At 41.2% G+C, this 144,179-nt stretch overlaps 4 protein-coding genes and 1 long non-coding RNA gene across 5 annotated transcripts; 1 reads left to right on the forward strand and 4 right to left on the reverse strand.

Moving 5' to 3' along the window:
- The first annotated feature begins 19,066 nt into the window (after positions 1-19,066).
- Positions 19,067-20,304, forward strand: LOC307117689. Its single transcript, XR_013815461.1, has 4 exons — positions 19,067-19,163; positions 19,751-19,824; positions 20,085-20,132; positions 20,216-20,304. It is a non-coding gene; the product is annotated as an uncharacterized lncRNA (long non-coding RNA).
- An 8,283-nt stretch (positions 20,305-28,587) lies between these two features.
- LOC307118008 (E3 ubiquitin-protein ligase TRIM39-like) lies at positions 28,588-29,352 on the reverse strand (the record flags this gene model as incomplete). Its single annotated transcript, XM_079803301.1, is given in 4 exon segments — positions 28,588-28,743; positions 28,747-29,006; positions 29,009-29,174; positions 29,338-29,352. Coding segments are annotated over 4 exon segments (597 nt in total).
- LOC307117669 (E3 ubiquitin-protein ligase TRIM39-like) lies at positions 29,204-87,105 on the reverse strand. The gene is made up of 6 exons (XM_079802659.1): positions 87,025-87,105; positions 59,381-59,919; positions 58,992-59,099; positions 38,024-38,402; positions 33,727-33,753; positions 29,204-30,298 (listed from the first exon to the last, which is right to left on the reverse strand). The coding sequence occupies exons 2-6, from the start codon at positions 59,915-59,917 to the stop codon at positions 29,733-29,735; spliced, it is 1,617 nt and encodes a 538-aa protein (XP_079658785.1). The 5' UTR covers positions 59,918-59,919; positions 87,025-87,105; the 3' UTR covers positions 29,204-29,732.
- Positions 87,106-101,358: 14,253 nt separating this feature from the next.
- LOC307117985 (E3 ubiquitin-protein ligase TRIM39-like) lies at positions 101,359-103,778 on the reverse strand (the record flags this gene model as incomplete). The annotated part of the gene is made up of 2 exons (XM_079803278.1): positions 101,359-101,900; positions 103,664-103,778. The coding sequence occupies 2 exons, from the start codon at positions 103,776-103,778 to the stop codon at positions 101,359-101,361; spliced, it is 657 nt and encodes a 218-aa protein (XP_079659404.1).
- A 2,257-nt stretch (positions 103,779-106,035) lies between these two features.
- LOC307117986 (uncharacterized protein) lies at positions 106,036-110,291 on the reverse strand (the record flags this gene model as incomplete). Its single annotated transcript, XM_079803279.1, has 4 exons — positions 106,036-106,073; positions 108,518-108,656; positions 108,733-109,236; positions 110,205-110,291. The coding sequence occupies 4 exons, from the start codon at positions 110,289-110,291 to the stop codon at positions 106,036-106,038; spliced, it is 768 nt and encodes a 255-aa protein (XP_079659405.1).
- Between the last annotated feature and the right edge of the window lie 33,888 nt (positions 110,292-144,179).

Below are 144,179 nucleotides of genomic sequence, written 5' to 3' on the forward strand. Positions count from 1 at the left end.
ATATTTCAAAATAAAGCTGAAGCTCGAAGCTGGTTTGTAGCAGAGCAAGAATACAGACGACTGCTGTTATTACTGTAACTGTTTAGAGTTGTATTAGGCTTGTTGTAGTTGGGTGGCTTAGGTTTTACTGTGAATTTGTAAATATGTCAATTATAATTTGTAAATAAGTAAATTGTGTTTTGTATTTATTTATATTCATACATTAAAGTATACATTGAACTTTTAATAAATGGTTCAATTTAAATAATAAATAAATAAATAAATAAAAAGCCATTTAATGTCATCCACCTCGTTTGGTGGCCTTTAAAAAAAAAAAAAGTATCGGTTCAGGCACCGTTTAGGCACCGGAACCGTTTTAAAAGTATCGGTTTGGCACCGGAATCGAAAAAAAAACAAACTATACCCAACCCTAATCGTCCAGCCCTAAAACTTGTATAGTTTTTGTTTAAAGTTTTTTGTTTAAAAAACAGATTATCCAGAATATACGATGGTAAATATTTCATTGAGTAATCAATACAATATTTAACAATACAGTATATAGGGTATGATTTTATCCTAACTCAACATATTGACAAAATGATAACTGCAAATCCAATGCTGACGCTCAGTCTTTTTGGCACTCAGTGGGCACTGACTGACAGATGCGATGCGTTTGCACAAAGCCGATATAAACATATACACAGAATTACAGTATTTCAAAATATCTCTCTTGGCAAGTATTCATGCATTGCAAACATTATCTGTTATAATATATGTTTAATTTATATAGCGCCTTCCCAAGCTCAAGGACGCTTTACAAGCAGTAACAGAATAGACAATCGATTCACATAATAATAAACAGCCATTCCATATAGTTAATTAATCATTTAAATGGACGGTAGACATTTGCCCAGTCCAGAAATAGATATGAGATGCAGTTGCAAATCATAGTACATTTACGAACTTAAAACAGGGGTACAGCACATAATTATTAAGTAAACAAAATCAAAATGAAGTAGAACACAGAAAATAAATATTGAGAGAAAAACAAAAACAGCTGGTACATTATGACTGATAGTATTGGGTGAACAAGTAGGTTTTGAGTTGTGATTTAAATACAGAGAGTGAGGTTACAGTCCTTAGTGCCAGTGGTAAAGAGTTCCATAGTTTAGATGCAATGACGGAAAAAGACCTTCCGCCCATTGATGACAAACAAAATCTGGGTACAGTAAGAAGTTCACAACCAGAAGATCGAAGAGATCGAGATAGAACATAAGGAGACAGTAGATAAGAGAGGTAAGGAGGAGTGATACCATTGACTGATTAAAAGGCAAACAGAAGAATTTTGTAAGTAGTCCAATGGAGGTTAAATAAAATCGGGGTAATATGAGCAGATCGTTTGTGTGTTAATATTCGGCAGCAGAATTTTGAATGTTTTGCAGGAAATAGAGTGCAATCATAAGGGCAAGCGTAAGAACAAAGTTTGGTTATACTGCGAAGCATTTTTGGAGCATGCTCATCTAAAACATCAGAAATAACAGAGCAATATAGGTCAGATATCACAGATGGACAGGTAAAATTGAAAACATCAGGAAGAGTAGAGGAAGCAGCAAAAGCAGTTACATTGATAGCATTAATTTTGCGATAAGAAATGGTGGTATTAGTAGTACAATTAGTAGAATGCAATTGTAACGGAGGCCAGCTAGTAGTTGCTGTGCGATAGGGCTGGACGATTCATCGAAAAGTAATCGAAACCAAAATTTAGAACCTCTAACCAACGTAATTTTCCCATGTCGGTTATTTCGGTTTTAGTCACGTGACTCTACCCCGTCCGTCACATCAAGTGCAGTTTGTAGGCACACAGAAAGATGCAGCCATGCAGGAGCAGTTATCTTTGTTTATAGATGCTCAGAATTTCTATGGTAATTGCATGTTTTACACAGTTTATACATGTAAGTTAATAGCCGTTCTAATATGCACTGATACACACACACAGAGACGGCGCACGCAACCCCCGGAGCCAGATCACTTTCACTTGCGTCCTCATGAAGTTTGTCAATTAAATGCGTTTAAAGGCTTGCCAGTTTGAACATTAAAGTGATTGTGCACTATTCAAGAACAACAATACGGAAAACTTCTCCGTTCAGTGCTCATGAGCTTTTTTCTGTGACACAGAGCCGAGCCGTGTCGCGTCTCTGACAAGGCAGACCTCTTTCACTTGCGTCCTCACAAAGCTTTGTCATTTTGTATGTTTTAAGGCCTGCCAGTTTGAACATTGAAGCGAGTTTTAGACCATAAGATGTGTATTTGTTCGTGTCACAATATATCAGGCATTAGTTCAACATAAATTATGTAGCAGACAGAAGCTCGCACATCACGTGAAGATCACGCGCAGAGAGGAGCGAAGAAACTCATTGTCAACGCTGCCCTGTGATGTATCACTAAAGTAGCTTAGAAACTCAACCGTTATTTTAATACTTTTGAAGTAAAGTACAAACCACAGCTTCGTAATTAATAGAGACGGTATGACTAATTCACACACAATCACTCTCTCATTAATGCATTCAGATAAATGTAATGTAGTCCTGTGCGCTAATTTATCTGTATCTGATGTACAACAAACAAAAATCTGCCCCATAGACAATAACTGCTGAAAGTGAACCGATTCCTTCAAGTATTTTAAAATCACAAAGAAATTCACTTTTTCATTAGAAAAAAATATCCCACCTTTAAAAAAATAATAAAGAAGAAGAAGAACTTCAAAATAATCGTTCATTTATCGTAATCGAGGTAAAATGTTCAATTAATCAAGATTTTTATTTTTGGTCAAATCGTTACAGCCCTTTTGTGCGAGTAAACCTCACTCCTCTGATCTCAAGAGATGCTCTAGCGACTGACTAGAGGTTGCAGCCTTTAGCCTCATTATTAGAGCGTTTGACTCTCATGCTGGTGGACCCGGGTTCGAGTCCCGCTTGGAGTGGGGCGGTTCGAACAGGCGGGGGTTACACAATAACGTAAAGTCAAAAGTAATAAGCTTATGATCAGAGATAGGGATAGCTTGACTGCTGATGGAGATGTTATTCATACCAGACGTACAAACTAAGTCAAGTCTATGACCATGAGTGTGAGTTGAGAAATTAACATTCTGGATAAGATTGAAGCAGTCCAATACAGCCATTAATTTAGTGCTGTTAGAGCAGACAGTATCAACATGAATGTTAAAGTCACCAAGTAAGATAACCGGGGATGATGCAGCACAAACTAAAGTTAATAGTTCACAAAGTTCAGAGAAAAAATCAGTTTGTTGCTTGGGTGGCCTATAAATTAGAATAATTATAAGAGGACAGCTTGAGCCAACTTTCAGAACCATGTACTCAAAGGATTTAGGATTGTGAAAATCCAGCTGAGTGATAGAAAAACAGTTACTGTAGATGACCGCAAGACCGCCCCTTTTCGGTGTCAGCAGGTTAAGATGTACGAAGTCATTCTGTGTTTGCCATGTTTCAGTAAGAAATAACATATCCAGGTTGTTGTCTGTAGTTAGTTCATTTACATTTGGACCCTTATCCGAGATTAAGTGACAGTTGAGGAGAGCAAAGTGATTTTGCAATGCACAATTTTTCAATTGTGTTGTTATTGAAGTTTGTCCTATTTATGTAAACAAGCGACCATGGTGGACAATAGTAGTTTATTGATGTAGACGTAGACGTTTATTCGTAGGTCTGTTATTTGACCAAATACAAGGAATACCAGTAGGTGATGGCTGGTAAGCAGTGAAAAACCTGTGGGTCGAACGATGCATGTAGTGCGGGCATTGAATAATGCTAAGTGAACAACAGTGCTCGTACGTCGCTACATCAAGGCGTCAATGCCCGTTAAGCAGTGGTGGAGGAAGTAGTGAATGTCAGTACTTAAGTAAAAGTACAAATACCCAGAGATATATTTACTTTAGTCAAAGTAGAAGTACCACAATGACAACCCTACTTAAGTAAAAAGTACCTGATTTTAAATGTACTTTAAGTATTGTTGTGAACTTCTGTTGTTTCTTGAAGTAGAGAACAGGAGAACTTGGATAGGTTTTTCAGCAGGATCCTTTATTGAGAAAAACGTGCTGTCTTTCCGCTGAGGTTCCAAATAGGAAGTTAATAAGGAGTTATACATTGTATTTTATCTACATTTTAGGGGGAGGGATTATACAGCAGGGGAGGAGACACTCTGAACAATACAATGCAAATGTTGTATAGGTAAAAGGACACACCCTACATAACTGTGTCACCTGTCCAGATTCAATCAGCATAACAGTGTCATTCAAATTCATAGATGCTAATCCAATCACTCAAGGGCTCCAAGAGCCATTAAAGACAAATGGTGCTCATTTTACTTACAATGAAGAGAACAGGAACTGGCCGGGAAAATACAGGTTTTGGGTAATTTTGCTGAAAGATCAAGAATGTCTTGTTGGATTTTGTTCAAGAGTACTTGACCATCATGTCTGTGCATAAGGGAGTCCTTGAATGCAGCCATCTTCTTTGTTGGTGGTAGGAGCTGAAATATGTAGCAACCAGGGTGCACCTCCCATTGAATTGGCTGAGCAGGATGTTATATACAGACGTTCCTCCCATCATGTGCCACCCATGGGATTCCTGCTCCTACTGAAGGCAGGTGTGGCATGCAAACGTTCTTTCCAGCAAACAAGGTGTTTCTTGACATATTCATCAGCTCTAAGAATATGTTGTTTCTGGAGTCTACAGTTTGTGCGATGTCCATGATGAGTAGTAGCAAAGCAATCTTGATCATGTTGATGAATGACTGAAGTTCCCGAAGGTGATTCTCTGTGTTGTGTATTTATTTATTTTTTTCTTCTTCTTGACAGTTGACTCAGTACTGGGTCTAGTTGTCCTTCAGAGGTTGTAGCTTCATACGCAGGTGAGGAAGTCTGTGCATATGGGTCTGGGGACAGCCATCAAGTGGTATCTGCAAAGATTAAGAACGAAAAACAAACGACAACAGAGCAGTATTTGTTCTAAAAGACAGCAAACATTAGGGTTGGATCCTCTGTTCAATCTGATTCTGCTTTTGTTGTTCCTTCTTTCCCTATTTCTTAATTCATGCGACACCTTAAAAAAACAGTGAGGAAAGGATGGACTAGTGGATGGGGAAAGGCCTATAAGGAAGTCTTCACCGCAGGGTTGGCCCCCGAAGCTTATTGCATTCGGTTCTTTCCTGGGCTCCTCACTGTTCCGTGTCCTATCCTATCCCTGTTGGTGGGGGAACAACTTTACAGTGTGACACATGACTCCAGGTTTTCCTTCCCTGACGCAACACTGCAGCTGCTGTAATGTTACCTTCAATCACTTGAGCTGAACCATCATCAAACAACTCCAATTCTGCCTTTTCAATGGGAGTTTCTGCTGTTTCATTCATTGCTGCGTATGTAAGCATAACACAATCATGAGTCATTTCATCCTCTAACAAAACTTCAGTCATTGCAGACATCATACATGAGAATGGGTTTGTGACTGGTGCACGCTGTAAAACAATGCGAGGGGATGTGAGGGTCGTAAACCAATTTCCCCAACGAGAGGAGGTGACACAATGACTTTTGCTTGATTCATTAGTGCGGACACTTCGTGAGGGCATCTTACATTTATTGTCTGTCCTTACACCATTCCTGATGAAGCCTGAAGGGCTAGATGAACTGCCTGCACTGCTCTAAGACAAGGGCCCATCCCTTGAGTGACTATGTCAAGTTTACCAGAATAGTAATGAGTTGGGCGTAAACTGCCCCCACGATCTTGCATTAGACATGCAGTCATGAAGCCTAAGTGTTCATGTACATAAAGCACAAAAGGCCTATCAGATTGGGCAATTCCTAATGCTGGTGCTTGACATAGTGCTCTCTTCAAATCATTGAAAGCTTTGAGCTGAAATTCTTCCATACAAACAGTATCAGAATTAGGGATGAGCGAGTACAGCATTATCTGTATCTGTATCTGTTAACCATATGAATTATCTGTATCTGTATCTGTACTCGGACTGGGCGGGGCCTAACCTGGAAGTGGTTTGTCTTGAAATGGGCGGGGCTTTAACCAGTATGTTATTTTTAATCATGCAATTGCTATGGGTTGATCAGAAATTGTTATATTTATTGCTGATTAGAAAACTATTTACATGACAGCATCAGCATTGAGCTTCAGATCAATGGTTTTGATCACAATAACAAACAAACTATATACAGAACAAGTTTTGCAACAATTAATACAACACATGCGGTTGCAATTATTAAGAAAAATGTTATGAACAAGAGTTTTCATCTAAACATAACTTTCTTTTTTTAAGTTTTAATTTTTTTATGATCAGTGATTTTTTTTTGGTTCTTTTTTATTTCCACACCAGGTGTGTGTGTGTGTGTGTGAGTGAGTAAGAGAGAGACAGAGAGAGAGAGAGAGAGAGAGAGAGAGAGAGAGAGTGTGTAGCTAATTAATTTGTAATATGATAGTTTTATACCACTAATTCCTTTATTTTTTTATGAAATACAGCAAGAAAGTGTCAGACACTCAGTGCGTGAAGTAAAAAAACTGGTTAGAGCCAGCAGACGGTTAAAAAAACTCTGTTGACCGGCAGAGAGAGAGAGTGTGTGTAGCTAATTAATTTGTAATAGCCTATAGTTTTTATACCACTAACTTACTTACTTTATTTTTTTGCGTTAAGTCAAAAAACTGGTTTGTCAGCAGACGTTAAAAAAAGAAAAAAAAATCTCCGACAGGCAGAGACGCAACGCTAGTCGCATTCAGCACCACGTCTGAACAAACCCCACGTTTACCAGAACTCTACTGGTTAATAAGTAAGTACTTCAAAAAAAACGAAATAAAAACAAACCTGAAGCTGAAGAAACCCTAAACGTTAACGGGAAAGACCCGCGAACCTGAGTGACTGAGGGAGAGACAGAGAGAGAAAGAGAGCTGTTCTCTTCTCAGTGTTCTGTGTGTGTGAGTGAGAAGAGCGGGACACAGTAAATCTGTATGTGTAAGGGAGGGGCGCTGTGACTAGCCTATCACAGAACGCAGACACAGTCAGCTACCCAATGAGGATTTTTATTCCATCCTAATAAAATTAAAATTTGACATAGCTCATCTCGTTTCAGCCGAGTATCCGGCTCAACTCTAATCAGAATCTTTAACTTGGCCTTTCAACAAGTCATAGAGAGGCTGTGCAATTGAGGCATAGTCTTCAATCCAAGGTCTACAGTAACCTGCTGTTCCTAAAAATGATCTGAGAGTTTTAATTGTATTAGGCAGAGGTATAGCTCTGACAAAAGCTGCTCGATCCTGTGTAATAGATCCATTTCCTGAATCTTCACCTATTACACCAGTTAAACAAAGTTCAGTTTTCTTGTACGGAATGTTTAAATCTTTAGCCAATTTTGTAGGAATTACGGTAATTTCTGCACCTGTATCAAGCAAAAATTAAATCTCGTTCTCTTGTATGCTACCTTTCACAAAAATTCTTTGGTCATTTTGATGGATTACTGGGGAAAGGTAGCTACTCACAGCCCCCACAATCAGTTTTTTGCCTGTTCTTTTTGTGCTCTTAGAAGAGCCTGAGTAAGCTGTCCTAAAATTCCACTGTATCCTGGCTGAACTATTCAGGGTTGTAGGCGGGCTGAGAAGGAACAGAACTATTAAATATTTATTTTACTATCTCGCAACTTCTTCCTACACTCTTTCTCCCAATGTCCTAATTTTCCACAGTAGTGGCATTTGCCTTTTTTCTTAGGCAATCTATTGTCTGAATTCCTTGTGATAAACGTAGCTGCTGCTACTCTCACTTTTGCCTTAACATCAGCATCCCTTTCCCATATAGCTAACCTTTCTAGGTTACTTCTGAGGGTTTTGTTAGACCAAGTTAGATCAAGGAATGGCAATGCTTTTCTGTACTCGGCTAAAAGACCATCTGACCAGACGCGAACAAAAACTCCCTGGTCATCTAGCACACATTCAGAATCATCAACTATCCCACTATAAGTTACAGCTGACTGACAAAATCTTTCAGTGAATTCACTCACAGTTTTTTCTTTCCTTTGCACACAGTTAGTGATTCTGGACCAGTCTATTTTGGGCTCCATGATATTCTTTAGAATTTTCAAAACACCTTCTCTCAAATCGCCTTCACTGGCATGTTGTAGTTCAGAAGTAACAGCAGACTCAAAACTTTTGAATTCAGATTCAGTTAGAATCTGTGACATTAGCTGTGTGACTTCTGTTAACGACATGTCGTAGAGACGCATTTTGCATAACAACGTCCTTCTAAATTCAGAAAAATGTGGACGTGCTGAGGGCAAGCTCTGGGATAATCTTTCGATGTCTCTAGGTCCTAGCAATTTGGCAGTTTGAACTTGGACAACAGAATTAGCAGGAATACTTTCAATTCCCTCAATTCCCTGTGACCTTCTCCTAGCGCCACATACTTTCACTGAATCAACAGGCACATCAGATACTGATTGAATGGCTACATCTGTTTCAAAGAAAGCTTGCAAGTCAGGATAAACTTTATCAGGCTGACTAACTTCATTCACGTGAAGTTTTAGTAACTAATTTCGGGAGGAGCACGTCCAGATAATTAAACCTATCTAAACAATGGAGCACGCCAGATAATGTAACCTAATCAAACCCAAGAGGAGCACCCTCAGATAATTAAACCTAATTAAACACATGTGGAGCATATCAAGCCAATCGATTTAATCAACGATAAGAGGTGTGTGTATATATACAGCATATTTACCTTCTTTCGTTGACCGTTTTTATTTTTAGCATCCCTCCACCACCCCATCTCCTCACTTTGATTTAATAAACTCATTAGACGTCAACACAATCCATAATAAAATACAGTCTAGTTCTAGACTATCTTCATCACGGGGGTATACTCTAGGTTCGGGCCAAATTCCGAGCCCGGAGCCCTCCCCCGGACAGCACGCCAAATACGCATAATCTTTACTCCATTTAATTGGATGTACGTGTGAACTCGTGAAATCAGTTTTCTCTGCAGCTTTATTGTGGTTCAATTTCTTAGTCAAAGATGCTACTCTAGCACAGAGTTCTTTGTTCTGTTTCTCTAGCTCTGAGATGTTCTGAGACTGTTGTCTAGCTAGCGCTAACACTGCATGAAAAGTGGGATTTTCGACCCCATAAACGCCTGTATACTCCTGGAAATCTCCCTAATTTTCGGCAGTTTTCGACAATTTAGAAGCAGCGAACGTCGCGTTCGTCTGTGCCACAAATTGTCGTAAACGAACCATGACGTAGGTGGAGAGCCCCCCGCTGAGAGACCGCGCGGAGGTGCGACGCCTCTAATTTGCATATGAATAGCAGCGAAACCAGAGAGTCAACGGCCAGACTTGAATTTACTCACTCACTATTGGCTGAAGCCACTACATTTAAAAAAGAAAAATCCCTCGTGATTGGTTGGCAGATCACTGCAAACCAATCATTATTGGTCCCCCTGGCTCATTATAAATGTAAACCCCAATAATAATAATAAATATATAATTTATGTTGTAATAATTTGTTTCATATTAATGTTATTGTGCTATGAAGTATTCATACCATCAAGGAATATATGGGCAAATTATACGGACCGTGCCGTTTATTCAAACAAGGGGCTTCATTGATAAGCATACAGCTGTTCATTCAAAGAAAGGGCTTAATTTATAAAACACAGCGGTTTACTCAAAGAAAGAGCTTTATTGTTAAACACACAACTATGTACAGTGCAGCAGTAATGTCTCGTAATGTAATGTAAAGTTCGTCGAGCTCCAGGCTGCGAGAGCGCGGTGGCCGCACAATCCATCCAGACACCCCGTCAACAAAGCCGTCTTCCTCGTCAAACATGAGTTCAATGGTCGCGGACTTCCAAACGTCCACCTCATCCAGCACACTCTCGCTTCCAGCAACTGTAATACAATCCATAAAGACAATAAGCAACCTGAAAAATACTCACATTGACAAAAAACGGATCTAATATAATAAATCTTACCCTTTTTCTTCTTGATCGACTCCGAGCTAAACTTCGCAGTTTCAGGTTGTTTGTATCTGAAGCTCCAGCGTGTCGATTCATAATACGTCTTACAGGCAGCTGGAAAACAATTACATGAGACTGGTATTAATAAAAACAGTCACGGTAAAATTAAACAAGGAATGAGAAACACATTAGAAGTTACTTACACACAATGTCGTCTTGATCAGCGGTTAAATCTGGACTCGCGGAAATCGCTCCAAGCAGATAAGAGCTCACGGCTTCGTTATGAGGCGAGGATAGTCTGTGTAAACAAAATGTGCAGTTTTAAGCTCGGATCTATTAACGCATCCATTTCCTTATACAGCTGAATAAAAGCATATTCTTTATATCGTAACGTTACATTACCCATGTTGTGGTTCATAGCGACTGCAGTTTGCCTCAGAGTTATGAAGACGAAGACAGCCTCCTGAAAATGAGTCCAAAAAGTTCGTCGCGTCCATGCAGAGATTGAGTTGAAGACGGTGTCCTGTCATTGTTGATCACGAAAAAGGAAAGCAGCAAAAAACATAAAAAAATAGTTTAAAGCTCGTCTTCTACGCGTCATGGCCATGACCTCGACCTCGCACCCCATTGGACTAGGGCTCTGATATGGAACGCGCCCGGGGCCAAATCTCTTTATACGAAACGCGTGACTTATGATCGTTTCAACCTTCAACACGCCCTGTTTTCCGCTTCACGCACAGTTTTAACATGTTAAGAAGACACATTTGAAAGTGTTTCTTAACGCGCACATTCTGTACATGTCGAAGTGTAATATTTTTTTTTAAAGCAGACTTACCTTTAGATGTAGCCTAGGCTACATACATATTAATATAAGATATTAATTAATTGCTTAACTGACTACTGTGCTAGAGTAAAGTAGCCTAATGTTACAATGTATATTAAGTAAATGCTTAATATTATACAATTATTATAATTTATCTATATGGGTTATTGTTTGTTTTTTAAAGTTAGTGTTCTGCCCCCGCTTCTGTGTGTGTGTGGCACAGTCTAGCCTTTTACATCAGCTCGGCAGATAGTTAACAGTTTCCCCAAGACAAAGAATGAAGCTTGTTTATCCTTTCCAAACTTTACTCAGGAAGCACTGTAAAACTGCAAAGAACAATACATTTCAGTATTCCATTCAAATACAGAAGTTGTTTATGAATAATATTGCAATTTAATCTGATAAACATAAAAATAAATGCGCTAGCTTAATGCTAACTTCTATGGGAATTTACATTACGAAGCTAGGGTTTAGCATATGCGATCAAAATGCACATTCAGAACTAACAAAGGATATCATACTATTATTCTTAGTGCTAGATGATGAGATAACTATATGACTTCGTACTTACAGACAAACGTGTTTTCTGACCAAATTAAATCAAGAGAGAAAAATGAGGCCGCTTAATTCACCGAGAGACACTGAACTGACGCGAGACTGCTAGTAAAATGTAAACAACATGCTAGGTTAGGAATCGCCACAAGAGGTCTCTCTTTGCCCAGATAAACAACAGAACATAACACTCCCCGCTTGTTATAATGTATTATAACACTATTCCCTTTTTACAAGTAGAATAACTTCTGAGACTGGTCTAGAATACACCCGCTGAGTGTCTCGTCTGCCCACCCTCACATCCACTTTGCGAACTTTAGAATCTTTGCTGGGAATGGCGTTCACCACCACTCCGACGGGCCATTCATTCCGCTTGACCTGAGCATCCTTGAGCAGCACAACATCTCCTTCGCTCAGGTTTGGCTTGTCCACGTGCCACTTTCTCCTCGGTTGGAGTAACACCAGGTATTCTTGACGCCAGCGTTTCCAGAATGAGTCGGCTAACGCCTGCACTTGCTTCCACTGCTTGCTGTAAAGGTCTTTAAGGTCATACTCTCCCGCTGGTGGCAGCACTGGGTCGACTTTCTGTGTTAGCAGCATGGCAGGTGTGAGCACTGTGGGCATGTCTGGGTCGGATGACACAGGAACAAGGGGTCTAGCGTTCATAATGGCCATAACTTCAGCCATGAGTGTGACCAAAACTTCATGAGACAGGTGGGCAGTGTTTGTCTGCAACAACAGTGCATCCAGTATCCTACGGGCAATACCTATCATACGCTCCCACACTCCACCCATATGGGAAGAGTGGGGGGGATTAAAGGTCCAGGTGCAGCTTTGATTGTGAAGGTAAGCATTTAGTTCCTGATCATCAGATTTGATCTGAAGTTCCTTGCATGCCCCAATGAAGTTCGTTCCCTGGTCAGAACGAAACAGGCGGACAGGACCACGGACCGCTGTGAATCTCCTTAATGAATTAACAAAGCTTGAGGAGGACAGAGACTCGAGAACTTCGATATGCACAGCTCTTGTTACCATGCAAGTAAAGATGACTGCCCAGCGTTTGTTCTCTGCAATGCCGCCGCGAGTTCGTCTTGAGCTTATGGTCCATGGGCCGAACACATCGACACCTACATTTGTGAACGGAGGACCTGGGTCGAGTCGTTCAGCAGGTAGGCTTGACATTTTTTGTTCTTCCATTCTTCCTCTCAGCTTATTACAGGTCACACATTTATGTATGATGCTTGACACCAGTCTCTTGCCTCCAATCAGCCACAATCCAGCAGAGCGAACAGCACCCTCTGTCAGATGTCTTCCCTGATGAGCGACCTTTGCATGGTAATGTCTCACCAATAAGGTTGCTACGTGGTGCTTTCCGGAGACAATGATTGGGTGTTTCTCTTCCCAGGGTATGTCAGCCAAAGGAATGCGTCCTCCAACTCTCAGAAGGCCGTCCTTATCCACAATTGGATTCAGTTTCCTCAGAGGGCTCGACTTTGGAACGACTTCACCTCTGGAAAGGCATTTCATCTCCTCAGCAAATGTATCGTGTTGAGCGTTTCTGATGACTATTAGTCTTGCTTGTGTCGGCTCATCCGTATTGGCGATTGAGCCCTTTGTATAAGACCTGGCCTTGTGTATGAGCTTGGAAAAGGCTCGAATAAGTGACTTCCAGTTGGAGAAGCGTTCAAATCGGTTTGATCCCAGCTCTCCTTCAAAGGTCTTGGTTATGAAAGCTTGGATCTGTGGGCGTACGTCTGCGTCTGCTTCAGGGTCAATGAGCTCAAACTCCTCTGGCGGTGTGGTGTCTTTGGCTAAGAAGGCTGGACCTTTGAACCAGTTGGTGTCTTTCAACATGGCAGCTGGCACTGAGCGAGTCCCATGGTCTGCAGGGTTGTGTTCTGTGCTGACAAAGTGCCATTGTTCCGGGCTTGAAGACTTTCTGATGCGTGTGACTCTGTTGGAGACATATACATAGAATCTTCTACTTGTGTTGTTGATGTAGCCCAATACAATCCGACTGTCTGTGTAGAATGTGACCTTGTGGATGTCTACGTCAAGCTCTTCTTTAATTAAGTCTGCCAATTCAACAGCCAAGACAGCAGCACAAAGCTCGAGCCGTGGAACAGTGTGTGGGGGATGAGGAGCCAGCTTTGCCTTGCCCATGAGGAATCCAATGTGAGTGTGTCCATTTTTATCTGTTGCTTTGAGATAAGCCACTGCTGATATGGCCATAGTGGAGGCGTCGGAGAAGATGCAGAGTTCTCTGTGTTTTGTGGAGCACAAGGAAACTGCCGCATAGGGTCTGTCAATTTGAAGCTGCTCAAGCTCACAGAGTGAGTCCGTCCACATTTTCCACTGTTCCTCTTTCAGCGCTGGCAGAGGAGCATCCCATTCAGCTTGCTCGGCAGACAGCTCTCTGACTAAGACCTTTCCTTTGATTGTGACAGGTGCTACAAACCCCAGGGGGTCGTAAAGTCCATTGACTGTAGAAAGGATTCCCCTTCTAGTAAAAGGCTTCTTTTCTCTAGATACACGGAATGTGAACGTGTCTGACTGTAAGTTCCAGGTGAGTCCCAAACTCCGCTGCAGTGGCAAGGGGTCAACAGTTAGCTCTAGATCCACCAAGTCTTTGGCCCTCTCCTCAGGGGGAAAGGCATCCATCACAGTACGACTGTTAGAGGCTATTTTGTGTAACTTGATGCTTGACTCTGCTAATATCTCTTTTGTGTTTTTCAGTACAGCGATGGCCTTTTCGTCGGTGGGGAATGAGGAGAGCCCATCATCAACATAGAAATTTCTCATGACAAACTGTGTAGCTTCACTGTCCCGTTCCTTTACTCCATGCAAGGCTGCTCTTCTCAGGCCGTAGATGGCTACTGCAGGGGAAGGAGAATTGCCAAAAACGTGCACTTTCATGCGATACTCAGTGATGTGTTTGTTTGGGTTGTTGTCTTTGAACCACAAAAATCTTAGAAAATCACGATGATCTTCATGGACAATGAAGCAGTAGAACATCTGCTGGACATCTGCAGTTACCGCTACAGGCTCTCTACGGAAACGCATGAGGACCCCCAATAGGGTGTTGTTCATGTCGGGCCCACTGAGAAGAACGTCGTTAAGGGAGGTGCCTTCGTGTTTCGCACTGGAATCAAACACTACACGTATTTGGTCTTTTTTCTGTGGGTGATAAACGCCGAATATTGGTAGGTACCAGCATTCTTGTTGTGGCCTCAGTGCTGGGGCAAGCTCCGCTTGATCAGCATCAAACATTGCTTGCATGAAGTTGAAGAAGTGTTCTTTCATGCCATGTTTCTTCTCCAGCATGCGACAGAGGGAGGCGAGGCGATTGAGAGCATGTTGTCTGTTGTTGGGCAGACGCAGCCTGTTTGGCTTAAATGGCAGCGGTGCTACCCAGCAGTTTGCTTCGTCTATGTAGACTTCCTTATCCATGAGGTTAAGGAACAACTCATCTTCGATGGACAGGCCAAGCTGATCGTCGCGCCGTGTTCTTTGAAACACGTCTCTGCTCAGGCTATCTGCTTCATTGGCTGCATGAGACACACATGGAAAGGTGTGGGGTGGTACAGCACTGTCAATCTTCTCTCTGACCATTAAGTTGCTGATGCATGGGTTTAGGATGGAGTGGCGTCCGCTTGTCAGCACACTGGTTCTGAAGACGCTGGCAGTAGTGGTTTTATGTGCTCTTCCCAGACACACATCTCCGATTATCACCCATCCAAGGTCGAGTCGCTGTGCAAACGGTGCATTGTGTGGCCCATTACATTGTTCACGCACTTTGTGCAGCCGTATTATGTCTCGCCCAAGTAGGAGGAGGATGGACGCATTGGGATCCAGGGCTGGGATTTTGTCTGCCAAGTGTTTGAGGTGCGGATGATGTCTGGCTACCTCTGGTGATGGTATTTCGGACCTGTCGTCTGGCAGCATGTCACACTCAATCAGAGTAGGCAAGGAAATGTGGATGTTACCGTCTACTGATTCCACTATGAAGTTGCTGGCGCGTCTCCCTGCTGTATCCACCACTCCTGAGCATGTCTTCAGAGTGTACCTCGACCCTGCACCTTGAATTCCAAAATGTTCAAAGAATTCTGTTCTTCCAAGGGACTTATTGCTCTGCTCGTCAAGAACTATGTAGGTCTTCATGGCTTTGTCTCTTTGTCCAGCAGGATACACTAAGGCGAGACAGATTTTGGAACAGGATTTTGACGTGTTCACACTCCCACAGATTTCTGTGCATTTGGACGTCACAGACGGAATGGCCTCCTGCGGCTGCCGCTCCCCGCTGTGATCCACGGTACTCACATGTACATCAGTTTTCCATGGGGCGGGCCCTGGATGTAGCGCTGACAGGTGTTTGTCACTGTTGCACTCCTGGCACAGCAGAGGCCTGTTACAGTCCTTAGCAACATGAGTGGATGAAGCACAGCACTTGAAACAGATGCGTTTTTCTTTCAGATACGTTTTCCTTTCCTCCAAAGTTTTGTTTCTGAAGCCACGACATTTTCTCAATGGATGAGGCTTGTTATGTAGTGGGCACTGTTTGTCGGGATCCTCTTGTTTCCTGACTATTGTTGTATTATCTCTGTTGCTGTCACTTGTTGAGATTTCAGTCCTCCTTACAGCAACTGATGTTCTCACGTGATGACTGGCTGGCTGATAAGCACTCTTTTCTGTCTTTGTTGCACACCATGCTCCTGTAATGCTGGCAAAACTAGGATCGTTGCGTATTTTTGCCTGTTCACAAACAAAGTTGACGAAGACTCCAAAGGGAGGATATGGCACCCTGTGTTGTTCTTTGTAACGTGATCCTACAGTAATCCACCTCTCTTGTAGGTTGGGAGGGAGTTTCTGGACTATTGGGCTTACTCCACGGGAGGTGTTGAGATATGAGAGACCAGGTAAGTATCCATCTGCTCGGGCTGCTTCAAGTTCCATGAGAATGTCTCCCAGTTCTCTTAACTTGTGGTTTTCTTTGGCTGAGATCTTAGGAAATTCCTCAGCTTTTCTCAGAAGAGCATTTTCAATCTCCTCAGGTGAGCCATAAACATCCTCCAGTCTTTGCCATAACATCCTGAGGCCAGTGGGTGCATTGTGAATGTGTACCGCTCTGATTCTTTTAGCTTGCTCAGATGACGAAGGCCCAAGCCATTTGCACAGCAAATCAAGTTCCTCTCTAGCGGAGAGTTTCAGGTCATCAGTTGAACTGATAAAGGACGCCTTCCAGGCCCAGTAGTTCTCCGGCTTGTCGTCGAACTTCAGTAGACCCGAGCTCACCAGCTCTCGTCGCATCAGGTACTTCCCTAGATCTGTTGCAGTCATTGCACTGGGTGGGCTTGTGTTGTACATAGGGAGTTGGGAGGGCTGTGTGTAGTAAAACTGGGGAGGCTTGAAATCGTCACTGGTTTGTTTCACATTGTGGGAGAGCTCACTGTATGATTTTCTCTGTGCAGTGCTGGTTATCTGATTTGGGGTCCAGATTGGTTCTCCTTTGTACGAGTGATTTTGAGTTTGTTCAAGAAACTTGTGTTCACTGATTTTACTTGGTGACGCGTTGACCTGATTGTCATATCTGTTCGCTTCACTGCTGTCCATGAAAAGCTGGCGCACTGGTGAAGTCGTCTGTGGTCTTGTATCTGATTGTGAAACTGCAACTAAATTTACTGTATTGGCTGCTTTTGCACTCTGATAAAGCTGGTGACCTGGATGTATGACAGGAATCTGCATTGCAGCATTTCCACAATGAATTTCGACTGGAGTTAGAGGCATTGGGTTTTTTTCTATTTGTTGAAGTGGATTTAACAGTTCATATTCCTCCTCAGCAGCTGCTTCAAGACTTTCAGCTTCGGCGTTAGCAGCAGCCGCCGCCTTTGCTAATTTCAGTTCATGCAAACTAGCGTTTAGAATGGCTTGTTGTTTTATTAGTTCTGCCTCTTTTCTAGCAAATGCAAGCTCAGCACGTGCGGCTTCTGCTTTAGCCCGTGCTTTCAATGCCATAGAATTAGCCACAGATTGTCTGCTGGTTCTTGAGCAGTTAGATATTTGTGATCTGGTTTCTAATCCATCCAAATCTTCTTCTTGTATTCTGTGTGTCATGATGGTTGCTTTAAGTGATTTTCTACTTACAGATCGACAAACGCTGGCCGTTAGAAGAGTTATGTCTTTTTACTGTTCTGCCCCCGCTTCTGTGTGTGTGTGGCACAGTCTAGCCTTTTACATCAGCTCGGCAGATAGTTAACAGTTTCCCCAAGACAAAGAATGAAGCTTGTTTATCCTTTCCAAACTTTACTCAGGAAGCACTGTAAAACTGCAAAGAACAATACATTTCAGTATTCCATTCAAATACAGAAGTTGTTTATGAATAATATTGCAATTTAATCTGATAAACATAAAAATAAATGCGCTAGCTTAATGCTAACTTCTATGGGAATTTACATTACGAAGCTAGGGTTTAGCATATGCGATCAAAATGCACATTCAGAACTAACAAAGGATATCCCAGATAGCAAAAAATATCGGCACGGCTTCTTTTTGCCGCCGGCCCTAAGCTGTCGGCTATAGGTGCGTCCCGCTGGCGGTGATGAAACGTTTGCCGCCGAATACGTCACTCCCATTTCTTGCGAGATGCCGCGGCCGACTAGCCGGCGGGCCGCCGGCTTCATTTTCTCTGGCGGTTGCCTCCGCCTAATGGACCGCGGCCGGCTGGCGGCAAGCCGCTTTGAAATACAAGGATTTCTACTCTCAAATTCGACCAGCCACGTTGGCTATGTTTGGCTTGTTGGGAAATAGAGTGGAACTGACAGCATTTTAACTAGTTCTCACATTTGAAGCGATTATAAAATCATAATAGCCTATATGTGAATTATATCAAATATTAGTTTTTTTTGCTCCAAAGCCATTAGGGTTTATAACAGATTCTTGACTCTTGATTCCATGATAAGGTTAGGTTTAGGAAATTACATTTAAATTTTCACTTGATTATTTGCATGTCGAGTGTGTTTAAACAGTGTTGGTCAATTTGACCCATAATGGATGTAATACTTTTTTTTTTTTTTAGCATAATAGGAGGGTTAAGAAAGTTTGAAAGTTCATTTTAGGATAACACTTATTTTTGTATTGCCCTTTTTTCTATTTCTTTTTGGACTGACTTTAAAATAGACATGACAAAAAATTAGAACTAACTTCATGACATTTTACTTTGTTTTCAAAACCCATATTTTTCTGAAAAACAAAAATATATTATTAATTATTTAGGAAAAATTCTACATTCATAAGACAAGAATAACTCAAAAGAAGCCCTCTAATATTACCTCTTATAAAGCTGATTTTTACAATATTTGAAACCCTCTCAAACATGAGGTCGCAAAACAAAAAGCTTACAAAAACAGAAACCTGAAAGCTTTTCAATTTCATGTGACTGCCTTAATATTATAAAGTATTTTCTATCTCAGAATTCTTATTTTTATTATTTATTTTATATACAGTGTTACATTTGTTGTTATTCTTTGTTCTACATATTCGGAACTGTACCACAATGCTTTATTATTTTTATTTTTCTCTCATTGTACTTTTTGTATTGTACTTGTCTATACATGTACTAATTTAAATTAAAAAAAAACAGAGAAGTACCTCCACCGGCCGAGAGGGGCAGTATACCTAAAAAAGGCGGAAGACAAACCGGTAAAACATACAGATTTACCAACAGCGGCCGCTCATCACATGGTTTTAGTATTTGAAGAGAGGAGATCAGAAAATATCCTCGACTACGAGCGTTTAAGTAAGTACATGTTTCCTTTTTGTGTCACACAATATTATGTTCATTTTTGATGTATATACCGGTAGGTTGTTTTAATTTGTTTGTTCCGACACGCACGCTGATATAGTGCACAATGCACAGTGTTAGCTAACACGTGCTGTTTCGCCTTTTTCACACACTGAGTTCAAGCATGTTCTACATGTTAAAATGTATCTAGCTACTGTAGGTAAGTTAGCCAAAGCTTTACATCTAGAAAGACTTAAGTTTAACTTTTGGTGTTTTCTAACAAAACAGAATGATGTATATAGGTTATTTAAATTATTTTGTTAGTCCGAACAAGCATGCTGCTAGGTCAGTTTTAGCAAGTGTTAGCTAACATGTGCTGTGTTGCTACTGTTCTTCTAGCATTTAAGGTCATTTATGAGTTATTTCTCTGAACTGCTGTACTTATTATGTTTGAGGACAATGCAGTTTACTTGAATCACTACACTGAATGAATACATTTTACTGTTCCACATTTGGCTGACCAGTTTTTCCCCCCACAGCATAGCTACTGTATATTCTGTATTTAACGTTAACAATGCGGTTTTGTTCACATTTTCTTGCAGATACCTTGACCAGAGCACAATCGGTTATCTTCATCCAAGAGACCTACTATTGGACAATCGTTTCGGCTTTCAAGGTAAATAAATTGTTAGTCACAATGTCTAGTTACTGGGCTATAAGGAGAAGAATATTGAAAGGAGTTGAGATGGACAAACAGGAAATTGCAGATGTTGGAAACTTTAACAGTATGGAAAATTGTGGCTGTAGTTGTTGTTTTATTTATATATATATATATATATATATATATATATATATATATATATATATATATATATATATATATATATATATATATATATATATATATATAATTAAAATAAAATATTTTTTATGTAGATTTCCAGAATGAGAACCAAGCCCTGAGGGAAAGCAATGCACGAGCAGGTGAGAACATGCACTCTTTCTTAAATTTTACTTTTTTGACTGTGATGTAGGTCCAAAATTACCAAATGCCTTTCATTTTGTAGCTTCGGATGACAGCGGCTCACTTCATGAGCAGGTGAAGCAAGTTGGGACAATGTTGACGACGTTTGCTCGTACTGGGCAATCAGGTACAACTTGCAAACAACACCTGTGGTTGTTGGTTTAATTCCCACTGGGGCCACCTGTACATGTAGTAGACCTAGTTGTAAATGTCATAGTTTAGTAGTTGAGGGACCAGGACTGACTGCTTTATTCTTTTATTCTGTGAACCCCTGTAGGTGCAGATCAGACACTAATGCTGCGACGTCTTGGAGAGTTTGGCGATGTTGTGCGTAGCATGGACAACAAAATGGACACTATGCTGCAACATTTCAGTGCCAGTGTGTCTTTTGGAGAGTTATCCCTGCCAGGGGGTCTGTTACTCCCCCTAGACAACCCATTTGGCGTTGCTTGACAACAGTTTGAGGCAGGATAAAGAGCTCCAGGAACGATTTGTAAGTGTGCTGATTTTGTTTATAATGCTGTAGGGTAATCTAAAAAGTAAAATTTAAGATTGTACACTGCATATTCTACAGTCTGAATCACAGCCTGTCACATTTTTATATTTATGTATGAGAAACTTCAGAGATATGTAATTTGTAACACTTTTTTGTATTTTCAGCTTCGGTTTTTGGCAATCAAATGTGGGAGGGACCTAAAGACAACCGTGTGGCGAATGCTTTAGAGTATCTTCTCTAATCACCTTTCCATTAATACAACCTGGACGGGTGTAGGGGATAAAGCATGTTTTAGAGACATGTTCCTGAAGACCATTGTTCAAAGTAATATATATAAATATATACATTTGTTATATATTTAAGTAGATGTGTGTGGCCTTATGACATTCACATGGAATGACAGATCTGTATTTTCTACAGGAGCCATCCGGAAGAACCCGGCAACCCAGGATGCCACTGATGAGGCGGTCCAGGTTAGCGCTATGCGTTACCTGAAAGGAGCATCTGATCGTGAAGGTGGAAAAAGACGCCGCACAGCTGAGAGGGACCCACAGCCGACCTCTTACACCTAGGCTGACTACTGACACCTGGAACCCTTTCTTTATCCTGCAGTCAGTAACATCAAGACCCCTAAAGAAGCCAGAAGTTTCAGGCTACACTCACCCAATCCACACTGTTCACTGTGGAAATTACTTTTTTTTTATTCCCTGTGACCCTGCCTTGAAGGCAGCTCCTTGGATAGATATGGAATGGCGAGGTTGTTTGTCCTTTATATAGGCGCACAAGAAATCACTGAAGATAAGCCAATTTGCGCTGCCTCATTCTGGAGGTCGGGGAAAACCGGAGAACCCATAGTCAGGCTTGTTATAATGTTCTGTTCTACTACTGTTCTATTCTTCTCCAGAGCTTTACTCTAAATTATTACCATTTATGCTATTGTTAGAAATGGCTTGTTAAATGTGATGTTATACCTCGATTTATTTGGTATCCTGCACATTCTTTGGTACCAAATATCCTCATTATTTGATATAATATTTAATGGTAATTCTTTTCATCCCAGAGCTGACCTCTTTGTTATTAACAAATATTGTGTTATAATTTGCTTGTAAGGCTGTTTTTTTTTTTTTTTAAACCAAAATTTAATTGGAAACATGCAGGTTCTTTAGTAAAAATGTTTTTTGTTATTTATAGGCCTATTTAAGCTTATTTATTGTCTGTTATATTTCATTTATATTATCTTGTATCATTGACAGTTAATGTACTTTGAAATGTGGAATAAAAATGCCAAATGGGAATTTATCTGGTTTGTTCAATTATTATCCATCATAAACTGCATGTTACAAATATATGAATAATAAATAAATATATATATTATTTATTACACAATAAGCGGAGGCAGATCGTTCGAAAAAAGCGTTTGCCTCCGCCGGGCCGCCTTCTGGTATAAAGGCGGCGGAACGGCGGTTTGCCTGCGGGCCGGCGGCGGTACGAAGGCGGTAGGAAGCCGGCTGCCGCTTTTAAAAAGCGGCTGCCGCCGGCGGTGCGCCGTCAAACGTGTTTGCGATTACGCAATTCTGACGCTTCTACAGCCGCCGGATCACCGCCGGTGGTCCGCCGACTCATTGCTATCTGGGATCATACTATTATTCTTAGTGCTAGATGATGAGATAACTATATGACTTCGTACTTACAGACAAACGTGTTTTCTGACCAAATTAAATCAAGAGAGAAAAATGAGGCCGCTTAATTCACCGAGAGACACTGAACTGACGCGAGACTGCTAGTAAAATGTAAACAACATGCTAGGTTAGGAATCGCCACAAGAGGTCTCTCTTTGCCCAGATAAACAACAGAACATAACAGTTAGGCTATATATAATTTCTAAAAGTATAGGCTAATTTACACAGCACATATTTATAACTGAAAACACACACCACTTTATTCACTTTCACATAATAATGTTTTTGTAATTTGGTGTTTAGTTTGTTGTATAGTTTGTTTATACTGTTCTGTCTCTGTTTTGTTTCCTGGAACATCTGATGAGTGCTATAATAAAATGACTTCATTATATTTAAAATATGTTTTGATATTCATTTTATTTATATTATTAATATTTTATTTACCCATAAACGTGTCTTTAGGAAGCCATAAGTTATAGAGACAAGAATAACTTTTGCCATTTAAATGCCACATTAATTTACTGAGGACCCATACAGCCAATGATCATGTGTGAAAACACTTATACATAAATTGATCACTTAGAAATCAAAACTAAGGTTTGAGAAAGAAAGAATATGCATTCAACAAAATATATTGTTTCATAGCAGCTTCAGTAACAAGTTCAAAACAAATTCTGCTGTAAACCGGCTCTAACAAGCCAATATAGTGTCAATATTCAGCTCAAGTGACTTCAGTGTTGATTCAGTTCAGTTGATTTCAGTTCAACTGTAAATTCCTCAGTTGTGCATTGTGTAGTTAGATATATGCAAAAACAACATTTTTGGAAATAGTTAAAATAGTTTTGCACAAAGTGTTGCTTTTGCAAGAGATGTCTGATGTTTTGTGTGTAGAGTTACAAGAAATGGAGCCATATTTTCAGAAATTGTGTGTAAGCAATTAGATAAAACTGTAAATGAATCCAGTTTATTTTAGTTCAGGACTCATAGTCCAGGTGTTAGTAATCTGTGCTTAATCTTTGTTCCAGGCAACAATTTTTTAACTCACGATTAAATAGATTAAGGCCTACTCTTGGCATAATTTAAACCCTGTCCAGGAAACCACCTCTTGAAAATCTGCATTGATAATTCATAAAATGTGGTGTGAGCTCAATTTAAAGGACAATTACAGAAAAACACAATCTGACTTAACTATAAACACACAAACTTGTACTTTTCACATTTATGATTAATAGCCATTTAAAAAATCATTCACAGTGCAGGGTGGAAAAATTAATGTTGGTATGTAAACTATGCTTTACTTGATTTATTTGTGTGCTTTGGTTCATTGTCTTGTTGCATCACATAACCTCTCTAAAGGTTGAAGACATGAACTGCTGTCCTGTATTTTTTTATTTTTTTTACATAACATTGGTTATTGCTAATAACATACAGAGTAATTAATCTACACTGTGAGCCCGGACAAGTTGAATCTACTTAAAAAATTGGAGCAAACTGGTTGCCCTAAAAATTTAGTAATGTGTACTAAAACGAGTACATTTAACTTAAATTTAAGTTAACATTTTAACTTAAACTTTAAACTTGTTTTAGTCAAAAAAATTCAGAACCTAGATAAAACTCCCCCTGCTGCTACTCTGATTTGCATTTGTGTAGCTCACAGCATGTTCATTTACATGATAAAGCCTCCCCTAGAATTAAGGGGAGGGGGGGTCATGGGGGGACAACTGCCAAGCAAGGCCCACGTCAATTTCCCACAATTTACGGCAGTTTTCGGTGTTGCCTGCAAATTGCCGTGCACAGTCGTAAACCTGAAGTTTCACGGCAATCTACAGTGTCACATACTGACGAAAATCCCACTTTTCATGCAGTGTAAACCAAATTCTCTGTGACAACAAATAATGCCTTTCACATTGTTCTTGCGAATACATGCTCCTAAAACTTTTTTACATTCATCAATCGACCAAGTCTTGTCTGGATGGATCTCATATTTCTGCATTAGTTCTTGCCTAACTTTCTCTGTGACAATTAAGTCCATCTGCACTCCTAACTGTGATTTGAAATCACTGTCTGTCCACAAAGGAGCTGCGAGACCACCTTTTTCAGTTGTGGGGGTCAGTCTAGCATTCTTTCTAAACATTTTTGAATTTCTTTGTTACCACACACTCACAAACACGTACTTCTCTGATCAACAAACTTGTTAACACAGCTCAACTATTGTTAACTTTCTTTGGCAAAAACAGAGGACAACACAAAAATTAGCCTGTATGTTAATCTTCCCTGCTTGAAAACAGAGGATAACTCATCTCTAAAACAAACTTTTTTAGAGGGTATTTTAGTTAACCAAACCCTACAGCTGTCTGATAACTCTTCTCTGGCAGCGCAGAGGAAAACAAATTTGTACTGGTCTTTAAGGTTCTTTTGGATAGAGCAGCACTCACCACAACCCTTGGTTGAGAGAAAGATTCAGTCTGGAAATCTTTGTTCAGCTGGAAGTTTCGCTCTGGATTCCAGTCTGCAACGTAGGCAGATCTTTATCTTTGAGCTTGAAGTTTCAATCTGGATTTCAGGTGAGGAAGCTGGAAACTCTATCCGGGTCACAGAGCACCAAAACTGTTGTGAAATTCTGTTGTTTCTTGAAGTAGAGACCAGGAGAACTTGGATAGGTTTTTCAGCAGGATCCTTTATTGAGAAAAACGTGCTGTCTTTCCGCTGAGGTTCCAAGTCTAACTCAAGGAGTTATACATTGTATTTTATCTACATTTTAGGGGGAGGGATTATACAGGAGGGGAGGAGACACTCTGAACAATACAATGCAAATGTTGTATAGGTAAAAGGACACACCCTACATAACTGTGTCACCTGTCCAGATTCAATCAGCATAAAAGTGTCATTCAAATTCATAGATGCTAATCCAATCAATCAAGGGCTCCAAGAGCCATTAAAGACAAATGGTGCTCATTTTACTTACAATGAAGAGAACAGGAACTGGCCGGGAAAATACAGGTTTTGGGAAACCTGCCCAGACAGAGTATCACCAATTTCTGAGCTCTTTATGCTAAATGGTCAGGAAGCGCATGAAGACAAAAGACTTAATGTCTCCAACCCATGGGCTGATTAACTTGATCATTTTAGAATGTAGTCAATCTTTACCTTAAACTGTTCCACAATATATTTCAAACATTAATACATTTGTAATCTTACAGTATTAAAAGTAAAAGTACTTGCATAACAATTTATTCTCTTAATGTCTATATTGTAATAAATAAATAAAAAAACAGTATGGGATGTGGCATTTTAATTAAGTTAGTTTTGGGTAATTGTGCTTACCATCTATGGCCCAGTTTACATTCTGACTTACAATTCTGGTTATCTATAAGGGTGATCTGCAGAATTAAATATCATTATTCTGAAGCAATATTCTCACCAGTGTTCAATCAGCTTTGACGTATTTAAATCTGCATATTTATTACATTTTTCCCTAATCTTATTATGTATAGGCTATGCTTCAGCTTTCCTTTTATTTTCTTAAATTTGATTACAAACTGCATTAAATAATGTTATGAGATTGTTTTACATATTTTTGAATACAAATAAGAAATGTTGGAAAGAATGTTTAAACATGAAAGTAAACTACCAGTAGGTGGCAGCAGGTGACCGTCTGAATGAGTCAGTCATTGAGTCAATTCGTCCAAATGGCTGATTCATTCAAGAATGGGGCAGTCGTTTATGAACAGGTCATTGAATCTTTGATTCAACCGATTCATTCAAACTGCTGAATCATTTCAGTAACACATGTTGCTGTGAGATGCGTACGGTTCTGCTGTGATCTTGGAAATATTTTCGCTGCTGAAATGGAACAAAAGCAGTCAATATTGCATCTAAAATGTAAGTGACTTGTTAATTAATTGTGTATGGAACTGTCATATGAAATCAGTGTCACATTTTAGTCATGATGATATTCAGGAAAACAGCACTCTTGCTAGTTTTATGTTGTTTAACTGAGCCAGTTTTCTGCAAAACTACGTTAGCCAAAACCACAACCATCACAGCACCTAGGGCTTACGGAAAAGTAAGCTACCCAACCAGACAGTAAGCACATATGATGACTGATAAGAGGAGTGCTAACTCACCTCACAGTCAATCCAACAGGTGGAGGATAGAGGGGTTAGAAGGCTCGTAGCAGACCGACAACCAAGCGTTTCCGCTGATAGAAGGCGGACAGCAGAAGTCAGTCCAGTTGCAGAGGATCTATTGACCAACAAAGCCAGAATAATCCTTTGTAGTAAACAGCGAAAGTGACAAACACAAATAAAAAAACAACAACAACAACCCAGCGTGGAGCGGCAGCCAGAGGCGTGCTGTTGGGAAACCCCTAACCCCTGATGGGGTTTTGGTTTCCTTGCCACTGTCGCCTCTGGCTTGGCGTGCTCAGTTGGGGACACAACATTTTAACTAAATATCGAAATAAATCTAATTATTAAACTAAATTAACCATATAAACTAAATTAATGATCTAATTACTGATCTAAATCCCACTCTGTCACTGTATGATAATTGAAATGAACTGATGACATCACCGTTTTCTCCAGAATGGCTATACGGCTGAATAAAATTATGCTGCATTATTTTCCTGTTTAACACTGTAAAGCTGCTTTGAAACAATCTGCATTGTTAAAAGCGCTATATAAATAAAGTTGACTTGACTTGACTGTTATTACCAGGGATTTTAAGGTATGGTTACCTGGTGATTTTTGTTTTGTAACCTTCAGAAAACTTTAACTTGATCATTTCGAAAGTTTTTTAATAGTGAATGTGAACAATAACAAATTTTTTTTGCGAGTCATTTTCCCAGCATGGGTCACATACATTGGACTAGACTCTGAATTATCCACTTTGAATTACCCATCACTCAAAAAATTATTTTATGATGCTGTTCACTTTATTTAAGCACAATTATATCAAGTTTCTGGTTCAAATGTAATTGATTCATGTTAAACTGACTTAAAACCGTTACTCTTTGACATGACAGATGAGAAAATGGAGAGACTTTTTAATGCTTAATGTTTTATGTTGGTATTTAAAAGTTTTTGTTATGTTTAGAGATGTTCCGATACCCTTTTTCCCTTCCCGATACCGATTCCGATACCTGGGCTCAGGGTATCGGCTGATACCGAGTACTGATCCGATACCTGGGTGTGTATCTGTATATAAAGCTGTATACACTCCTAGCCCTGTATGAATTGCTAGAATTATTTTATGGTGTGCTTCAGACCTATCCCTTAATAAAACATGAACAAATACATACAGTGAACTACTGTATTCATTACAGTATTTTTATTATCTGACATGCATTTGATAGTTATATTATTTATTTTTCTTAAGCGAAAAAGTACTTCAAATGCAGCCACAAATCTAACACTGCAAACTGATTGGTTGTAGGTATATCCAATTGATTGCAGTTGCATTTTCTTTGCTGTCTCGGTTAAAACATGCCCCATAATCACAGCCCAATGGAGCAGTATCAGACTCATATTCTGACTAGAATTGAGTATGACTACGTCAAGCTAGTTAATGCCCATGTATTTCTGTTAATTCCGATGGAAAGTTTCCAGTCTTGAAAATTCCCGTAACTTTGCAACCCTAATTGAAATAGACACTGTATGATATTCCTTATGTTAGTGTTTTTGGAGGTTACCATTGTGGTGAAGTGTAGAGCATGTGCTTGGGGTGAGGACCTGATAATAACAATTCAAGTTGTTTTAATAATAAAAAACAACTAATTTGGGCATGCCATGGATGTAACAAAACCATCTTCTGGCTAGCCAATAAGACCTTGTAAAAGGTTTTGTAAATGTTGTCAAAATAGTATTTCACTAAATAAAAATAATCAATTATACTGGATTATTTTTTTTGGTTTGTTTTTTATATTCATTTTAGAATAATTAAATTGAATAATTTTGGACAAAATTAAGAATGTTAACTTGATTTAACTAAAGGGCATTGAATTAACCTTACGTAAAAAACTTAAGTTTACTCAAATAAACAATTTTAATTATATTCAACATAACCCAATTACGTGGAACCTGTTGACATAAAAAAAATTAAGTAAAACCCACGTATAATTTTTTTGATTGATGTACTTAGTGTGCAGTTTTGCATATTCTAATCCTTTAATCATTTGGCATATATATCTTTCCAGATTTCACGTTTCATATTTTGGAGGGATGTATTTGTTCATTTTAATTAGGTAAGTGAGATGATCAGTGGACTGGAGTTTTTACCTTTATCATTAAGGCCTGGGTCAAACGCTGGATAGAGTTTGTCAGTGAAAGTCTGACCAGTGAAAGAGTAGAGATTGGATCTGGACTCCACGTCATAAAAAGAGACCAGACCCTCCTTTTAATCCACAAACACACCCACCTTCTCAGGTTTCACTCTCAGAGATAAAGAGACATATTGATTATCACAAGCTAAATATTGATTCTCATTCACCAGCATCAGAATCCAGACTCCATTATTAGGACTCGCTGTGATCTCCTCCTTCCTGTTAATGGATTCTCTGGCCACTCCTAGACACCAATGAGTCTTTCCCTTCACCTGCACCTCATAGTAAAATCTCCCTGAACTGAATCCCTGCTTTGCCAGAACAGATCTGTCAACTAATCTCTTTCTGGGATTTCTGGGACGTCCTGCTCAATGTCTCCATAACGGACTTGTTTTCCATCCTCAGACAGGATGAGATATGGATCCGCTGTATCAGGATCCAGAGTCACATCCACTGAGAGAGAACTGAAGCTTCTAATGCTCTCGCTTCTCTTGAAGAATATGCACTAGATTGAAGAGTCATCTACACTGAATGATAATATCAGGATTTTCATTCACAATCTTTATTATTGAATTACATAATAATTAGCTGTTTAGATTATAATCAATATCAGTTATAGAATTGAACACTTGTCTTTATTCAGATGCTGCAGTTATTACAATATAAACCAAGAACCTCAACATTTCACAAGACATTCAATATTAACAGCTGGAGAGAAAAAAGAGAAAATGACTTCAGAAATTTCCATATGAAATAAAAATAGAAACACTCTGGAAAGTTTGGAAATGTAGCATATTATGTAGAATTTCATAGTAGATTTGAAAAGATAAAGCAAAGTATAAATGAAAGAGAAAAACAAACAAATATTTGAGCTGAATAGAAAATATATAGAATCATAACAAATTGACCGTTCAAATGTAGTGATGATAATATATTTTTCCAAACAACACATAACTCACAAATAATTCATTATATTTGATGTTTTGATTTGATTTTTTTAAAGGCCTGAATATACAGTTCATTTTTGCACTTGTACACATTTTGTCCATCACATATTCATTTCTTAATAATTCCAGGTAAAATCTTCTTGATTCAGTAAAGGTGAGATGATCAGTGGGTTTGAGTTTTTACCTTTATCATTAGGCCATGGGCTAAAAAATGGATAGAGTTTGTCAGTGAAAGTCTGACCAGTGAAAGAGTAGAGATGAGATCTGGACTCCACATCATAAAAAGAGACCAGACCCTCCTCATAATCCACAAACACACCCACCTTTTCAGGTTTCACACTCAGAGATAAAGAGACAGATGGACCTGCACAAGCTTCATATTCATTCTCATTCCTCAGAATCATAGTCCAGACTCCATCCTCAGGACTCAGTGTGATCTTCCCCTTCCTGTTAATGGATTCTCTGACCACTCCTAAACCCCACCCAGTCTTTCCCTTCACCTGCACCTCATAGTAAAATCTCCCTGAACTGAATCCCTGCTTTGCCAGAACACAAACGGCGTGATCAAATCTCTTTGGGTTTTCTGGGACGTTCTGCTTAATGTCTCCACGACTGACTTGTTCTCCATCATCAGACAGGATGAGATATGGATTCGCTGTATCATGATCCAGAGTCACATTCACTGAGAGAGATCAGACATTATCAATCAACTTCAGATCAATCATGTTCAGATGTACAGTATATATTCAGGGGTGCACATAACTCGTTTGGTCTGGTTCTCAAGGGGAGAAGCTGATTGGTGCTCACACTTATCCTACACGCTGACATCATCACTTTCCTCCTGACTGCTCTCCTCACCGTTTTCTTTTCTCTTCAACATGGCAGATGATATTCCGGTTTATTTTTTAATTCCGTTTTTTTTTTTTTTTTTTTTTCATTTTAAGTTTTTGGGCTCTATCTTAATTGTTAAATAATATTTTAGTAATCAAAAAGCATGTCTAATTAATTGAAATCTTGAAATGTATACAATTTAAAGGTCCCATGGCATGGATTTTTTTAATTATGTTTCCTGAGGTGTATTTATATTGTTAGCATGGTTTTTACATAAGTCATAATTTAGAAATAAAAAGCATTTTTTTCTATACTGATATTAGCCTCTGGCTCGAATGCTCTGTTTCAAGGGGCGTGCATCAAGACGGCCAGCGGCGGGACTTACAGTATTAGAAAGGTAGAAAGAGTTAGAAAGAAAGTCTGTGTGAACTTGAATGATTAGCTACTAGGGGTGTAACGATTCGTTTTAACAACGATTCGATTCGTATCACGATTTGAGGTTGTCGATACGATTCAAGGACGATTTTGGTTCATTTAGAACGATACGATCCGAAACGATTCAGTGACCTGAAATCGATTCAGTAACTTTTTAGCCAAAAATTGTGTGACTGAAATAAATATCTGGATACTGGTCAGTGCAGGTGAAGTTTCCTAGATTCCTGTTGTTTCTTGTAAGGGAATCAGGTATCAATTAATTATGGATATAAACAAACAAGTAAACAACAATTAATGGCAAATGCATTCAAATTTTATTTGAATAAAGTGCAACCAACAGTTTAGGTTGAATTAACAGGAAGTTAACCTTTTCTGCTCTCATTTTCAATATTCAATACATTTTCAATAAAAGCACAGTAAGTGCAACCAACATTTCAACAGTAGGTTAACCTGCTACTTCTGCTTTTGTTATCCAACATAATAATATTACAATATTAATATCAAAAATAAAGTGCAACTAACTTCTCTTCAGGTTTAATTAATAGTAGGTGTACCTGTTACTTTTGCTGTTCTTTTTCAACATTAAAATAATACAAATACAATATTAATATCAAAAATAAAGTGCAACCAACATTTCTTCAGTTTGAATAAACTGGCTGAACCTGCTACTACTCTCAGTTTAATAAACAAACAATATTTAACAAAAGATAAAATGTAACCAACTACTCTTCAATGACTCTACATATTTCTTTTTCAAAAATATCAACATGATCTGACCGCAGAACACTTCTCTGTGCGTTCACTATGTTGCCAGCAGTACTAAAAACTCGCTCTGCTGGCACACTGGTCCCAGGAATGCACAGGTAACATTTAGCAAGGGTTGAAAGTACAGGTAACACGTTACTAACTTAGCTCTTTCTCCTTGTGGCTTGATAATTTCTCGCTGGTTGGCTTCTCCTCTGCCATACGCCATGCTGTTTTGTTTTCTTAGCGCTGCTTCTGGTGCGTGCGTTGCGATGATGTCACAGATAGGCAGACTGAATCGAGTAACGTTTAACGCCTTTATCATTAAAAGTGCTAAGAAAAAACATCCATTTAAAGTCTGACGTGCTTAAATCCAATGCGTTATTTCCTATGATCGATACAATCGATTGATTACCTTTTAAAACGATGTTAGATCGATATATGTCGTCCAGAAGGCCAACTTGCCGAGCACAGATCGATGTAGTTAGATCGTAGGAAAATAAATCGATACATCGATGTAGTAGATGAATCGTTACACCCCTATTAGCTACACATCAGAAATCACTGATCACAGATCAGGCATTAATGAACACTGTAGCTCACTGTTTGTGGCGGTGCTGTCAAATCCATATCTTAAAAGTCTGTTTGTAAAGCCTGTGCTGATATTGCAAAACGGAATCCATTTTCTCCAAATTATCTGGGCGGGCAAAGCAGAGGAAGGGGACCGTTCCCTGTATGTCGAAGATAGGGAAGATTCCAGATCGGCTCGTCTGAGCTCTAATTTTTTCAAAGGCAGAGACCCAGAACTCGGTTTACACCTATCAATTCTAGCCACTTGGGGACCATATACAGGCTAGGGGAACTCATATTAATGTTAAAAAACCTTATGAAATGATAATTATACCATGGGACCTTTAAAAATTTATAAAAAAAAATGTAGGGCCCTATGAAATATGTTGTTTTTTCAGCTTTATTTTTTTTACCAAATTCTGTTTTCCTTTTTTAAGATTTCTGGATGGTTTAATTAAATTGTAATAATCAAAAAGCATGTCTAATTAGTTAAATTCATAAAGACAACAATTTCAATGAAATGTTTTATTTTTATCCTCAAATTCTGTGTTGTGTATTTTCTTGTAATAAAATGAAGATTTGTCTTTTAATTGATCTTTTAATCATATGAAATTAAACAAACTGTTCAGCACAATGAGCTTTACTTTTCAAATTAAAACATGGATGAAAAATTTTGATTATTCCTTTAAAAAACAATTATTGATCATTTATTATTATTAGTGTTAGTTACATTAAGACGTATCTAAATTCAACCAAACTTATTTTGACGCATTGCCGTGAATAGGTTTCTGTTTCTGTGTGTTTATGTGACGGTAGTTTTTCTCAAATGAAACTGTAAAATGCTCATGAAGTGACTCTCAGAGCAGCTCTGGAGATGAAGTTCATGCGTTCACGTCCTCATATAGTGAGGCTGAAAACACCACGAGTGTGTGTGTGTGTGTGTGTGTGTGTGTGTGTGTGTGTGTGTGGTAAATGAAACTGCATGTCTGTGCCATTCGTCTGTGCCATTCATTCACACATAGATACGCACACAGAACATGCAGGATTTGTATTTAAATAGTCTTTTGGTGGTTTAATAGTCACAGACACTCTATCATTATTTGATTTAAGTGTACTTACCGGTTTTTTATTTATTCATCAAAAAATTTGACAAATTCTGAGAAATTCCGCATTATACAGTAAATTCCGTTTTTATGACTGGATTCCTCGATTTCATCTGTGTTTTCAGCATCGCGGAAATCATAGGTCCCTAGAAAAAGCCAACTATAAAGACATTTAACAATTAATAATTAGTAAGATAGCAATCATGATAATATGCATGTTCATTAGAGATGGAGACAAATCCTTCTCCAGTAACTAAACATGTTCCTGTCCTCAAAAAAGTTGGTACGTAAAAGCGCTTCCCTCCACGTTTTCTGCTGCGCATTGTGTATTTTTACCACGTATGCGCACCAGTTATGTGCAACCCTGTATATAATACAGATTATAAACAGAAATATTGTGAGTGTATTGGTGTCAGTCACACTGTACCTGCAAACGTTTGAGCCCACTTCAACCCTGTGAACACAGATGACAATATAATGATGAATTATTTATAGGAATAATTTCAGGTTGACAGTGAGTTTCTCTCTATTGGCAGCATCAGTGGTGTGTAAATGTTGTTTGTCCATCTGTTTGTAACACAGAATGCAGAATGTGTTAAACATAAATGCACTTACAAAGGAGGTCTATGAGACCATCAGACCAGAGGGGTTGAAAGCAGAAATGCCTAATGTTGGTCAACCAGTCAGAAACAGGGAATTACAAACAGTCCAGCACCCCAAATCACAGCCTTTCCTTAGGATCAGTTAGTACCATAAGCTTGGCTCAGTCTTTGTTCGGTTGAAGGATAAATTAAGAAAACAGTACTTAAAGTTCGGGATGGTTCCCCAGCCAAATTCGACTGGAAGAGAGGGCCTCAATGTCTGAAATATAGCTTTGGGTTAACGCCAGGTAACAGTCAAACAGTAGATGGAAATCAATCCTCTTAGTTCCATCTTCTCAGTTTTATAATCCACCAAGTGCTCCTATGCCAAGAACACAAACCCTCTGTAAAAACATTCAAACAAACAAACCATAAACATATACTTCAAATGATGATTGTTAAAGAAAGAAGAAGAAAACACTGAAGAGCACGGCCTCAAATAGAGCACGGTGAAGAATATCACCTATTACAAGTCACCATCCCCCCGATCTGCTGAGAATCAACAACTGGCCGATGAGCTTAATGCTTTTTACTGCAGATTTGAAAAGCCCAGTCTCACACCACACACCCGCTCTGATCTGCAATTCACACGTCCCCCATCACCTCCTGCACCCCCTCTCCTCCCCCCTCCTGCCATCCAACCTGAACTTAAGGTCTGTGTGGAGGATGTGAGCCGAGTCTTCAAAAAACAGAAGACTAGGAAAGCTTCGGGCCCAGACGGCATCTCATCTGCCTGTTTGAAAGCCTGCGCTGACCAACTGGCCCCAGTCTTCACGCAGATCTTCAACAGATCATTGGAGCAGTGTGAAGTTCCCTGCTGCTTCAAACGGTCCACTATCATTTCTGTCCCCAAAAAAACCCCAAATCACTGGACTTAATGTCTACAGAACTGTCGCTCTCACTTCTGTGGTCATGAAGTCGTTTAAAAGACTGGTTCTGGCCCACCTGAAGGACATCACTGGACCCTTGCTCGATCCTCTTCAATTTGCCTACAGAGCAAACAGGCCTGTGGATGATGCAGTCAACATGGGACTGCATTTTATCCTGCAACATCTCGACAGACTTGGGATCTTATTTGTGGACTTCAGTTCGGCCTGATCTTCTCTCAGCTAAACTGACCCAGCTCTCCATGCCATCCTCAATATATCAGTGGATCTCCAGCTTCCTGACAGACCGACAACAGCTCGTGAGACTGGGGAAACTAACATCCAGGACTCTCACTACCAGCACTGCCGCCCCCGAGGGGTGTGTTCTCTCCCCACTGCTCTTCTCCCTGTACACCAATGACTGCACTTCTAAAGACCCCTCTGTGAAGCTCCTGAAATTTGCAGACGACACCACTGTCATCGGCCTCATCCAAAACGGTGACGAGTCTGGTGCGGTTATAACAACCTTGAGCTCAACACCCTCAAAACGGTGGAGATGATAGTGGACTTCAGGAGGAACAGCCCAGCTCTCCCCCGACTCACCATCATGAACAGCACTGTGGAAGCAGTGGAGTCATTCAGGTTCCTGGGCACTACCATCTCTCAGGACCTGAAGTGGGACAATCACATTGACTCCATTGTGAAAAAGGCCCAGCAGAGACTGTACTTCCTTCGTCAGCTGAGGAAGTTCAACCTCCCACAAAAGCTGCTGATTCAGTTCTACTCGGCTGTCATTGAGTCTGTTATGCACTTCCATCACTGTCTGGTTTGGTTCAGCTACCAAATCTGACATCAAGAGACTACAACGCACAATCCGGAATGCGGAGAGGATTATTGGTGGTCCCCTGCCAACCCTCCAGGACCTGTACTCTTCCAGAGTGGGGAAGAAGCTAGGGGAAGATTATTTATATTTATATATTCATGCTACTCAAATACTGTAAATATGTTCATAATCTGTAAATGTTTAATCTGACTAAACGTAACTGTGACCTTATATTTTTTATACTATTTTTCATATTTTTATTCTTAGAATTTGTGTTACTATGTTCTTGTTGTGTTTGTATTGTATATGTGCACTGGAAGCTTCAGCACCAAGAAAAATTCCTTGTGTGTGCAAGCAGACTTGGCAATAAAGTTATTTCTGATTCTGATTCTGAGGTAAGTGTCTCCATGAAGGTTGAGAATCAATTTCCTATTGTTTATTCTTCTCTGTTCCTTTAAGTAGGTAAGCTCTAGCAGTTTTTAACCAGAGTGCCCTCTAATGCTCAGGTGAATAATAGCACTGCTGCACTGAGAAGCTATCAATACCAGGAAAACTTTTACACCGTAATGAATTAGCTGCAAGGAACATGAAATGTAATGCTACACTATATTGCCAAAAGTATTGGCACACTCCTCCAAATCACTGAATTCAGGTGTTCAGTCACTTCATGGCCACAGGTGTATAAATCAAGCACTAGGCATGCAGACGCTTCTACAAACATTTGTGAAAGAATGGGTTGCTCTCAGGAGCTCAGTGAACTTAAGCGTTGTACCGTGATAGGTTGCCACCTGAGGTTGCCACTACTCAGCGCATGCTGAGGGTCACAGTGCCCAGAAGTCGCCAACTTTCTGCAAAGTCAATAGCTACTGACCTCCAAACTTTGTGTAGAGAGCTTCATGGAATGGGTTTCCATGGCCGAGCAGCTCATCTAAGCCTTACATCACTAAGTGCAATGCAAAGCGTGGGATGAGGTGGGGTAAAGCACGCCGCCACTGGACTCTAGAGCAGTGGAGATGTGTTCTCTGAGTGACCAATCACGCTTCTCTTTCTGCCAATTCCATGGACGAGTCTGGGTTTGGCGGTTGCCAAAAATTCCCATAAACACACTCCTAAACCTTGAGGAAAGCCTTCCCAGAAGAGTTGAAGCTGTTAGAGCAGCAAAGGGTGGGCCAACTCCATATTAAACCATACGATTAAGAATGGGATGTCATTAAAGTTCATATGCATGTAAAGGCAGGCGTCCCAAAACTTGTCTGCTTGTTATTTTCATCTGATGTGGATTACACTTGCTGGAAATGTTATTTAACCCTGTATCCCATGAATTTCACACCACTATGGATATTACTCTATTACTCAGGCTTCCTTTACATGTCATTACCCTGTCAAACGTGCGTTCGGTAAGCAACAAACTAGATTAACTTATGCTAGGGGGCTGAACTTGATTGTGAATTCAGACAGAGCAACCTCATTTGCCCAACAGAAACTTGGCTCAAAGATCATCATGACACCTCGTGCCAAACAGGGTATGCAAAAATACGAGTGGACAGAGACGAGCATAGCTCACTTAAATCCATTGGAGGGCTTTGTGTGTTCATTGTAATGAAGGCTGTAATGAAGAGAATGAATCCTGTCACCAAGCAAATACTGGTGTGTTCTGACAGGTGTAAAGATGGACTGCATCGAGGAGACTAGCTGGGACATTTTCTTTCAATCCTGCCAGGAATGCTGATAAATTTACGGACAGCATTACGCTGTATATCAAATTTTGTGAGATATTGTGTCTGAAACTAAAACTGTGAAAGTTTTCTCTATCTTCTCAAAAAACTCAGTGGCCTCAGTATTAGTCAGCATCTCAGAACTTGTGTGTAAATCTATTGTTAAGAGTGTTCCAACATTTCAGCTCTCTCCCTGGTATGGTCACATAAATTGTAGATTTAAGAATAAACTTTCTAGAATTGTGTCAATGGCAAGTAAAATAAACCCCAGAAGTCCTAAACACAACTTTTAACAGAAAGGGCAAGGAAGAAGGCAAGGAGATATCTCCCATCCTCTCTTCAGCCAGTTTGAGCCGCTGAAATCTGGGAGGGGCTATAGAGCCCCTTCTCCTGTTAGTTTCTCTGTATTCACAGAGTTTGTACAGGGATAGTTTTTTAAAGAAGTATCATGTGAACTCTAGTGACATGTAAAGCACATGACGTGCTTTACATGTCACTAAAATTCACATATTTCTTTAACTGGTAATGACATGAGTTGAAGATATAACTTTAAGTGATTTTATAAAGTGGCAATCACCAGCACATCACAGATGCTTAAAACTTTACACTTTTCTTAAAAAAAAAAAATTAAAAAAAATCTTAGTGACTGACAAAAACCCTGAATTGGATATTCACATACCAGTTTGAATGTTTCTCCTCTTCAGCTCAGCGATTTCCTGCTCCAGCTCAGTGTTTCTCCTCTGCAGCTCAGTGTTTCTCATCTGCAGCTCAGTGTTGTCCTGCTCCAGCTCAGTGTTTCTCCTCTGCAGCTCATTGCTTCTTCTCTTCAGCTCAGTGTTGTCCTTCTCCAGCTCAGTGTTTCTCCTCTGGAGCTCAGTGGTTCTCCTCTCCAGCTCAGTGTTTCTCCTCTTCAGCTCAGTGTTTTCCTGCTGCAGCTCAGTGTTTCTCCTCTTCAGCTCAGTGTTTTCCTGCTGCAGCTCTTTAATGAGATCTTCAGCCTGTTTCTCTGCTGCTTTCTGCTGTTCCTCCATCATCTTCAGCTGCTCAGACTGACATCTCTAAATGGATTGGATTAGATTAGAGAAGAGCTCAACACTGAATGATTTCTCTTTATCTGTGTTCCCCACCCCCCAATTGGGAAAAATTACATTATTAAGCTCATCAATGTCAAAATGACTGAGATGGACAATCAAATCAGTCAAATCAAATTATAAAAAAGAAGGCAGTGCTCACAGAATTTGAGCAAGGAGCTTCAGTTTTTAATGGTGAAAGAGTGAGGAGTAAGATGTAAGTACCTAAACATTTAATGCTAGTATTTGACAAATGTTTGTCAGGGTTGGGGTAAGGGATGAGGCGAGAACTGGGGAAATGATGTTCCCTTTCAGTCCGTCACATATGTCGCCATACCGGACTGATCTACTAATAGGAATCTATTTTGAAGGTTAAAACCTGCTAGCAACTCGAGGCAATTGCGACACTGCAACTGTTGCATACATCAACCAACAAGTTGGTCTACGCTCCGGTCACATGTCACAACTCACCCGCCATCTCCTCCTCTGGAGTCAGAAGCAGCTGAGGTCGATTTGGGCAATTCATGTTCCCAGTGTGCTCAATCGTGTGGCCGACGAGTTCTCACGAGGGCCCCAGGGCCTGCGCAAATATGCGTTCCCAGTGAGCCTACTCGCACAGACCCTGGGAGACCGAGGAGCAGGTCTTGCTAGTTGCATCCTATTGGCCCAACTGGACCGGGTTCCCAGAACTGATGCTTCTCGCTACAGTCTCTCCCTGGCAGATTCCTCTTAGAAAGGATCTACTTTCTCAGAGATGGGGCACCCTGTGGCACCCGCGTCCAGACCTCTGGAAACTACATGTCTGGTCCCTGGATGGAGGTTCTAGGTGACTTACCCCAAGAGTTAGTTAACACCATCACTTCGGCTTGGGCACCATCTACGAGACACACTTACACATTTAAGTGGAACCTGTTCGTCGAGTGATGTTCTTCTCCAAGAAGACCCCCAAAGATGTTCGATCAGTGCTGTGCTTGTAGTGTAGATGTAGTGAAGTCTGTCTCCCTCTACCCTCAAAGTGTATGCTGCCGCAATATCTGCATATCACGACCCCATAGGAGGTAAGTTGGTCGGGAAGCATGACCTGGTCGTCAGTTCCTTATGGAGGTGAGACGATTAAATCCTCCTTGTCCTCCCTACATACCCTCCTGGGACCTTACTCTGGGTCTTACACTTCAGAATGCCACATTTGAGCATTTAGACAAAATTCTGTCTATGAAGACTTAGCTTCTGATTGCACTGGCCTCTATCAAGAGGGTAGGGATACCAGCAGGCATTTTTCAGGCCGGGTGACACCCACGTGGTATTGAGACCCCGGCCTGGCTATGTGCCCAAGGTTCCAACCACTCTTTTCAAGAACCAGGTGGTGAACCTGCAAGCGCAGACTCAGCCCTGGCTTTGCTCTGTCCTGTCCACAGCCTGCGACTGTTCTTGGACAGAACACAAAGCTTTAGGACCTCAGAGCAGCTCTTTTTCTGTCTCCAAGCAGAGGATGGCCCACTGGATAGTGGATGCCATCACTTTGGCTCATCAAAGCCAAGGCGTGCCCTGCCCGCTCAGGTTGAGAACTCACTGTACAAGTGTTGCATCCCCCAGGGCACTGGCACGTGATGCCTTGCTGACAGATATATGTAGAGCTGCGGGCTGGGAGACATCCAACATGTTTGCTAGATAGCCATTGTGTAGAAGGATATATAATCTCCTGTGTTCTCAACTCAAACGGGTAGAAGACACAGAGAGGCCCCGACTTAGTGTAGACTTGCTGCGCCAAGACATGCACTCATATTGCTCCAGAGAGTTCCCTGTTGGGCAAAGCCTGTTGAGCTCCTTCATCACCCTCGGCAGTCGGACGTGACTGAGCTTCTGGCACCAGGCCTTCAGCTGTTGTATTCATGAGCACCGGTGCTAGGCTGGGTGCCCATATGTAGTGACCCAGAGGGGGTCCCATATGTGTATTCTTCCAGGGCTTGGCTCCTAAATGGAAGCGTCTGTCTTTTCCATCTGTGGGGGAAAACGGGACTGGTCAGAGACTTGGTAGCAGGACATGACATGGCATCAGGGATTAGGACACAAGGAATGTTAGACAACGAACTGGCACAATACTGAAATCACAAGGAACAGCTAATGAGAACATTCATTGCTTTCTTGATGTGTCGCACATGCTCGTTTTATTTGGCCTTATTTTTTTTCGTGTTATGCCTTGTGTGAACACGCAGCTGATGTAAACACGAACCAGGTGCTACACAGAACACAACACATGCGAACAGAAGAGCATATGCCCAGAGCGAACTCAAAACTGCAGAGCTCACACAACAAGACAGAGCGCACAGAGAATCAGCAAATGCTCGTCCCGTGCGCTCACAACAGAAGACAAACACATGGATCATGATTGTCCAAACCCAGACACAGAACGGAAACCAAACTAGACTGAAGTGTCTTAATTCGAACACATCGCTCCGCACACAAAACAACTCACATGGATGGAAGAGCATACCGCACACTCACAATTACAAGACGAGAGAATAGCAGTGCCAGATCTGTTTATTCTTAATCCAAGAATCCAAGTAATATCATGTGATGCACATTCAACTTTATTTTTAATATTTAATATATATATATTTTAAATTTGGTTGTTTTGAAATTAAATTTTAATTTACTTGATTTATGTAATTCATTGACTGACGAGACTAGAAGCATTTTTCCATTCCAACAGAGTTTAAAAGAAAATTAATTCTAAATGTATTCATGGTGTTTAATTACATGAAATTAGAGGTTAAAATAAATCAAATGGTGTTTTAGTGCCCCCTAGTGGTTATCGCATAGCAGACATTCAGTATTTTGTCCTTGTGTGCCTACCGTAGTTCAGCAGAAAATGGCTGACACAGCGGTGGGTAACTTAAACGTGTTTCTTCTCTCTTCTGTGTATTGGGTATACAAATGTGATTAGTGTTTCATACGATTTTGATTCAAATGTAAACGTTTGTAGTGATTATATCAACAAATGTAGTCGGATGGGTTTATATGTCCGATGTAAACTTTGATTAATTAACGTTGTGCCTCGTATCTCATACTGAACACCGTTTCTCTTAAAGAGAGAGTTTGTTCATTTTGTTTTTCTGATTTCAGTGGTTTATGTCTGCAGTGTTTGCAACCAATTTAATAAATTTTAATGTATTCCTCAGGTATGTGATTTTTCATGTTTGTTTATTTTGTTAACATGGAATTGTTATAAGTTGTATGGAGTTCAGCAAAAATGGCTGACACTCCTGTGGTGGTTTATGTTTGCAGTGTTTGCCACCAATTTAATACATTTTAATGTATTCCTCAGAACATTGCTATGGAGAATAAAAGAACAGACAACCAGAGTTTTGTTGGCGTCGTTTGTGACGGTTGTGTGGATGAGTAAAGGCCACATTGGAAACTACAATCGTTACACTGGTGCTGTGACTCTTTGGATCGTTGGAGTGTTGTTTCAGTGTCAAATATTTCCACTGTTTGAATTATATTTTATATATTCATTTTCTTATTGCTTGTAAGGAACAGTGACTGAATAATGCCTGAAACTAATGATTGTGACGCTGATATGGATAGGACATTCATGGAAGCCACTGGTTTTCCCAGAGGGAGGGGTGGTTGGCTTGTGGGTGCTTCTGGCAATGGTTAGGTTTTCAGTGAAAGTGGCAGAAGAGGGGTGGGACAGTCAAGGTCTCAAACTGACCACAGTGGGGGTTGTGGTTTAAATTTAACTACAAATAATTCCCCTGTTGGGCGTTGTAGCGTCTGGAGTGTCTCCCAGCTAGGATCAAAGTGATCAGAGATGCTTTCCTCCAAACAGCTCTGCATATAAATTAAATATCTGCCCCACTGGCTCCAACCTGACTGGGACAAATGGCGCCTCCGACTGTTTAATGACCAGCTAGAGCCTGACCAGAATTGTTAGTGATGGCCCTTTCTGAACTTCAATCAGATGTTAATCAGCCAGAACAGTTCCCTCACCCTTCAGTCTGGAGGGGCCATGGGTCGTGTGACTCTAATACACACACACACACACACACACACACACACACACACACACACACACACACACACACACACACACACACACACACACACACACACACACACAAGCATTCCCCTCTATTTAGCCTTTAATTAAACTATCCCAGAAATTACATATATGATGATTTCTTAAGTGTATGCATGCTCCCTATATTTCTTATGCTTGTGTGATGTAAGAGCGATCTTAAACGCTCCAAATCGCTCTGTATAGAAGATGCACTGCCTTCATGTCTGTAAACCCAGGCATGTCTGATGTCTAAATGCTCCTCTTTCTCTGTCTCAGTCAATGGTACAAAGTATATGATTATGAGACGTACCACTAGTATGGTTAGGTCTTTGGAGTGAAACTTTACTAATTCTGGCTCCCAGCGAGAACATTCCATTGAGTAATAAAGTCCGAACAAAGAAACTCTCTCCCGCCTGAAATTCACACCAACGATTGGTTGCCGCCGGGAAAGTGGGCGTAGTTAATGGACGTTAAAGGACAGAAACACCTACACATTGTTGCTCAGTCACCTTGCAAGGACCCCGGACGAGACAAATTCCCTTTTCCTCCCATCTCATCAGCGCGGCTCGCGGGTTTTCGACCTGCGAGCCGGCGCGGTCCAGCCAAGCTGATGTTTCCTTTGAAGATCGACGCGCTCCGCGACGCAGTCAGCGGACGCACTTAGCTGGACGAGATGAACTTTCCCTCCAAGACGACACCTTTAAAAGTCCCGCGGACCAACGAAGCTCTGGAAGAACCAAACGGAGAGAACGCTTCAGCGCGCAAACTCTCTGAGAAACGCCAACGCACGCATCTTGCTTTACACAACACCAAGAAACCATGCAAGTATCAATTCTACCGAAATTTAGAAGCGTTTTAAAGATTGTACCCCTGTTTAAGGTGATATTTCTTGCTGGCTCCAATGGTTTTGTCTGGGAAGGTGTCGGATCGGACACGATCTTACCCTCCTTCCTTTCCTTTCCCTTCCCCTCATCCTCCTCTTTACTTTCCACTATTCTGTAAATACATGTATTCTTTATGTAGTCATATGTAATCGTAGTATTAATCTTTATTAAAACCATGATATTCACGTTTTGATTGTCATTGTTTGCTCACGGAACACGAGTCCCTTTAATGTCAGATCTAAGCTACGAGCTCTTATAAGCATCGTTGAATGCTTTAATTAATACCATAACTCGGAAAGTTTGTCCTTTGTGGCCAGAGGGATAAACTTCCCGAAAATTGGGTAGGAAGAATAGACCTGGTGAGTGGATAAGGAATCTCCGCTCGTTCTTTAAACGGAACGGAGAGGAATTTTGAAACAACTCCCTTGGGGTTATTCTGTGATTATTTAATATAGATATATCTGTAGTTAATTACAATAAATTGTTGTTAACCATATATATATATATATATTATATTGCATAAATACAGAGGTGAGGTATTCCCATTTTGGGTGATTTTGGAGATTGGTGATTAGATTATAACCCGTTATGATTAATCATAAATCCCTAAATATTAATACCCACAATTCCCTATTGAGCTAATTTTTAATTTAAATATATATGTAACCCTAATACGCTACATATTTTGGTGGAGAATGCGGGCACATTCTAAACTCTGTTTTGTGAGCAACTTTGTCAATTTTATGCGTATATCATTTGTGTTAATTATTGTCTTATATGCGCGCTTCAGTGAGACAAGTCGCAATCGCGAACTCGCGTATCTGTAACTGAAAAGCCCAAAGCTCATTTCAGTTAGTCCTATGTTAACAGCGTCTATTTTGGTCAAACATTTTGGTCACTGTTAATTGTTAAAAAGAAACTGCAGTTCATAATATTAAAACTGTCTCTGTAAAGGGAAAAAAACTTCTTTTGCAGAACATTTTAATATTATCAATCCCACCTGTTAGAGCGAAGAAATCTTCTTTCAGCGTGATGCCACCTGTGCGTGATGCCACCTGTGCGTGATGCCACCTGTTAGAACGAAGAAATCTTCTTTCAGCGTGATGCCACCTGTGCGTGATGCCACCTGTGCGTGATGCCACCTGTGAGAACGAAGAAATCTTCTCTCAGCGTGATGACGATTTGAGCGTATTCCTCTTATTCGTTTTGTAAAAGGCCTTATCAATCGCTAGCGATCTCACCCCCTTAGGTGGAGTTTTGGCATAGCTAACCAGAACGCACACCTTGCACAAATCAACCAGAAAAAAACAGCTGGCCAGTATCTGCTTGATGTGTGAATGGGAGTATTTTATTTTAACCTTGATCACGTTAAAATTTGTTGCAGAGAAAATGCTCTGTTCTACATTTGTGTGTATATGCGGTAAATAAATCCGTCCACACACTCTGTGCTTCAAAATTGGCAAAAAGGAAATTTGAAAACAAATTCTCTTCACACTTGTGATTGCAGTTAAATTGCTGCGTTAGGAAGCTGGACCCTCCCCATTGTCGGACGCTCAAGCTTCATAATCACCTAATTTTGGGTAGTGTAATACCTCCGAGTAACACAAGGGGGCAGCCCGCTAGGTGTGCTGCACCTCTCAAATTACCCACGCCTGACTCCACTACGCCATCTTGTGGACGTCTGCAGATGTTTGCCTTATTAAACTCTCTCAAGCGAACTCTCGTTATTTTATTTGTTTACTATTATAATTATTTTCATTTATTTCCTGTTATTGCTATTGTTTGGTATCATTCAATCTTTCGGGTTCAATGACTTCTCACACTTATTTAAATTTGGTTTAAACAAAGTTTGAATTTGAATTTAAATTAAGTTCTCCTTTCAGCCAGTGATGCTACCTAAGGGGAATAGGCCCCTTTTGTGACATCTCCTGCTAAGTCAGTTTCCCTTTCTTTCTCATTGTTTCAATTTGAGTTATTTTTGCTTGTCTGTTCTTTTCTTTCCTTTTTATTGTTATTTGTTTATCAATTGGTTTCTTCCATTTCATACCAGTCTGATACCCTGCACTTATTTAAATTTTGGTTTAAGCAAGTTTGAACCTGAATTTAAATTAAGCCTTCTCTTTTCAGCCTGCGACAGCCACTTATCAGTAGCACGCCCCCTGTTGGGCACTCTCATAAGTTGGCTCTCCTCTCTCTCTTCTCCTTTGGCTCCATTTCTGAATAGATTAATTTAATTAATTCTATTTCTCCCTTTTTCAAGGTTGTTCTGATAATTACCAACATTATCATCATTTTATGTTTTAGTACTATTTATTGAATAGTCTTTTACCTCACTCACTTTACAGAATTATTTGAATTTGGTTCAAACAAGTTTAAGCTAAGCTGATGTCACGTTTTCCTTGTTAGCCATTTATATATTTACAGGTAGTACCTCCCCTAGTGCTTGTGGTGAATTTCCGGTTGTCTTCTGGCTGGGTTCCGGTGAGTGGAGTCACCTGGCCTGCGTAACTGACACCGGTCGTGTGTGAATCGCAGACACCTGTCTCCGTACCATTGGCGGCGGCACGCAGCAGACTAAGCATTTCGGGCACTCCAGGGAGAAGTCAACGAGTCCAACTGAACCGCTCAAGGGCATCTTGGTTAATTACTCTGATCCTCCGTTTGGACTCCAAAGGGATTTCAGAGGAAACCCAATTTCAACCCTTCAGTCTGGCCGTTGACCAAACTTACCTGAGTGCTGCCCAGTCATGCTAAAAGTCACACGCTGTTTGAGTGGGCGCACCGTGGTACCAAGGGACGAGGATCTGGGAACACCGCGGTCGAGTGTCCAGGGACGGCCGGCGAGATTGACCTCACCATCGGTTCTCACCTGAAGCGACCCCGATTCACCCCAGGCATAGTAAGTTAAATAAGCCCATTCACTTATTGCAAGCCCTAGAATATACATATTCCCGGTCACTTAAGTGTTTGGCCACACCTTTCTTTTTTTTGTAAGCCATACCTTTCCCCTAGGCTTTATAGCTCAACAGCGCCCCCTCACTCGTTGGCCCTGTCATAAACCCTAGCATTGGTATTAAGCTTAGAGCCTTCCCATATCTATCTCTTCTCATGTTCTCATTCTGTTTTATTTCGTGCCTTCTTAGTATTCTTGGATATTTCGCCCTTTTCTTTTCTACTCTACTATTCTGTTGTTTAGTTTCTTCCAGTTCACCTAAAGACAGAACCTATGAGAGCCATCAAGGAAAGCTGAATAATAGATTGACGATCAGCAGCCAGTGTCAGTAAATGACCCACTAGGCTACCGCACTGTCAAAATTGTTATTTAAATCCGGCACTCACCCACACAAATCGGCCCCACCTGGCCGCTCACGGCCAAGACAACAGGTGCACGGCCTAGATTCCACTAACTGTCTGCACCAGTTAGTCCAAAATTGCACACACAATTAAATAGTCACATATGGCTATAAGCACTACACCCTATACGGACTTGCATTGGCCTCTTTTGTGTTGTCTCTCTCTTGCCCACAGTAAGCGGTGTGTCCCGTTCATCCAGCCCCACCGCCACTGGGATCACGTCGAGACCTGATCGAGCACCAGGACGACTGCGTTCCTGCCTAAAGCCACGGTGACCTGCAGCCCCTGAGCCAAGAACGGCAGCGTTGAAGCTCCATGCCGAGGAGGCCCGTAGGAACCAGGACCACGCGCAGAGTCGATTAGATCAGCTACTCCTCGAGACCCAGGACCGACGCGGACGGAAGGACGGAACGGACCTACAACTTCGGGAGGAAGTTGAGAGACTCCAAAATGCCCCGGCAGAACTTCGTGTGGAGACAAGCACAGAGAGCAGTTGGAGAAAGAATCCGAAGAGGAACCAAAAGAAAAACTCCAACGAGGTGAAGCTCTCCTAACAAGAGCAAAGATTGAACTGAAAGAAAGAAACAGCAAGGCCAAAGCTTGTGAAACCCACTTGCAAACGCCCATGCCAAGGTCCAAGATTTGGTTAAAAAAAAAACAAAAAAAAAAGACTATTCAAGACAAAGAACTTGAAACTGTTCACAGAGAACTGAAGTTCACATGTACATCGCATAGTGAACAGCAAGGGGAAACACGCACCACACAGTTTCCCCTGACAAGTGGGACAAGAAACCCCCAGCCAAGAGTTCCAAGCTCAAAAGGGGGGTGAAAGCCCACTGCCCAAGTTGTCACCAGCCAGCATGCTGAGAAAGTATGTGTCTGCCAACCAGAAAGACTGGGATGTGAAACGTCCATTGGTGCTCATGACCATCAGAGCCACCCCGCATGAATCAACTCATGTGTCTACTTTTGAACTTGTGACTGGGTGTCAGACGACCCTGCTGCATCAAACAAGAGACTCTAGTTTTGTCAGAACTTACACTGCTCACCAGCACATTGACAAACTACACCTGAAGTGGCTCAGACAGCTGTTGAACCATGAGAGCAGCTGGACAGATCAAACACATGCAGAACTGTCACTATGGCAAACGCCAAGTACCAGACAAGCCACTGGGCGGAGCCACGGAAGACAGCGCGTCCACCCTGCGCACACCACAGGATGTCCCACAGCCGTCGACAACAACGCCCTCTGCCAAACCCTTCACGCAGGTGTCAAGCGGAGGCTGCACAGGGACAGCTGGACACTACTATCTCAGGGTCACAGGAGCTGCTGACACCAGCAAAATAGCCCCTGAACAGGACTCACCAGATGAGGACTGCAAAGGACAAGCTTCCAACTCCTTGCCACACACAGCTCAGGCAAGCTCACAACAGCACTGCCACAAGAAGCAGAGCAGAACTCCGATCCTTCTGACTTCTCGTGACTGAGAGGCTAACAACTACCTGCTTCCCTCCTGTCACCAGCACTAGGTCAGTCTGAAACCCTCTTCAGGCCACACAGACCCCTTACCACTTCCTGAGACCACAAGCAGAAACCTGCGCCACACAGACGGACTTCAGGATGACAGGTGACGCACCGTCATGGCACCTGCTGCCTCGACACCTGTTGCACAAGGTCAGAGACCTGAACTTGGCTACTGCCTGCCTTATCTGCCGTGGAGTGACCATCACTCCAGGGGACACAAACGACCAGAGTGTGTGGATTCACGTACCAAAGGGTGCCATCCTCCACCTTGATGATCTGGCATCGTAATACCTCCCAAGTGAAGAGCACTGGTCAGAGCTGGAAACCCCATCCTTCTTCAAGAATCACAACTTCACTCTAGATCCAGAACTGGAACTAAAGATTGAGAAAGGGGGTCCTAGCCAATTGACACAGCTCTTTACCTTGCTACAGCATTATGCTACACGCTAACACTGGGCCTGGCTTTCATCCTATTCAAGAGGGTCCACGACATGCGAGAGCCCATGACCAAGAACACGGCCTCTCTCCTCCTGGGATTCAAACGAAACCCACGGAAGGGAGGTACCAAGACAGAGACAATGCCAAATCTCATCGTGATGGACTCTCAGCCTGAGGAACCAAAGGCTGAGAACAAGTAGAGACCACTTGCCACTCGACCACCATGATCCACCTGCCATCCGACCATCATGATCCACCTGCCACTCGACCACCATGATCCACCTGCCATCCAACCGAAATGACAACTGTCATCCGACGAGGTCACTCGGACCTCGTCACATGACAAAATGGGAATGTAGCGTCTGGAGTGTCTCCCAGCTAGGATCAAAGTGATCAGAGATGCTTTCCTCCAAACAGCTCTGCATATAAATTAAATTTCTGCCCCACTGGCTCCAACCTGACTGGGACAAATGGCGCCTCCGACTGTTTAATGACCAGCTAGAGCCTGACCAGAATAGTTAGTGATGGCCCTTTCTGAACTTCAATCAGATGTTAATCAGCCAGAACAGTTCCCTCACCCTTCAGTCTGGAGGGGCCATGGGTCGTGTGACTCTAATACACACACACACACACACACACACACACACACACACACACACACACACACACACACACCCACACACAAGCATTCCCCTCTATTTAGCCTTTAATTAAACTATCCCAGAAATTACATATATGATGATTTCTTAAGTGTATGCATGCTCCCTATATTTCTTATGCTTGTGTGATGTAAGAGCGATCTTAAACGCTCCAAATCGCTCTGTATAGAAGATGCACTGCCTTCATGTCTGTAAACCCAGGCATGTCTGATGTCTAAATGCTCCTCTTTCTCTGTCTCAGTCAATGGTACAAAGTATATGATTATGAGACGTACCACTAGTATGGTTAGGTCTTTGGAGTGAAACTTTACTAATTCTGGCTCCCAGCGAGAACATTCCATTGAGTAATAAAGTCCGAACAAAGAAACTCTCTCCCGCCTGAAATGCACACCAACGATTGGTTGCCGCCGGGAAAGTGGGCGTAGTTAATGGACGTTAAAGGACAGAAACACCTACACATTGTTGCTCAGTCACCTTGCAAGGACCCCGGACGAGACAAATTCCCTTTTCCTCCCATCTCATCAGCGCGGCTCGCGGGTTTTCGACCTGCGAGCCGGCGCGGTCCAGCCAAGCTGATGTTTCCTTTGAAGATCGACACGTTCCGCGACGCAGTCAGCGGACGCACTTAGCTGGACGAGATGAACTTTCCCTCCAAGACGACACCTTTAAAAGTCCCGCGGACCAACGAAGCTCTGGAAGAACCAAACGGAGAGAACGCTTCAGCGCGCAAACTCTCTGAGAAACGCCAACGCACGCATCTTGCTTTACACAACACCAAGAAACCATGCAAGTATCAATTCTACCGAAATTTAGATGCGTTTTAAAGATTGTACACCTGTTTAAGGTGATATTTCTTGCTGGCTCCAATGGTTTTGTCTGGGAAGGTGTCGGATCGGACACGATCTTACCCTCCTTCCTTTCCTTTCCCTTCCCCTCATCCTCCTCTTTACTTTCCACTATTCTGTAAATACATGTATTCTTTATGTAGTCATATGTAATCGTAGTATTAATCTTTATTAAAACCATGATATTCACGTTTTGATTGTCATTGTTTGCTCACGGAACACGAGTCCCTTTAATGTCAGATCTAAGCTACGAGCTCTTATAAGCATCGTTGAATGCTTTAATTAATACCATAACTCGGAAAGTTTGTCCTTTGTGGCCAGAGGGATAAACTTCCCGAAAATTGGGTAGGAAGAATAGACCTGGTGAGTGGATAAGGAATCTCCGCTCGTTCTTTAAACGGAACGGAGAGGAATTTTGAAACAACTCCCTTGGGGTTATTCTGTGATTATTTAATATAGATATATCTGTAGTTAATTACAATAAATTGTTGTTAACCATATATATATATATATATATATATTATATTGCATAAATACCGAGGTGAGGTATTCCCATTTTGGGTGATTTTGGAGATTGGTGATTAGATTATAACCCGTTATGATTAATCATAAATCCCTAAATAGTAATACCCACAATTCCCTATTGAGCTAATATTTAATTTAAATATATATGTAACCCTAATACGCTACAGCGTGCCGCAGCTGATTTCCCTTGTACTTCAACACCTAACGTTGAGAGGGATGCTCTTAGCCACCTCACAGATAGGGTGGGCCAGTTAGGTTCACAGATTGGAGAATCAATCGTCTCAATATTACTTTCAGCAGGCTTAGAAAATGCAAGCAACAACTGCCAGAGCGATTCGTTTGACCACACTCGATCTCAGATGATACCAGAACAATCTATGCCAATGATAGTACCACAAGTGTCAGTACTCGTGGGATCAGAACATGACATGTTCCGTGGTGACCGATCTGACAAGTATTGTATAAAAGAGTGGGTTAATAGAACCAAAGCTTGTATAAGAAAGCAGAAATGTCCCATCTCAGAACAAGCAGAGGAAATTATGAGCAGGCTTGCTGGAAAAGCAAAAGATGTCGTTAAGATCAGTCTGCGTAGTGATTGCACGCTTGATGTACAGCAGTACCCTGATCTGATTTACAATATTTTGCTACAGTATTTCAGTGATACTTCTTCATGCCTACCTCTTGCAGATTTCTATTCTACTCTTCCCAGAGCCAGAGAGAATCCAGTAGATTATTGTATCCGGATCAACAAGGCTGCTGATCTGGCGAATGATGGCCTTCATAGACAAGGAAAGCAGCTAGCTGATATGAGTGAAGAGGTGACACGAATTTTCATCAAGCACTGTCCCGACCCTGGTTTGGCTAGTGTGTTCAGATGTAAACCTATTCATGAGTGGAGAGCTAAAGACATACAGAGCAGGATTGACGACTATCAAAGAGAATACATGGGTCGTGCTGGCAGAGTCCTGCACGGGTCCGATTTTGTAAATCCGCACCCGCCTGTACCCGCAGTGCTTAAAACCACATTCTACCTGTTTTCCGACAACAGCACTAAATCAAATCCGCACCCGACCCAATCCGCTTAAAACAGAACCGACACCCGACCCGTACCCGCAATAAAATCAGTTTAGCATATCACATTATAGACACACTTACAAAACAGTTTATTGCCAGCATAAAGAAGTTATTACACGACCATTAACACAAGGACAACTTCAGCCGGGACATTCTAAAACGCTTAACGTGAAAAACGCTTAACAAGGCTTAATGTACTAAGACACTGTTATTAAGAGAACAAACTCAGGAAACATAACAAAAATACAGTTCGATAGAACCGCTTGTGCTTGGTTTGTTACCACAGTTATCTGCGTGCTTCCTCAGCGATGAAGTTCCACATTTGTGGCTATCTTTTCTTCAACTCCTCAGGATCCATCTCGGCGACTGCAGTGCAGGCAGAGCACGCGCGCGTGCGCGCGCGGTTGTGATACTTTTGGGAGGCGCACGGCCACAAATAAACTGATATGGATTTGAAATTATTTTATCAACTTGAAATACAGGCAAGGCATATTTTTGTATATGCATATTTTTAGGAACACATCTACAATATACATGCATATATTTTTATATATAGGCCTATATTCGTTTGCACGTGACTTTTTAAAACCCGTGTTTAGACCCGTGTTTCTCCCTTGTCCGACCCGACCCGCACCCGTATCCGACATAGTAGGATGTTTTTCACCCGTTTCAGCAATATTCGCGGGTCACCCGTACCCGTGCAGGACTCTGCGTGCTGGTGTGTATGTGACGAGCCACACTTCAGTAGTGCTTAACAAGGAATGTACTGTGCATGATGATCATGTGAGTTTTCCACAGTCTGCTGCTCAGGACATATCGAGTTCATCATTGGTGATAATTACATGTAAGCAGCCGGAACTCTTGGTGGAGCCCAGTACTATTCAACGTCGGCCATGTCCTGCTCCAAATCTGCCTGCAGTCCAAACTGTGATACAGAATACACAGCAGCCTGAAGGTCAAGTGCTCTCACGAATGATGGAGATGTTAGAGCAGCTGATGGATAGAGTTTAGACACGTGAAGTTCCCGCTCACAGAGGCAGTTCGAGGTTCCAACAGCACTTTAGCAGAAATAACTTCCGGGAATGCGGTGACAGCAAGCACAGCACAGTGACGCACTGCATGTCTGGTAAGTTGTGTTTTGTTTGCTTCTCACCTAGACATGCAAAACTTGAATGTCCAAAACGTTCTTCTGTCCGGGACGATATGGAGGGAAACTAGTGGACCCATATTTGGAGGGAGGCAGTAAGGGTCATTCTTGGAATTCACTCCCAAGTTGTTACTGAGTGTGAAGATGTATGCCAATTGATTGAAAACAGTGTTGATTAACAAAATATTGTGCATCAGAACATGCAAGTTGTTGGGGGACACGATAGCCTCTTTTATAGACCTGTGAAAATCGGAGAAAGTGACATTGGGAGCCATGATGGATAGTGGACCAATGGCATGCACCTTAAATGACGCAGCTGTGATGAAGCTGAGAAAAGCGGGAGTAGTTGATGGAAGCAGTGAGCTGAGCACTGATGTAGTCCTTGTGGGCTGTGGTGGATTGCTTTTCAAGCCTAAATCCGTATTCAATCTGACCATGGAAGTTTATGGCTTGAAGATGACTGTACCTACTTTAGTGGTTCCCGGCCAGCATGACAAACTCATAATTGGAACTAATGTCATCAAACATATTCTGCGACATTTCAAGAAGTGTGAGGGTTTCTGGAGAGCTGTGTCTGGCCCTACATCAATGGATCCTGAATCTGAGAGCTTTCTGTCTATGCTCGCTGGACTAAATCACTGGAGAGGTAAAGATATGCCTGAGAAACTTGGCACAGTAAGATGCAATTCAGCTGTTTGTCTTGAGCCTGGTTTTGAATATTTGGTGTGGGGGAGATTGAAATCAGCTGTTTCCTCACCAGGCAGTGCTGTCATGACAGAGCCCACCACTTCTCTTTCGATACCCAGAGGTATCATGGTGGCCAGACTTGTCACATCGTTGTGGCGTGACAGATGGGTCCCTTTGAAGGTGATCAACACATCAGGGAGACTTGTGCTGCTGAGACGGAATTCAAAACTGGCTGACCTATACCCTTGCATTGCACTTGAGGATGTTGATAGTGCGGAAAGACTCATACCTCCCCTTGTCAGTTGCTCCATGGGTTTGTCTGCCAGCAGGGCCCAGTCGACATCTGCAAGTGAAAGGTTAAAATCCATTGGACTGTCTGACCTTGATGTAGAGTCATGTGACGTTTCTGACCAGTGCAAGAAGCGATTAGTCAGTTTGATCTTAACTTATGAGGACATCTTTTCAAGAAATCACCTTGACTGTGGAGAGGCTACGGGCTTCATACATAGAATCCACCTCTCGGTCCCCAGGCCGTTCCGACTTCCATTTAGGTGAGTAGTCCCTAGCCAATAACAGAAGCTGCACCAGGTCCTGACGGAGATGGAGGAAAAAGAACAAAGTGAGTATGCATCTCCACTTGTTTTAGTGTGGAAGAAGAATGGGGATCTTCGGGTTTGTACTGACTTCTGTTGGTTAAACAGAAGAACATTTAAGGATGCCCACCCTCTTTCACATCAAGCAGATTGCCTGGCGGCGCTTGGTGGTAATGCTCTGTTCAGTACGATGGACCTCACGTCAGGTTTTTACAACATGTCGCTTCATGAGGATGATCATAAATTCACTTCCTTTACCACGCCTATGGGCCTGTTTAAGTACAACAGGCTACCTCAAGGTCTTTGCAATAGCCCTGGCTGCTTTATGCGGATGATGAACAGTATTTTTGGCGATCAAAACTTTCTCAGCATTCTGTGTTATATAGACAATCTGATCGTCTTTGGCCCGAATTAGCAAGTAGCACTTGATCGTTTGGAGATGGTGTTCGGAAGGTTAAGAGCCCATGGCCTGAAACTTGCTCCAAAAAAATGTCACCTCCTGAGATTGTCAGTGAAGTTTCTGGGACATGTTATAAACAAGGACGGAGTGTCTACGGATCCTAATAAGGTAGAGTGCATTTCCAAGTTGAACAGTTCTGACCTGATTGAAGCGGACGGGAAGACACCATCTCAGCAGAGAATTAGATCATTTTTGGGAATGGTGAACTATTATCAACATTTCATTCCAAATTATTCTGTCAAAGCAAAACCACTCTTCGCTCTTCTTCAAGGCCAGAAGGTCAGGGAAAAACAGGAAGTTGAGGCCTGAGGATTGGACTGAAGCACAGCATGATGCGGTTGAGCAGCTGAAATTGTCTCTGGTTGGGAGTGTTGTTCTAGCTCACCTGGATTTCTCGCGTCACTTCATATTGGCGACGGATGCTTCCTTGGATGGTATCGGAGCTGTCTTGTCACAAGTCCAGGAGGGAGAGACTAGAGCGAGACCAGTTGCTTTCGCCAGCAAGTCCCTATCACTTTCACAGCGGAACTATCCGGCACACCGGTTGGAATTTCTGGCCCTGAAATGGTCCGTTTGTGAAAGTTTAGCCATTGGCTCAAGGGGCACAATTTCACCATTCTGACAGACAACAATCCGCTTGCCCATATACTCACAAAGCCTAAGCTCGACTGCTGCGAACAGCGCTGGGTGGCAAAACTGGCAAAACTCAGAATGTCATTGCTGATTCCCTCAGCAGAGTCCCTTTTGTCAAGAGTGGGGTGACGCAAAGACTGCTTCGAGTGCCCTAAGATACCAGTCTGGCAGATATGAGAGGGATGTCATCTAACTCTGTGTAGGATGCTTTCAGATGTTCGTGTGATAAAAATCAGGAAGAGAGTGTTATACAACAAGGACAGTCATGCACAGTCAATGATCATTTTAGTATGGACCATACTGTTGTTGCAAGCTCTGATGTCTCTGCTGTCTTGACTTCACATGTGGATTGGGAACTTGGTGCTGATACACGGGCTATGGCAGTTGTGGATCACTAACCTCAGATAGTTCCTACGGACCAGGACACATTGCCAGCGTTTTCTGTGGAGGACCTGTGTGACAAACCGATAAATGACAGAGTGTTGTCAAGAGTCATATCTTACATTGAGAGTCGCCAGAGACCTACAAGACGAGAGAGCAGGAGAGTCACCAGCGGTGCTTCGTTACCTCAAACACTGGGAGAAGTTGATTGTGAGGAATGGTGTTCTCTACAGGGTGTCTCGTGACCAGTTGTCAAGGATGAAACGCTTCCAGTATGTTGTCCCAGACTCGTTGGTGGATATAGTTCTGAGAAGTGTTCATGATGACAGTGGACATCAAGGTCAATTCAGGAGTGCTAGCTTGGCGAAGCAGCGTTTTTTTTCTGGTTAAACATGGAGCATAGAGTATGTGACTGTGCATCACTGTCAACGCTGCATCATAAGTAAAAGTCCTGACCCTTCTGGCAGAGCTTCTTTGGAGACTATAACATCTACGAAACAGCTAGAGCTGGTCTGTATTGATTTTTGGTCTGCAGAAGATGCTAAGAATAAATCTGTCGACGTCTTAGTTGTGACTGACCATTTCACAAGGCTAGCACAGGCATTTGTGTGTCGAGACCAATCTGCCAAGCAAGTTGCCAGAGTTCTGTGGGACAGATATTTTTGTATATATGGCCTACCGGAACGTATCCACAGTGACCAAGGTGCAAGTTTCGAGAGTCGGCTGATAAGAGACTTCCTCAGGGTATCAGGGGTGAAGAAATCACACACCACCCCCTACCACCCTATGGGCAACGGTAGTGTGGAACGTTTTAACAGGACGCTGGGCAACATGATCCGTGCTCTATCTCCGGACGTCAAGAGGGATTGGCCGAGACGTTTGCAGATGTTGACGTTCCTGTATAATTGCACGACACATGAGTCGACAGGCTATGCACCCTGTTATTTGATGTTCGGAAGGGTGCCACGTCTTCCGGTCGATATTCTCTTCTGTTCCGTCTTGAACGACCAGAATGTGATCAGCTACGACAAGTTTGTGAACACACTTGTTAAAGACCTCAAAGAGGCCATGGTGATTGCACAAGAGCATTTCACAAAGGAACAGAAAAGACATGCAGCTCTATATAACCGTCGAGTGAAGGGGCTCATCATCAATGTGGGTGACCAAGTGCTGTTGGCGAATAAGGCTGAGAGGGGAAAAAGAAAAGTTGCAGATCGATGGGAGTCCACGGTTTACACTGTGGTGGACTGCAAGCCTCAAACTCACACTTACAGGATTTGGAACCCTGCCACTGGTCAAGAGAAAGTGGTCCATCGCAATCTCTTGTTGCTGGTTGATTTTCTACCTGTGCCTGAAGAGATCTCTGTGGCTTGTCCGGGTCCAGCTGTGAGTGGCCCCTGTAGCAACATGCCTTCAAGTTCATCGTCAAGCCTGAAAGACGGCTCAGTGATGTTAAGTGAAGCCGTGCCAACACACATGGATGATGACATTTCCTGCGAGAACGTTCCTCTGACCAGTCGTGTGAATGACGATACTGATAGAACATTGAGTTGGGTTTCTCACTTACCTGTTGTGAGTCAAGCACTTACTTCAACTGTGATCTCAGCTGAAGTTATAGTTAACCCGACTCCCCAAATTGCTCCATCAATGTCTATTGAAAGTGTATCTGAGGAGTCAGATGAAGAAACGGCTGATGTGACTGTCACTGAAGATGAATGCCGTTCAGATTCAGGAAGCATAGAATCTGCAAGTGCTGTTATGCCTGCTCGAGCACACTCACAGTCCTCCGGTATGACTCTGAACACACATGCGGCAGATGACGCTAGTTCCACCAGACAGATCAGATCACCCTTTGGCCGTGTCATCAAACCAGTTGACTGATTAATTCAAACAATGTCAGGCCAGGCTGTGATTCAGGATGCAAAGCGTAATGTTGAGGCTGTTTACAAGTCTATGTTTCGTGCTTTTGCTAATTAGGAAAGTAAATCTACTTTTATGGAACATTTGAGAAAGCTTTTTCTTCTCCCTTTCCTAGTTTATCTGGACTGGTTTAAGGTCCTTGGTTCATGTTCAAGTAATATACCTGAGGATGAGGAGTACCATTGACCGTTTGGGGGGGCCTCTCTAATTACCCAATTATTAAGCATTTTGTTGGGTTATTTCCTTTGTTGATTATTCTGTGAATGAGATTGTGGAATGTATGTGGACATTCTATTGTCGATTGTTGATATGGGAGCTTAGCGCTGCTCTCTTATCGATTCATCCTTATGGGATAATTGTCATATTGTCTTTTTATGGAAGGTTCTTCTTTGATGTGAAATGCATATTACATGTGAATGCTTTATTGTACCTTGGGTGATGCCTAAGTTTCAAGTAATTATGTGGGGGTGAATGTAACAGAGTTAAAAAGAAAATTAATTCTAAATGTATTCATGGTGTTTAATTACATGAAATTAGAGGTTAAAATAAATCAAATGGGGTTTTAGTGGCCCCTAGTGGTTATCGCATTGCAGACATTCAGTATTTTGTCCTTGCGTGCATACTGTAGTTCAGCAGAAAATGTCTGACACTGACGATTTTGATTCAGATGTAAACGTTTGTAGTTATTATATAAACAAATGTACAATGAGTCGGATGGGTTTATATGTCCGATGTAAACTTTGAGTAATTAACGTTGTGCCTCGTATCTCATACTGAACACACAGTTACTCTTAGAGAGAGAGTTTGTTCATTTTATGTTTTTTCTGATTTCAGTGGTTTATGTCTGCAGTGTTTGCAACCAATTGAATACATTTTAATGTATTCCTCAGGTATGTGATTTTTCATGTTTGTTTATTTTGTTAACATGGAATTGTTATAAGTTGTATGGAGTTCAGCAGAAAATGTCTGACACTGCTGTGGTGGTTTATGTTTGCAGTGTTTGCCACCAATTTAATACATTTTAATGTATTCCTTAGAACATTGGTGTGGAGAATAAAAGAACAGACAACCAGAGTTTTGTTTACGTCGTCCATTAAGTTTGTGACGGTTGTGTGGATGTGTAAAGGCCACATCGGAAACTACAATCATTACAGGTGCATGTTTAAAAAAAAAAAATTATATTATTTATAAACGGTTACAAAAAAATCGTATTCTTTTACTGTTCTTTTTTATTTTAGTTTTTCCCCAAATCCATTAAAATCCTTTATTTACTTATTTTCACCTCCACCCAAACTGCTGAGATCATCGTATTGTTCAAGAAGCATCTGAAGACACACCAACCCCCCCCCCCCCACACCCTTAAACCAATGCACTTACACACACACTTACTGTATACAGCAATACTGCTACCAACAGGATACCCAGACCAATAATCATCACGTTTGAAATGTGGACGGTTCGAGATGAAGTAAGGATACAGTCATTGGAGGCGAGAGTCTGCAAAAAGAGAGAGAGTCAGTTAAAGGAACACTTGTTGAAGAACAATAGCAAAGTTTGTACCAAGTTGTGGCCCAAAGTACAAGACTTCTGCTGCTCGTCTGTGTGTGTCTGAACCAGCTTATTCTACATACAGAGAAAAACACCAACACATTTATCACTGAATATGGCTTTCCATATTCTGATCAAAAAATCTGTGAACTTTGAAGGTAACATTGAATTCTCAAAAATTGACAAAATTAATGTTGGATGTATAAAGTGCTTTGTTTGTAACTCTTTACCTTCTCTCGACTCTCCTCCTCTATAGGAACAGTGTTGTGAGTCCTGTGTTCTCCTTCAGTGCAGGACAGACACACACGCGTCTGATCATCTCTGCAGAACAGCTCCAGAGGTCTCTCGTGTTTCTGGCATATATAATCCTCCAGATTTTCCACAGCATTGATGAGTTTGTGTTTCTTTAGACGTGGGACTCTGAGATGAGGCTCCAGATGAGAGTCACAGTAAGAGCTTTGACACGTCAGGCAGGTCTTCACAGCTTTCTGCTTTCTTTCACCACAGACGTCACAGAACACCTCAGGTTCTTGATTTAGTTTAAAGTGTTGCACAAGCTTTCCGAGTGTTGTATTAATCTTGAGATCAGGTCTTTTGCTGAATCTTTCTTTACAGAGTGGACAGAAGCAGGTCTGTGTGTCCGTCCAGCACTTGCTCAGGCAGGTTCTGCAGAAGTTGTGTCCACATGGAGTTGTGACTGGATCAGTGACCAGACAGATGGAGCACCTGAGCTCCTCATTTAGTGCTGGACCACTGGAGGATACCATGACTGAAAAGATAAGTGATGACAATATATCATCTTCAGTACATAATTGAACAATGTGTGTGGATAATACTTATAAGTTGCACTAAAATATTGCTGGCTGATATGAGTTTGGCTGACTACAGTTCTTCAACAACTACCACCACAGGTGTGGAGAGTAAATTGCTTGTAGGGTACAACAGGGTTAAAGGCGCATTTGACTTTATTCTCTTTTAAACTACTAGATGGCATAAAACGTGGTTGATCTTTTACGTGATCGCCGACAGCAACACAAAGCTGATTCTGCATTAACATCATCTAATATTTTATGTATTTTAAAATGTTGAAAATGTATGTAGAATCGATAAAATGAATGTCTATATTTTAAGAAAAATGTTTTTTGTTCAAGTTAATTAAAGCAACAGTTTTAACAGAAGATTGTGTAAAAGTATGGCATTTGTTATTACTGTTAAGCTTTATATAATTATTATGGGATTTATGGGGTCTCGTTATTTATTTAATCTATTTAATGCAATCTTTACTTTTTTTAATAATTTTGTTTCTGTATTTTTAAAATGAATATTGTAATGACAGTATATTTATTGAACAAATATATATTTTATTTATCAAACTAAACCAAATATAGTGCAAACTTTGCTAAAGTGATTGTTTTGAGCGTGTATTAACTTGGACATTATTAAAACACAGCTAAAGTACTTGTGTAAATACTTTGTGTCTTTTGCCCTGTGCTGGTTTCCGTGTGTCTGTGGGGTAAAAGGTCCCTCTCTCCACCTCATACATTTATAAGACTTAATACAAAATAAACCACTTTTATGATATATTTTCACACAAAATCTGTTGCTCCTTCAATGTTCAGTACAAACACATATTTGTTCTGCAGTCATGCACTATAGGAGTTGTGAAAGCACATTTTTCTTAACCCTTATGTGCTGTTGGGGATGTTTTCATCCACTATGGGGGGTTTTTGAGTCTTAATTTGGCCATAACTTTCTCTGTTTCAGCAAATGGAATGATCTTTGGTGACAAATCTTATTTTAACATATATTTTGGAAAAATGCTTTAAAATTTATCAAAAACTCAACAGTACACTCTGGGCAAATTCACTACCCTTTTGTTATGTTCGTGGATGAAAACAGCCACTAAATTAAACTGCTGTAAAAATGTATCAGATAAATATTTTTTTAAAATATTTTTGCATAAATCTATTAATCAACCTCAGTCCTGCTCAAAACTACTAAATGTTTAAAAAAAAAATCAGGATTTTAACTCTTTAATTGCTAAATTCATAAATTATGTCACTGATTTGGGGAAAAAAACACAAAATTACTATTTTCAATATAAAATGAGATTGTGGACTGGATTTCTTTTTACCTTTTATCACATGTCAAAGAAACAACATTGGCTTTGATGCATTGTTAGTTTTTGTGTAGCATCAGATTTTATTTTTTTCTCCCTCATTTACTGTTCGTGGCTGTTTTTGCCCCATTGACTTCCATTATAACCACATTTTTTGATTGCAATACCATGACACCATATACTCATGCATTTTTGATTGTTGATGGTTTTCCCTGTTGGGAAGAGGTAAAATGTGTAAATTTTCCAGTTGATAACCAGGTGGCACCATTGACCCTTTAGATAGGACTTTGCAAAAAAAGCTCCGCTTAGTTTCTGGCTTTTCAATGGAGTTTTCTATGGACTTTTATAAGGAGTATAAAAGCATATTATTGTGTGTGTATCTGTGCGTGCGTGCGTGAGAGCGGGAGAGAGAGAGAGGGCGCGAGAGAGAGAGAGAGAGACCTTACATCAACTTACCTTGATGTATCTGAGAAAATCAAAATATGCACCTCAGCTCTCAGAACTACATGGAGTAAACAAAAACAAAGTACATTTATTTATGCACCTGCTGCCTTTTAATGGTGAGAATTGCAGACTAAACAAAAACAAGGTAAGTGGATTTACACACTTGCATGCCATCCTGCTGGTCACTTGCTGGAGAGAAGAGAAGCAAGCAACATGAGAAGGGGCTTGAATTGTACCGAAGGTTTAGAAATGATTATGCAGCCTGACCCCTCCAGTGAGCTGCAGGATGTATCATCTTCTCCCTCTGACACCACAGACTCAGGAGAGTCAGATCCTGATTTTGTTGTGGCACCCTCATCATCCTCTCCAGCTTCCACTGAAGGCGAGGAGGATTCAGAGTATCCTGGATCTGGGTGGATTGGGAGAAACGGCAAAGTGCGGTTTTCCACCAATGTGGAGACAACTCCCTTTCCTCAGCCTGCCAGAGGCGTGACTCCAGGGCCAATGTGCTATGCTGAGAGCTGAAGTGCATATTTTGATTTTCTCAGATACATCAAGGTAAGTTGACGTAAGGTCTCTCTCTCTCTCTCTCTCTCTCTCTCTCTCTCTCTCTCTCTCTCTCTCTCTCTCTCTCTCTCTGCACGCACGCACACACAGACACAATAATATGCTGTTATACTCCATATAAAAGTCCATAGAAAACTCCATTGAAAAGCCAGAAACTAAGCTTTTTTTTTTGCACAGGCCTATCTAAAGGGTTAATGGTTCCACCTGGTTATCAACTGTAAAATGTACAATTTTTACCTCTTCCCAGGGGCGTAGTCAGAATGTTTTTTCAGGGGTGGCCAGGCAAGACCCAGTGATTTTATTGGGGTGGCCACATTTTTTTACTACTGACTAAGACATGCTGTACCAAAGCAAATTCTACTGAAATAATAAATCACAAACAAACTAAAAAAATTTAAATTGTCAATTTCTTTACAATGTCATACAAAATAAGGAAAATATGTATGCTGATAATTTTAGGGGAAAAAAGACAAAGCTTACTTACGTTTTTTTTTTTATTCACTTAGGGAAAAATTATGAGACTTTAATGTTAAGAGCCTGAAAATAACCTAAATATAAAACTGAATATCTGAACATGTTTTGATTCAAATTTGAGGATGCTCTCAGTAATGTAGCTTCTATAAGCTTTTATGTCAACAAAAGTCTAGGCGTCCTTTCAAAAAGGTAATTTATTTCAGAGCATTTGTAATTGTTAAAGAGTAGTTTTTCATTCAAATAAATCTGCAATAAACTGCTAATTATAATGGAAATACAGTTACTAAAAAACTAAAGTAACTATTTACAGAATTTGCAAAAACTAATTCAGTTGATAAGAAGTGTCAGTCATAGAGTCTGCGCTCCATTGCGTGTGTGCGCAAAACTGGCAGGCACGCACCGCTGCCATAGAGAGGAGTGAGCACGAGCAATAGTGATTCTATGCTTACAAACAATGCGCAAGATGACGACGATGCACTCATGCACCGATCAGCCGGTGGTGAGGGTGTGCAGGTGTTTTGTGTTGGTTGCCAGGGCGACGCTGATTCCTCCGAGGACGCTCGTCACATTCCCCCCCCCCTAAGCGTCGTTCTGGTCCTGTGAACAAATGGAGACAGCAGGGGTGATGTAAGGGGAGGGTGGGGAATGACCCCTGACAGACCTGCATAAGCTGTCCAGATCCGTGAGAGGCCATCGGCGTTCGCGTTGGCGGCCCCGGCCCGATGTCGTACCTCAAAGTGGAAGTCCTGGAGCGCTAGGAACCAGCGAGTCACCCTGGCGTTGGTGTCCTTGGCGCGGGCCATCCATTGTAGGGGCGCGTGGTCTGTGACCAGGGTGAACTTGCGGCCTAGGAGGTAGTACCGGAGCTCCAGGACTGCCCACTTGATGGCTAGGGCTTCCTTCTCCACGGTGGCGTACTTCCTCTCGGCCGGGGACAGCTTCCTGCTGATGTAAATGATCGGATGCTCCTCACCTTCCTGGATTTGGGACAGGACGGCTCCCAGTCCTGTGTCGGAGGCATCCGTCTGCAGCAGGAAGGGGCAGCTAAAGTCCGGAGCGCGGAGTACGGGTGAGGACGTCAGCGCTGCTTTGACCTGGGCGAAGGCCTCCTCGACCGATGGGGTCCAGCATACTTTCTCCGGCTGCCCCTTCCTGGTCAGGTCTGTCAGGGGGGTGGCTAAAGAGGAGAAGTTGGGGATAAAACATCGGTAATAACCCGCCAACCCCAAGAAGGCTCGTACCTGGGTCTTTGTCCGGGGTCTCGGGGCAGAGTGGATGGCCTCCACTTTCTTCTCCTGCGGCCGTATGAGGCCTCGGCCGACTTGGAAGCCCAGGTACTTGGCCTCGGAGAGGGCTAGGTGGCATTTGCGGGGGTTGGCGGTTAGTCCAGCCCGCCGGAGCTCCGAGAGCACCCTCCGCAGACGATCCAGATGTTCCTCCCATGCTTCGGAGTGGATCACCACGTCATCTATGTAGGCGGCTGTGTACGCCTGGTGGGGCCGCAGGATGACGTCCATCATCCTCTGGAACGTTGCGGGGGCCCCGTGCAGGCCAAAGGGATAGGGGGTGGGAGAGTGGAGAGTGGCAGAGAGTGGCAGAGAGTGGTACCTGCCAATAGCCCTTGGTGAGGTCTAGGGTGCTGATGTACCGGGCCCTTCCGAGGCGGTCCAGCAGCTCGTCGACCCGAGGCATGGGGTACCCGTCGAATTCGGAGACTTCGTTCAGGCGGCGGAAGTCGTTACAAAAGCGGAGGGTGCCATCCGGCTTTGGGACCATCACAATGGGACTGGACCACGGACTCCGGGATGGTTCAATTACCCCCAACTTCAGCATTTGTTGGATCTCATCCTCAATAGCCTGCCGACGAGCTTCCGGGACGCGGTAGGGCCGTTGCCTGACGATGACTCCTGGGGGTGTTTTGATGTCATGCTGGATCACGTTGGTCTGCCCGGGTTGGGAAGAGAACACATCCTGGAACTGACTGACCAGGTGCTGCAGCTCCGCCTTCTGGGCAGCCGAGAGATGAGGGTTGACGTCAACAACCACGGGATCGGTGAGACTCAAAGCAGCCAGCTGGTCCCGGGTCCCCACCCACTTCTTCAGGAGGTTGATATGATAGAGTTGCTCTGTCTGCCGTCGTCCAGGTTGCCTCAGCCGGTACGTGACTGGTCCAATTCTTTCCAGTACCGTATATGGTCCCTTCCAGGAGGCCAGGAACTTGCAGGTAGAGCTGGGGACCAGTACCATGACGCGGTCTCCGGGCTGGAATTCCCGTGGTTGGGCTGCCCGGTCGTAGTGGCGTTGCTGCGCTTGTTGGGCCTTGCTGAGGTGTTCCCGGACCAATGGCATCACTCGATCGATCCGTTCTCTCATCTGTCGAACGTGTTCGATGATGGTGCGATGAGGTGCAGGCTGCTGCTCCCAAGCTTCCCTGGCGACGTCAAGGAGCCCACGTGGTTGACGGCCGAACAGGAGCTCAAAGGGGGTGAAGCCAGTTGAGGCTTGGGGAACTTCGCGGATCCCAAAGAGCACGTAGGGAATCATGAGGTCCCAATCCCGCTTATCCTCCGCCGCCATGCGTCTGGTTGAATCTCTCTACAAGTCCGTCCGTCTGAGGGTGGTAGACCGTGGTCCTCAACTGCTTCACCCGCAGCAGCCTACAGAGATCTGCCATTAGCCGGGACATGAACGGGGTCCCCTGGTCAGTCAGGATCTCCGAGGGGAGGCCGACTCGGCTGGCCAGCAGAAACAGCTCCTGAGCGATGGACTTCGCGGTGGCCTTACGAAGGGGGACTGCTTCTGGGTTTCCCGGGTGGCGTAGTCGACGATTACCAGGATGTGTTCGTGTCCGCGGGCAGACTTTGGCAACGGCCCCACTATGTCCATTCCTATCCGCTCGAAGGGCACCTCGATGATAGGCAGCGGGATGAGCGGGCTGGGGGGAGGGGTCCTGGGCGACGTGACCTGGCAGGTCGGGCAGGCTTGGCAGAACCGTTTCACTTCAGCCTCCAGGCCCGGCCAAAGGAAGCGGCCGCGGATGCGCTGAGTGGTGTTGCCCGCCCCGAGATGACCTGCCATGGGATGGGAATGCGCCAGCTCCAGGATGGTTTCGGTCTTAGCTCGGGGTACCACCAGCAATTTCTTCTCCTCCCCCCTCCGCTGAGCGACACAGTACAGCAGGCCATTCTCAACGACAAAATGCGGGAGAGGATGGGGCCGTGGGAGGACGTCTCTTCCCTCAACGACTCGCACCTGAGCCCAACAGTGCTTGAGCCGATCGTCCTCCCGCTGTTCCTTGGCGAATGAGCCCCCTCCAGCAGCCTGTTGGTAAATATCATAGAACAGATTAGTAGTCTGGGAGGGGAACTCACCATCTCTCCCGCTGTCGGAGGCGAGCAGGGCCGGTCGGCGGCGGGGTCCACGAGGCCGTCTCCGTCTCTTCGACGGTTCCCCTCCGGGCTGGCAGGCTGGGTAGCAGTGTTGAGCAGTCTGTCGAAGCCGGGCCAATCCCTCCCAAGCAGTACGGCCACCGGCAGGTCCTTCACCAGGCCCGCCTCTACCGGCCAGGTGCCTTGGGGTGACGAGATGGTGACTCTACGGGCCGGTACTTGGCGAGTGTCTCCATGCACACAGGTAATTGGTAAGAAGGTTTTCTGGCCGCTTCGAGGGGCGCACAACCGCGACTGGATTAGGGTGACCGCACTGCCTGAGTCCAGCAGGGCCCGGAAACGTTTCCCATCCACCATCACTTCTGCTTCGGGGGCTCCCGATGGCACATGCTGGTGGACGATGCAACCTGCCAGCCATGGTCGCGGGGGTGATGGTGGTCCAGCGCTGGGCATGGGCTCATCTCGCGGTGGGGGAACCGTCGGCCTGCTGACTGGTCGCGGGGTCCCTTCGAGCGGGCATCGCTCCTGGATGACTCTCCGGGGGAACGGCGGCGGCCGGTCCCAGGCCTCGCGATGATGGACGGCATCCGCCAGCTCGATCGCCTCCACGAGTTCCAGGGTGTTGGTTGGGTTCCTCATCCCAACTGCTTGCCGATGAGCGCGGGGTAGAGCGCGGAGGAGTCGATCGACCACTACCTGTTCCGCTACCTGTACTGCGGTGGGGTTCCCCTCCAATAGCCAGTGATGCGCGATGCGGCTGAGCTCGGCTGCCTGGGCACGGGCTGGCACCCGGGGCTTGAATTCCCATTCGTGGAACTGCGGGGCGGCGCAGACCGGTGAGAGGCCGAGCCTTGCTAATATTTCCCTCTTGACTTCGATATAGTTTTCAGCGATCTCAAGGGGAAGCGAGAAATAAGCCCGTTGGGTTTCTCCGGTGAGGAGAGGTGCCAGCGCACGCGCCCAATCATCCTCAGGCAATGCCTCACGTTGGGCGGTGTTTTCAAAGACCTGTAGGAAGGCTTCCACATCGTCATCAGCAGTCATCTTTGGCAGTAGGCGGGTTGCTTGGGCGCGAGAATCAGGTAGCGGAACGCGTTGGGCGGCACGGATGGCGAAGAGCTCGTCCTCTGTCCTGCCCTGGTGAGTGGCGAGGTGTTCCACTATCTGTTGCTGGCGGATGCTCACTTCCGCGAGGCGCTGTAATACTTCCTCCATCACGGGGACGAGCGCGCCGTGTTCCCCAACACTGTGGTGTACAAACAGGAAGAGAAAGAAAAAAAAGGATTAGGGAGTGGGGCGGTGAACTTGTCGGTGATTCCTCTCAAAAATGCCCGCATTCTCCACCACTGTCACGGGGTGAAGAACCACTCGACAAGGCAGGCTTCGTGAAAAGGCCCCTGGAGGGTAGATTTATTTACAGTCAAATTAAAACTGGTGAAAGAAGGTGAGCCGGTGCGTGATGGCTGGTGCTTTAAGTGCTCTTCAGTGCTCAATCCAAACGAAAGTGGGTGTCCAAAACGTGCTCCAAGTGGTGGGCTGTCGGTCACTCGCTGCTTTCTGGGGAGAACAGAGAAACAAGGTTAGTCCAGCGTTTCAGTCGGCTCAAGACCTGAGTCTGCCTGTTTGCTCAGCATGTGCTGCATCCATGCCAATTTCAGCAGAGAGGGAGTACCTCCTTGCCTATTGTCATATTTTCCATTCTGAATAATGCTTGCCCTGCTGGGTCAAGTATTTCAGCACCAGGAGAACTACTCCACATAAATGTATGTGAAGCTCTTACAGCGCCGTCAACCACTCTCCTTTTACAGAGTTTCTCGACCGTGTTGTGACGTTTGTCATCACTAATGAACATGCCTTAACCCTGCCCTGGGGAATTCCTTCTGTTAACAGATCTAGGACTCCCAGGGACCATGGTCTGAACGCCCAACAGCGCTATTGAACCATACTTAAATGTCACATGGCATATAGCAAGTTACCGAACACCCAGCGCCGGAACTGCATACACAAAGAGGAGAATCCAGCCGTACTACTGCTATCGAGGCCATGAGCCCCAGCAGTCTCAATACTGCAAAAGTCCTCTGCCCTCTGTTCGGTTCTGAATCTATCCCCAGACCGAGATATAACAGACCGAGATATAACAGCACCTTTTGAGATTATCTGAAAATCCCAGAGCTCGTAAATGGAAAACAAGCGCATGTGTTTTATAACACTGCTTGTTCCCTGCTGTCTGCAGCCAGGAGCACTTCATCCCAAAATGAGAACAATATTGTGCTCTGATGGCACAGCAGCAGAACCAACACCGCTTCAACCTATTTCTCCATTTTCCCTTGTGGCAAAACTCGAATTGCCATTTTGCTGAGGAAAGCACGGATTTCCCCTCTCGAGCAACGAAGTTGCAATTACTCCGCCGAACCAGAGGGGCGTGAGAGAAACCGCAACCGACAGCCCTTGTGTCGGCCTTTCGTTGTAGGCCGTGGATTCCGGGAATAGTGATTTAAGTATTTGCCGTCTTCATTTCAAAATTAAATTTATTTTATTAAACATAAGTTCCAATTTAAAAACGTTTCTAAATTAAGGTCATAATTCCAACAAACGAAAAATCTAGCAAAGAAAATGAAAAGTGGTCAAAAAACTGTGAAAAACCACCATCCCAAATCCAAACATTAGTTCTATGTCACTTCCCATCCTGCCCATATGCGGTGATGTATAGCTTGTGCACCTGCCAGGTGTCCGATAGTGAAATTCCTAATACAAATAAATATGCACATAGCAAATAATAATAATAATAATATTAATAATAATAATAAACAAATAATTTATAAAACATAAACTTAGACAAACGGCTACAACATTCCAGCCCCTAATTCTTGTTTACAAGTACTGTAATTAGTATACCAAACATGAAACATTTCATTATACATTTCTCATTTCAAGTCCATATGGTCGATAGATTTGAATTCAAATGCAAAAAAGGTACTTAAACCTTTAATGTCCAAAATTGTCCATAGTCTTTCAACAACAAAAATCTTCTTTCAAAAAAAAGAGATGTTATGTAAGTGTTTGGTGTGTGTGTGTGTGTGTGTGTGTGTGTGTGTGTGTGTGTGTGTGTGTGTGTGTGTGTGTGTGTGTGTAGGTTTGTCAGCATATGTGAGTCAGTGTAAATGGTAAATGGACTGCATTTATATAGCGCTTTTAACAGACCTACAGCCATCCAAAGCGCTTTACATTTGCCTCATATTCATCCATTCATACACTCATTCACACACCGACGGCGGTGTCAGCCATGCAAGGCGCCATCCAGCTCGCCGGGAGCAGCTGGGGTTAGGTGTCTTGCTCATGGACACCTCGACACTTGGTCAGGTGGAACCCAGGGATTGAACCACCAACCTTCCGATTTGTAGACAACCTACATGAACCACTGAGCCACTGCCGCTGATCCACTGTAAATGTAGAGTCAAAAGCTTAAAAAATATTTGACTCTAAAGTTCAGCAGGCTGCTTCCATAAGCAGGCATAGCTTATTGATGGGTCTTTCTAGTTCACTTGTTTGCATCTTCAGGCGCACCCGACGAACAAATCCTTTAGAATCAGCCATCGTTTCTGTAATGCATCCTAAAGGCCAAGAGCTTCTAGGTGCCGTTTCATCGACCACAAGAACCACATCTCCGATGCTGAAGTTTCGGCGAAGTTTATTTCATTTCTGTCTGCTAAATATTGAACTTGTCTCCAGCGTCTTCGGACATACAAGTCCTCTTTCTTAAACAGACCACATGGTAAAACCGGCTTTGCTTTGAGCTGAATGATATGATTGGGTGTCAACGCTTCAAGGTCTTCAGGATCGTCAGAAGATGGAGTGATCGGACGGTCATTCGGTATGGCTTCTATTTCACATAAAACAGTATGCAAAGCTTCATCGTCTAGCATTTGCTGTTTCACTACTGAATAAAGCACTTTCTTGACTTGTTGGATTAAGCGCTCCCAAACACCGCCGTGATGGGCACCATGAGGCGGGTTGAAGGTCCAGTGAATTTGAAACTGGAATCGTGCGAAGAAGTGTTGTTAGTGTTCGAGGCAGACAGCGAGGATTCCCAGGCATCACCTGTGGAATCCTGCGTCCTTCTGCAAACATTGCTGTAAATTGCATAATACTGTATTATCCTCCTCTGACGGCACACGGCCAGACTGTGAGGTTAGAGGTTCCAGTGCCTTCTGATTGTTTTAACAAATCAACTCATGAGGTCTTGTATGCTCAACACACATTTTATTGACAACATACTTAAACTGAACCCGCTATTTTGCAGGGTTACGGCCCAATCTGGATAGATCGGCAGGCGAGTTTGCATCGCTGATTTTACAGGAATCAAACAGAACCCGCAAGCTTCTCTGTATCACGGCAGGACTATTGACAAACTTTGTTGCCGCTCTCCAATACAGATCAATGCAAGGGCCATCACTTCACTTCCACCCACCTCGGGGAGCCGCGATCTGCCCGGCTTGAAAATATATATCATCAGAGCATTCCTCGCCTGCTCTCTAGTGAGACCAAATCACCCCGTGAACGCTATACCGACACTCCTCGGTCTATACCCGATCGTCCCAACTCTCTGTGTCCTCCAAAACCGGCGATTACCTCATCTGGATCGGCACCTGAAGACAGGAGCGGGCCGTGTTCAGCAGGGGTGGTAAAAGTACTCAAAAGTTATACTCAAGTAAAAGTATATATACCTAAATAAAAAATGACTCCAGTAAAAGTAGAAAGTCCTCCATTCAAAAATCACTTGAGTAAAAGTACAAAAGTATCCGATTTAAAATGTACTCAAGTACCGAAAGTAAAAAGTAAATATTCAAATTGACTGTAAATATCAATAATCAAAGAGAACAGTTGTTTTGGGAGTGATATGCAATGCTTTAATTGAACAAATGATAATGAAGCACCTTAACGCAGTATAGGGGTTGAACAAGCAATAGACATGTTCCATAACATTAGCTGCATCAAACAAGATAAGCAAAGGTACAAGGTAAGACGATTTCAGAATATCAGTGAGGAAGAACCACCTCTTTAAGTTGAAATATCTTCAAAACACACCATTAAGCTACACAAAATGCTATTCAAAGTCGTAAAAGCTTCTGTTCAGCTTTAGCAGAAGCTGATTTTCAAAATTGCTAGAGTCCATCCTGGCTCTCCTGGGGCTAAATAAAAGTCCTGCCGTACTAAACAGCCTCTCACATGCCGCTGAGGCAGGAAGGGGTGTGTTTAACCTGATGTACAACTTGCAGATGGAGGGAAAGGTCTTCAGCAGGCCGGTGTGGTCAGCAGAGCATGCCAAATATCCCTCAAGTTCTTTGGAGCTTTCTTGTGCGTTTGACTTGATGGATGAAAAAAAGTCGTCATCATCAGAAGAGGTGGCATGCAAGTTACTGGGGGGATGCAAGGGCTCCATCTCCAGATTGATGTAGTCCAGTCCTGAAAAACAGAAATTGAAGAGAATGGCATTCGGAACATTAGTTAATGATGGCCAAAGGACATATTTTTCATAGTTCTATTCTTAACTGTAATTGTAATTGGGCAAATAGTCATGATATCATTCTACACCGTTAACAGACAATAACCTTCCACCTCAGGGATGCATTATACAACCCAAGCTGTATTGTCATAGAATGCATGCAACCTATCATGGAATATAATTCCTTTCCTACTTACGTTATTGTGTGTGTTAATCTATTGCATATGTTATATTTATTTTCTTTTTTATCGTTCTCTTATCCTCCCTAACCTTTAATAAGAAGAATGGAGTGGGGCTACGAGCCCGGCCAATGAGCCCTGGCCGTTACATGGACATTGATATTGCACTGGTCAAACAATGAACTGATCATATGGTAAGATAACGATTACAAATAAATAATTATACCCATGACCCCCGCGCCCCTTTAATGTGGGGTTTAATGCATGAACTGCCATCAATGCACAGTAGACATATTTATATAGTATAGTATATAGTATATATATATACAAATACATATACATAAAGTATTCAGGTTTTTGAAAATAAATACAAAATATCTGTTCAAAAGAAAGACGCTTTGCCTTACCCTTTTTGAGGATGGTTTCATCTTTGGTCCACAATGTCTTGAATTTTGGCAGCAAGATGGCGGCTGCAATCAGTTCTGGGTCTTCCAAGATTTCACTGAAGCGGTTCTTCAAACCCAGTTGAATGGCATCAACAAGTGGCTTGGAAACCTTTAATGATGGCTTGATCCGGTCCAGTTTTGTCTTTAGTTGAGTTAGAGTGGGAAGAAGCCATCCCATCTGTATGTTGGTTTCAGCCTGCAAAATATCGATGGCCTTGGCCATTGGACTCATGATTGCTGAGTATTCTGTTAAAAAGGCCAATTCTGTTGGATTGAGCCTGAAACACAAAACAATTCATTTAAATCTGGGGTAGTCATAGTGATAGTTTAATCAAATGTTAAGTAGTAGCTTTAGAATGGAATAGAATGTTCAATTAGGGATTTAGGATGTTAAGAGTGGGGCAACTGTAGGGTTGATTAGTGTGGTGTAGATTCAGTGAATAACAGTACTGGGGTAGTTAATAAGTTTAAGAGTTGTAAAAAAGTGGGAAGGTTGTAATGGGGCAATTTAGTGAGTATGTAGTAGTTACAAATATGTAGAGAGGCTATCAATAAAGTTGGTGTGGTATGTCTAACTTATAGTGTAGAAGTAGTGGCATCGGAAAACAATCCCAATAAACAAAAATACAGTACTCACATTGGAATTTTGAATGATGTGCAGACATCTCGGATGGCTCCCTCTCCTTGTTCTTTGATGATCCTCACTATTCTCTCCACTGCAAGGAACATTGAGTTCCATCTGGTTGCATTGGGCCTTATTAGCTGAAGTTTGCATGCATCTTGGATGGTTTCTGCAGCTAAAGAGGATCGTGCACTTTTGTTCCATAGTGCCTGGCACTTTGAAAATGCGGCTCTGGACACTTTTTTGAAGGCCTCATTCGAGTTAGCCTTTAAAGCATCTACCGTTGACACCAAATTGAGAAGGTGGCATGCGCAACGCTGATGCTTGGGTAAATGATACTCAAAGCCATCGCCTACATCAAGCACACTTGCCACTTCTTGGAAATTAACAACTTCTTCCTCTTCTTGAATCTCCTCCTCATCTCCCTCGCCCGAGTTGCTTAATTCTTCAGTGTAAGTCACATTGTTGTTTTCATCCTGCTCTCCATAAATGCGGAATGCTTTAAGAAAATTCGACCCATTGTCAGTCGTTGTTCTAATGATTTTATCACGAATCTGGTACTCTGCATGGATGTCGTTTAATGCAGCCGCTAAAACGTCAAAAGTGTGGGAGCCTTTTAACTGCCTACATGCTAGGGCTACTGAGCGCCTGTTCAAACTGTCAGGATCAAGCCAGTGAGCTGTTATGCCAATAAAGCTGCGCCTTCTGGTGGTCCAGCAGTCTGTGGTGGTTGCGATGTATTCCACCTCACTCATTGCCGCAATCAATTTCTTCTTCATAGATTTTGTAGCTTCAGCTATACTTGATCGTAGAGTGGGGCGTGACATGATGGTGGCATTGGGTTGGAGGTCCTGGATCAGGTCTTTGAATGCTTGTAGGTCCACCACACTGAATGGTTGAAGGCCTTCAACAACAAACTTAATCACTGCTTTGTTTATGTTCACTTGTGACACTCGCTTGCTAGACATATCCAACTTGAGCTGCTTGCTAGTACCGACAGAAGAATTTTCTTCGTGACATTTTCTCTTCTGTGAGCTGTTGTGACTCTGCGTCAATTTGGAGTAACTTTCTAACTGATGGGGATGCTTTCTCTGCAAGAAAGATACAATGAATTAATAAATGTGCATTCCCCCAAGTATAAAACTGTTAATAACAACCATATAGCCTACATGTGGCTTGCCAGCTTTATTGAAACATGGCCCAAGTTATCAATGCAGTGATAGCTAAGTTAGCTAACACTGTGTTTCCCAAAGGGTGTGCTGCCTTACTGCCCAGATGTGGCACAGGAAAAATCCATATTCACGTTTTTTTAAATAATTTGATTGGCTGAAACTGTAGGCTTACCATTTCTTTAAATCACGTTTTCATGTCACTATTTCTGATAAAAAATGCATAGGCCACATAACAACAGGCAACATAGCTGCATTCAAAAGTAGCAAATATAGAGTATGGTTATCTGCTGTTATTTTGTGACCTGTTTAATGTCATGGTGGTGTGCAGTGAGATGTTTTGGTAAAACTTTACAATATGGGTGCACTAATATGCATTAATTCATGCTTAACTAATGCACAGATAATCATTTGTTAATGTATGACTAAATCATTTATTAATGATCACTGCATCAGCAACTAAGGAACATTCTATATGATTAATAGATTAAATAATCATTACATTGTTAATAGTTAAATGTGTCATATTGTATTAATTCTCTAATAACATTCTATTAACTAATAGTGTAAATTCATGTTAATTACCACAATATTAATTTACACTATTAGTTAATATAACATGTTATTAGAGAATTAATACATGACACATTTAATTAATATCAATTCATATATCACTTAATCTATTAATCATATAGAATGTTCATTAGTTGCTGATGCAGTGATCATTAATAAATGATTTAGTCATACATTAACTCATGATCTGAGCATTAGTTAAGCATGAATTAATGCGTATTAGTGTGTTACAGACACCGTTAGCTATCAATATGCGTTAGCTAACTTGACTAACGTTAACTAGCTGTTTACAAGCCACGTTTGACATTTCAATATGAAATCACTTTAACAATAGTAACAACATTAACCTCAGCTCACCTCAATATGTTTCTTCAGATTTGAGGGTGAATTCTTGAAAGCTGATATTGCATTCACCCGTGGCAGGCAAAGAAGACATTTCAGCCGATATGAATCTCCCTTGACTTCAATGAATTCAAACATATCCTTGAGATATGGCCATGGATGATCTCTGTCGGGAATCTCTGGATCATTGCTGGCAGCGAGAGCTGCCCCTTCACCTGTGGTTTCTGCGGCCATCTTCGCAATGGTTAACTGACTCGATTGTGAGCGTATGCTGGCAAAGAGCTCGCGGGAGTCGCGGCGCCTCCGCGTTCTTTTTATTCAAACGAAAACCACGTTTTTCATTGGTTTGGGAAGCAAGTGTAATAAATACTTGGAGCGGGCATAGGGAAATGTATCGGAGTAAAAAGTAAACTTTTTCTTTAATATTGTAGTGGAGTAAAAGTGAAAGTAAATGCAAAAAAAATATACTCAAGTAAAGTACAGATCCCAGAAAAAAATACTTAAGTAAAGTAACGAAGTATTTTTACTTCGTTACTTACCACCTCTGGTGTTCAGCCACGGCCCCGCCAAGCGGAACGGTAGAGCTGCCGGTAGTTCACAGCAAGGCAAGACAAGGCAAGTTTATTTGTATAGCACATTTCATACACAGTGGCAATTCAAAGTGCTTTACACAGAAATGAAGTTAAAATAGTCATACGTGAATAAAATAAAAATAAAAATATATATAGTATAACAGTTATAATAGGAATTAAAAGAAAAGAAAAAATAAAATAAAGATGAAATCCCCTATCTGGGGTGGAAGAAAATGGAGAGTCAGGTTTACTTTAAAAATATCGCTCCCCCGTCTCTCAACCTCTTCCCCCCCAGACAGCCTAAACAAAATCAAATTAAAAAATAATTAAAAAATAAAAATAAAACTGTTAAATTGAAACACATAATTAAAGTGCAAGCAGTTCGGAGCACAGAGATCATTCAGTAAATGCATAAGATAAGGTGCAATCAGTCGGACGTACAGTGGCACAGCTCATTCAGTAAATGCACAGCTAAACAGATGTGTTTTGAGTCTGGACAGATGTGCACAGATGTGTTTTGAGTCTGAATTTGAAAGTGGCTACTGTTGGAGCACATCTGATCTGTTCAGGAAGCTGGTTCCAGCTACGGCTGGCATAATAGCTAAAAGCAGACTCTCCTTGCTTTGAGTGAACCCTTGGTATTTCTAATTGGCTTGATCCTGATGATCTGAGTGATCTGTTGGGTTTGTACTTTATCAGCATATCTGCAATGTATTTAGGTCCAAGGTCATTGAGTGATTTATATACAAGTAATAGTACTTTAAAATCGATCCTAGATGTAACTGGAAGCCAGTGTAAAGATCTGAGGACTGCTGTGACATGGTCATATTTTCTGGTTCTGCTCAGAATCCTGGCAGCAGCGTTCTGTATGAGCTGCAGCTGTCTAATGCTGCGTTCACACCAAACGCATTTTGAGCATTTTGAACAAAATTGAGCGTCTGGCGCGAGTGATTTCAATGTTAAGTCAATGGAAAGGCGCGTTGACGCGCGTCTGGAGGTCCCGCGGCGCGGGAGGCGCGTTACGCGCGGCGCGAAGGACGAGAATCCGCCTCATTCGCGCGTCCAGTTCGCGCGAATGGCGCGAATTGGACGCGAATTGAGCGTCTTGCGCGATACGCGCGTTACACGCGAATGGTGCTTTTGTGCATTCACGCGTTTGAAGCGAATTCGCGTCTGACGCCCGAGTTGAAAAATTTGAACTTTGGCGCCAATTCGCGCCGCGTTAACCAATCAGGAGCCTGCTTGCTGCTGTCACGTGGTAAAGTGACGTGTATGAGAAACCCTGCATAAATTAAAAATAGTACTATTGTGTCACAAAATGTAGTTTTAAGACTTTTTCAGGTGGGAATGTAGTTGTTTAAAGCTCAATCTAATATTTATAAAGAGAGCGCCTATTGAAAAAAAAAAATCTTGTGTTTTTGGAGTTGTGAGATCCAGGCGATCACCGGGCAATCACCGCTCATAACCCCGGCGAAGGCAGCCTTTCCTCGGCCAGTCCTTCTGGCGTCTGCCGCTGGCTCTGATGTCCTGTAGTGGTTCGTCTTGTGTGGATCTAACGGGCGATCTTTGCTCTCATGAATATATAATTTGTTGTCTGCCAAATCGTTTTGACTGAGGGCAAAGAGAAGTTTCATAACTTTATATTTTAAGGATATTTAAATATAAATTTAGTGAAGATAATGTAGGAGTTGCCTGGACCACATTTGTGTGGCTATTAATGCTTAATATATATGTTTAATGAAAATGAAAAGAGGCAGAGTGGTGTTTTATGACATATTTCTCCTGGAGTGCCTTGAACGCGCGTCAATTTCTCTTCCAGCGCTCGATTTCTACGCGCGTCCAATTCTCTGCGGACGCGCGAATGCATTCAAAGTGTTCGCGCGTGAAACTAGACGCGATTTTGACGCTCAATTCGCGTTTGGTGTGAACGCAGCATAATGGTCTTTTTGGCACGGCCGGTGAGGAGACCATTACAATAGTCCACCCTGCTGGTGATAAAAGCATGAACGAGTTTCTTGCCTGGAAACAAAGCATCTAATTCTTGCAATATTTTTCAGATGATAGTAAGCTGATTTAGTTATTGCTTTGACATGACTACTGAAACTCAGGTCTGACTCAAAAATCACACCAAGATTCCTGACTTGATTTTTTTTATTTTAGACCTTTAGCCTCAAGATATGCGTTCACCTTGAGAATTTCATCTTTGTTTCCAAATGTAGTGATTTCAGTTTTGTCTTTGTTTAACTGAAGAAAGTTTTGACACATCCAGCTGTTAACTTAATCAATGCATTTGCACAGAGAATCAATGGGGCTGTAGTCATTAGGTGATAGGGCTAAGTAGATCTGGGTGTCGTCAGCATAGCTGTGGTAAGCCATTTTGTTATTTTTCATTATTTGGCTCATTGGCAGCATATACAGGTTGAATAGGAGTGGTGCAAGAATTTACCCTCGTGGGACTCCGCATGTCATGGATGTCCACTCAGACTTATGGTCAACTATACTCACATAATAACCTCTCCCTTCTAAGTATGACCTGAACAATTTGAGGACCATTCCAGAAAGCCCAACCCAATTTTCTAGCCTGTCAAGAAGTATGTTGTGGTCAACAGTGTCGAATGCAGCACTGAGTAGTACCAGAATTTATGTTTTGCCTGTATCTGTATTGAGGTGAATATCATTTATTATCTTTATGAGCGCTGTCTCGGTGCTGTGATGCGGTCGGAAACCAGATTGAAAATTGTCAAAGTATCCGTTTGAGTTCAAGAATTTGTTCAACTGACTGAAAACAACTTTTTCAATGATCTTGCCTATGAAGGGGATATTTGAGATTGGTCTGTAGTTGCTCAGTATGGAGTTATCCAGATTTCTCTTATTCAGGAGAGGCTTTACTACTGCGGTTTTAAGGGAGTTTGGAAAAGTGAGGCATTTACCACTTCTAGGAGATCTGCTTCTAAACAGTTAAACACACTTTTGAAAAAAGAAGTGGGGAGTGTGTCAAGGGCGCAGGTTGATGTTTTAAGGTGCTGTACCGTTTCTTCTAAAATTTTACCATCAATTGCTTCGAAATCAGTCATAGTAACTTTCTGAGGTTGTGGTCTGATCTGACTCACCTCAGAGCAACTCAACGATGTGCTGATCGCATTTCTGATATTATTGATTTTCTCGGAGAAGAAGAAAGCAAACTCACTACATTTGCTGTCTGAGAGCATTTCACTGGGAATGTGACTCGGAGGGTTTGTTAGTCTCTCTACAGTAGCAAAAAGAGTGTGCGTGTTGTTTATTTTTCTGTTTATAATATTTGAAAAGAAGGTCTGTCTAGCTTTGCCTAGTTCCACATTGAAAGCACGAAGACTGTTTTTATGGATGTTGTAATGGACTTTTGTCTTTTGTCAAGTTTTGTCTTTCGCCACGTGCATTCAGATTTTCTGCATTGTCTTTTCATTAATTGCACTGCTGTTGAGTTTCTCCATGGTGCTTTTTGTTTGCCACTCTTTTTTCTGACTTTCACAGGAGCAATATCATCAATTACACTCTTAACTTTTCAGTTAAAAGAGTCAAGGAGAAAATCAGCAGAGTCTGCAGAAATGCTTGGTGTTAGAGATATAGCCTTCATAAACAGCACACTAGTGTTCTCATTTAAGCATCTCTTTTTGACAGAGACAGATCTAGTTTCAATGGCAGGAGAGATTGGTATATCAAAGAAAATACAGAAATGATCAGACAGTGCCACATCCTTAATAACTATCGATGAAATGTTTAGCCCCTTACTGATAAGTAAATCTAGAGTGTGTCCACGATCATGTGTGGGTCCGTGAACATGTTGTGTCAAATCAAAAGTTTTAAGAACAGTCATGAGATCTTTTGTTGTACTGGATTCAGCATTGTCAATGTGAATGTTAAAATCCCCAGCAATAGCAAAACAGTCATACTCAGATGAGATTGCTGATAACAGCTCTGTAAAGTCATCAATATAGGCTGGACAATATTTTGGAGGCCTGTAAATAATGATAAGCAGGATGCGTGGAGCACCTTTTAGCACAATGCCCAGATATTCTAGAGACAAATAGTCACCAAATGATACTTGCTTACATTGATATACATCTTAAATAGAGCAGCTAAACCTCCACCCCTCCTGACTGGTCTGCAGACACTCATAAAAGTAAAGTTAGGAGGGACTGTTTCATTGAGGACTGTTGCACTGCTGCTGTCTTCTAGCCACGTTTCATTTAGAAGCAAAAAATCTAGGTTGTTTGTGGTTATTAAGTCGTTGAATAGAAATTATTTGTTTTTAAGTGAACGGATGTTTAAAAGTGCTAACTTAACAGTATTCATTTAAATGTTTTCCTGGTGAGGGGGGCTGTTGCTCTTGTGTTACCGGAAGCTGCAATATGTTATCGTCCGGTTCATGGAGTGACTTAGACATTTCTTCCAGCTTATTGCTCAGACCACACATAAGGCGTATAAGTTCTCCAGTCTGACCCCCGATGGTCCCCATTTTTACCAGTGTCTCCACAGACTCCACAGTCTGGGCTGAGATGTTACTGTTTAATGCCTCGATCTGTGTCACTTGCAGCAGTTCTAATCCGTCACAGTGTGTCTGTGGTGAGCTCTGAGGGCGGAGCTCAGCTGGGAGTATGTCAATGAGAAGTGATTGTTGTGGCTGCGTGGTGTTATCATTGTCCTTGTGGGGTGTATCAACCGCATGTCCATTCAGATGCTGAAATGAAGTCCTGTGATCGTCCATACTCTGTACTGGCGTGTGTGTGCCATCCAGGTTGAGTGGGTTGGCACACAAAGCTGAAGGATGATGAAGGGAAAAATAAATATTGTCCTTTAGCACTCTTGCACCGAGTTTGTTTGGGTGGAGGCCATTTGATGTTGTTACGGCCCTTTATCTAATTTGGCTCGTTTAACTCACACATAAGACAAAGACCAAACATATTAGAAATCACAGACGATGGGTGGAATCTCTGACGTTAATCACGCCATAAGTTTTAATAAAGTCCATGGAGACAGGAGTACACTTTAGAATTAACAATAAACAAACTAATAGCACAGGTAGGGCAGCAACAGATAACAGAAACCCTAAACGAAACCTATCGTTGCTGGAGAGATCTTACCTATACTCCCGACAAAACAACAAACAGGTGAGTCTTCCGGGCCACTGCTTCCCTACGCTATTCTAACTAAATAACAAAAGTGAACAAAGAAAATAACCACTACCTGGCTTTAAAATGATGAAACCAAACTCAAAACATAACCAAGAGGTCGCTCCAGCATGGTGAAGTGAAACGAAGCCCAGCGCGTTTTCACCACGAGGCAAGAAACCCCAGCTGGCTCTGATCAGGAACGGAGGCGGAGACCGAGGCGGCCCAAGAGAACAGGAGGAACAGAGAGACCCGCCCTCACCACCGGACCGGCTTAAATGCAAGGATTCCCATGACGTCACTCATTCCGCAAATCAGGGAGAGCCTCATAAATCCACCTGATAACTCCGATACAAGCAATCAATAACACACTCAACAGTTCAATACACACCAACGTAACAGATGTAAATAGTTGTCTCTGACTCCAGAAGAGATTAAAATTGTCGATAAAGTTCACTCCCTTCATGTTGCAGGTTTTTTGCAGCCATGTATTGAGCCCAAGTAGCCGTGAGAACCTATTTGTTCCTCTTGCTGGAAGTGGTCCACTGATGAACTGCTGAACTTTCAGTTTTCTAAGTGTTTCAAAAATTTAATTGAAATCACTCTTAAGAAGTTCTGACTCCTCTCTCTGAATATCGTTCTTTCCCACATTAATGATAAGTCAATTTGCAGTCTTATGTTTCATTAGAATGTTCTTAAGTTCCCTGTTTACATCAGAAGCTGTTGCTTGTGGAAGGCAGCATGTGGTATTATCCCTGCTGCTAATGTTTCTGACTGTGGAGTCACCCACTATCAGAGTCCTGGGCTCGGCTGCCCTCTGAGCTGAGGGCCGCTATCTGACCTTGAGGGCCTGTTAGCATCAGTGTTAGCTACGGGCTGATTCGATCTGTGTTCGGTCACATTCATCACGTTTGGGGATTCCTCACCCACATTCATTAATACTTCAAATCTGTTTTCACGATGTATATTTGGTGGTCGGAAACTAGTGTTTGCAATACTTGTGTCTGGGGTAGAGCATGCTACTACGGCAATATGTGATGCTCGTGACAATCTGATGTCTCGAGTGCCTTTTGGTCTTGCTCCCTGTTTGTGCCATCGATTAGTGTGTTGATCTTGTTTCTCTACCTGTTGAGTAGCACTACATGTATGGGACTCACCGGCAGTGTGCAGAGGGCGATCATGATGAAGCTCTGCTGTGTGATTCGTCTGGTTGGATGGTTCCGCAAATAACTTTGTTTCAAGAACTGCAATCCTTTGTAAAAGTCTATGGCAGTTTGTGCAGCAAGTAGATTCTAGAAGAGGCATTTTCTTATCCTTTTGAATGTAGGCAGCTGTGTTTTCCCTTCTCCGGAATGTAAGCTGAAGGCATTGGGAGGCTGGTCGGTTGAAATATTCCACTTTTTGTTTAGTAATCCAGTAACCAGAGTTTCTAATTTTATCATTGGAGTCAAGCTGTGTCGTTTGAGCACTGTGCTGAATTGCTGAAGTTGAAATGATGAGATAAAATATAGAAGCGATAGAGCAAAGCACGGAGCAGTAAGCAAGAGCGTCCGAGCAGTAGCGAAGCAGGCTGTATACATGCACTGGGGTTGGAGAGATCTAGTCCAGCAGCCTAGCGCGGACATTCCAAACACACTGCTCATGATTACATGATTAGAAAACTAAAGCACCATGGTACAACAGTGCTACACATGTTATCAAGAGAGAAACTCGTAACTTAGAGCGTAAATGGAAACAAACTAATTTAGAGGTCTTTAGAATCGCATGGAAAGAAAGTATGTCACGTTATAAAAAGGCCCTAAAAACAGCCAGAGCTGAGCATCTCCGCAAACTAATAGAAAATAACCAAAATAATCCAAGGTTTTTATTTAACACTGTGGCTAGACTAACAAATAAACAAGCATCGCCTGAACAAAATATTCCGTTACAGTTTAGTAGTAATGATTTTATGAACTTCTTCGCTGACAAAATAGAAAGCATCAGAAACAAAATTGTAAATGTACAATAATTAATGATGTCTTATGATTCAACCGCAATTATCGCCCCTCAAGAACTACTACACCGCTTTACAACCATAGGACAGGAACAGCTAAATAAACTTATCATTGCATCTAAACCAACAACATGTTTATTAGATCCAATACCCACTAAACTACTGAAAGAGTTGTTACCTGTAGTGGAAGAGCCTCTTCTCAATATTATTAACTCGTCTTTATCTTTAGGTCATGTTCCAAGAATATTCAAGTTGGCAGTCATAAAGCCTCTCATTAAGAAGCCACAATTAGATCATAATAACCTAGCAAATTACAGACCAATATCAAATCTTCCATTCATGTCTAAAATACTAGAAAAAGTTGTGTCCGCTCAATTGTGCTCTTTCTTGCAAGAAAATGATATCTATGAAAAATTTCAATCAGGATTCAGGCTGCATCACAGCACAGAAACCGCACTCGTTAAAATCACAAATGATTTACTTCTAGCTTCTGACCAAGGCTGTATCTCAATACTAGTTCTACTTGATCTTAGTGCTGCGTTCGATACTATAGATCATAAAATACTATTAGATCGACTTCAAAATTATACTGGTGTTCAGGGACAGGCATTAAACTGGTTTAGATCGTATTTATCAGACCGCTACCATTTTGTCTGTCTAAATGGGGAAAAATCAAAGATAACATCAGTAGACTATGGGGTGCCGCAAGGATCCGTGCTAGGCCCTCTGCTATTCTCAATATATATGCTGCCACTTGGTAATATTATAAGAAAACATGGAATTAATTTCCACTGTTATGCTGATGACACTCAATTATATATTTCATCACGACCAGATGAAAACGCTAAATTATCTAAACTGACAGCGTGTGTTGATGATATTAAACACTGGATGACATGTAATTTTCTGCTATTAAATTCAGATAAAACGGAGGTGTTACTTATTGGTCCAAAAAATTGCCCACAAAACCTCTCACAATACAACTTTAACTTGGAAGGATGTCCTGTCGCTTTATCCACTACAGTAAGAGACCTGGGTGTTATATTAGACCGCAACTTGTCTTTCGAAAGTCATATTTCATATGTTACAAGAACGGCATTTTTCCACCTTAGAAACATTGCCAAGCTACGTAACATGCTATCTATTTCTGATGCAGAAAAGTTAGTTCATGCATTCATGACCTCGAGACTAGATTACTGTAATGCTTTATTAGCTGGTTGTCCTGCATCATCGATAAACAAGCTACAGTTAGTCCAAAACGCAGCTGCTAGAGTTCTTTCTAGGTCAAGAAAATATGATCATATAACACCAATTTTATCATCCCTACACTGGTTACCTATTAAGTTCCGTATCAATTACAAAGTATTGCTACTGACCTATAAAGCCCTAAATGGGTTAGCTCCAGTGTATTTAACTGATCTTTTATCGCCCTACAATCCATCGCGCTCTTTAAGATCACTAAACTCGAGGCTTCTGGTCATTCCTAGGATATCTAAGTCCACTAAAGGAGGGAGGGCATTTTCACATTTAGCTCCTAAACTGTGGAATAGTCTTCCGGATATTGTTCGAGGTTCAGACTCGCTGTCCCAGTTTAAAACTAGATTAAAGACGCATCTCTTTAGCCAAGCATTCACATTATAAATAAGTTTTATACTACAGTTAAATCGCACCAACAGCATTAATATTCTGAACAGCAGCTATGCTAATTATTTCCCATCTGCTTTTCTGTTGTTATCTCGGGACACTAGTCCCGAGGTAACTAGTTCGTCAGCTCCAGTTTGTATCCAGCCTCTCTTGGAGACTTCAGATGCCCCTGTGATGAGACGACTCGACGCCTGTGAAGAGACTACTCAACGCCAACGTTGTTATGGCCTAAAATAATACATGATTGATTAACTTATCCTAACATTTTTTCTTTAACATTCTCTTTTCTAACATTTTTCAATGTACATTTATGAAATGCACTTTCTGTGAAGCTGCTTTGAAACAATGTGTATTGTGAAAAGCGCTATACAAATAAATTTGAATTGAATTGAATTGAATTGAATTGAATTGAATGATTATACCATGAACACCCACATGCCATAGGACAGGGGCGAGAGCCTGTTCAGATATTTATCATGACAAAGTTTATTAGCCATTTGTTAGTTGTACTAAACTCAAGTCAAAAACTTCTCTTGTATGTCTTTTCCATTAACAAGAGTCACCACTGTGGGTTATCTTGTGAATGTGGCATAAGTTTAAACATTTTGTTTGAGAAAAACGTATTAGCCTTCGTTAGCAAAGCTAAACTTGTTGCTAAAAAAGCGTTCTCTTTCTGCCTTAATTTCAACAAGAATCACCACCGTGGGCTTATCATCCGAAAATGTGGCGTGATGGTGTTCTAGCAGCACGGTGAAGAGCTGAAGAACAAAGGGACTGACGCATACGACTGCATTTATATGCTGTGTGCACGTGACCCCGCCCCCATGCGTCATTGGCCTTTCAGGCGTGAATAAAGGTGTCTTCAGCAGATGGCGCTAGAGCGCGATATCCCATAGTCATGTGTTGTACCGAGTTGACTGACTGAATGGGAACCTCTATTGTAGCCTATGCAAACATTTGTTTCTGCTAAGGAAACATTCGCATTACCACAACTTTAACAAACTTTAGGAAAAATTAGGTAAATAACATTGACTTTCATTTTTTACATTTTTTATGTATTTGGCAGACTCTTTTTATCCAAAGCGACTTGCATTGCATTCAAGGTACACATTTTTCATTTTGTCAGTTCTTGCTTTCCCTGGGAATCCAACCCATGACCTTGGCGTTGCTAACGCCATGCTCTACTTTGCTTTTGCTCTACCTGTTAGCTTTCCTAACCTGATCATCACCGTATCCTCTTGCGTTGCTCGGCTTGTGCTGAACTTGAAATATTACTGCTCGCTTCTACCCTGTAGGTTAAACACGGAGGTCTGTGCACAAACCACAGTGCCAAACCACTTCACCAGAAACCCTGCCCTGCAGCTTATTTCATTGGTTAAGGTTACAGTAACGGGTAGGTTTAGGGATCAGTGTTTGGTCCGTACTGTGATTGACATGACCAATAAAATCGTAAATCATCGAGCTGTTCAGAATAGCGCAGAGTAGTTCAGAATAGCGCAGCGGCGAAGTAAAAGTCAGCTCTTTGTCATTGTCAAAAGTGCTTTTCAGCTTGCACATCAGGGGTGGCCAGAGGGGTGGCCAAGCTTCAAACAGGGGTGGCACTGGCCCCTTAGCTTCGCCGCCTGCGCATTCCCAACAGGGAAAACAATCAACAATCAAAAAGCATGAGTATAGGGTGTCATGGCGTTGCAATAAAAAAATGTGGTTATAATGGAAGTCAATGGGGCAAAAACAGCCACGAACAGTAAATGAGGGAGAAAAAATTTAAATCTGATACTGCACAAAAACTAACCATGCATCAAAGCCAATGTTGTTTCTAATCTTTGACATGTCCAAGACTATGGACTGGATTTTTTTTAACCTTTTAATCAATCACTTTTTATATATTGAAAATAGTCATTTTTGTATGTGTTTTTTCCCTAAATCAGTGACATCATTTATGAATTTGGCAATTAAAGAGTTCGGATCAATCCGGATTTTTTTTAACATTTAGTGGTTTTAACATTTTTGATCAGGACTGATTTTGATTAATAGTTTTATGCAAAAAAAAAATATATATATCTGATACATTTTTACAGCAGTTTAATTTAGTGGCTGTTTTCATCCACGGACATAACCGAAGGGTAGTGAAATTGAACAATGCACAATGGTTAAGGTGTGCCTTTAGCCCTGTTGTGCCCTATTCATTCTTCTGAACTAGTTTAACTTGTGGATTAACTTGTGTCAAGTTTATTTCAATTGTATTTTACCTTTTCAAAAAAAAGTAATGTCATTCATATTTGTGCTAATGTTTAGTCTCATAAACTGGTAAAGGTAGCAAAACAAAAGAAAAGATAATTTTATATTTGGAGTTTAAATATTTCACTGAGCCCAGATATAAAAAGACAAACTAATAAACGCTGAGTCAAAGTCAAAAAGTACCTGAAGAAAAACTAAAAGTGAATGTGTGTCTCCAGTACGTAAGAGGTCTTTACAACAACATTATCATAACACAAAGTTCTTTCTAGATAAAGACAACACAAAATAGGGTGAAATTTTAATTTTTTAAGCAGTATCACATGTAAACACTACGTGTAATTTAATGTAGTTTAATGTATTGATAATTTTAACTGTAGTTTTTAAGATATCAAACTTTACCGATACTATTTTAGAGTGTAAAACCTCTGAAAGCTCTTACTTTCCATCTCTTACCTGAGTGAATATCAGCGGTGATCACAAGTTTCAGTGTGTGTGAATAAAGACGTGTGTGTCTGAAGAAGCTTCAGTTCATCTGTTATAGTTTCACCTTCACTGAAGTCTTTCACTCACCTGCAGTGATGTCACACAGTAGCTACGCCCCTTCATGAATATTGATTAGATCCTAATGCGTCCTTGCTGAGTGTTTTCTAATGCATGTGTTATGTTTAGTGCCTTGTTTTATTACAGAAGTGGCAAATATCGAGTTATCAGTTTTAACGGGTAACTTCAGTGATTTAGCATTAAGCTTTGTATTTACACTGGGTCATTTATGTATTAGAAATGTGAAATTATTTTTGAATTTGGTGCCTTCTAGACTGAGAAAAGACAGAAAATGTATTTTTGTCTCATGTGGATGAAAGACAACAACTCCCAGAATGCACTTGCTTCGCTGCCCTACGAGGCCACTCCATACACCGTCGTTTTGATCTTCATGGTAATACAATCATTTCGTTCAGTTAGAGCAGTGGTCACCAACCTTTTCAAGCCAAAGATCCCTGACCTCAGCCTTGATGAAAGGCAAGATCTACCTATAGATTTTTCATGGCCGATTCAGAGGTTTTTTTTATTTCCGAGACATCTGTCATTTTTTTTCTTTATTTAAGCAAATTTATTTGTTGGTTATTTGCTCTATAACAGGCCAAACTGACCTTAAAAAAAATTGCCATTTGAAATGTGAGGCAACCACTGCATTTTAATTACGATCCAAACAAAGATACACATATGTAGCATGAGCAGTTGTTTTTTATTTAAATTATTGCATATTTTCAAGACTTAAATAAAGAATGCTCTGACTTTAGCTTTGTGAAATTGTAACATAAGACACACCTGCACAAAACAAAAACAGATGGACTGAATAAAAATGCTAATTCACTCTCTGACAGTAGGAGGTGCTTATGGAAAACAAGCGTTTATTTGGGTACCGCTGTAAAATGCCATAGAAACTATTCTGAAGACAGTCAGTTTTGTTCAGGGATACATTCATGTAACCCCCCCTCCCCTCCCCAATTCAATATCTATATTTTTCTTCCTATATTTCAAGCTTCCCGAAGAGTGATCTTGCTGGGCCTATTAGGCTGGTCTACTTCATGTGTTTTTACAGATCAGATATTTATCTGATTTATCAGAACCATTCCATTTACACTTGGCCACATAAATGTGTCTCCACAAAACGGATATAAATCCAATCTTCAATTCCCACGCTATATGCCTGTTCACATCACGTATATGAGTTCACATCACCAAAATTGTATTGATCAACAGTTAATTCAAGGACCGCGAAATGAGAGAGAGAGTGGCATAAGAACTGATCAATTAGTATCTTTACCTTTAATGATGATGATGATTGTGTATTGAGCGTCTGCAACAGTCTCTCGTGTTTCTGGCATATATAATCCTCCAGATTTTCCACAGCATTGATGAGTTTGTGTTTCTTTAGACGTGGGACACTGAGATGAGGCTCCAGATGAGAGTCACAGTAAGAGCTTTGACACATCAGGCAGGTCTTCACAGCTTTCTGCTTTCTTTCACCACAGACGTCACAGAACACCTCAGGTTCTCCTAGATTGAGCTTCTCCTTAAAGTGTTGCACAACCTCTCTGAGTGTTGTATTAATCTTGAGATCAGGTCTTTTGCTGAATGTGTCTTTACAGAGTGGACAGAAGCAGGTCTGTGTGTCCGTCCAGCACTTGCTCAGGCAGGTTCTGCAGAAGTTGTGTCCACATGGAGTGGTGACTGGATCAGTGAACACTTCCAGACAGATGGAGCACTGGAGCTCCTCATTTAGTGCTGGACCACTGGAGGACGCCATGACTGAAAAGATAAGTAATGACAATATATCATCTATAGTACTGAAGAGAGCAATTTTGATAACAGTAAGGTGAACTTAAATATTTTAAGTATTTATCAAATGACGGCCCCCCAAAAGAAGTTGTATATTCTGAAAAAGTATGTATCTTCCAAGTGTCATGTAAATCACACATATTTCACTGAATATGCTGCTTATGAAATCCATGGCATGCAACAATAGTTAAGAGAAGTGTTTGGGACTGTGTGAACTCTTGTACTGCTTTCCAATTATGTTTGGAGTAGTATTATTCAAAATCCAAATATAAAATGATCTTAGTTTGTTGGTTTCATAGCTGTTTGTATGACATGAAACATGAACAAGAAAATTAGCATAAACTTACTTAAATTTCAGGTTTTTGAAGGGGAAATACACAAGTTACCCCACAAGTTAGACAAGTTTACAAGAACGATAAGAATTTAACTGTTGAAGTGCTGTCATACCTGTGGTTGCATAGCCTGGAGTTGTTAGTTGTTAAAGTGATGCATCAATCATGACCACTTTGTTTCTGTTTCAGTCATGTAAACTGGTCTAACTTGTTCATTTCTCCTTCAGAAATCTTAAATTCATGTTCATATCCTTGTTCATGTTTTATGTCATACGAACACTCATAAAGCCAAGAAAATAAGATAATTTTATGTTTGGAGTTTAAATAATAGTGAGCCTGCTAATTATAATTTTCTACACGTTAACCTACACCCCTAGCCTCGAAATCTAGATGCACCCTAGCGGCAGAATTTTTTTTGAGGGCTGGAAAAAACAAACTCTGGTCAGACCAATCACAGCATGTGTAGAGTCGGTGGGCGGGCTTAACATAATGACGGTTCCACGTGCTACTCGTAAACAAAGCTGACGAACAGCTGTCTTTTGAATCGGCTTTGGTCGCAACTCTGGAAGACACAGAGTTAAGCTTTTATTTGAGAAAAGAACAAAGAACGGCACTGAAGTCATTCTTAAGAAAAGAAGATATGTTCGAAGTTTTGCCGACCGGATACGGCGAAAGTCTATCAACTAACGTTAGCTCGGCTTCACCTTCTTCTTTGCTGTGGTTGGTTGGTTGTGGCGCTCATTGCGCTATCCAATTGCATGCAGAGGGAATTTGAAAGACAAGCCCTGTCAATGGTGAGTTTCCAGACCCAACATCTTGATGTGGGTCTGGCTTGTCAGGCTACTACACCCCTGTTGTTGAGAATTTTCTGAAAACGACATACCCAAATAAAATTTTCTGCAGTTTTTAAACCCTATGGATTATATTCATAAATATGATCTTATTTTAAACTAGACACTTTAAATATTGTTACCCTAGAGTCATAATAATAGCCTAGAAAAATCTAGACGCACCCTAGCGGCAGCAAATATAATTTGCAGCCAGGGTAGTCTAGCAACTCTCCGTTGGCTTGCGAGCTGGAAAAAACAAACTCTGGTCAGGCCAATCACATCGTGTATAGAGTTGGTGGGCGGGCTTAACATAATGACGGCAGAGTTGCAGTGGTTCTACGTGCTACTTGTTATCAAAGAAGCTGGCGAACAGTGGTCTTTTGAATCGGCTTTGGCCGCGACTCTGGAAGACGAATCTTTTCTTTGAGAAAAGTACAAAGAACGGCACTGAAGTCATTCTTAAGAAAAGATATGTTCGAAGTTTTGCCGACCGGATACGGCCAAAGTTTAATCTATCAACTAGCTCCGCTTCACCTTCTTCGCTGCTCTGGTTGGTTGTAGCGCTATCCTATTGAATTTGAAAGACAACCGTTTATCCCGCCCCTCGGATTAAGCCCTGTCAATGGTGTGTTCCCAGACCCAACATCTTGATGTGGGTCTGGCTTGTCAGGCTATCATAACTCAAAGTAGTATAGGAACAGAGTAATCTACATGTAAATATACGTGAATTTTTAAACAATTGAAATTCACTTAGAGAAAAATGTATGAGACTTTAATGTTAAGGGCCTGGAAATAACCTAATATAAAACTGAATGTCTGATCATGTTTCGATTCAAATTTGAGGATGATTCTCTCAAAAATGTAGCTTCTGTAAGCTTTTATGTCAAGAAAAGTCTAGGCGTCCTTTCAAAAAGGCCCATTATTTCAGAACATTTGTAATTGTAAAGAGTAGTTTTTCATTCAAATAAATCTGCAATAAACTGCTAATTATAATGGATATACAGTTACTGAAAAACTAAAGCAACTATTTACAGAATAAACAAAGTGTAAAAAACTAATTTAGTTGATAAGAAGTGTCAGTCATAAGCTGAGTCTCATTTCGAAAGGCTGTGTCCTCCAGAGGCCGCATTTGAAGGCTGCATGCGTCATCAAGGCTGTCTCATTTCAGAAAAGTAAGTAGGACACTCTGAATGCGGCCTTCAAATGCGTTCTTCTTTCACAGGAATTTGGAGTGTGCATGAGGTGTATCCTCAATGCTGCAGATAACCCACAATGCTTTGCGTCGCCATTAACAACCGTCATGTTTTTTAAATATTATTTGAAAAGATGTGGTGTTTAATTTTAAGTAGTTTCAAGCTTGTTTTAGTTTTTAAGCTGTATCACCTTAAATATATAGTTGTGGTAAACAGGATTACAAGTGTTTAGTGATTTTTTTAAACGTTTATAAGAGTACTTTGAAACATTTCATAGTCATTTTCAAGTTATAAATAATTTTCATTCATATAACTGGTGTGAGTACAACGGCGCTGTGAACGAGTTGGCATAGCAACGTGATTCTTACTGCCTGTGTGTCCTACGAAGGATGTCTCGTTTAATTCTGATTAACGTATACCGCATACTTCACAGGAGGTGTCCTTCGAAATTAAATGAGACACAGCTATAGAGTCTGCGCGCTCCACTGCGCGCCCGTGTGTCATGGAAACGGAACCACGAGTAGTATTTACCAATAATGCTTACAAACACTGCACAAGATAATGCCTTTTGATTGGTTACTACGTCCATCAATTAAACCTTTGTTGGCAAGGCATTGGCTAGGCATTGACTGGCTTTAGCCAATGAAAACCATGGGCGCTTTGATTGACAGCTCGCGGAGCCAATAATGCCCTTCCAGTATATGATGACTCATCAGAAAGCCTGTGATTGAAGCAGAGAGACCTGGGAGGATTTAACTTGAGAGGAAGAGTCCAAAGTACAGGGGAGATCGCCAGAATACTGAATAGAATCGATATTTCATTGAAAATGTACATGTTTGATTACTCTAACTCAAAACGCTCATGCAAACAAAGGAGGGCTTTTTGTTTTTTTCCCTATTTTGTTGTTGTTTTGGATTAAAAAGTGGGATGCATTTTGAAGAGTGGACCCTTACGCTGACATGTATGCTGGTGTTTATTAGATTCGTCCGATATGATCTGAACGATACGAGATGAAAGATGAGTACAGGATTTATTATGCAAATGTTTACATGGCTGGTCCTTTAGCATTTCATTTAACCCTTTCCTCTCTGGTGTATTTATTGCAAAAACAAGTTCAGAATATGAATCTTGAGTGCTTTAGCTTTGAAATGATACATAGTTTATGATAGTGGATTGATTATTTTGTATAAAACAAAAGTAAATAAAAGTACAGACACGCCCACTTCCTTCCGTAACCCCCCATTCACCCCGCCCCCCCGGACACTTCTTGACAGTAACCAGTTAAACTAGTAACCACTGCTTTTATCAGAATCAAAGTACTTGATATTAATTTCTGTCCTGTCGAGAGAAAAAAAACTAAATACTGAAAATAGTATCTCTCCTGGAGAGCCTGTCTTAGTATTAAACTGATCATACAGCAAGGTTTTTTATGTATATGAAAGACAACACATCAAGAAAAGGCAGTTCTTTCTGTTTCTGAAGTTGTGTGACATGACAGAAGATATAAAAATTTACAGCCAGTTAAATGACATGCTCATTAACAATCTGATAGTATTCCAGAGTTTAAAACTGCCGAACAAGCTCTTACATTTCCATCACTTACCTTTGAGTGAATGTCAGATGTGATCACTAGTTTCTGTGTCTGACTAAAGTTGGTTGCAGAAGCTTCCAGTTCATCTGATTTATTTAGTTTCACCTTCACTGGATTATTACTCTCAGCAGCTGTGATGTCATAGCTCCGCCCACAATCATGAATATGGAATAGTTTCTTATTCATCCATGCTGAGAGTGCAAACACTTTAACATGCTTTTTAAATCCATCCAACGTCCATCACATTAGCAAACAAAAATCTTTTCGTTGTCAGACAAATCAACCCCTGGATTTCAGTTTTTTTAGTTGCCAGGACAACCACTGTAGGGATGCACACATCGCGACCCTGTAGCGCGAATCTCTGCCTATTAAATTTTAGCGGTTATCTTGGTGGTCTGCCTCAGTGGAATCTGTTGGTTCATCAAACTAAATCGTGTGAGTATTGCTTTTGCTTAATTTTTGTCAGAACAATGTAAATCATTACGCAAACCCTGCACTTTGGGACTTTTTTAAGTAAAATACTTTTTATAAGTCTTCATTGAATTTATCAAATTCTCGTCAAGCACAGGAGACCCACCGGTAAAAAAAGAAAAAGAAAAGCGCTCACAAGAGTATAAAAGGTGTGTAGTGCTTCTTGCACAGCAGAAAACATGTTTGGTAAGTAAGTGAGATTCATTAGTATTTAGCTTCAATAAATCTAGTGCTGATTCTCTCTCCTTAGGTAAATGAAACACAAAAGTTTATAGCAATTTTAGGGGATGTGTTACATCAAGAGAAAATAAAAGACAAATTTATACATATGTAAATGAAAGACAAATGTATAAACAAACACCAAGTCTAACACTTATAACACATCCAACTAACTTCTATGAATAAATAACCTCCTATAAGTATGATAATCCTAGGTGTACTTTTACCTGCCTTTTAAAATTCAATTTCTGTGTTATTTGAACTAATAACAATGGTAGAGAATTCCATGCTTTCATTGTCCTATATACTACTGTATGTTTGAGGAAATTCGTTTTTGCTTTAGGGAGTGAAAATCTGCTTTCTGTTGCCTGTCTAGTGGAATATATATAAGACTCTAAATTGCATTTCAATTGATCGTATCGATCCACTGGAATTTTAAACCATAAAACCTTCCATGTTGCTAATAATATTGCTTCAATCATCCGGTCTTCCACCCTTAACCAATTAAGATGAAGATGCATGCTATTAATATTTGTGCCAAAATGGACATTGTTGGGCAAGTCGTGCCGCCATGTTCTGTACTAGCTGGAGTTTGCTTAAATCTTTTTGGGTGGCATTATCTTAAATTATGTTGCAATTGTCTAGCTGTGAAAAGAAAAGAGTACGTAATACCATTTTCGTTATTTCCGATGTAAAATATTTCCTGCATCACCTTACTACAGCTAACACCTTAACCATTTTCTTCACCATATTGTCATTGTGTTTTGACCAAGACAATTTATTATCAAGGGTAATACCCAATAGCTTAGTTTCCTTCACTTGCTGAATAAGTGTTTTATTTATGTACAGTCTAAGCCCTGGTTCCGACCTTAAAGAATGATTTGAACCAAATACTATACTCTTTGTTTTAGATGTATTAAGTATCAGTTTGTTTTCTAAAATCCACTTTCCTATAGTATCAAACTCCTCTTTCAGGATGGCAGTCAATTCAGCAGATGTTGGTGCAGATGCATATACTGTAATATCATCTGCACACATTGTTAATTTAGCGCTTTTTAAAACGAGTGATAAATCAATAGTAAAAATGGAATACATGAGTGGTCCTAGACAGCTCCCTTGAGGAACTCCACATTCCACTATTCTCTCTGAATAGCTTCCATTGAAAAATACTCTTTGCGATCTGTTTATTAAATAACTTTCTATCCAAGCAACTGCTGAAGGTCTGAATCCATAATGGTGTGTTCACACCGGACGCGATTCGTGCGAGTGATTTACATGTTAAGTCAATGCAGAGACGCAAAATGGCATTCTGCATCGCGATTCGCGCGAATGAGGCAGCGCGAATGACGCAAATTGAGCATTTTGAATCGCTCAAGTTGAAAAATCTGAACTTTGGCGAATATTTCGCGCCGCGCTAACCAATCAGGAGCTTGCTCTAGTAGTGACAACAATGAGGAGAAAATCTGTATATTAATATCTGGTTCAGACAATATGATTATCACTGTGATAACATTAAATGACATGAAACACAACCCAGTCTCTTTTTGTTAAATGCAAGTTTATGTATGATCAATAATACAAAAGTATAAGTAAAAGGTATAATAAGCTACACATGAAATAAAGCAAACAATTCACGCAAACATTCAAAGTCAGTGCTAGTCGGCTAACTTACAACTGCAACGTACAGTTATAGCCTAAAAATAAAAAAGTAATGAAACTTCACTTTGCCCTCAGCCTAAACGATTTGCCAGGGAACAAATTATAGATCCATGAGAGCAAAGATCGGCCGTTACAAGACGAATTATAGCTCGAGACACCACAGAGACATCAGAGCCAGCGGCAGAAGGACTGGCTGAGGAAAGGCTGATCTCACTGGGTTAATGAGCGCCGCTGATCCACTGGAGCTCACAACTCCCAAAACACCAGATCACATGTTCAAATAGGCACTCTTTATTTAAATAAACCACAGATTTGAGCTTTAAACAACTACATTATCGACTGAAAAAGTCTTAAAACTGTTTTGTCACACTTTAACAGTAGATTTTAACAAAAAAAGACATGTAAACACAGCCCATGCCAGCCATTTCTCAACGAGACGAGCCGCTGGCAGAAGCCCCGCCCATGAGGAGAATTTGCGTCTGTTGTGCAGTGAATGTCACGCGCGAATGAAGCGATTAAACTCAAAATGTTCAAGCGTCCATATTCGTGCGAATCGCGTCTGGTGTGAACGCCACATTACACTCCAACTTTTCCAGAAGAAGCTTGTGATCATTAAGATCAAATGTTGCTGTAAAATCTAATAAAACCGCTCCACATAACATTTTATTATTCAAATCCCTATACCAGTCATCTGTGATTTGTACTACAGCTGTGCATGTAGTGTCCCTTTCTGTTTTTGTTATCAGATTATTGTCTGAAAAGTATCCTTGTATTTGATCAAATACTGCCTTCTCTAGGATCTTGCTGAGCGCTGGTAACAAACTTACTGGACGACTATTAGGGCCACTAAATGGTATTTTTCTATCTTTAGGCAATGGAATAATTTTTGCCTCTTTCCAAGCCTGTGGAAATGTTAGTCGTCTAAGGCTTGTATTTAATATATGACAGATTGGAGCCACAACATAATCTATGGCAAATTGGCAATTCGAATCAATTTATCATCTATATTATCAATGCCTGATTGTTTATCCTTACATGTAGACTTTATTGACTTATTAACAGTTTCTTCTTCCAATTCGCTAAACTCAAAATGACAATGTTTACCCCAATGTTTAGCATTCTCTTGAAATACAATAGTTAGACGTTAAAGCGTTTGACGTTTGCTCTGAAATCTGATGATTTTTACTCACCTTTAGCATTAAATGAGCGCGAGAGAGACGAGAGTTGGTCTTATTCAAACTCTGTGTTGTCTGAGGATGAGCCACAGTCGTCATGGTAACTCTCAAACTCTCAACTGCCACTCAGAATTTAGAAAATGCAGTTTAATTCCCTGCAATACACACTCATTATAACACATGAATGTAATAAAACACCTTACAGTGCACTTTCAGTGTTTAACAGCAGTTTAATTTCAGCTGTGACGTGTTCCTGCACTTTAGATTGGTTCAGAAACATAGATTGTACTGCATTAAATATGATATTTAAAGAGTGAACAGCTTCCAGAGAGTTGATATTGTCTTTCTGTGTGTCAGTGATGTGGAGAAGCTTGCGACGGTTACACTGATGGAGAAGTTTGTTCCCACCGTCTCCGGCTCTCAGAAGCTCCTGGCATCGATGGACTGCCGTCAGCTCACTCAGGTGCACGCATTCACTGATATTGAGCTCAAACCAAAGTCAAAAACACTGTCATTGTGAAGCTTCTAATGCTCTCGCTTCTCTAGAAGAATATGCACTAGATTGAAGAGTCATCTACACTGAATGATAATATCAGTATTTTCATTCACAATCTTTATTCAGATGCTGCAGTTATTACAATATAAACCAAGAACCTCAACATTTCACAAGACATTCAATATTAACAGCTGGAGAGAAAAGAAAGAGAAAATGGCTTCAGAAATTTCCTCACAAAATAACAATAGAAACGGAAAAGCATATTATGTAGAATATCATAGTAGGTTTGAGAAGCAAAAGCAAAGTATAAATGAAAGAGAAACGCAAACAAATATTTGTGTTCACATTTTTTTTTTTCAAACAACATATAACTCACAAATATTTCATTATATTTGATGTTTTGTCAGTGACTGATTTTTTTTTTTAAGGGCCTGAATATAGTTTATTTTTGCACTTGTACACATGTTGTCCATCACATATTCATTTCTTTATCATTATAAGTAAAATCTACTTGACTGTGGTTTGTGCAAATTCCTTTTTTGTTTTCATTCACATTTTCTAATCCATTTTTTTTTTACATAGAAGAAGATAATAAGGTCTGAATTCGACCCTCTCCCGTAATGACCCCCACTTGAGAAAATCATATAAATTATATTAAATTTCATATTTATATAACACAAACTCACCAAAAATAGACAAGTCATATATCAAATGAAAGCTCTCACTCTCAAGAATACCAAGAATTATTTCACCGATCCTACACTTTACAGTAACGTTATTATCAAAAGAATCACGAAGATGGAAATGACTCTTTTGAACAAGCATACACATGAGTCATATTCCTGCTCGGATCAATCCCTCCGTGGGGAGCTGCTAGCCTCAAACGCTATATCAGCTCGCTCCTTATGTTGTTTTCTTCAAAATTAGACTATTTTCACAGGTCTGTGAGCAAGCATGGCCAAGAAACACTGTAATATGTCACCGATGTCCAGATCAAAACATGTGATAGAAATACTCTTATTATCCCTAGTTTTGCTCGTCTTTCTTCTGTTTGTTTTTGGGCTTATTGTCGGTTCGCATTCTTAAAAAGAGCATTATCGCCATCTACTGTCATGGATCAGAGACATTATATCCCTACTCCCAGAACAATCAGGACTCATGCTTTCAGTGTTGCTGCGTGTTCAGCTCCTCCATCTACAGCCCAAGTTATCACATTCCAGAGAGGGATAATAATGATAATAATGATAAAATAATAATCTATCTATATTCTATAAATCAAATGTGTTCTATTTAAAAACTGTATTATTAAAGTACCCCCTTCCACTGAGTTTAAAAGCTTCTTTAATGTTAGTTGTTGATAGGGCTGGGACGGTACGGATTTTCGCCACTTTCGCGCACAGCCGCACACACACACACCAGCCCAGGCAATTGAACATAATAAGGAACATGTTTATTTTACATTTATTTTTTCACGTGTAGAACAGGAACAATTAGAACAGAAATGGAATAATATCTGGAAAAAAAGTGCTGGCAAAACGAAATATAGACTAGGCTATGGTTTACATCCCAGCCTTCATATTTTTTGCTGAGAGAGCAGATCAGATCACGACTGAGAGATCTGAAGATGGAACAGCATAAACAAAGACAAACAAGCACATTTGTATTTATCGGTATTGATCAGTAATATATATTTATTTATTTGTTCATGTTTATTTATTTCCCATATTTTTACTTTCAGATTACAGTCGTCGTCATCAAACAATCACTTAAACTATAACGACTTTCGCGCACACCCGCCCATATAATATAATATATTATTTATATTTATAGTATTTATATTTTTATTTTACATATTTTTACATATTCAGGCTATTAATTTACATTTACAATTACATCTCGTGTGCGCTTTTGTCTCAGTGGTTAATGAAGACTTTTTAACGAAGGCTCAAGGCTATTTCATTTAACAAAGTGTCGTCACTCGCTGCTCACACTACCGTGATTGTATATTATGCTACTTTTATTATTTATATTTATTTTTTATATTTTATAACATTTACATATATTTTACATATCTCGTGTGGTGTCCGCTTTTGTCTCAGTGGATCAAGGCTATTTAACGAAGACTTTTTAGGCTAATTTAACAAGGCCATTTAGGCTAATGATTGTATATTACTTATATAAATATAATGATATATAATTATTTATATTTGTTATTTATATTACATAAATAATTTTTACATATTATATTATTATATTAGGCCTATTTTTACATATTTATATTAATTTATATAGGCTATACGCCTATCTCATGTACGCTTTTGTCTCAGTGGTTCAAATATTTAACGAAGGCTATTTAATTTAACAAAGTGTCGCACACTACTGTGCTTGTAAGCCTGCCAGATGGATATCTTTTTCGATAGCCTTTTTATTTACCTATATTTAATTGCCTACAATAGATTATTTATTGATTATATTGAATGCAATTTCGCAGGCCCAGCTTATTTGTAGTCAATCTTTCCCAAACAGAGTTGGAAGAGAGTTAAAACTTACCAGTACTAAAGAGTGCTGAGGCAGGTCCAGCTCAGTTTGTTCTTTCTGAAGCCGTTGTTTTTTTTTGCCAGCTATGGGAGAAAGCGGCCACCAGCGTTCGACACAAACCCACGTGTTTTTCTGCTTTCTTGACTTCTATCTACCGACCCGCTATTGTCGGCTGCGCAACCATGTGAGAGAATTGTGTTAAGCACGTGCAATTAAAAACTGAGGTCCTGCTTATGCTCCTGTATTTTATGCTTTAGTAAAATTAAATTCAAATTATAGGCTACAAGACATTACACAGGCACAAATGGAATGTTATAATGGAACATTGCGCTCCCAAATCGCGAAAGGTCGGATTTGCTCCATCTTTTGATTAAGTTTTGTTTAGAAAACCTTGAATCCATATAAGACACGCATGTCATTAGACACAATCCATGTCATTAGAATCAATGAATCTATGGAATTAGACACAATGTGCACACATGTGCAGGCCAATGTTTATTTATTTTTTTTGCTGTGATGGCGGTGACGATCTCAGACCCGCGGTAGGCGTCACGTGACCGAGGTATTGAGGTAATGCGGTAACTGTCCCAGCCCTAGTTGTTGATCACCTTTCTTCTGAAATTCTTCAATAATCTTCTTTCCTCTGAATATTTATTACACTTAAATTTCATTATTATCCTAAGTTCACTCTTATTTCGATCTTCCTCACAAGCTATCAAACTACTTTCTGATCTTTCCTCCTGACCTTTTTTCCTCTTTTTATTAACCTTCTTTTCTGTTCTGACCTGTGTCCATCCTACCTCCATATCATCCTCCTCTTCACCTTTATCTTCTATTCTTAGAGTCTCTGATCCATTCGCAGTTCGATTTCTCGAGATTTAGTATTCCTACTTTTTTAATTATTTGACTTGGCTGCCATGAATTTGATGATATTTGACTCAGACTTCCGCCGGCTCCTTGATCATCTTTGTTAGCCACGATTGTTGGTGACGTCATCACATATTGTATCATACGTCAAAAAACCGGAGTATCTCAGCTCTCTATCCGCTTGTTAAGTCGTGACGTAAGGAAAGCCGTTTCTGGGTCCAAGCCTCAACTCGTTTCACTTGAGAATGCCATCGACAGCCGTTTATGAGCGCTATTTACTCATATTAAACATCACACATTTTAAAAAGTTAAAATATTTTGAATACTTACAGTCTACACAACAGTCTCTGTGCTCACAGCGTCACAGACATTAATATTTTAACGATTTATAAAAGATGAATCACTGTCTGGCCATCTGGAATTTTGGTATGGAGATAAAGGTTATGATTATAATTTTTTTTGTAGTATTACACCACATTGTGTGTGTATATTAGCACCGTTTGTTGTTTTTCTTGTGGTATGAGAGTGTTTAGACCCGGAAGACTTAACAACCGGATAGACACGTTGATCATGCTTTTAAACCAATCAAAGCCTGAGATCTCCCTTTACAAAGTTGGCCCCGCTTCTTTTCGACTTTCCAGCTGCTGGCTTTAATCAATGCAGATGAGTAGGAGTTATTACTGAGTTAGTTGGATAGTTTGGACAGATTAATCTCAATAACTTTTTTTAGAAGGAGATATCAAGAAGATTATTTTCCCCTGTTTACTGCCATATAGTGGAATCTTTCTGAACTTTCTGAAGGGACAGACCAAAACAGGTTCAAAATTACAGATTTTCAAATAAGAAATTAATTAAAAAATATTTTAAAAAAATGACTTTTTATATGTGTTTATCATAAAATTGTGCAAAAATACAATTGAATATATGCAATATTCCACCACTGTGTTAAAATTTTGAGTGTTTTCTGTAAAATTAGACAATTTTTTATCAATTTACTCCAATTTGGGTGCTCTTTTAAATTCAGTTTTACAATTTAAAAAAAAGGTTTCCATATTTATGCCAGCATTCTTCATAAATTAACTGAATGAAGGTGAGATGATCAGTGGTTTTGAGTTTTTACCTTTATCATTATCACCTGGGCTGAAATATGGATAGAGTTTCTCAGTGAAAGTCTGACCAGTGAAAGAGTAGAGATGAGATCTGGACTCCACGTCATAAAAAGAGACCAGACCCTCCTCATAATCCACAAACACACCCACCTTCTCAGGTTTCACTCTCAGAGATAAAGAGACACGTGTACGTTCACAAGCTGAATATTCATTCTCATTCCTCAGAATCACAGTCCAGAATCCATACTCAGGACTCAGTGTGATCGTCCCCTTCCTGTTAATGGATTCTCTGGCCACTCCTAAACCCCACCCAGTCTTTCCCTTCACCTGCACCTCATAGTAAAATCTCCCTGAACTGAATCCCTGCTTTTCCAGAACACAAAGACTCTTATCAAATCTCTTTGGGTTTTCTGGGACGTTCCGCTTAATGTCTCCAGCACTGACTTGTTTTCCATCCTCAGACAGGATGAGATATGGACTCGCTGTATCAGGATCCAGAGTCACATCCACTGAGAGAGATCAGATATTATCAATCAACTTCAGAACAATCATGTTCAGATGTACAGTATATATTCAGGGGTGCACATAACTCATTTGGTCTGGTTCTCAAGGGGAGATGCCAATCATTGTTTGGATTGCCTGCCTGGATATTGACCTTTTGCCTGTACTTTGGATTACGTGTCTGAATTGTCCCTCTGATTAAAGCTGCATTTGGATCTCCAACCTTTCAAAGTGTCTGAGCGGTTCGTAACAACTGTCTTCTTTTCTCTCTCTCTCTCTCTCTCTCTCTCTCTCTCTCTCTCTCTCTCTCTCTCTCTCTCTCTCTCTCTCACTCACTCTCTCTCTCTCTCTCTCTCTCTCTCTCTCTCTCTCTCTCTCTCTCTCTCTCTCTCTCTCTCTCTCTCTCTCTCTCTCTCTCTCTCTCACTCACTCACTCACTCACTCACTCACTCAGCTTCATTTTGACCAAATTCTGTTTTAAGATTTCTGGACGGTGTAGATAAATTGTAATAATCAAAAAGCATGTCTAATTAATTCAATTCATAAAGACAACAATTTCAATGAAATGCTTTTTTTTTTTCATCCTCAAATTCTGTGTTGTGTATTTTCTTGTAATCAAATGAAGATTTGTCTTTTAGTTGATCTTTTAATCATATGAAATTAAACAAACTGTTCTGCACAATGAGCTTTACTGTTCAAATTAAAACATGGAGGAAAATGTTTTATTCCTTAAAAAAAGAATTATTGATTCATATACTTTGTATCATATATCAGCCTATATAACAACAATACAATAACATGTTAAGATAGATATTGAATTTAAATCGTTATTATCATAATTATATACAGTATCTTTGCAACAAACACAGAATAGACAAGCATTATTTCTGGCATCTGTAGCCCAAAAATCATTGCACGTCCTTTGCTTTGCATAATATTAACATTTTGGACTATTAGACAATGTTGAAAATAAAGTGAACCTTCAGAGTTTTGCGTTAGCTGTTTTTTTATGTATTATTGTTTTGCACTGGAAAGAAAGTTAACTATAATGGAAGTATAATTATGTAAAGTTATTTGCACTACACTTTCTTAAAATGTTGTCTAATTAAATTCAAAATATAATTTTTCGCACTGGAAAGAACATTCTAGAAGTCTAATTCTATTGAATAAGTTTGCACAACACTACAGAAAACTGTTGTGTTTATTTTTCTTCAAATGCAGTCTAAGCCGTTGAGTTTTGAATGTTATATGTTGTATATGTTTAGTTAAAAATAAAACGTATTATAAACTAAACAAATCCATGGTTCATTGTTGGCAAAACTATCATGATAGTCTTTATATTTCACATCTATGTGGTTCAGTCTTGTATATTGATTAGGCCTACTTTGCTATTCTATAAATATATCGGCCTAATAAGTTGTATTATAATATGCTATAATGTATAAAATATATTTATCTAAATGTATCAAATATGAAAGAATCTAATTGATTAGTGCCCCGCGCTCCCCTATATGGAATGTTAGGCTAAACCTCTACTATCTCTTTTAATATAATCACTTTCTTATCAACTATATTTGAGTTTTAAAAATCCACATGATTACATAGCCTACCATATCAGCCTCTGGAGTCGTCTGACGGACAAGGAAACTTGACATCGCTCCCTCCTGTGCCCGCAGCCTCTCGCTCCTCTTGTGATTATCGCCTGATGTGTGCTGCTTAATATCACACACTCCGCCGTGACAAACAGAAAAAACGCGACGGCATATGGTACAATTGGCCTTGTATTCATTGTCCCTCACACATTCCAGCCACGGGTAGTCATTTTCCCATTCAATTCTATATTTTTGTGCTCTTCTCTTTTTCGCCGGCTGCTCGGAGGTAGTCATTTTTACATTTCCCGCTGTTGTCACTTGTCGTCATCGTTACGATACGTGACTCGCAATGACTGAAACGACCAATTAAAAGGGCATTCTCTAATGATGTTCCAAGATGTTAAAAGCGCTATGCTGATCATAGACAAACGGGGAGAAATTAGTAGGCATATCTACCGCACACTGCAAAAAATGACTGTGATTTTAATGGTAAAAAACTGTGAAAATGTCTGTCATGGATTTGCACTAAATTGATTCTCAAAAATACGGAACAAAGTGCGTTCCGTATCAGTTCAATACAGAACAAGACATTTAAGTGTCAAATACGGGACGATTCCGTATTATACGTAACGGTTGGCAACCATAGTCTAAGCAAAGATATTCATTTTCAGGACGATCAGATCACAGCCACTGCGCAATACTCACAAATTACCGTGGGAAGGTGGGTGTTCATTCATCTTTGTAGTAGTGGTATCGTGGCGTAATAATATGTTTGGTTGTAATATGTATTATCTGAGGGAATTGAACTGAGTGAATTGAATTGAAGGTAGCGCATTCACCAACAGCATACACAGATTTGTAACCAATAAAGCTGTTCATCGCTGGCAAACAATAGAATACATGTGAAGATTTGCTTTCAATTGACTAACATTAGGACTACAAACACTCCATCCAACGCTCTTGATGTTCTTACATTTCCTGTTACGAGTGAGAAACGATTCAGTGTGCGCAGGGAACTGAACAAATCATTCAAACTGATTTGCAAACCAATTTAGACAGTTTTGCCCCTAGATATACATAATAAAGGCTAGACGTCTCGTCCGCTGCTGGCCAATGGAGGTCAACGTCTGTACCAGGCGGCCATCTTGTCACAGTCAGCTCGCTCACTCGTAACATTGTGTTTTAGTGGTGCATGAACTTTTTAAATTAAAATACCATAACTTGCTAAATTTTCTACCGATTTTTCTACCGATTTTACCGAACTGTTTGGTTTGTTATAAACGTCAGAGATGTAGTTATGACACTGCATACTTATGAATAATTATTCATAATTTGTTCAGAATTATTGCCACGTTAATAACGTTTGTAAGAAACCAAACCATTTGTAAATCCGTCAAGATTTCAGCGAGATAAGAGTATTTGTGTTCAGATCACTCGCCTTACATCAGGTACCACAGAGCCCGCCAGAAAGCTTGCCTGTGACAAGATGGCCGCCGGTGATGACGTTAGAGACTCCGCCGTAAGACATCGAGCCTTTATTATGTATATCTATGGATTTGCCAACTTGTTTAAGTCTTTGAAAAGAATCGACTCAAAAGAGTGATTCATTTGTGAATGGGGCATCACTCATGCCCCAGAAAAGAGACAGCGCGCGCTTGGAATAACGGCGTATTTCTTAACTCTTTCCGCGCGTGCGTTTTTAAAAAAAGTTGCCAGCCACCACTAGGGTTTTTGATGGTTTTCACAAAAATGTAATGACCCATAGAATATTTTGTAGTATGAATATCTGAGCATGCAATATATCAAAAGAAAGAGACTCTGCTTTTGAACAAAAAAGTTTTATTCAACAAAAAGCTGAGAGAATTCCGTGTTTGGTGGGGAAAGAGTTGTATTGCATTAAACTAAAGTAACGAGAGGAACGTGTCCCAGTGTAACAAAGTAAAAGTACAGTTTTTTTCAGTAGAAATGTACTCAAGTTAAAGTAAAAGTAACCACATTTTAATCTACTCTTAAAAGTAAAATTTTTTTCCAAAAAAATACTTTGTTACTACCCACCTCTGTACGCAGAACATGCAGGATTTGTATTTAAATAGTCTTTTTGTGGTTTAATATTCATAGACACTAGTCTATATCATGATTTGATTAAAGTGTACTGACCTGCTTTTTATTTATTCATCAAAAAATTTGACAAATTCCGCAAATTTCCACGTTATACAGTAAATTCCGTTTTTATGACTGGATTCCGCAATTTCGTCCGCGTTCTGCATCGCGGAAATTATAGGTCCCTAGAAAAAGCCAACCAGAAAGACATTTAACTAATAAATAATGAACACGCATATAATCATGATTGCTATCTTACCAGAGATGGAGACAAATCCTACTCCAGTAAGTAAACATGTTCCTGTCCTCAAAAACGTTGGTACGCAAAAGCGCTTCCCTCCACGTGATCTGCTGCGCATTGTTTATTTTTACCACGTATGCGCACCAGTTATGTGCAACCCTGTATATAATACAGATTATAAACAGAAGTTTTGTGAGAGAATGGTGTCAGTCACACTGTACCTGCAAACGTCTGAGCCCACTTCAACCCTGTGAACACAGATGACAATATAATGATGAATTATTTATAGGAATAATTTCAGGTTAATAGTGAGTTTCTCTCTATTGGCAGCATCAGTGGTGTGTAAATGTTGTTTGTTCATCCCTTTGAAACACAGAAAGCAGAATGTGTTTAACATAAATACTCTGACAATGAAGGTCTGAGACAATCCGACCAGAGGGGTTAAAAGCAGAAATGTCAAGCTTATATTAAAGCTGTAATAATAATTATTCAATGTAAAAATATATATATATTTTTGCTGTTAAAGGCACAATATGTAAGTTTCACCGCCAGAGGGCGCATTTTCAAACCAACAACATGGGAGAAGTTTGATGACGCTATGAAGGAGAGTGGAACGATGGGAGATGTGTGGAATTCACGAATCATGTTCACGGATGAGGTAATGAATTAGTTTTTGTATTAACTGTACGTTTGATCACACTTTATGTCACCGTAATGAATTAGCTGCAAGGAACGTGAAATGTAATGCTACACTATATTGCTAAAAGTATTGGGATGCTCCTCCAAATCAGTAAGTTCAGGTGTTCAATCACTTCATGGCCACAGGTGTATAAATCAAGCTCTAGGCATGCAGACGCTTCTACAAACATTTGTGAAAGAATGGGTCGCTCTCAGGAGCTCAGTGAACTCAAGCGTGGTACCGTAATCGGTTGCCACCTGTGCAATAATTCCATTCGGGACATTTCCTCACTTCTCAGTGCGCAGAAGTCGCCAACTCTCTGCAGAGTCAAGAGCTCCAGACGTCCAAACTTCTGTGGCCTTCAGATGAGCTCAAGAACAGTGTGTAGAGCTTCATGGAATGTGTTTCCATGGCTGAGCAGCTCATCCAAGCCTTACATCACCAAGTGCAATGCAGTGGGGTAAAGCACGCCACCACTGGACTCTAGAGCAGTGGAGATGTGTTCTCTGAGTGACCAATCACGCTTCTCTACACTTGGCACAATGCAGATTCCATCAGATTGCCAGACAAAGTTTGGTGGAGGGGCGATTATGGGGTGGGGATTATGATGTGCGGTTGTTTTTCAGGGGTTGGGCTTGGCCCCTTAGTTCCAGTGAAAGGAACTCTTAATGCTTCAGAATTCCAAGACATTTTGGACAATTTCATGCTCCCAACTTTGTGGGAACAGTTTGGGGACGGGCCCTTCCTGTCCCAACATGACTGCGCTCCAGTGCAATGCGTCGCTCCATAAAGACATGGATGAGCGAGTTTGGTGTGGGGGAACTTGACTGGCCTGCACAGAGTCCTGACCTCAACCCGATAGAACAGCTTTGGGATGAATTAGAGCGGAGACTGAGAGCCAGACCTTCTCGTCCAACATCAGTGCCTGACCTCACAAATGCACTTCTAGAAGAATCCCCATAAACACACTCCTAAACCTTGAGGAAAGCTTTCCCAGAAGAGCTGAAGCTGTTAGAGCTGCAAAGGGTGGGGTTTGTTTTGAACAGTTCTTTTCATCTGATGTGGATTACACTTGCTGGAAATGTTATTTCACCCTGTATTCTGTCATGAACTTCATACCACTATGGATATACTCTACCACTCAGGTTTCCTTTACACGTCATTACCCTGTCAAACGTGCCTTCGGTAAGTAACAAACTAGATGAACTTATGCCAAGAGCTGAACTTGATTGTGAATTCAGACAGAGCAACCTCATTTGCCCAACAGAAAACTTGGCTCTAAGGACATCATGACACCTTGTGCCTAACAGGGTATGCAACAACACGAGCAGACAGAGGCGAGCATAGCTCACTTAAATACATTGGAGGGCTGTGTGTGTTCGTTGTAATGAAGAGAATGAATCCTGTCACCAAGCAAATAGAGGTGTGTTCTGACAGGTGTAAAGATGGACTGAGCTCAGCGGTCTTGGTATTATTGAGCATATCTTAGAACATGTGTGTAAATCTATTGTTAAAAGTTAACCTTTCATCTCCCTGCCTGGTATTGTCACATAAATTGTAGATTTAAGAATAAACTTTCTAGAATTGTGTCAATGGCAAGTAAAATAGTCACTAAACCACAGAAGTCCTTAACACAACTTTTCACAGAAAGGGCAAAGAAGAAGGCGAGGAGTTTTCTGACAGATATCTCCCATCCTCTCTTCAGCCAGTTTGAGCCGCTGAAATCTGGGAGGCGCTATAGAGCCCCTTCTCCTGTTAGTTTCTCTGTAGTTGTTTTGTGTTGGTGAGCCAAAGACAAATTTCCACTCCGGTGAACAATAAAGATATTAAAAATCAAACAGAGTTTGCACAGGGATAGTTTCGTCATGTGCCTTACATGTCACTAAAGTTCACATGATACTTCTTTAACTGGTTATGACATGAGTTGAAGATTTAACTTTAAGTGATTTTATAGTGTGGTAATCACCAGAACATCACAGATGCTTAATTGTATTGTATTGGATATTAACATACCAGTTTCAGTGAGTTTTTCATTTAGCTGTTCCTTCAGTAGAGCCAGAGCTCTTTTCAGAGTGAACACGTCCACATCAGAGTCACTACTGATCTCAATCCAGTTCTTGGTGTGAGAAAGGCTGTACAGGGATGAGTACATCTACAGCAGGAGAGAGAAGACTATTAAATATTAATTATATTCCACATTATTGCCGATGAGACAGATGTTGACAGACCTGTAGGAGGTGGAGATGATCGTCAGTGTGTGAGAGCTGCTCCAGCTCAGTGTTTCTCCTCTTCAGCTCAGTGTTTCTCCTCTTCAGCTCAGTGTTGTCCTGCTTCAGCTCAGTGTTTCTCCTCTTCAGCTCAATGTTGTCCTGCTCCAGCTCAGTGTTTCTCCTCTTCAGCTCAGTGTTGTCCTGCTTCAGCTCAGTTTTTCTCCTCTTCAGCTCAATGTTGTCCTGCTCCAGCTCAGTGTTTCTCCTCTTCAGCTCAATGTTGTCCTGCTCCAGCTCAGTGTTTCTCCTCTTCAGCTCGGTGATTTCTTGCTCCAGCTCAGTGTTTCTCCTCTCCAGCTCAGTGTTTCTCCTCTCCAGCTCAGTGTTGTCCTGCTCCAGCTCAGTGTTTCTCCTCTTCAGCTCAGTGATTTCCTGCTGCAGCTCTTTATTAAGATCTTCAGCCTGTTTCTCTGCTGCTTTCTGCTGTTCCTCCATCATCTTCAGCTGCTCAGACTGACATCTCTAAATGGATTGGATCAGATTAGTGAAGAGCTCAACACTAAATGATTTCTCTTTATCTGTGTTCCCCGCCCCCCAACTGGGCAAAGTTACATTATTAAGTAAAATTTTTAAGTTGGTTTGCATTCTAACAGCGCTCATCAATGTCAAAAGGACTGAGATGGACAGTCAAATCAAAGAAGGCAGGCTTCACTGCTCACAGAATCTGAGCACAAATGTAAGCAAGGAGCTTCAGTTTATAATGGGTAAAGAGTGGGGAGTAAGATGTAAGTACCTAAACATTTAATGCTAGTATTTGACAACCGTTTGTCAGGGTTGAAGTAAGGGATGAGGCGAGAAATGGGCTTCCCTTTCAGTCGGTCACATTCAATGCCACGCCGGACTGAACAACGAATAGGAATCTTGCCAGAGAGGCCAGTCTACTTCGAGTGTAACTAATCTTTGCATCTGCTGCCACACCCTGCAGTGCTGCAGGTATATGAGCAGCAGGTGTAATGCTTCTTTAGTTCAGTTCACAGTTCTACTGTTTATTCCCTGCAAGTTTATTAAGAGTGTTCTGTTCTTCGGGAAAGAAGCCTCTGCAGTGAGTGTTGGTGTGACGACGCTTTAGCTGTGCTCAAACAGCTGTTTTCACAGAGTGAGTATGCACAGCTGACTGCACTGTCTCTGCTTGTGTTGCTGTGCCTTCTAAGAGTGTGTGTGTGTGTGTGTGTGTGTGTGTGTGTGTGTGACTCAGCAGGCAGTACCTGATCCACGTCTTCAAAAAGAGTGTGAGTGCACACAGCTGCACTATATTCCTGTCAGTCGTGCCGTGTCCGTTTCCCCAATGTGTTTCAGCAGCTGAGAGAGCTAATTTCCCTAAAAGTGCTTACACTGGTGTGACACAGTGTCTTTTTAAAGATGTCATTCCACCTGTGTTTCTGTATGCAATCGTTCCTGTCCTCATCTGACAGCCACTATTACTGTCTCACATGCCTGTGCATAAGCATAAGATGTGCTGAGATGGCGTTCATGGGTGGTTCATATTTTCGCCCTTGAGAACATGACCATGTTGGCATGCCGGTCACAATACTTGACACTCTGGGAGATCGAGGATCTCAGCAGGAGCTTATCCGCCGGACAAACCCCGGACGGACCTCCCGCTCCTCAGCGGGTCGTGTGCCATTGAGCTGCCGGCTGACAGTGCGGGTTGTCACGGCATCTCAGCGTGTCACCCGCCGCTCCAGGTAAGGATCCAGATGCGAGTGTGACCAGCAGTTCTCGGCAGTCCAGCGGGCTGAGGCCATCAAGAGCCTGCTCTGAAGTGCTACGAGGCCATTATGAGCTGCCCCTCAGTTTGCTCGCTGCCAAGGATGTCCATTCTCCTGCAGAAAGCTTTGGGGCAGCCAGCTCAGCCGTGACCCCCGCAGGAAAACGACGACACCTGTCTCAGCCACTGTTAAATTCTTTAAATGGATAGCGAGGCATCACCCTTGTGACATGTGACTCGGAGATGGATGGATGGAGCTGCTCTTTTCCGGAGGAGGGCCGGGAAGAGAAGATTGCTGAGATAGGTTTGCAGCAATAGACATGACGAACATGTGCATTCATGTCTCGATTCTTCCCTCAACACAGCCCGTTTCTGCGCTTTGCGTTTGAGGGTCGAGCATATCAGTACAAGGTCCTGACCTTCGGACTGGCCCTGTCCCTGACTGGCCCTTGTTCCCCCCTTGTTTGTTTTCTCAACTATCATACTAGTACTGCCCAGTATCAGTTATTCTAAAACAGGGACCTGGTGCTCAGTCACCTCAGCCGGTTGGGCCTTCGGGTCAACTGGGAAAAAACCAAACTCTCGCTGTGCAGAGGATCTCTTTTCTTGGTATGGAGCTGGATTCAGTCAAACAGTGCCTCACAGAGGGATGTGTTCAGTTGGTGTTGAACTGCTTGAAATTCTTCTTTGGCATATGGCAGCCGCGTAGCGGCGGTAACACCACTCAGTTCATATGCTTCATATGAAACCTCTTCAGCACACGGCCGAGTCATGCAGACAGGGGTTTGGACGGGTCCCCAACTGCAATGGCACATCAATTGCCTCGAGTTGCTAGAAGTACATCATGCATTGAGCAGCCTAAAGAAGCCACTACAGGGCAAAGACGTATTGGTCCATACAGACAACACTGCAACCGTTGTGTACATCAACTGACAAGGTGGTCTATGCTCTGGTCGCATGTCACAACTCACCCGCCATCTACTCCTCTGGAGTCAGAAGTGTAGCAATTATGGACGCAGACATATAGATGAGTTAATCTTCCAATGATTCGATCAAATTAACATCCTTTTCAACAAAGCACAATTCAGCTCCAGGAATTCATCATCATCACGAGGGAGATGGGGGCTCGATTCTGCCCGGAGCTACCAGTTATAGTTAATAATTAACTGACTTCCTATGGACTCGAAACTCAAGTTATCGAGGAAGGACAGAGGACTTTTGTGTTCACAAGACAAAGAAACAAACCAGATCTCTGTCTTTGCATGACCAGTAAATGAACTCCACGTGACAGCTAAAACTCCAAGCAAGCTCACAGAAACTGTTACATATGAGTGCACCAAATCGCTGATTATTGGAATTTCATTCAAATAGCCTTCGACATAACTTGTTAGTGTGTTTACAACTGATACACATGACTATCATGCATGTATATTACTCACAATTCATGCAATTATGTAACTATTGAATGAGTGGATGAAAAAGCATCGTGTTTGGTACCGGTGCGTTCGTATGGGTATAATCCAACAGATGAGCTGAATGAAATCTTTATAGAATTGATCATGTCCTTATAGTAAGAAATTAGGTCTAAATTTACTCTCTGCTTAAGAGCAGGAAACTAAATTCTAGAGATAACCTAATTTTGTGGGAGGGGTGGAGACACAGTCACCCCTGAAGCCTAATTGGCCAGAACCCATCCAGGGGATGGGCAAATGTTTGAGTTTAGTCTCAGAACACGAACGAAAAGTTCAGTTCTGTTCTCAGTTCTGTTCTCAAGTTCTGTTCTCAAGTTCAGTTCTCAGTTCTGTTCACAGTTCTGTTCTCTACAGTTCTGTACAGTTCAGACCAGAAGCAGTGCAGAGTTCAGCTCAAGTTCGGTTCCAGTTCGGTTCGAGCTGGTTCGCGGCCTGTTCGCAGTTCAGAGATGAGCTCAGTCCTAGCAGTATGACCAGAGAGAGTTCTGAACGGAGCTCCCAGAAGACGATCTGACGATCGTGACAGACCAACATCAGAGAAAATGGGTTAACAACGATTTCATTCAGGCCATCTGCTTTTCTCTCACTTTCCTTTCTTTTACTTAAAGTTTATTTTATTTCCGCTAAGTCTCGGGTCGGTTAAGTTTCGCCGTAAAAGTCTCTCAACAACGAGTTTCTAACAGCGCGCTCCAACTTCAAACAACGCCCACAAGACTTTCATCCAGCCGCCAACACGCCACGTGATTGGCCTCCCACAGACGTCGACCAGACCTTCAGCGAATCAAAGATCCGGGAAAATCCCTGTACAGCCAGGAGAAGGGAATCCCCCTTTGTCAGACGACATGCGAAACCCAAACGCAAGTAACGCCTTTTTGATTCCAAGCTGAACTGGTGCATTAGATCAAATGTAATAACCCTGCCTAAGAAACGATAGGAGGTTAAATTACTGATCAATGGTTTCTTCAGGTCATGTTTCATAAATGCATAGATTGCTTAGGATTTCATAATTTCTCTCTCTTAGAACTTATTCTTTCCTCACCTTCTTCCTTTCTGCAACGTGTGAATGTGCGAGTGTGTGTGTTTATGTTAGATATTAGTTTGATGTGTTAGATTAATCAATAAAGTTCCGTTTGTATTCAAAGATAACTGTTCTTGTGTTATGTGCTTATCAATTTAATGTCTTGAACTGCCGATCTAAGTTACCTGGCTGTTAAATAGTGTTTCACTATTGTTCGGATATTAATATCCGCTGCAGAGTTGATATTTACGGCCCGTTCAAATGAACGCTAGAAGAGTCATTTGCTCGGCTGTAAAATAGACTCTCAAAATTCCCTATGAATTCATTAAATTCATTCATTTGAGCTAAATATACATGTTTCCCTTTAACAGAGCCCCCTTTAAGTCCTTACATATCGGCGGACGAATAAGTTAAGGTGTAAACATTAATTCTGAATTATTTATACTACATAGTGTCATTCGAGTCTTTCATTTTAATTCAGTTCCCCGTTGAGTTATTATTTTATCTGACTCATAGTCGCTACAGAAGCATCTGTGGTCGCTTCAAGCAATTAATTTTCCCGGTGTGCTCAACCGTGTGGCCGACGAGCTCTCACGAGCTGTGCTCCCTGGAGAGTGGTGACTCCACCCCCAGGTGGAGTGGCTCAGGTTGACCGGTTTTCATCTCCAGAAACGTCTCACTGCCAGCAGTTTTAGTTCCTGACTGAGGGAACACACAGCTGGTCCCAGGGCCTGTGCAAATATGCATTCACCTTAGTGAGCCTACTCGGACAGACCCTGGAAGACCGAGGAGCAGGTCTTGCTAGTTGCATCCTATTGGCCCAACCAGACCTGGTTCCCAGAACTGATGCTTCTCGCGACAGCCCCTCCCTGGTGGATTTCTCTTAGGAAGGATCTACTTTCTCAGAAATGGGGCACCCTGCGGCACCCGCGTCCAGACCTCTGGAAACTCCATGTCTGGTCCCTGGACAGGACGTGGAGGTTCTAGCTGACTTACCCCAAGAGGTAGTTAACACCATCACTTTGGCTCGAGCACCATCTACGAGACATGCTTACCCCTTAAAATGGAACCTGTTCATCGAGTGGTGTTCTTCCTGACCCCTGAAGATGTTCGATCAGTGCTGTGCTTTCCTTCCTACAGCAAGGGTCGGAGTGAAGGCTGTCTCCCTCCACCCTCAAAGTGTATGCTGCCGCAATATCTGCAAATCATAACCCCATAGGAGGTGAGTTGGTTGGGAAGCATGACCTGGTCGTCAGTTCCTTATGGAGGTGAGACAATTAAATCCTCCTCGTCCTCCTTCCAAACCCTCCTGGGACCTTACGCTGGTGCTTACACTTCAGAATGCCCCATTTGATCATTTTGACAAAATTCTGTCTATGAAGACATAACTGCTGATCACATTGGCCTCTTTCAAGAGGGTAGGGCTACCAGCAGGCATTTTTCGGGCCAGGTAACACCCACGTGGTATTGAGACCCCGGCCTGGCTATGTGCCCAAGGTAGAGCTGCAGGCTGGGAGACATCCTACACGTTCACTAGATTCTTAAACCTTTGTGTAGAAGTATATCGAATCTCCTGTGTTCTCACCTCAAATGGGTAAAAGACACAGAGAGGCCCCGACTTAGTGTAGGCTTGCTGCGCCAAGACATGCACTCATATTGCTCCAGAGAGTTCCCTGTTGAGTTCCTCCATCACCCTCGGCAGTCGGACGTGACTGAGCTTCTGGTGTCAGGCCTACATCTGTTGTATTCATGAGCACCAGTGCTAGGCTGGGTGTCCATATGTAGTGTCCCAGAGGGGATCCCATATGTGTATTCTTCCATGGCTTAGCTCTAAATGGAAGCCTGTGTCTCGTCTCTGCCAGGTGTAGTCTAACCGTAACCAGTCTGAGCCACCCCAGCAGATGTAAACACGAACCGCGTGCTACAAGTCAAGTCAACTCAACTTTATTTATATAGCGCTTTTAACAATGCAGATTGTTTCAAAGCAGCTTCACAGTGTTAAACAGGAAAATAATGCAACAGAATTTTATTCAGCCGTATAGCCGTTCTGGAGAAAACGGTGATGTCATCAGCTCATTTCAATTATCATACAGTGACAATGTGGGCATTAGAACAGTAATTATATCAGTAATTTAGTTTATATGGTTAATTTAGTTTAATAATTAGATTTATTTGGATATTTAGTTGAAAAATGTCCCCATCTGAGCAAGCCAAGCTAGAGGCAACAGTGGCAAGGAAACCAAAACCCCATCAGGAGACCTAATGGAGAAAATTAAACCTTGGGAGAAACCAGGCTCAGTCGGGGTGCCAGTTCTCCTCTGGCCAATTAACAAACAGCATATGATTATTAGTCTGGCAACTTTACAAGTCAGAGGTCATAATAGATTGGAATATTCGAAAGATCGGCGGCAGCACGCCGGAAACGGGTTTATTGAGGATGATGTGTCGATTAAATAATTATTATTTACTACACAGAACACAACACATGCGGACAGAAGAGCATATGGCCCGAGCGAACTCAAAACTGCAGAGCTCACACAACAAGACAGAGCGCACAGAGAATGAGCAAATGCTCATCCCGTGCGCTCACAACAGAAGACAAACACATGGATCATGAATGTCCAAACCCCGACATAGAACCGAAACTAAACTAGACTGAAGTGTCGGAATTCAAACACCACCCTCCGCGCACAAAACAACTCATGGATAGAAGAGCATACCGCACACTCACCATGACAAGATGAGAGAATAGCAGTGCCAGATCTTTTTATTCTTAATCCAAGAACGACCAACAGTAATATCAAGTGATGCAAATTAAACTTTATTTTTAATATTTAATATATTAAAATTTTGTTGTTTTGAAATAATACAATTTTCATTTACTTGATTTATGTAATTCATTGACTGACGAGACTAGAAGCATTTTTCCATTTTGTATTTTTAACATATTAGGTATGGGTGCATGTTTAAAAAAAAAAAAGTATATTACTTATAAATGGTTACAAAATAAATTGTATTATTTTACTGTTCTTTTTACTTTTTCTTTTCCCCTAAATCCATTAAAATCCTTTATTTATTTATTTTAACCTCCAAGATTCAAGATTCAAGAGTTTTATTTGTCACATACACAGTTATATACACAATATACAACTGGCAGTGAAATGTAAACAGGTCCGCTCCATGGACAGTGCAAATAACAGTTACAAGAACACAAGGGGAAATTAAAATAGAAATAGAATAAAATTAGAATAAAAAGTATTAACATAAGTAGAGTTATAAATAAATCAAGTAAGATAAAAATAGGAAATAAGATAAAAATAAAAAAATAAAATAAAAATATAAAATATAAAATAAGTGGATATGATAAGTGAGAAACTGTAGACTTAAAAATAAGTGGTTAACATAAAATATATATATATATTTATATATAGAGAAGTATGATGTGCATGCAATAGGTATAATTGCAAATGGAGTATAATGTGCAAACAGTTATTACAGGTTGTTACACAGTAACAATAGGAACGTAAAGTGCAGTGCAATGGCAGTATGTGGATGTTAATGTTTAAACTGGATGTTTATGCGTGTGCGGGGTGAAGTGAAGTCATGTGACTGAGTTCAGGAGTCTGATGGCCTGGGGGAAGAAACTCCTCCTGAGTCTTTCAGTCTTTGCCATCAGGCTACGGAAGCGCTTACCAGATGGCAGCAGGGTGAAGTGAGAGTTTGCAGGGTGATTAATGTCTCTGATGATTTTAGTAGCTCTACCTCTGCAGCGTTTGGTGTAGATGTCCTGCAGAGACGGGAGAGCTGAGCCTGAGATGCGCTCGGATAAGCGCACCACTCTTTGCAGGGCTTTTCAGTCGTGACTGGTGCTGTTCCCGTACCACGCTGTGATGCACTGAGTCAGGACACTTTCTATCGCCCCTCGATAGAAAGTTTTCAGGATGGCTGGTGAAACCCTGAATTTCCTCAGCTGGCGCAGGTGGTACAGTCTTTGCCTGGCTTTTTTCACCTGTGTCTGGATGTGTGTAGTCCAGGTCAGATCCTCGGAGATGTTCACACCCAGGTATTTGAAGCTGCTCACTCTCTCTACCGGTGTCCCGCTGATCATGAGAGGGGAGTATGACCGATGCTGTCTCTTCCTGAAGTCCACAATCAGTTCTTTGGTCTTGTTAACATTCAGAGAGAGACAGTTGTCCTGGCACCATGATGTCAGTTGCTCCACTTCGTCCAAGTATGCCGTCTCATTGTTGTTGGAGATGAGACCCAGGACAACAGTATCATCAGCAAACTTGATGATAGAGGTGGAGCGGTGTGTGGACAAACAGTCATGGGTGTAGAGAGAGTAGAGCAGGGGACTCAGCACACAGCCCTGTGGAGCTCCAACACTCAGGGTGATGGAGGTGGAGGTGAACTGGCCTACTCTCACCGCCTGGGGTCTGCCAGTGAGGAAATCTTCAATCCAGAGGCAGAGAGAAGAATTCAGGCCTAGATCCAGGAGTTTGTGTGTTAGCTTAATGGGAACTATGGTGTTAAAGGCTGAGCTATAGTCAATAAATAGCAGCCTGACATAGTTCCCACTTTTGCTGTCGATGTGAGTGAGGCAGGAGTGAAGGACGTGAGAAATGGCATCTTCAGTCGATCTATTGGGACGATAGGCAAACTGAAGAGGGTCCAAAGTGTCAGGAATGGAGGAGACCTCCACCCGAACTGCTGAGATCATCGCATTGTTCAAGAAGCAGCTCTTCACACCAAACCCCCACACACCCTTAAACCAATGCACTCACGGTATATTGTTTAGGCAAGATGATCATTACTGCTAACAACAGGATACCCAGACCAATAATCATCCCAGTTGAAATGTGGACGGTTCGAGATGAAGTAAGGAAACTGGAGAGAGTCTGCAAAAAGAGGAAGATTCAGTTAAAGGAACACTTGTCGAAGCAAGATCACAAGTTGTGGCCCAAAGTACAAGAAGCCGAATGATTTTAATCATCACTCACTTTCCTCAGCATTGAGTGTTCGATCTCTTGAATCTTCTTCTGCTGCACGCCTACCTGTACATACAGAGAAAAGCACACACACATTTATCACTGAATTTAACAATCAATCTTCTGACAAAAAAAAATCTTATTTGAATAATGTAAAACCTCGTGAATTCTCCTGCTTTTAGTCCAGTTTTGTCTTTAACTCTTTACCTTCTTCTCTCGACTCTCCTCCTCTATAGGAACAGTGTTGTGAGTCCTGTGTTCTCCTTCAGTGCAGAACAGACACACACGCGTCTGATCATCTCTGCAGAACAGCTCCAGAGGTCTCTCGTGTTTCTGGCATATATAATCCTCCAAATTTTCCACAGCATTGATGAGTTTGTGTTTCTTTAGACGTGGGACTCTGAGATGAGGCTCCAGATGAGTCTCACAGTAAGAGCTTTGACACGTAAGGCAGGTCTTCACAGCTTTCTGCTTTCTTTCACCACAGACGTCACAGAACACCTCAGGTTCTTGATTAAACTTCTTAAAGTGTTGCACAAGCTTTCCGAATATTGTATTAATCTTGAGATCAGGTCTTTTGCTGAATCTTTCTTTACAGAGTGGACAGAAGCAGGGCTGTGTGTCCGTCCAGCACTTGCTCAGGCAGGTTCTGCAGAAGTTGTGTCCACATGGAGTGGTGACTGGATCAGTGAACACTTTCACACAGATGGAGCACCTGAGCTCCTCATTTAGTGCTGGATCACTGGAGGACGCTATGACTGAAAAGATAAGTAATGACAATATATAATCTACAGTACTTAATTGAACAATGTGTGTGGATAATACTTATAAATTGCACTAAAATATTGCTGGCTGATATGAGTTTGGCTGACTACAGTTCTTCAACAACTACCACTACAGGTGTGGAGAGTAAATTGCTAGTAGGGTACAACAGGGTCAAAGGCGCAACAGAGTTAAAGGCGCATTTTACTTTATTCTCTTTTAAACTACTAGATGGCATAACTTCAGCTCAGCACTTTTCTTAACAACCGCTTTTGCAACGTAAAGCTGATTCTGCATTAATTTCATCTAATATTTTATAAATTTTAAAAAGTTTGAAGATTTATGAGAATCGATTAAAATTAATGTCTATATTTTGAGAAAAATATATTTTGTTCAAGGTAATTAAAGAAACAGTTTTTCAATAACAGAATATTGTTGTAATGAAGTTCGTAGATATGGGAAGAAGGAGGCGGGAACCGGCAAACATTTCCAAGACTTTAATAATAAAACAAACAAAAACTGAAAGTAAAAGTTGCAGCCCCTCACGAATGACTGCACACACACATACAGTAACAAAATGTAAACAAAACACAAAGTAAATCCAGGCCTGGTCCTCTCTCGCTCCTCCCACGTCTCTCGCTCGCCCACCTCGCCACAATTGTGTAAAAGTATGGCATTTGTTACTACTGTTAAGCTTTATATAATTATTATAGGATTTAATGCTTTCATCTATTTAATTTAATATTTACTTTTTTAAATAATTTTGTTTCTGTATTTTTAAAATGAATATTTTAATGACAGTATATTTATTGAACAAAAATATCTTTTATTTATCAAAATAAACCGAATATAGTGCAAACTTTGCTTAAGTGATTATTTTGAGCATTTATTAATTTGGACATTATTAAAAACATAGCTGAAGTACTTGTATAAATACTTTGTGTCTTTTGCCCTGTGCTGGTTTCCATGTGTCTGTGGGGTAAAAGTCCCCTCATCACCTCATACATTTATAAGACTTAATACGAAATAAATAAGACAATAATAAGACAAAATATACCACTGTTATGATTTATTTTCACATACAATATGTTGCTCCATCAATGTTCAATTAAAACAATCACACACTATGGTAGTAAAAAGCACATGTTTTCTTAAAGGTGCCCTAGAATGAGTTGAAACAATATTTTAAATTGTTCTCTGATACCTACATAGAGGGTATGTTGCTTATTTTAGGGCGAAAATCGTCCAGATACGGTTTTACAGGTCCATTTACAACCCTAGAAATTGTCATTAGAATGATATGGTCTGTTTTTGCCTTATTTGGACACAAGCGACAGAAAACAGACCGACTTAATGACACTTTGAGCAGAAAATCTCAAGTGGAGATTGCTGAAGTGCACCTTACTTGTTTATTGGTGTTTTCAGATAATCTACTTGTGTGCACATGGTTAGGTAAAACCCACTATAGAATACGTTTTCTTTTAAAGGGTTAGTTCACCCAAAAATGAAAATTCTGTCATTAATTACTTACCCTCATGTCGTTGACACCCGTAAGACCTCTGTTCATCTTCGGATCTGATGGCTCTGAAAGGCCTCCATTGGCACAATGCACGGTACACTCTCAAGACCCTTAAAAGGTACTAAAGACGTCGTTACAAAGTCCATCTCATTACAGTGGTTCTACAATAACTTTATGGAGTGACTAGAATAGTTTTTGTGCGCAAAAAAACCCTAAATAACGACTTATATAGTGATGACGATTTCAAAACACGGCATCATGAAGCTTCGAAGCGTTATGAATCAGTGAGTCAATTCAGCAGTTTGGATCGCCAAATTTCAGCAGTTTGGCGGTTTGACACGCGATCCGAATCATGATTCGACTCACTGATTCATAACGCTTCGAAGCTTCACGATGCCGTGTTTTGAAATCGTCATCACTATATAAGTCATTATTTAGGGGTTTTTTGCGCACAAAAACTATTCTCGTCAGTCCATAAAGTTATTGTAGAGCCGCTGTAGTGAGATGGACTTTGTAACGTTTTTAGTACCTTTTAAGGGTCTTGAGAGTGTACCGTGCATTGTGCCAATGGAGGCCTTTCAGAGCCATCAGATTTCAACTAAAATATCTTTATTTGTGTTCTGAAGATGAACGGAGGTCTTACGGGTGTCGAACGACATGAGGGTAAGTAATTAATGACAGAATTTTCATTTTTGGGTGAACTAACCCTTTAACAGAAAAGCTCTGATTGGGGGATTTAAATAACTGAAATCTGACAACCTCTAGCAGGAACACTCAAGCGCTCCTCTTCCACCCCCCCAAATAGGCATAAATATTAATGATCTCGACTGTTACGTCACAGTCGGTGTTATGTTGGGAATCGCCCATTTTTCAGTGGTCTTTTTCAAGCGCAAGATTTACATATGAAGGAGGAAACAATGGTGTTTGAGGCTCATGGTATGTCTGTTACATGTACAAAACGTCTCGGTTACGTATGTAACCATCGTTCCCTGAAGGAAGTTTCTGGGGGGTTTCGCAGAAGCCAATCGCCTTTGAGATCTACAAAACGAGCCAATGGCATGAAAATGCCATGGGTCTGCGGAATTTGCATAATGCAACCCCGTCCCACCGCATGGGTATAAAGGGCGTTGCATTGCACACTCGCATTATGTTTACCTGCTGAAGAGCCGAGGCATGAGCGCCTGGCCATTCCAGCGGTACAACGGTAGTGGCATGGGGACGTAACGTCTCCATTCCTTTCCTTCAGGGAACGAGGGTTACATACGTAACCGAGACGTTCCCTTTCAGTCAGTACACTACAAGTTACGTCAGTTACTGACAAAATGGGCGTCCCAATTCAACCTCGCCAAGACGGCTGTCTTCCAGCGTCCTGCGCTGACCCGAGATCCCTGACGTGAGTCTGAGCACGAACGAGGGACTGGGCTCAACGCCAATACCAAGGTACACTGGGAAGCATATCCCATGTGGAGAAATGCAACACAATGCCTGCCCGAAGGGAGGGCTTAAGAATACACATATGACCCCCGTAGGGACTGCATACGGAACACACTGGGGTATCCAGCCGCAGGTGGAAATATTTCAACCCCAGGGGTGGCAAGGTGTCTTGCCAAGGGAAGACACTTGCTCAAGGAGACTTACCGTGGATATACACATGTGGGGGTTGCCCAGAGGGGGAACCATGCACATGGAGGCACCTAGACGGAACACGAGGGCTGACCAATCGGGCATGCACTCTGGTGTCGTATCATCAGTGCTGGAGAAACTCAGGGCCTGCTGAGAAGCTCAAATGAGTGGAGATGCGCACGCATCCAGTCCGAGGACTAAAATGGCGCAGCAAGCGATGACACCTGAGCCTGTCCAGTTACTGGCCATTTGGGGCGAGTACACGAGCGGACACAGGCTCCACTCGGAGGTTATAAAACCTGGCGAATGTGTTGGGTGTCGCCCAGCCTGCAGCTCTACAAATGTCTGTCAGCGAGGCACCATGTGCTTAAGTCCAAGAGGAACTAACCTGGGATTGTGCTCTTACCCCAAGGGGGCATGGCATGCCTTGAACCTGGTATGCCAGGACAATGGCGTTCACTATCCAGTGAGACAACCTCTGCTTGGAGAGAGCCTTCCCTTTCTGCTACCCTCCGTAACAGACAAAGAGCTGGTCTGAGGTCCTCAAGCACTAAGTCCGGTCTATGTAAGCGCAAAGGGCGCGTACTGGACAGAGCAGTGCCAAGGCTGAGTCTGCCTCCTCCTTGGGCACGTATCCAGAGCCGGGTCTCAAGATCACGTGAGAGTTATTCGGCCCAAATTCCAGGCACGCTTCGTCAACTGAAAATGCCTGCAGGTCCCCTACCCTCTTGATGGAAGCCAGGGCAATCAAGAGCGCCACTTTCATTGAAAGCAACTTCAACTCTATGGATTGCAGGGGCTCAAAGGGAGCTTTCTGTAGGGCAGATAGTACCACTGCAAGATCCCAAGAGGGCGTCTGAGGAGGGTGAGGGGGAATTAATCTCCTCGCCCCCCTAAGGAACCTGCTGACCAGGTCGTGCTGTCCAACCGTTTTAGTGTCCACCAGGTCGTTGTGAGCCGATATAGCGGCCACATAAATCTTCAGGGTGGAGGGAGACAGCCTTCGCTCCAACCCTTCTTGGAGGAAGGAGAGCACGGACCCGATCAGGCATTTCCTGGGGTTTTCTCGCCGAGAAGAGCACCAGGTGACGAAGAGGTTCCACTTCCTTCTGGTAGACAAGGCCCTAGCGGAAGTGATGGTAGCCGCCTCCTGAGGTGGCAGGGTACTCTAACCTACCACGTCCCATCCAGGTCCCACACATGTAGGTTCATCTGGACCATCTGGGGATGGAGTCTCCATTCCCCCGGCAGCGTCTGAAAACATGACAGCTTGTCGGCCACACGATTCAGTTCTCCCGAGATGTGAACGGCACGAAGCGACCTCAGATGCTTCTGACTCCATAAGAGGAGGTGGCGGGCGAGTTGCGACATCCGGTGGGAACATAGACCACCTTGTCGGTTGATGTACACTACTGTCGCCGTGTTGTCTGAACAAACCAGTACATGCTTATCCTTGAGCAGGGCTCGGAAGCAGTGCAGGGCAAGACGTACGGCCAGCAACTCGAGGCAAATGACATGCCATAGGCAGCATGTCCATTGCACATGGCACCCCAGCCCGTGGCTTGATACAACAACATGCCTGGAAACTCGTTCTAGGGGAACTCCTGCCCATAGAAAGCTGAGGTTCGACCACGGGGTGAAGGTCTGACGGCAGGCCCGAGTCACTGGGACCCGGAGCGTGCCCTGTTGTCATGCCCACCTCGGGACTCGATCGCGAAGCCAGTGCTGAAGCTGTCTCATATGAAGCAAACCAAGCGGCGTGACCGCGGCTGCGGATGCCATGTGCCCAGGAGCCTCTGAAAGTATTTCAGTGGAACTGCACTCTTGCCCTCGAATTGGCGAAGACAAGTCAGCAGTGACTGCGCTCGCTCGCTCGTAAGCTGGGCATAAATGGCGGCGAGTCGATTTCCATACCGAGAAAAGAGATCCTCTGCACTGGGGAGAGTTTGCTCTTTTCCCAGTTGACCCGAAGGCCCAGACGGGCTAGGTGCTGGAGCACCAGGTCCCTGTGTTCGCAAAGCTGGTCTCGAGAGTGACTCCGAATCAGCCAGTTGTCGAGATAATTCAGGATGCGAACCCCGTGTTGCCTGAGTGGCACAAGGGCTGCCTCGATGACTTTCGTGAAGACGCGAGGGGACAGGGCTAACTCGAATGGTGTAAGAACCGTATACTGATATGCCTGCCCCTCGAAGGCAAACCGTAGAAACGGTCTATGTCGAGGAAGAATGGAGACATAAAAGTACGCGTCCTTCAGGTCGATCGCTGCAAACCAATCCGATGGACGAACACATTCGAAAATGCGTTTGGCTGTCAACATCTTGAATGGAAGCCTGTGAAGGGTTCGGTTCAAGACGTGCAGGTCCAGGATCGGTCGTAACCCACCATTTTACTTGGGTACAATGAAGTAGGGGCTGTAAAAGCCGGACTTCATCTCGGCTGGAGGGACAATCACGACCGCACCCTTCGCCAGTAGGGTGGCGATCTCCGCACGCATAACAGGGGCATTGCCTCGACAATGAGCCCCTATTAGAAATATGATATTATATTCTATACTTTTATGAATTCTGTTGAAAACCATGAGAGAAAGATGAATAAAGACTGAGAGTCAATGTTCAGAAATGATTCATTATTATTATGTTTAGAACTATGCTGTATAGCTGTGTTTTGAGGTGTTTTTTGTCAAACTCAAAAATTAGTACATTTTTAATTATTAAAACAATGCCATTATTTTATTTAAAAAAGTTAATAATTGTATTTTATTGACAAAATATTTTAGTTTGTCTTCAATCAGATAACATGTTAAGCTGTCATATGCTCATGCTACAATGTACCCCACCTATGGGGCATGTTGTCACATTTCACTTCCATTCGTTTGGGGTAAATCAAGAAAAATGTATACACTGTGTTAATGAAACAAAAACCACATCATTGTACTAGACGTGTGAAATGAATGTGGGAACAAATAAATACTCTGAACCCCAAGTGGATTTACACAAACTGAGACAGTCAAAAAGCGTTAGGTTGTGCCCCGCTCTCCCCTATGCCGTGTATCCTGAAATGGCCTTGTACTGTTGTGTTTGTGTATTTATGTAGTATTGTTTTTACAATACTGTAGTGTAGTATGTTGTTAATACATTGTAAAATGTGTACCTAGAATGCCCTGAATGCAATGTAAGTCACTTTGGATAAAACCGTCTGCCAAATGCATAAATGTAAATGTTTATTCATACCGTAGGCTAACTGCAAACTTTTCAACAATGATTTCGTTAACAGCATGCATTTCAAAGCAGTTAATGATTTAAACGATGGTTAAATTAATAATTAATTAAACAACATATAGCGTATACATATTAATACTTTACTCATATGGAAACTGTCTTTAAGAGTCTGAAATAGATGCTGCTCAATCAGGAAATAAAATACACACATCATAACGTTTAAAACGTCTAGAGATGGAGGACTTTACTCATTCTGCGGTGCCATTGCTCTCACTGATGCTCTGAAAGGTGAGAAATAGTTATACTTAACTTTATAGTGTTACATAAAAAAAACCTTTGTTCATACCGGTATGTCAGATGAAATCCTGTCTATGGTTAACCATTTCAGAGGCGGACAAAATCAGAATTTGAATGGACTGAATAAAGCTCTATGAACTACGAACGCTGACCGACACATGAATCGCTGTCACACACACAGAGAAATATTGAAAGTTACTGCATAATACATTTTTTAACAAGCAAAATAATACAGCATCATGATACACAATTTTAGCTATGTCTTTTAACTATTATAGTATTTTGAAGGACAAAAACATGAACTTTAACTATTGGCTTTTTTACATCATCAAGTCAACTGTCACTTTACGTTGCTGCACTTATTTTGCAGCTTCCCTTACGTATCTATCACGCTTTTCCGTTTCGGAGCTCCCCACAGCAGTGTTACAACAAAATAAATCTTATATTGAGTTTCAGATTGCACAGATATGAGCTGTCTCCGTGTGTGTAATGTACCAACAGCGTGGCGTGGTGGTCAGTGTAGTTCGATTCACAAGCAAATGACTCTTTTGAGAGCCGCCTGTTGCTAGTATAGATAACTATGGCGCCAAAAGCATAGTCCGACTCATAATGATTCAATAACTAATCACTTGTTGAAAAAGATGAAATGACTGACTTAATTTTTGCAAACAAAATGGAATATCAAAAAAATAAAGTTCATCCACGCTTTCTTAATGTTGTGATCACAAGGAAGGCGATGCAGAGACTGTTTTTCCACTGCTTGGCCCTTCAAAACGTCTTGTAATCCTCAGATTGTCAAAATGGATTAACAAAATGGAATATAACTCTATATCATTTCATACATTAGCCAACATTACAATGCACTGGATACAGCTCAGCGGTTTTTCTAATAAATGTTATCCTAAAAAGAGACTGTATGTCTTCATCAACACTCCGTATCGGGGCCGCATGGTCTTCTGACTGACGTTACGCAAACCATCTATATATAAAAAAAATTAAAAAAAATGTTATCTTGACAATTAAAACATCAGACAACACTAGAACAATAAATTAATTAAATTACTCGTTGTTTTTCAGCTGAAAATGACAGAAGCTGGCCCATACAGAAAAAGACGTCTGTCAGCCAGATGTGTTATGCACAGTCGGCAGAGATCTGGACCGTTTTTCTTTTCACCCATGTCGACCAACTGCTTTCTATCTGGCTTCTGAGCTAAACAGCCAGTGTGAAAACACCCTTAATTTGACCAACATTCTTATATTGTATCATGACATAAACTAGTGAACTTGCATTTCCTTACCTGTGAGTGAATATCAGATCTGATCGTTGATTTCAGTGTTTCTGAATGTTGTTGTGAAGAAGCTTCAGGTTCATCTGTTCAGTTTCACTTTCACTGAAGTCTTCACACACATGTAGTGATGTCATAGAGCTCCGCCCACAGTAGCGGTTTTGGGTAATAGTATCCAGCTGCAGCCCCGCAGCACACCAGATTCAGAACACCAGTTTCAGAACACCAGTTTCAGAACACCAGTTTCAGAACTCCAGTTTCAGAACACCAGTTTCAGAACACCAGTTTCAGAACACCAGATTCAGAACACCAGTTTCAGAACACCAGATTCAGAACACCAGTTTCAGAACACCAGATTCAGAACACCAGTTTCAGAACACCATCCACAGAACTGGGCGGGGCTTAAACAGTCATAGTTGCGCTATCCATACATGTAATTTTCTTTTGTTAAATATAAGCTGTTTTCACATGGATTTTGATCTGATTGATGTCTACAATATTTAATAACAATACTTTTAAATAAAGTCACTTTTCTGTTCATATAATATGCATGTCATAATGTACAATGATCAACATTTTAAAACATATAGCCTATTGATCATGCTTAGATCAATGAATACAAAGACAGTGGTTTATACTTCATGGAAACAGGCTAAAACTATACACAGTTTTTATTTAAAAAATATGAATACATGTATAACATGTTGTAAAGTGTTTCCCATTTGACTATAGATATATTAGTATTATTTCGTTCACATTCATGTTGTTACAAATAATACTGACAGAAAATAGCCTATGAGATTTAATGTTAATGGACACAAACACTGTAGTTTATTGTTACTTTAACAATACTACAACTTTTTTTTATTATTTAAAAAATATATTAGGCCTAATATATTTGTAACATGTTATAAAGTGTTTCCCATTTGACTCTATATTCAATCGTTTTAATAATTCAGATAGATATAATAGACAGAGAATGAGACATTTCTATTTTTAAAATGTCAAATAAAAATAACCATTTAATACAAGGCTTTAAAGTGAAACGTGTTTCTCTGAAAGAAAACAAATAGGACATATATAAAATATTTCTAAAATAATAGGTTTAAAACTAATTTAAACGGCACATAATAAAAAATAAAAACATGCAAAAAAAGACAAAAACTTGTGACTCTTAAGCCCATATCATGGCATTTCTGCAGAAATACTTGAAAAGATGAAAGTGTTTTCATCTCTGAAAACGTAATGAATGTGTTTTATTAATGAATAATCATTTAATATTAAGACAAATACTATCTTTTGACAAATGCAAAAAAAAGCTTTAATGATAAAATGTGAGACTCAATATTCGTTCACCACCACATGTATAATGACAGAAATATCACACACAACTCAACATATTCTCCTTCATGCTTCTGTTCACATCTCACTGGCTTAAATGCATGTTTCTCTTGATCAAGGATATGAGTAGAAAAGTAACTTTAAAATCCATATGAAAACAACGTGTATGGGTAGCCCCGCCCTCCACTTCCGGTTCTGTGGATGGGGTTCTGAAACTGGTGTTCTGAAACTGGGGTTCTGAAACTGGTGTTCTGAAACTGGTGTTCTGAAACTGGGGTTCTGAAACTGGGGTTCTGAAACTGGTGTTCTGAAACTGGTGTTCTGAAACTGGGGTTCTGAAACTGGGGTTCTGAAACTGGTGTTCTGAAACTGGTGTTCTGAAACTGGGGTTCTGAAACTGGGGTTCTGAAACTGGGGTTCTGAAACTGGTGTTCTGAAACTGGGGTTCTGAAACTGGGGTTCTGAAACTGGTGTTCTGAAACTGGTGTTCTGAAACTGGGGTTCTGAAACTGGGCTTCTGAAACTGGGGTTCTGAAACTGGTGTTCTGAAACTGGGGTTCTGAAACTGGGGTTCTGAAACTGGGGTTCTGAAACTGGGGTTCTGAAACTGGGCTTCTGAAACTGGGGTTCTGAAACTGGGCTTCTGAAACTGGGGTTCTGAAACTGGGGTTCTGAAACTGGGGTTCTGAAACTGGGCTTCTGAAACTGGGGTTCTGAAACTGGGGTTCTGAAACTGGGGTTCTGAAACTGGGGTTCTGAAACTGGGGTTCTGAAACTGGGGTTCTGAAACTGGGGTTCTGAAACTGGGGTTCTGAAACTGGTGTTCTGAAACTGGGGTTCTGAAACTGGGGTTCTGAAACTGGTGTGCTGCGGGGCTGCAGCTGGATATATCTAGTTTTGGGCACGGGCGAACCGGGCAGTTGCCCAGGGCGGCATTTTTTCATGACACATGGGGGGGCGGCACGAGCAGTTAAAAAAATAAATAATCCTCTGGGCCGCGAAGCGGTTTTCTATCTATCATTTCACTGAGTGGGTAATTGGTAAATTGACGCCCTCTGCACAGTCTGCAGCTACAGGCGCCCCTGCTGGCTGAGAAGCTGCCGTGCACTTTGGTTGTGTGTGTGAGAAGGGGGAAAGGGCGCGGGTAACAGTTCACCTCTGGGTCTCTCCCAGAAGCAGAGGTGTGTGTGTGTTCATCTGAGCCTCATTGGTCTGTCACCGCTCGTCAATGTCAAAATATTTGAGAAACCCAATCAAATCAGAGTAGGTGGGCTTTATGGTCACACAGAAGCTGATGAGGCGCGAATTTTAGCAGCGCATCTCGACACATTTCATATTTGATCTCCTTATTCATGTCAGAAATGTTGAATCATGAATATGAAACAGTTCCGGATTCATCCCTGATGAAAACAGTGTAAGAAACTTTTAGAATATTATGTGTAGTTTTGTTTAGTTCCTTAATTTTTTATGACAACAGTGGCAAATATCAAGTTATTATCACAGTTTATACAATTGCTGATTGTTAGAAGCGGCACACACTAAACATAAAGTCAGTAAAACAATATATAAAGGCTTTTGAAAAGTAGCTAAAAAATAAACAATGAAGGCATGGTAAAAAAATTCTGTCTGCCAAGCTCTGATAATGTATGGAATATTATATTATATATTATCCATTAAAAAAAACTATAGGTCGCGGGTTGCAGTTTTTTGGGCTTATTTAAAAAAATGTGGTTGCTTGTTAGGAAAATATAATAAGCAACTTCGTTTCTTTACATTTATGGTCGCTGTTTTGTCCAATACATTGACTGACACTGTCTTCTCACAGCTAATAGGCATTCAGTGCAACGATACAAGTGCTGTAGTAATCCGTCCTCAAATATCCCGCTTCCTTCTCCCCTTCATTGAAGAAAAATTACATTCAACGTGCAGGTATGTGACGTTATAAATGCACGTAATGATAGTTAGTAGACTTAAATAGACGTATACATTTTTACAAACAATACCACCAGCAGTGTACAGAGATGGAGAGGAAACAGGGAGGAGAGGCACCTATAATTTAATTAAAAAAATATTTTTGTAATGTATTTAAAATTACAGGCTATTATGAAAAAACAAGTCTACTAATAATAACAGTAGGTATGGTTCGAATTTATTTTATTTTAAATATGTGGCTAAATTGCAGCGCTCCCTTAGTGCTTGTGTCCCAATGTACTATCCATCCTAAATAGTGTGACATTAGTAATTTTCAGTACTATTGCGACAAATTACGACCGCTTCCTATTGGTGGGCGACTTTAATATTCATGTCTGCTGTCCGTCTAACCCCCTATCACATGAGTTTCTTAATATTATCAATGCTTTTAATCTCTCCCAGTGGATCAGTGACTCTACACACATTTTGGGTCATACGTTGGACCTTGTACTCTCATATGGGTTTGATGTGACTGATGTTGTGCTCTCAGATTTTATGATATCTGATCATAAGCCTATATTATTTACACTATCCCTTCCAGAGCTCTCTCATTCTCCTAGTACAACTGTAAATCTTTCTCGCTTCTACTCTCCTCAGTTTAGCACAAATTTCAACTTGTGTTTTGATGAATGTTGCTCACAATTGAACTTGGATCAACCATTATCTGACTTGGATGCTGATCAACATCTGAGCCTCCTGAACTCTGCCTGGCTTATGGTAGCAAATGCAACTGCCCCCCTTAAGCCTTATAAACAGAAAACTAAATCTATACTGTGGCAAAACTCTGCTACCCGTCTCTTAAGACAAAACTGCAGGAAGGCAGAACGTAAATGGAAACAAGACAGGCTGCATATCTCTCTTCAAATGTTCAGAGACTCTCTTACATCCTACCAGACTGCAGCCAAGTCTGCAAAAGCTGCATACTTCTCCAACCTAATTGAAGCTAATCACTCTAAACCGAAGGTTTTGTTTTCAATTATTCAATCTGTTACCAATCCTTCTGTGAACACCCTGCCTGTGGTTTCTGATGCTCTCTGTGAAAACTTCTTGAGATACTTTAGTGACAAGATTACGAACTTAAGACTTGATGTCTGTCCCACCTTAACATTAGCCAATTCTCCTATCATGTCACCCGCCTCTGCATTTTTGGACGCTTTTGAACCCGTCAATCTCCAGGAATTGAAGGAGGTGATTGACAATCTTAAACCCTCATTCTGTCCTAGTGAAATTATTCACCCCAAATTTTTAAAACTAATTATTGATTCGATTGGGCCTGGTCTGTTATCTCTTGTTAATAAGTTTCTCCAAACGGGCTCTGTTCCTGCTGACCTTAAAGTCGCTACAGTCACTCCTCTGCTCAAGAAGCCCTCTCTGGACCCCACTGTCCTAAAAAAATTTCGCCCCATTTCGGTTTTGCCTTTTATTTCAAAAGTTTTAGAAAAAATTGTGCTGAATCAACTTCAAAACTTTATGACTAGCAATTCTATTTATGAGGTTTTTCAGTCTGGTTTTAAGTCTGCACACAGTACTGAGTCCGCCCTTCTGAGAGTTGTAAATGACATCTACATCTCCACTGACTCAGGGGACTCTGTGGTTCTTATTCTCTTAGATTTATCAGCTGCTTTTGATACCATTGACCACTCCTTACTATTATCTAGACTAGAGTCTTGGGTAGGTCTAAAAGCAAACGCTCTGAAATGGTTTCATTCATACCTATCTGACAGAAAATTTTTAGTGAAATTGAGTAACTTTTCATCTTCCGCCGCTCCTCTGACCTGTGGCCTTCCTCAAGGCTCTATTTTAGCTCCCTCTCTATTCTCTTTGTACATGCTGCCTTTGGGCTCTATTTTAAGAAAGCATGGTGTGTCCTTTCATTTCTATGCAGATGACACCCAAATCTATCTTCCAGTAAAGAAAAATAACTCCACTGCGATCACCTCTCTTCTCCAATGCTTAGAGGAGGTTAAAATATGGCTAGCCCAGAACTTCCTCTTCTTAAACGAGGACAAGACAGAGGTGATTGTATTCAGTCCAAATGAAAACTCTCAGTGTATAGGTCCTGAGCTAGAAAGTTCATCCGCTTTTAGATCGACACGGGTGACGAACTTGGGTATTATTTTTGACCAGCTTTTAAAATTTGACAGACATATCTCATCTGTTGTTGGATCCAGTTTTTATCAGCTTCGTCTACTGTCAAAAATTAAAAACTTTCTCTCCCCAAAAACACTCGAAATGGCTGTTCATGCGTTTGTTACGTCGCGTTTAGATTATTGCAATTCCCTATATTGCGGTATATCTAAATCTCAAATTGCGCGACTTCAGCTTGTCCAAAATGCTGCTGCCAGACTGCTTTCAAAGTGTCGTAAACATGATCACATCACTCCGATTCTTAGATCCCTTCACTGGTTGCCGATTTGTCAGAGAATAGACTTCAAAATTCTACTCTTCGTGTATAAATCCCTACATAACAAAGCTCCTGTCTATTTATCTGAACTCCTTCACTCCTATACTCCACCCAGAAGCCTCCGTTCTTGTGATCAGGCTTTGTTGGTCGTTCCTCGCGCTAGACTAAAGCGTAGAGGTGAGCGTGCATTTGCGGTGGCAGGGCCACGACTTTGGAATACCCTGCCTTTAGAGATTAGGCTGGCCCCTTCCTTGTCTATTTTCAAGTCCCTGCTAAAAACTTTTTTATTTTCCTTAGTGTACTGATTATGGTGATTTGTTAAACTTTTTTATAGGTGGTTTTTATATTCTTATGTGTTTTTTTTATTTTTATTTTTCTGTATGTGTGATATTCTTGCTCTTCTGTAAAGCACTTTGGTCAGCCTGGGGGCTGTTGGAAATGTGCTATACAAATAAAATTGAACTTGAACTTGAACTATTTAGGGCAGATAGTGTGCACAATGAGACGCAGGGCTTGTCTTTTTCACGGTTTGCAGTGTGTGTGTTCACTACTTACTGCCCCTGATATGTGTGCACTAACTCCGACTATGGGTTACCATAATTGGCCTTCATGTCACTTTTTCTCTTTTTCCATCTCCAAACCTCTTCTGTTCACATCTGATCAGAGGATATTGTGTGTCCTTTATTGCAATTTGATGATTTTTGTAAAATCACATCTGTTTTTGCTTTTCACACTCTGAGAGGTTTCAGTTTAATATGTTGCTCATTTAGTGATAAAAAAAATAATTTATTAAATAATATAATAATATTGGGCTTGTTTTGGGCTTGTTTTTGAAGCTGCGGTTGCTTATTTGTCTCGCGAGAGTTGGCAACACTGGCACGGAGGTGTGTGTCACATAGACCGGTCTGTCAGCGCTGCTGCTTTAAGTCAGTCAGTCTGAGACACTGAAATGCTTCTCATAAAGTGTGCAGTTGGCCTGAAGTTCATCATGAGTTACTGGACAGACCCATTGATACCTTTTTGATATTCAGTTCTATATCTGGAGATCTTGCGTTCAAACGGTGGACGCGACGCGAGCTCGACATGTTTTTAAAAAACCCGCAAGTTTACAGACACACACACAGCGCATGTTCTCGAGACTCTGCCGCTATGGCAACAAAGCCGCTAAAACGCAATCACGCACAAATGAGCTCCTGTACTTATTGTGAAATTGATTTCTTTATATTTGCTATCAGTTTTCTCCACACTGCAAAATCTGTATGTTAATTGAACTATGTGTGGACCTGTGTAAAATATGGGACAATTTGCATCCCGTATTGGTTTGATACGGGACGCGTCATTTTGCTTGTAAATACGGGACGATTCCGTATTTTACGGGACGGGTGCAACAAAACCTGCAGCACAAACCGTAACGTTAGCATCTTCTATGGAAACCGCCGCCGCCGATTCTCCGTCTTCAAGTTCATCCCCAGGATTTTCTTGTTCCTGAGGCTCTGTGACGACGAGTGTTGTGTCTGCACCTTCACAGTCTCGTTTCTCGTTTCAGGATGTGACTCAGAACGTGGACGTTTAGGGAGCAAAAATTTATCCATTTTGGTGTAACGTTATTTTACTTTGCTAAAACTCGCTATCAAAAACAAGCTCAAATGAGTTACGGTCAGAGGTTCGCGGGCGCCGAGCCCATTGGCCAAAGAAGATCACCTGTTTGGGCCTGTACCGCACATGTACAGACACACACACACGCCTGTACCGCACATGTACAGACACACACACACGCCTGTACCGCACATGTACAGACACACAACACGCCTGTACTGCACATGTACAGACACACAACACGCCTGTACCGCACATGTACAGACACACAACACGCCTGTACCGCACATGTACAGACACACAACACGCCTGTACCGCACATGTACAGACACACAACACGCCTGTACTGCACATGTACAGACACACAACACGCCTGTACCGCACATGTACAGACACACAACACGCCTGTACCGCACATGTACAGACACACACACACGCCTGTACCGCACATGTACAGACACACGCCTGTACCGCACATGTACAGACACACAACACGCCTGTACCGCACATGTACAGACACACACACAAGCCTGTACCGCACATGTACAGACACACACACACACGCCTGTACCGCACATGTACAGACACACAACACGCATGTACCGCACATGTACAGACACACAACACGCCTGTACTGCACATGTACAGACACACAACACACCTGTACCGCACATGTACAGACACACAACACGCCTGTACCGCACATGTACAGACACACAACACGCCTGTACCGCACATGTACAGACACACAAAACGCCTGTACTGCACATGTACAGACACACAACACGCCTGTACCGCACATGTACAGACACACAACACGCCTGTACCGCACATGTACAGACACACACACGCCTGTACCGCACATGTACAGACACACACACGCCTGTACCGCACATGTACAGATATACAACACGCCTGTACCGCACATGTACAGACACACAACACGCCTGTACCGCACATGTACAGACACACAACACGCCTGTACCGCACATGTACAGACACACAACACGCCTGTACCGCACATGTACAGACACACAACACGCCTGTACCGCACATGTACAGACACACAACACGCCTGTACCGCACATGTACAGACACACAACACGCCTGTACCGCACATGTACAGACACACAACACGCCTGTACCGCACATGTACAGACACACACACACGCCTGTACCGCACATGTACAGACACACACACACGCCTGTACCGCACATGTACAGACACACAACACGCCTGTACCGCACATGTACAGACACACACACAAGCCTGTACCGCACATGTACAGACACACAACACGCCTGTACTGCACATGTACAGACACACAACACGCCTGTACCGCACATGTACAGACACACAACACGCCTGTACCGCACATGTACAGACACACAACACGCCTGTACCGCACATGTACAGACACACACACACGCCTGTACCGCACATGTACAGACACACACACACGCCTGTACCGCACATGTACAGACACACAACACGCCTGTACCGCACATGTACAGACACACAACACGCCTGTACCGCACATGTACAGACACACAACACGCCTGTACCGCACATGTACAGACACACAACACGCCTGTACCGCACATGTACAGACACACAACACGCCTGTACCGCACATGTACAGACACACAACACGCCTGTACCGCACATGTACAGACACACACACACGCCTGTACCGCACATGTACAGACACACACACACGCCTGTACCGCACATGTACAGACACACAACACGCCTGTACCGCACATGTACAGACACACACACAAGCCTGTACCGCACATGTACAGACACACACACACACGCCTGTACCGCACATGTACAGACACACAACACGCCTGTACCGCACATGTACAGACACACAACGCGCCTGTACCGCACATGTACAGACACACAACACGCCTGTACCGCACATGTACAGACACACAACACGCCTGTACCGCACATGTACAGACACACAACACGCCTGTACCGCACATGTACAGACACACAACACGCCTGTACCGCACATGTACAGACACACAACACGCCTGTACTGCACATGTACAGACACACAACACGCCTGTACCGCACATGTACAGACACACAACACGCCTGTACCGCACATGTACAGACACACAACACGCCTGTACCGCACATGTACAGACACACACACACACGCCTGTACCGCACATGTACAGACACACACACACGCCTGTACCGCACATGTACAGACACACAACACGCCTGTACCGCACATGTACAGACACACAACACGCCTGTACCGCACATGTACAGACACACACACAAGCCTGTACCGCACATGTACAGACACACACACACGCCTGTACCGCACATGTACAGACACAACACGCCTGTACCGCACATGTACAGACACACAACACGCCTGTACTGCACATGTACAGACACACAACACGCCTGTACCGCACATGTACAGACACACAACACGCCTGTACCGCACATGTACAGACACACAACACGCCTTTACCGCACATGTACAGACACACAACACGCCTGTACTGCACATGTACAGACACACAACACGCCTGTACCGCACATGTACAGACACACAACACGCCTGTACTGCACATGTACAGACACACACACGCCTGTACCGCACATGTACAGACACACAACACGCCTGTACCGCACATGTACAGACACACACACGCCTGTACCGCACATGTACAGATATACAACACGCCTGTACCGCACATGTACAGACACACAACACGCCTGTACCGCACATGTACAGACACACAACACGCCTGTACCGCACATGTACAGACACACAACACGCCTGTATCCATCATCTTTCCATCATAAAAGTGTCACTTGAGGGTGAGTAAATCATTGGATAATTAAAATTTTTGGGTGAACTGTCCCTTTAATACTCACTGCTGGAGGTTTCATCACATGCATTAGAATCACCATTAATGAGTTAACTACAAGTTTATTTTAATTAAATGTGAAATTTGGTATCTCAAATGTGTCTAATCGCATTTCATAAATCATAAAAATGATTTATTCCCCTGTAACTCGTGAAACTCTTTCTAGTGTCTGGTTTTCCTGCGGTTGTGCTGAGGTCTGCGCTCAGGGCAGCGCTTGCGTGACTGCAGATCCTGACGTGTGTGTGTGTGTGTGTGTGTGTGTGTGTGTGTGTGTGTGTGTGAGAGTGGAAATCCACCACACAGGGGCATCTGGGAAGCCATCATTCATTTTTATATTACCCTAATGACGTGGAGCCGGTAACAGGGGTCATTTAAATGAAAGACTGATTCGAGAGGCGCTTTACTGCTCGTGACTGAGATTAACTGTGCTTTTCCTTAAAAGTTGCTCTGTCTGCAAGTATTTAGGCCTAAATTCATTTGAACTGCATATCAAATCTATAAACTAATAATGCGATGCATATTTGTCAGTCATAATATCAGATTCCAGTAATTGCACTAATAAACTGAATGTGCATCAAGTTTATTAGCTTGTTTGTTAAAACTGAGTAATACAAATTTGATATGCAATATATATAAATCATACATTTATAAAATAATTTATAGTAATAAATGCAAATGCATAAATCTTAAATGTAATGCCTCATCGTCAGAGTTAATGTTCAGAGTCACGCTAGTGGTGCTAAATGACTACTTAGCGTAACCTTTTACTTGTTATTGAACACATGAAGGCGTCCCGTGCGAACGCCAGCGGGGTCAGAGGGGCTTCAGGGTCAGAGGTCAAAGTGAGCTAATGGAAGCCAGAGGTCTGATGCTCCTCGCCGTCCTCTCCTGATGTCAGGTCTGTGTTGGGCAGGAAGCTGTGAAAGCGTTCAGACGGAGAGCGTGACCCCGTGTTCGTGCCTGTGATCTCCTGCTGCTGCTCTTCTCACGACACCGTCTACATACAAGAGCTTTATGATTTATTTTTTATATTATTTATACAATACATACATATTTCACAATAATAATAATATAAATTATACACTGTGTGTGTATATATATATATATATATATATATATATAAATATTTTATTTTCTATTTTTTTAATAATTACTTTTAAATATTTTATTCTATTAGATAGATGCACTTTTATGATGGATGGTTGCTCTTTTATGATGGATAAATGCACTTTTATGATGGATCGTTGCTCTTTTATGATGGATCGTTGCTCTTTTATGATGGATCGTTGCTCTTTTATGATGGATAAATGCTCTTTTATGATGGATAAATGCACTTATGATGGATAAATGCACTTTTATGATGGATGGTTGCTCTTTTATGATGGATAAATGCACTTTTATGATGGATGGTTGCTCTTTTATGATGGATAAATGCACTTATGATGGATAAATGCACTTTTATGATGGATAAATGCACTTTTATGATGGATCGTTGCTCTTTTATGATGGATAAATGCTCTTTTATGATGGATAAATGCACTTATGATGGATAAATGCACTTTTATGATGGATGGATGCTCTTATGATGGATAAATGCACTTTTATGATGGATAAATGCACTTTTATGATGGATGGATGCTCTTTTATGATGGATAGATGCACTTTTATGATGGATAAATGCTCTTATGATGGATAAATGCACTTTTATGATGGATAAATGCACTTTTATGATGGATGGATGCTCTTTTATGATGGATAGATGCACTTTTATGATGGATGGTTGCTCTTTTATGATGGATAAATGCAGTTTTATGATGGATGGTTGCTCTTTTATGATGGACAGATGCACTTTTATTTTTATGATGGATGGTTGCTCTTTTATGATGGATAAATGCACTTTGATGATTGGTTGCTCTTTTATGATGGATAAATGCACTTTTATGATGGAAAATGCACTTTTATGATGTATGGTTGCTCTTTTATGATGGATAAATGCACTTTTATGATGGATAAATGCTCTTTGATGATTGGTTGCTCTTTTATGATGGATGGATGCACTTTTATTTTTATGATGGATGGATGCACTTTTATGATGGATGGATGCACTTTTATGATGGATAGATGCACTTTGATGATTGGTTGCCCTTTTATGATGGATAAATGCAATTTTATGATGGATGGTTGCTCTTTTATGATGGATGGATGCACTTTTATTTTTATGATGGATGGATGCACTTTGATGATTGGTTGCTCTTTTATGATGGATAAATGCACTTTTATGATGGATGGTTGCTATTTTATGATGGATGGATGCACTTTTATTTTTATGATGGATAAATGCACTTTTATGATGGATGGTTGCTCTTTTATGATGGATGGTTGCTCTTTTATGATGGATAAATGCACTTTTATGATGGATGGTTGCTCTTTTATGATGGATGGATGCACTTTTATTTTTATGATGGATGGATGCACTTTTATGATGGGTGGTTGCTCTTTTATGATGGATAAATGCACTTTTATGATGGATGGTTGCTCTTTTATGATGGATAAATGCACTTTTATGATGGATGGTTGCTCTTTTATGATGGATGGATGCACTTTTATTTTTATGATGGATGGATGCACTTTTATGATGGATGGTTGCTCTTTTATGATGGATAAATTCACTTTTATGATGGATGGTTGCTCTTTTATGATGGATAAATGCACTTTTATGATGGATGGTTGCTCTTTTATGATGGATAAATGCACTTTTATGATGGATGGTTGCACTTTTATGATGGATAAATTCACTTTTATGATGGATGGTTGCTCTTTTATGATGGATAAATGCACTTTTATGATGGATGGATGCTCTTTTATGATGGATAAATGCACTTTTATGATGGATGGTTGCTCTTTTATGATGTATGGATGCACTTTTATGATGGATGGTTGCACTTTTATGATGGATAAATTCACTTTTATGATGGATGGTTGCACTTTTATGATGGATAAATTCACTTTTATGATGGATGGTTGCTCTTTTATGATGGATAAATGCACTTTTATGATGGATGGATGCTCTTTTATGATGGATAAATGCACTTTTATGATGGATGGATGCTCTTTTATGATGGATAAATGCACTTTTATGATGGATGGTTACTCTTTTATGATGGATAAATGCACTTTTATGATGGATGGATGCTCTTTTATGATGGATAAATGCACTTTTATGATGGATGGTTGCTCTTTTATGATGGATGGATGCACTTTTATTTTTATGATGGATGGATGCACTTTGATGATTGGTTGCTCTTTTATGATGGATAAATGCACTTTTATGATGGATGGTTGCTCTTTTATGATGGATAAATGCACTTTTATGATGGATGGATGCTCTTTTATGATGGATAAATGCACTTTTATGATGGATGGTTGCTCTTTTATGATGTATGGATGCACTTTTATGATGGATGGTTGCACTTTTATGATGGATAAATGCACTTTTATAATGGATGGTTGCACTTTTATGATGGATAGATGCACTTTTATGATGGATGGTTGCTCTTTTATGATGGATAAATGCACTTTTATGATGGATGGATGCTCTTTTATGATGGATAAATGCACTTTTATGATGGATGGTTGCTCTTTTATGATGTATGGATGCACTTTTATGATGGATGGTTGCACTTTTATGATGGATAAATGCACTTTTATAATGGATGGTTGCACTTTTATGATGGATAGATGCACTTTTATGATGGATGGTTGCTCTTTTATGATGGATAAATGCACTTTTATGATGGATGGTTGCTCTTTTATGATGGATAAATGCACTTTTATGATGGATGGTTGCTCTTTTATGATGGATAAATGCACTTTTATGATGGATGGATGCTCTTTTATGATGGATAAGTGCACTTTTATGATGGATGGTTGCTCTTTTATGATGTATGGATGCACTTTTATGATGGATGGTTGCTCTTTTATGATGGATAAATGCACTTTTATGATGGATGGTTGCACTTTTATGATGGATAAATGCACTTTTATGATGGATGGTTGCACTTTTATGATGGATAAATTCACTTTTATGATGGATGGTTGCTCTTTTATGATGGATAAATGCACTTTTATGATGGATGGTTGCTCTTTTATGATGGATAAATGCACTTTTATGATGGATGGTTGCTCTTTTATGATGGATAAATGCACTTTTATGATGGATGGTTGCTCTTTTATGATGGATAAATGCATTTTTATGATGAATAAATGCACTTTTATGATGGATAAATTCACTTTTATGATGGACAGATGCTCTTTTATGATGGATAAATGCACTTTTATGATGGATGGTTGCTCTTTTATGATGGATAAATGCACTTTTATGATGGATGGTTGCTCTTTTATGATGGAAAAATGCATTTTTATGATGAATAAATGCACTTTTATGATGGATGGTTGCTCTTTTATGATGGAAAAATGCTCTTTTATGATGGATGGATGCACTTTGATGATTGGTTGCTCTTTTATGATGGATAAATGCACTTTTATGATGGATGGTTGCTCTTTTATGATGGATGGATGCACTTTGATGATTGGTTGCTCTTTTATGATGGATAAATGCACTTTTATGATGAATGGTTGCTCTTTTATGATGGATAAATGCACTTTTATGATGGATGGATGCTCTTTTCTGATGGATAAATGCACTTTTATGATGGATAAATTCACTTTTATGATGGATGGTTGCTCTTTTATGATGGATAAATGCACTTTTATGATGGATGGATGCTCTTTTATGATGGATAAATGCACTTTTATGATGGATGGTTGCTCTTTTATGATGTATGGATGCACTTTTATTTTTATGATGGATGGATGCACTTTTATGATGGATGGATGCACTTTTATGATGGATAGATGCACTTTGATGATTGGTTGCTCTTTTATGATGGATAAATGCACTTTTATGATGGATGGATGCTCTTTTATGATGGATAAATGCACTTTTATGATGGATGGTTGCTCTTTAATGATGTATGGATGCACTTTTATGATGGATGGTTGCACTTTTATGATGGATAAATGCACTTTTATGATGGATGGTTGCACTTTTATGATGGATAAATTCATTTTTATGATGGATGGTTGCTCTCTTATGATGGATAAATGCACTTTTATGATGGATGGTTGCTCTTTTATGATGGATAAATGCTCTTTTATGATGGATAGATGCACTTTTATGATGGATAAATGCTCTTATGATGGATAAATGCACTTTTATGATGGATAAATGCACTTTTATGATGGATGGATGCTCTTTTATGATGGATAGATGCACTTTTATGATGGATGGATGCTCTTTTATGATGGATAAATGCAGTTTTATGATGGATGGTTGCTCTTTTATGATGGACAGATGCACTTTTATTTTTATGATGGATGGTTGCTCTTTTATGATGGATAAATGCACTTTTATGATGGATAAATGCACTTTGATGATTGGTTGCTCTTTTATGATGGATAAATGCACTTTTATGATGGAAAATGCACTTTTATGATGTATGGTTGCTCTTTTATGATGGATAAATGCACTTTTATGATGGATAAATGCTCTTTAATGATTGGTTGCTCTTTTATGATGGATGGATGCACTTTTATGATGGAAAAATGCTCTTTTATGATGTATGGATGCACTTTTAATTTTATGATGGATGGATGCACTTTTATGATGGATGGATGCACTTTTATGATGGATAGATGCACTTTGATGATTGGTTGCCCTTTTATGATGGATAAATGCAATTTTATGATGGATGGATGCTCTTTTATGATGGATGGATGCACTTTTATTTTTATGATGGATGGTTGCTCTTTTATGATGGATGGTTGCTCTTTTATGATGGATAAATGCACTTTGATGATAGGTTGCTCTTTTATGATGGATAAATGCACTTTTATGATGGATGGATGCACTTTTATTTTTATGATGGATGGATGCACTTTGATGATTGGTTGCTCTTTTATGATGGATAAATGCACTTTTATGATGGATGGTTGCTCTTTTATGATGGATGGATGCACTTTTATTTTTATGATGGATAAATGCACTTTTATGATGGATGGTTGCTCTTTTATGATGGATAAATGCACTTTTATGATGGATGGTTGCTCTTTTATGATGGATAAATGCACTTTTATGATGGATGGTTGCTCTTTTATGATGGATGGATGCACTTTTATTTTTATGATGGATGGATGCACTTTTATGATGGATGGTTGCTCTTTTATGATGGATAAATGCACTTTTATGATGGATGGTTGCTCTTTTATGATGGATAAATGCACTTTTATGATGGATGGTTGCTCTTTTATGATGGATGGATGCACTTTTATTTTTATGATGGATGGATGCACTTTGATGATGATTGGTTGCTCTTTTATGATGGATAAATGCACTTTTATGATGGATGGTTGCTCTTTTATGATGGATAAATGCACTTTTATGATGGATGGTTGCACTTTTATGATGGATAAATTCACTTTTATGATGGATGGTTGCTCTTTTATGATGGATAAATGCACTTTTATGATGGATGGATGCTCTTTTATGATGGATAAATGCACTTTTATGATGGATGGTTGCTCTTTTATGATGTATGGATGCACTTTTATGATGGATGGTTGCACTTTTATGATGGATAAATTCACTTTTATGATGGATGGTTGCACTTTTATGATGGATAAATTCACTTTTATGATGGATGGTTGCTCTTTTATGATGGATAAATGCACTTTTATGATGGATGGATGCTCTTTTATGATGGATAAATGCACTTTTATGATGGATGGATGCTCTTTTATGATGGATAAATGCACTTTTATGATGGATGGTTGCTCTTTTATGATGGATAAATGCACTTTTATGATGGATGGATGCTCTTTTATGATGGATAAATGCACTTTTATGATGGATGGTTGCTCTTTTATGATGGATGGATGCACTTTTATTTTTATGATGGATGGATGCACTTTTATGATGGATAAATGCACTTTTATGATGGATAAATGCACTTTTATGATGGATGGTTGCTCTTTTATGATGGATAAATGCACTTTTATGATGGATGGATGCTCTTTTATGATGGATAAATGCACTTTTATGATGGATGGTTGGTCTTTTATGATGTATGGATGCACTTTTATGATGGATGGTTGCACTTTTATGATGGATAAATGCACTTTTATAATGGATGGTTGCACTTTTATGATGGATAAATGCACTTTTATGATGGATGGTT

This window comes from Gobio gobio (assembly GCF_949357685.1).
Source record: "Gobio gobio genome assembly, chromosome: 21".
Lineage (NCBI taxonomy): Eukaryota > Metazoa > Chordata > Actinopteri > Cypriniformes > Gobionidae > Gobio > Gobio gobio.

Excerpts from the sequence above, each read along its gene's own strand:
- LOC307117669 (XM_079802659.1), bottom strand. The coding sequence starts at position 59,917 with ATGGTATCCTCCAGTGGTCCAGCACTAAATGAGGAGCTCAGGTGCTCC. Across the intron at positions 38,403-58,991 it reads TAGCAGTATTGCTGTATACA|AGATGTCAGTCTGAGCAGCT; the intron begins GTAAGTGTGTGT and ends CAATCCATTTAG. Across the intron at positions 30,299-33,726 it reads GTGGGCTCAAACGTTTGCAG|TGAATGTGACTCTGGATCAT; the intron begins GTACAGTGTGAC and ends GATCTCTCTCAG.